Source organism: Columba livia, chromosome 1, assembly GCF_036013475.1.
Source record: "Columba livia isolate bColLiv1 breed racing homer chromosome 1, bColLiv1.pat.W.v2, whole genome shotgun sequence".
Classification (NCBI taxonomy): domain Eukaryota; kingdom Metazoa; phylum Chordata; class Aves; order Columbiformes; family Columbidae; genus Columba; species Columba livia.
In genome coordinates this window covers 91,473,337-91,616,650 of record NC_088602.1, presented here as the reverse complement: position 1 = coordinate 91,616,650, position 143,314 = coordinate 91,473,337, and the positions used below count along the sequence as shown (strand labels likewise).

Below are 143,314 nucleotides of genomic sequence, written 5' to 3'. Positions count from 1 at the left end.
GGTAGACCCTGGACCGCTCTCCTGCTTGTCAGGGGAACAGCATGGGTTGTCAGCTCTTTGAAAACATAAGAAGAGCAGCAGTGAGTGGGAGAGGAGGCAGTGCCAGCTGCCCTGTGGGCTGACCCCACTCCCAGCCACAGCCCAGCATCCCTGCCTCGGCAAGCGCAGCCATGCGGGAAGCCGGGTGGTGACGAACCCATCTGCTGGCACCCGGTGAAAGAGTAAGTCGCTCTCTCTGTTTCGGCTCAGAAAGGGGGTGTAAATAACAAAGGAACATTTAATAGCTTGTATTTTTATAAATGAGGCCGTTTCTCTTCCAGCATAGTTTTTTTTTTTGCCAGTAACTCTTTCTTCCCGGCAGGTATTTTGTTTCAGATTTGTTGTTTTGTAATCATGGTGAAATAACCGATTCTACAGAGTTTCTCTTTTGTATGTTGCAATTGTTTATACACTGTACCTGTATGTCTTTGGTAATAATTAATAGCTTTATGAATAATAACCACAAACAACACAGGAAAGATTTTGCTACTTCTTGCAGGCACTTCTTCAGGCAATTTTTTAAAGGTGACAGAAGTGTTGGTGGGAATTATTCCAGCTGACAGGAGTTGGGTCATTTTATTTTGTTAAAACTGCCTTGAGAAGAGCACTGGAAGAAGAGGCTTGGGAAAAGAACAGCTAAGACCTGTGTTTTATTCTGCCATTTAGTTTACCTGTGCTTTAGAACTGTGTTTCTTTCTGTCACTCAACGCATAAATCTGACCAGTAATACAGCAAGGATAAAACAAAGTACCTACACCATCATTATATGCCTCTGGAGTCTTAATGGCAATGTCAACATCCACTATCCGGGAGAGCGAACAGGACCCGAGACGCCCAGCACCAGGGGGTCCCACTCCAGAGTTTCTGTCTCCAGCTGCTCAGTGGCCATTAACATTTCATAACAGCTTTCCATCACGCAGCTTTCTCCTCTCACATCTTTTTTTTTCTTAATCTAGGATTTGAACAACAGAAAAGGAAGTGTTAAAGTACGCTTTTTATACCATTTTCATTTGTGAAGTAAGCATTATGTTTTGGGCTTGGCAAATCTTTAATTTCATGTAATGCTTAACTTGAACTTTTGTTCAGGTCAGGTTAGAAAGGGCGTTTGGAAATAATAACAACAAGTTGCAGGCAAGTTTTATTCCCTAAAGTTCAAACAGTGCAAGTACCCTTGCTCCAGGGAGTAGCTGGTTTGATGTAAAAAACAGATAATCTTTAAAAGTGGACTTGAAATTAATTTTAGTATCTCAGTGTTCAACCTGAGCCATCAAGGATAACTCTGTTTTTCAGACGGTGCTGATCACCCATCCTCAGCACACCTGATTTCCCAGAAGTTGTCCCTTTCTGGGGACAGATAAATAAACAGGGATTTGATTGTGCCTACCTTACAGTTACAAAAGTACTTATTTTAAGAAAATGTTGTGCATTTGTGAGCATACAAATGCATGCTCTATGCATGTATATACACTTTTTTTTGAATACTCAGACCTTAAATCACAGGAAGCACAACTCCCTAACATTGTAGCTTACTTGCATTTAGCACATTCAGGGTCAGTGCCAGTACTGAAGAAAATTGTATTTGCTAAGCCTACTTTTTCACAAAAATAAATAACAATAGCCTACTGGAAGGGAAAAGGCTAGATTGTTCAGGAAGCGAAAGAGGAAGTTATTGAAAAGTACTGATCTATGATTTGGAGTAGAAGATATTTTCACAGTGTAACATATAACTGTGTACTCTGGGGTATCTCCTTAATACAAAGCTAGGGTGCAATTTTTTATTCCTGACACCTTTTCGGTACAGGCCTCTCTCATAAGCATCAGGACCAGAGTTCAAGCCACTAATGCTTCCATTATTTGAAAGCTGCAGAAGGCACTGCAGAGAAATATCAGTCAACAGACTGGAATAGCTGCCTGGTTAGATAGCAACACAAAGAAACTTATTCTTCTATAATGCCTTCCCTCTGAGACTCTTAAAGCACTTCATAACCACTGAACAGAAAACTGGGATTTGTAGTCATAGGCTGTAAAAGCAAGCAGGGTGGAAACACGCTGCCATAATGGCACTACTAGAAATAAAATTCTGATTTTCGGTTTCATTAGATCAGATTTATAGCACTGATTTCAACCCGGTTAAACAGGTGTAATGACAAATCCTGCCTACGGTGCTCGAGCAGGTAAGGTATGTTTTATCTGCTGCTGCTTTGTAAAGCTGCACAGAGCAGTGCTCTCCTCCTGAGATGGTAAAGTTTTGTACCACTTTCTTCTCACTTTTCATTGAAGTAAATGCTTGTCCTGGTGCAACTCAAAGGTGAATACCCAGATCAATGTGTCAGATCATGGTGTATCAGCCTTCCTGGAATAGCTCCATGTCTGTCCTGGCAATGCAAATCCTGTCACTCATCTTAGTCCCCTGCTCTTTATTAGGAAAAGTGCAGACCGTGTGTGTGAAGCAAGGCATGAAAATGAAGACCTTACATATGCATCCTTTCTACTATCAGGGCTGGAATTAATCAGGCTGTGACCTGCTGATGGTGACATACATCCAAGGGAAAAAGGGAGGTATCATCACTCCTAGTTCTTCGGAAGGGCAAGACTTCCTCCTTTCCCTTGGGTCCTCTCCTATTATCTGTCTCCCTGCAGTCACATAGAATCATAGAATCATTTCAGTTGGAAGAGACCCTCAAGATCGTCAAGTCCAACCATAACCTAATTCTAGCACTGAACCATGTCCCTAAGAACCTCATCTATGCGTCTTTTAAACACCTCCAGGGATGGGGACTCCACCACTTCCCTGGGCAGCCTGTTCCAATGCCTGACAACCCTTTCTGTGAATAATTTTTTCCTAATATCCAATCTGAACCTTCCCTGGCACAACCTGAGGCCATTTCCTCTTGTCCTATCACTTGCTACTTGGGAGAAGAGACCAATGCCCAACCAAGAGACCAACGCTACAACCTCCTTTCAGGTAGTTGTAGAGAACGTGTCACAACCTTCCCCACTGTAACATTTGCTTCCAGTATGGACAGAAGCGCTGTATGGGACAGATGGGCCTGATGACACCTGCATTCCGAGTCCCAGTGAGGATCCATGAGAAACAACTTTCTTTGCTCTTTCAGAGGAGTGACATCTTGTACCCCTCCCAAGTGGCCTTTAACAGAAAAACTCTTTCTTTGCATTGCGAGAACCTGATTTTGCAGAGGTGATTTTAGATGAATTGTCTGTCTCGGAGCCCGTGTACACCTGAATACCAAAATACCCAGACATTAACATTTTCAATGGTCTGTGTGTTGTTCAAGTGGCCTGTTTTATCTTACATTTTTACCATTGCTGGGAAGGAATTTGTCTCGCTACACTTGATGGCACCACTGCTTCTGCACTGGCTGCTGAGCCAGTGCAACCCTGGCTTTCACTGCACAAGCGAATGCAAATACAATTTTCAACTTATTGACAATAAGTATGGATCATGCTGCAGCCTGGGAGTCTGCAGAATGTCAGCTTTTATCACTGAGCTATTTTCCTACATTTATCTGTGGAGCAGCTAAATAAATATGGTAATTGTTTAAACAAAGACATGGAAAACAAAATACCGGTGTCTCTGCCATCAGTCCACTTAGGGAACTCCTCAAACTCCCACAGAGTAAAAAAGTCAAATCCAGCCATCTGTTTCCTTCAAGACCTGAGACTCCTTAGGGCCTTCTGGTCAGATAATGCATCTATGCTGCAGTGAAGACTCAGACTAGACTTATGAAGATAATGACTCCTCAGATTTAACATAACTCTTTACATTTTCCTGTAAACTCGTATCTCAACACCTGCTTAGTTCAGTAGATGTTAAAAGCTAAACTTGCTGTTTCTCTGCAGACCACAAATCTTATTTTTTTCAGCTATGATTTAACAATAGAAGTTTTTTTTCTTTTTTCCAGAAGATCCGACAGGCTTTCAAACAAATTGTTAGCATTATCTTTGAACAAAAAACAAAACTAACAATAAAAAAACACAAACAAAAAAACAACCAACCAACCACAATGAGAAAAAATTCCACTTACTCTTTCAAAGGCCAAAGAAATTGCACTTCAAAAACCTCTAGTTAGTCATGATGAAAACATTCTTTAAAAATCCCTTTTTCAACTAGCATTTTACAGGTTAGACTGATATTAAGTATCACTGAAAGTGTACACGGATGAAGGCAAATCTGGGGCATGCTTTGCTCCTTAGAGTAATGGGAGTTTTGTCTGTGCTCCTCTCACTCTTGCCTCCCTTTTGTGGTTTCTGGGCAGCTGGCGAGCGACACATCAGCTGCAGTGATATGAGCCCATTGACCCCCACATCCTCATTGCCACCCTTGCTGTGAAATGCATCATATTTTTTTACACGTTCCTCCCATACCTGCATGCATACAGGAAAAGATAGAGGCAGTCTTGCAGTTCTACTGCTGAATGCTTTTGTTTTTGTCCAGCCTTTCATGTTATTTTGATCTAAAATGGGTGGGTTTGGTATTCACCCTGTGTACATTACTCAAGCTACACAAGATTATATGGATTTAAGCTCCTCTTTGCTTAACACAGCACTTTCACATAGGCACATGTTAACACAAGTGATCAATGAGGGGTTTTAATTAGTTTTTTTTCTGAATAGAGAATGGAAGAAAGCACCCTGTGAAGAAATTAATTGTATACGCCTGGGACTTCCATTGAATAGGATTAACTTTCCTTGAGACAGTAGCATTCTCACACAACAGCCAAAGGCTTTTTATTGCTTTTTTGCAGTCTTCTTAATACACAGATCTGCAATTAGCAAAAAAAAAAAAAAAAATGGTGGAATGATCAAAGCAAATTCAGAAACCCGAAATGACACTATTACTGAATAAGCATTGAAAATCTCCTTCAGCTACCAGAACCTATGAAGAGAAAGGATTGGGGATGGAAGCTTGAGCTAGAAAACTTCTGCGATAATGTGTTACAAAACAGCAGTTTCAATGCTGAAGAAAGGATACACATCTAAAACCATGCATGGCTAGAGCAAGCAAACTGGAATAATTTTCTGCTGATATCTATGTCTAATCCAATTTTCACTCCAAAGGCCCTCCACTCAGGACAAAAATGAATAAATTATTTGCTAGATTTAGATCATTTTTTTTTTCCTTTTTTTTTTTTTTTTTCAGAAGCAGGTTATTGCTACTGGAAGCAAGCAAAATTTCCCTAAAATCATTATGATTTTTGCTGGCTGCTAAGCAGAGAATGTAGCTTCTCTCCTCCCCTCCCTATCACAGAGATCACAAGTCCGAAGCACTGGTTTCCTGCCCCCTCTCCGGGCCAGCACAGTAGGCTGGACGGACTCCAAGGCAGCTGCTGGGATCTAGTTTTCCTCTGGTTTTTGCACTGAAAGAACAACACATTACTGGAGAACAAATATTGGACTGCCTATAAACTGCACAAATCAGTAGCCAAAGTGGAAGCAGAATGGGTGGCTCTTCTAGAAAAATGTTTCACAGATTCACAGAATGTTAGGGATTGGAAGGGACCTCGAAAGATCATCTAGTCCAATCCCCCTGCTGGAGCAGGAACACCTTTCTGTTAGGAGAGGTTTGTGAAGTTAGCAAAAAAATTTGCCCCAGGACCTCAGTTTTATACTCTTTCCCTATGTTCTGCTCTATTAAAGAGCTTCCTGATGTGTTCAGGAAGGCTCCCCACTTCTTCCTTCTCCTTCATTCCTTCATCCCATCCCTGGGTTGCACTTGTCTCTCCTCCACCAAGCCTCTTATCACCACCTTTCCCCCTTCATTCTACAGCTGCCTCCTTTGCCCACAGCTTCCTCCTTGTTCCACAACAGGAGCTGCTGTGGTTTCCTCCTCACCCACCTGCATCTGCTGAGTCTGTGCTCTGTGGTTGAGGTACTGTGTTCAGGTATTCCTAGACATGCTTTACTATGGACTTATTCAGTTGTTATAGAGCTGCTCTTGGTGCTTAGAGCTGCCTTTTCTTCCTTATTCTCCAAGTATTCAACTCAAAAGGCCTGGCTGTATCAAACAGTCCTCCAGTTGGGGATGATGCAAGAGTTTCCTGGCAATGTCAAGGAAGACTTTTCTGAAGCAGTCTATGATGAAAACTGGGTGGTAGCTTTGGACTTCAGGAAGCTTAAATGACAGATGAAAACCAAGATTACACCAATCACCAAAGCCACCTTGATAATTAACATTTTCAGGTCAATTAAGAATCTCTTGATCTTGAACACATCCCATTTCCACTTGCCCATTTTCCAGGAAGCCCTTGCAGCAGCGGAGTTTCTGTCAGCACTCTTTTTGTAAGCACTGAATCTTTGCTTTCTGATACTTGAATCAAGGTACCTCTTCAATTCACAGACACCAAAATCCATTATTTAAAATCTTTCTGACAGGCTGTAATTGGCAGGTGAATACTGAGGAAACACTGAGGAAACAGCTGTTTCGAGGAGAACTGGATCAACCATAAGTAATTCCTATAGGGCAGTCATACTCTACCAATGCTTAGTGAAGTTGGGTGACTGCTTAAGAGAAGAAGCAGGCAGAAGAAAAGACCTCTGGGGCAATGCAGTCTAATTATTATTCAAGGCGCTGGCTCATTCTTATACACTGATTTAATTTTTTACTTCATTCTGAAACATTAAATGCTTACTACATTGTGACTCTGGAGGGCAAGGCAGTGTGAGGGTGTGACTCAGCGGCTATTTTTCTACTAATTTTACTCACCTCTTGTTTTTTCCACTTCAAAATGTATTTCCAAAAACAGACTATGTAAAGAAAGAAAGAAAGCAGGCTTTATTTTATCCAATTTACTTCGATTTATTTTATCCAATTTATCTTGATTTGTTGAATGTTGTATCTGTAACAAAAACTGACCAGATGAAAGGAAACGTTGCAATTACAGTGCATAATTTCAGAACACTACATAATTGTTTGCTAACTGTGTGAGACAAACTTAGAAAAAGTATCAGTGCACTTGGGTGAAGGGCTTGCTATTATATCCCACCTATGCCTCATTTGAAACAGGATTGATTACGTTATTGTTAGAAGTAATACCACCATGAAGAAACCATGTTGTTAGAATAAATCACCATCTTTTTGAACAAATTACTTCTTTACTGCATTGCACAAACAAGTGAACCCATGGTGGTATTACTTCTGCTGGAGGTCATCTTGTTGCCCGGCAGAGCTCTAGATTCTTTTACTCAAAAGTTTAAATGAAACCTTCAGCAGTAGCACAGGACTCCTATAGCACACACCACGCTTAGGCTACAGAGCCATTGTGTGTTTCAATCAAAATGTATTTATCGATCAGCTCACTGCAACTGGTTAATGAACAAATCCAGTCACCCCTGGTATGAAAATGTGTCACCATTTCTATTACTCCAGTCACTTTCAAAGACTGATGACCACCACATGTAAGGTTGGACGAGAATGACTGTCTAGAACAGCTGAATTGAATTTTATGGAAATCAAATGCAGACCAGCTCCTTCTTAGCTCGACCTTCTGTAGACAAAGGGATTATTCTCTGCAACAGAACACATGCATAAAAGCAGGCAGGTTTTTGTTTACTGACCTGTAAGGGAAACACATTCAGATCATTTGCCAAGTTCAGATTTGAAGTACAATTCTCATTTCTGAAGTTCATCAGTCTTCTAGAATAAACTGAAAAGATGAAAAACGCTTATGTTTTTATTTTTACAAGACTGCTATACCCACTATGCTGTTAAGCAAGGAAATGTTGAATGGCTTATGGAAACAAGCTGTAAAATTAATTGTGTCAGGTGGAAAAGTCTTTAAATATCTATAGATTTTTTTTTAAATGTTAAGGAGAAACAACACTCATCATGATATGACAAACCTCCATTTGCCGAAGTTGGTAGCATAATAGAAGAGTAAGACATAGACTGAGTCTGTTGGGTTGTTTTATCACTAAAATGCTGCCTTGTAGCCATAATCAAGGCAGAAGGCTGCAGAACTTGTTGCTTAGTCTCTGTATATGTACTGATTATATCATAAATCTAGCTAAGCTTGATTTAAAAATTAGGGAAGAGAACATGGCATATCCATAATTTTCCCTAGAAAATTGTACATAAATTCTTGACTTTTACCAAAATCTGATGCATTCCTTGGGTTTCCATAGATTATACGTAAAAATATTTTAGTGAGATCAACGGGTAAATTACCTCTGTTAAGGGGAGTGGGTAATTCTCAGAGAGAGAGCATGATGGAAAGATGTATCCCATAGACCAAATTCTCCAGTTTTCTAAAGACATTCCTTTGTTATTTGTAAATGTGGAGATGATGGAGAACACAGCCCCAAAACAGGCAAAAGAATTGCCCCATATTTTCTTTCAGCTTACTGACGATATTACAACAAAGGTGTTTCCTGCATCTCCAAGAGCCTTGCTGAATGGATCTTTGCATTACAAGCAATCCAAAATACAAGGAATCTCTGCAAAGGAGGAAGATTTTTGAAAATAACTCAATTAGTTTTTGCAACTTCAAAACCACTTCCTGAGAGACTAAGGGTTTATTCTTTGTGTAGCTCATCATGACATCAACACAGCAAACTAAAAAAACATTAACAATTTTGTGTTTCAGTCCTTTCAATGATTAAACTCAGATCACCTCAGCCATTTAGCTTCATACTAACAAGACATCATCCTGCATAGATTCAGGCCCTGGCCCAGTTTTTCAGACTCCTGCTCTTCCTTGATCCTCTTTCCTTTTCCCCCACCCTCTGTCCTGGCAAAGTCCTGTCAACTGCCATGTCTGCAACTTTTGCTTCACATTATTCTTTATCTTCCTTACTGAAATTCAGACTCTTCTGAGCCACCCCTAGAGAAGACAAGATAAAGACCTCCCCTCCTAGGCTTTTAGTGAAAAGAAACTCTTGCTAACTAGTGACCCCCCTCCTTTCTAACAGTGTCTTGACAGCAGTAATAGTTCAAAATGATACAACTCAGAGTCAACAACCTAGTGCAGTTAACTTTAACTTGCTTCTTCCTTGCAAGGCAGCTCCTCTCTCCCCTTAAAATTTAAGCCAAGCTTTTTCCAAGCCTTAATCAGTGCAGACAGCAAAGTAATTTGATTAACATACACATTTTTCTATAGATAATTGGTAGCTTCAGTAAAGGTGCACTGCAGGTGCATTTGACACTTCACTGATGGAAAACCTGCAACATATATTTCACTGCTTGCATATCACTCACCAAAACCACACAGAAACTAAATACCAAGACCTGAATTGATAGGACTGTTTCTGCCTTGCAGGGAGCAGAAGAAGATATCAAGTATTTCTGGAGATAACATTTCCTGGAATGCCAAAATTAGGAATTTTGTTTGGATTTTGTTGGACAGAGCCCAAATGCTATCAACTAAGCTAACCTTGGAAGAAATTGGGGTTTGGTTGGCTGCAATACAGTAGACAACTAAAGATTCCCCGCTCTTCAGGTACTGAAAAAAAAATATGAAAAGGAATGAAGAGTTAAAACTAATGAGAATGCATCAAAGTATTTTATTATAATGTTTTATGACTAGTAAATTCTCACATGTTATGTGGGAAAAGCAATATCACTGTGTTGACAAAGATGGGAGTTTGAAATGCAGACGTGCCGAGTCTTCAATTAAAATCTCTTTTGCTTAGTTCAAACTCATATTGTTAGCATTGTCTAGGAATTCTTCTTTAAAATATTACCTCCAAAACACATAAATAAAAATAATTTTATCGAGTTGTGAAACAGCAGTGATATTACAGATTTCTGATTTGTTAGTAAGCACAGTGTGCAGGTTCAGTAATAGGATTTTCATTGTGATGCATGATTAGATGCTTAGATACTGGAGACCAAATGAATCTAGTAGTTATGACACCAGAAGAGCTACAGTTTAGATAAGTCTGACCTTTGAAGTTAAACATTAGCCAACAGTTGGACTGGTATTTCTGGTATGTCCCACAACACAGATTAGATATTTGATATAAGCACTAAAATGTCTGTATCCACCATTTAAGAAAACACACTGAATTCAGGGAGTACATACAGAATTAAATCACACTCAAGTCAGTTTGTATACATTTGCACTATATGGGTCTTGTACACGAATGGCCATATTCTGTCAGACCAAAGACCCCTCTAGTCCAGTAGCCATCTCCATGTGCAGCCATAAGGCAGTGCATAGCAGAGATGTCAAATGGGATAAGAACATGTGATACTTACTGCTGTAATTTCCTTTGCCTCCAACTATTTTCAGCACAGGGCCTTCTGTAGCCAGATGTGTGGTGCATGTGTGCATGATAACTGCAGCAGACTGGTCCTCATTGAACTTATCCAGTCGTGCCTTGGATTTGTGAAAACTTTTTGCACCATCTTTGCTAAGGATCAACAAGTCAGCTGTGACCCTACTGGTTTTATTTGAGATGTTTTGTTGTTGCATGGAAGAGGGAAAAATTGATCTTTACGCATCATCTCCATGTTATTTGTGCTGTTATAGGTCACCACCATATCCTGCCTCAACCATCTCTTTTCTCATCTACAGTTGCACCTTACTGAAAGAGAAGCCTTTCCACATCTCATCACTCTTGTTGCTCTTCTCTGAACTCCAGTCCCGTGGTCTCCTTTCTGAAATAGTGGGATCTGAATTGCACACAACAGGCAAGTATCAGCAAACAAGTGACTTATGCAGTAGCTCAAAACCACAGTCTCTTTTTCTCCATCATTTTCCTATTACATCTTAACAATTTAATTACTTTTCAATAGTTGTTAAGCAATGAACTGATGTTTTCATGCAACTGTCTATCACAAGCTAAAGATCTCATTCTTGGAAAGGATCTGGTGGTAATGTCTGGCCCAGAGTCCACCATTTCTTATGTGCAGATTCTTCCTCCATGTGCACATAACTTTCCCTTTTCTTTCTCTTCCTATGTATGGCAAAGTGCTAGTCATTTCCCAAGCATCACAGTTTCTACAGATTCACTGACAGGAGAATGAATTTCGAAGAAAAAAGGTAGACTAGAGGACTATATCCTCTATAAGTGAGAAATGTGGAAAGTTGGACACAAACTACTCTGTCAAGACACAGTTTTGTGGGTTTCCTAATATTTAATGTCAGGCAAAGAACACTCTCACTTGAACTTTCAGCAGGAATTGGACTTAAAACATTTAGATCTAAATCACGTACCTGTTAAACTACCATGTATACGGTAATGCTAATAACTAAGAGAACTTTAGTGTGATCCTAAAGACACATTTCTTAATCTGTTAAATGATTATGAATTTCATAGCAGAAGATTCCACTGTCTAATGATGGAAGACTGGGTAACAGACAAAACCAGTTTGTATATTTATTATAAATACTATTATTTTCCTGTTTATCTGGTATGTTTCTCCAAAACTGTAGGTGTATTGCCATGTTTTCTGAAGTGCTAGACACATGCATTCTTGACCTGGAAAAATCTTTTCACGCGCTAAGGGCCAAATTCTGTTCAGTGCATACCTTATTGATGCCTTCACTAAGACCTGCTGCTTTTGGTCAAAATTTGGCTCTGTCTCTTGGTGCTTCAAAATAATTACAGTAAAATCTGACAAACTTTCCAACATCTTATAATTTGTTTTGAGAAATGACATTCTGCTCGTACCATCATTTAATAATATGTCAGGAGAGCCCAGATGTTCATGGTTAGACCGAACCCCACTCTGAAAACCAAAGGGCTGGTAGCTGAGAATCCAAGAGTCCTCACCAAACCTGGTCCCAACCATCTGAAGTGGAGCATGGCTGGGATGGAAACTTGCTCCACTGTCATAAGCATGCGTGGAGGTTCTACTTTGTTTGCCAGGGTAAATAAAGAGGGCCAGAGCAACCAACAAAGCCAGGAACTATCCTACGCTAGTTACTATGTGGAGACACAGTGAGAGATGGTCCGTGCTCCCCAAAACTTACAGAGTGAGGCTGGAGCAGAGGTAGCTTCATATGGATCAAAAGCAGGTTTTAACAGCAACAAGCTGTTAACATCCCACATGTGCTGCATCTAGCAGAACTTCTGGCCTTAGCTTGCTTCTTTCTTCCTTCCTTCCTTCCTTCCTTTCTTTCTTTCCCTTTTTTGCCCTGTATATCCCACGCTCAGTTTAAAGGGAAGGTTATCACAACCCTTACTAAACAATTCAGGTATGAAACAAACCACTTCCAGCTTCTGTCTTTAGCCCTTCCCAGACTGTCTCACTCGTCAGAGTGGAGAACACAGTCATTTGGGAGACAGACAAAGGGAAAGCAGAAAGCAGAAAAGAGTAATAAGAGTTCTGCCCTTACATTCAGACTGGGCAGGCTGAGGAGCTGCCTGGGTAGAGAAGTGGGTCCAAGCCGTCCAATAAGCAGATGAAACCATTTAGAGCAAAAGAGGAGTGAAAGATGAATCCCAAACACGAGTTGCAATTCATTTTTCTCAGTCAGTGCAGTTTACTTCCCCTCTAAAGCAGGGCAACCTGCAAAACTGCAATATGGTTCTGAACAGATGAGACAGATAATGAGAGGGAAAAGCAAAGTAATATTACCCTTTCAGTGGTCTTCGGTATAATAAATAAATTGTTTTTCTCAGCAGGTGAAGAAAAGTGATATAATTCACCGAGGAAAAGAAGACATTTGGCAGCTTGGTGCCCTAGTACTAATGGAGCCAAGAGCCTTCTCTGCTTTCTCCTTTTGGCTGGCTCTCATTTTGGCTGGCCTCCTTGGCATACACATCACTGGCAGTTTTGTGAGAAGTCAGAAGAACCATACACTAATTTTCACCAAGGAAAATGCAATTCGCAACTGCAGCTGCTCGGTGGATATCCGTGATTGTGATTACTGCCTGGCAAACCTGATGTGCAATTGCAAAACAGTGTTGCCTTCTACCATCGAAAATACTACCTACAAGAGCCACCTGACCATTTGGTTCACAGACACCTCTGTGCTGGAGATGCTCCTCAACTTCACAAGGGTGTGGGATTTGAAGCTCTCCTTCTGTGGCACCACTCCTCTCCCAACAGAATACTTGGCCATTTGGGGACTTCGAAAGCTCCGGGTAAACAAGGTCAAGGGACGATTTCCAGAGCAGAGTGTAATCATCCACAGCAGCAACAACAATGAAAACGAAGACTTGCTTGCAGTGCACAACAAAGACAGGCAAATGCTTGCATACATTTCTTTTCTGGATACCTCACTTTTCAATGGATATTCTTTGCTGAAGTCATACAGCGTGGACAACGTCTCTAGTATCACAGAGCACTTTCCCAGCCTGCTCTACTCTGATGTTTTCTCAACCTCAGACAACAAGAGCTATGTTGTAACATTCATTTACTGAGCTACTTAACATATTCTCTAGTCAGAGGCATGGTAAACTTCTAGGAGAGAGATGGGACCTCTTTAAGTCTGTTTGGTTTGGCCAGGAGGAGCTGTTATGGGATGGAGTTTTGACTGTGATAGCACTCCACAAGGAGGTGTTTGCAGTGAGACAGACTCATCCAACCAATTCAGCAAAATGCTTTCTTAAAGAAGAAAACGTGAAACGACTGTTTTAGAAAGCATCAGTACATTTTTCTTTTTATATATATCATCAACTAAGAATTTAAATCTGCAGATAAATTTTGGCTTAAGGCTGTGCCTCAGACAGAAAGAGACGTAACTATGTACCTCCAGTTGTAGAAGAACCAGAGCCTTCAGAGAATCACTTAGGTTAGACGGCAGCTCAAGAGGTCTCCAGTCTAACCCCCTGCAGGGCCACCTCTATGATCAGACCAGGCAGCTCAGGGTTTTCTGAAGTTGGGTCCCAAAAACCCCCAAGGACAGAGCGTGCACAACCTCTCTGGGCAACCTGCTCTGCAGGTGGAAATGTTTGTCCATATATTAAGCCCAGCCTTCCCTTCTCCAGGCTGAGCAAGCCCAGTTGCCTCACACTTTTTTCAGTCACATGCATCAGCCCCTGACCATCTCGGTGGCTCACCACTGGGCCACACCAATCAATCCATATCCTTCTTGTACTGGTGGGGACCAAACCGCACACAGCACTCCGTATGCAGCCTAGGAAGTGCTGTGACAAGGGGAATAATCCCTTTCCTTCATCTACTGGCCATGACCCTGTCGATATGGCCCACTGCTGTCAGGTTCAAGGGGTGCCAGGTAGCTACAGGTTACTCAGACTGGAAGCACAGCATTGTCCTTGCTCTTGGCTACTCACCAGAGCTGGGAACCCTCTGCTCAGGCTGGGTGATGCAGCCTTTTACGAAAGCAAGGCTGGGCTACACAGGCAACCTCCAACGTCAGCGCACAACCGAAAGTGCATTTTTGAGGTGACCAGGATGCTCTGCTCCCTGCCAAGCCTCAGCACGCATCACAGAAAAGCACTGGGCAAGAGGCCACCTAACAGATGAGACACCACTATGCTCACAAAGGGACTTTTCACAGGTAAAGTCCTGCCTCTTTCATGTCAGGTGTGACAACACCTGCAATTTCCCCAAATTCAGAGAGCTTGACTTCATCTTTTGTGATAACAGCAAGTACTGCTCATGTTCTCCTCTATGAGGAGAGAGAAAAGCCCCATCCAAAGATTCTCATCTGATACGGGAGGCAAGGCTTCTGGCAGACATGTAGCAAACAATTTTCAGATGCATTGTAAGAGAAAGATCACCATCCCCTGAAAAACATATGTTGGGACTATTCATATAGCCCAAAGTCTGCTCTTCACCCATGCCTGCAGGATTTGCATTCTATGAGATATGACTAAGGCCGGCATTCATCCATATAGTACAATAAAAGCTTTAGAACAGCAAGTCCTAACAGTCTGGCATTGCCAAAAAAGGATTACAACAAATCGCGATAAAATATGTGTATTGAGGAGAATGGCTATTTAGATTTGGAAGAACCAATGAATTTGCTTCAACAACTTTAAAGAAATACTTTTTGTATAACTATAATAAATGATGGAGCAGTTTTGTTAGGAAGCAAAACTTAATTTTTCAGAATACTTAAATACATGTACACCTTCCATTACTGTGAGTTTTCCCACTGAAATCAACAATGCAGTAACTACTGAATTAATGGGGTCTTCTTGCAATTACAAATTAACAGATTTAAGCACACAGGTGTTGGAAGGCAGGGGACTGAACTCAATTTAACTCAATCAGATAACTATTAAATCAGCTGTTGTAAAGATGTTATTTCTTTTGTCAGCACCTTGGCAACAAACCATAAGCCTTCTACCCAGATCACAAATATTTCTTGTGACACCTCTCATGGTTGTGTTGCAGGTTACAAAATGGTTAGGGCTGACAAAGCTTGGCAGTAGGGGGGCTGGAGGGGTGGTGTTCTGGGCACACTGCATGCCTGGAATGTATTGCAGTCACAGGCAAATAATTCAGATTGTCTGCCCAAGAATCTCATGCTCCAACTGTCTGTGCAACTAACCTTGTCTTCACAAACTGGCTACTTACTAATCCTGCACAGGATAGCTTTGTGGGGGGAAAAAAAAAAGAAAAAAAAAAAAAGAGCTGGCACACACAAACAAATATCTTCATTTTTAAATGTTACCAACCCTCTATTTTAAAATCTGAGGAAAACACATATAAATGATCTTCAGTCAACTCACTGAGGTTCTGCTGCCCTCTAGTAAAAAGCGTGCTGCATAACACAGTACTTGCACATTGCGGTGACAGCAGTGGTTGGCCGTTGTTCCTGTTACAAAACTCACACACGCAGCAGTAACAGAATGTATGTATTCTGGCCTTGTCAGGAAGTAACCGTAACATGAATAAATCCATGGGCTTTCTAGCACTGCAAATTACAGTTTCAGTTACTTTTGCCACTATAGTGTTCTCAGTAATACTCATGCAAAAGACCTTTTATTCCAGTGCCCAAGTAACCACTGCAGATCTTCCAGAAATCAGCAAAAAACCCCTCCTCTCAGTTATACGTGCAGCAGAAATCCACAGCACCAATATTGCAGTGATCTTTTCAACACCCCCATTCTTCTCCCAGTTTCAATTTTATATGGCTTTGCCATATGAAATTATTGTATTAGAAGCTTGCAGACTTTCTTCAGAGCAACGCATAGAAAACATATACCACATACGTTTTATCAGTTGGTGGAAGTTTCTTTTGTCTGCATGTAAACTACACACGGTACATTAAGTATCACTCTGCAGAAATAATTGTGATTTTGCGGATCTGTTTTAAATCCCAGTGCAAGCCACTCACACTTAACCACACTCAACATCCTATGGCATTTGATCACATATTCACAGCAATTAATGTTTATATACCCAATGGCGTAATTCTTAATGTATCAGATTCAACCTGTATGTATTTGCCAGTCCTTAACCTTGATGCATGATTACTGGATATGCCAATCAATGGAAATTGAGGTGATTTTTTTTTAATCAGAAAAAAAATGGAGATAGAAGCTGTAAATTTACAGTTTTCCCTCCTACTAGTGGTTCTGGTGTGACTTCAGGAAGTCAACAGAGATTGAGAACACCTCAAGAGTAACGCAATGCTTTCTACAGGAGATCCTGCTGTGCAGCCACAGTGAGAGGCTGCAGGAGACCAGCCAGGCCCCTCTACTCTATCTCCTCCTGGGCAACCTCCCAAGGCAGCTGGCAGAGACACGCTGCAGGGGAGTCTTGCACTCCTGGTATGGCAGGACTGAAAAGATGTTCCTCCAGTTCCAAACACTTGTACTTAGAAAGACTGCCCTCAATAAGGCCATTGATCTTTTGGTATCTGCCAGCAAACTCAGTTTTTCCTTAACACTGAAACACTGGAGGTTCCATCCAAACATGAGGAGAAACTTCTCTGAGGGTGCCATAGCACTGTAACAGGCTGCCCAAAGAGGCTGTGGAGTCTCTCTTTCTGGAGATATTAAACACCACCTGGACACATTCCTATGTGATCTGCTCTGGGTGAACCTGCTTTTGCAGGTGGGTTGGACTAGATGGTCTACAGAGGCCCCTTCCAGCCCAAACCAACCTGTGATTCTATAAGGGAGGCTCGGCAGACTCCTGCAGACGCCCTCAGCCCCGACGAAACTGAACCACAAGGGGCCTCACACATAAAAGATGCTACTGTGTAACACTAATGAAGACAAGACCACATTATTTCTCCCTCCAAGGCAGAAGACAAGATCTCCTCAGGGAGGGCAGCGGCTTTCCGGCAGAGGCCGTGCGGAGCCAGGGAGCACCCTGCCCGCCGAGAATGACGTTGTGGGGGTGGACCTGGGTATCTGCACCCTCTCCGGGTGCCCGCTGCCGCCGTCCCCAAGCTGGTTGTCGAAAACAAGCCCACCGGGGCGGAGACGGAGAAGCCGAAGCTCGGCATCCCGCCTCACCCGAGGGAGACACCGGCCACGCTCGCCCCCCGCCCGCCCCGGGCAATGGCGCATTCCACAGGGGCCGCCCGGGAGCCCTCCGGCGCCCCCCTCGCGCGCCGCGCTTTCTGGACACAAGATGGCGGCCGCGGCGGCCGCTGGGAAAGGAAGAAGGGGGAGTGGCGGGCGGCGAGGCGAGCTGCTCTAGCGCTGGCTCTCTACGCTCCTTGAGGTGTACGCTCTATCCTCCGTCTCCGCGGCCTCTCTGTGGTCGGGCGGCCGCTCGCCGTTGGCGGGCAGGCGGCAGCGGGCGGAGGGCGGCAGGTGGCGCTGTGGCCGCCGGCGCGGCGGCGATCATGCTCGGGGAGCCGGGACTGGGCCGCGGCGCGGGGTGGCGGGAGCGGGCGGTGCCGAGCAGAGCGGCGCGGGGGGTCGGTGCTCGGCGGGATGTTCCGTAAGGCGCGGAGGGTGAATGTGAGGAAGCGGAACGACTCGGAGGAGGAAGACGAGGAGCGCGACGAGGAGCCGCCTCAGGAGCCGGCGCCGGCGGCCGGCACGGGGGGTGAAGGGCCCGGTGAGGCCTCCATGGCGCTGGCGGCGGGCTCCGGGCTCTTGCCGCTGCCCCCCGGCTGCGTGCCCCTCGCCCTGCCCGGCAGCCCCGCGGCCTTCGCCTGCGCCGCGGGCTACGGCGCGGCTCTCGGCTTGGGGCTGGGCTTGATGGGAGCCGATAGGGCTGGCCTGGGGGCCTTGCCGGCGCCCGCCCTCCTGTCCCCCCCGCCGCCGCCGCAGCAGCAGCAGGGCAATGGGCTGCCGGGGGCCGGGCGCCCCAAGGAGAAGAAGAGGCCTCGGGAGAACAAAGAGGTGCCGCGGGCGAGCCTGCTCAGCTTCCAGGACGAGGAGGAGGGTGAGGCGGGGGCTGCCCGCTCGCGGGCACCGGGGGCCGGGCGGCCTTTGGCTCGCTGCCTGCACGGCTGGAAGGGACCGCGGGCTGCTCAGCCTGCGGCGGGTCTCTGCCCGGCGTCTGCGCAAACCCCGTCCCCCAGAACAGCCGGGGTGGATTTATTTTTTTTTTAAAGGCAGTCGGGTTGCCCCGTGTGATATCGGGGTGATGAGGGTTCGCATAAGCGAGGGGGGCCCGGGAGGGGCAGCGCAGGGGGACAGGGAGCGCTCCGTGGGCAGCCGCCTTCGGCCCCGCTGCTTTCCCGGGCCAGAGCCCCCTCCCGCGGGGCCAGCGTACTCCCAGCACCGGGTTGGTGTTCCACGGGCTTAATTCCGGCCTAGCGGGGTAGATCGCCTCTACGTCTGTATAGCTGGTGCCTGATTGCTGCACCCCTGTTAGGCTCACTGCAGCTGGGCACAGGCTGTAGGCTGAGCTGGGTTTGTGCAGTAGCAGGTACTAGTCCTAGGGCCTGTGCAGCCCCCCACCCAGAACCAGCAGTGCTGTCTGAGGGGCAGCTTTGTTTTTATCTGATGTGGCTGGTGTTTGCAGGTGGGGCTACATGGTATCCTAGAAAACTCCATAGGAAGCCGCTGGTGTTTTGTTGCAGCTAGTTCATCTAGCTGCCCACAACGTTTATTAGATTAACCTACGCAAATAGTGGAAAAAGTGGTTGAACAGCTTCTGGACCTCAGCTTTTGGAAAAACAGCATAGCTGTATTTGTACCATGCTTCAGCAAGTAATTCTGCAGTATTCCAGCAGGTGCTGTACAAATGAATTGGTCCATTCACACTCAGATAATCTGATCATGGATAACAGTTATTACATATTAAGAATTAGCAAAAAACACTGCTCAAACTCCAGAGTTCATTACATCCCAGAAGTTTTGGGTGAATAAAATGAGAAGCTTGTTTTTGTGATACCGTTGTTATCAGGAGAGTTAGTATGCATCTTGAATTTTCTTAGAAGGAATTCTTTTGTAATCACTGGAACTTGGATTCTAAGACTCGTGATTTGAAATCTTGACAGAAGTAGTGGAAACATGGAGTTACACTACAGACTTAAACAAACAAAAGACCACCAGATTTGTGTATTTCCTACATCAAACTTTGATTATTTTTTTTTCTATGCTACTTAGTTCTTAAACTTACTTAGTTCCTTTTGGTAGGTTATAGTGCTGCAGACATTTGAACTGATAGTACAACCAAAACCAGCCATTCCCTTATTCATGAGTTGTGTATATGTGTGGCTGTGAAACGACTGTGGGTCCAAAATGTTGTGGCTTCATGTAATTCCAAATTTGTAGTTGCAGTGAAGGATCAGCTGTTTTTTGTTTGGTGGTTGTTGTTTTGTGGTGGTGTTTTGTTTTTTGTTTTGTTTTTATATTAAAAAAAAAAAAAACAAAAAACAAACAAACAAACTCCGATCAGATAAGAGCAGGCCATGTGTGTACACTTTTGTGTAACTTCTGCCTTGCTCTTCTGTGACCATGTGAGCAGGATGAATACACTTGAAAATAACTCCAAAGAGATGAGGCAGACACGAGTCCGCATGAAAGAGTGTGGGACTGGTTTTGTTGCAACAGTACCAATGTGAAGTCACATTAAATTATGTTGCTAGTGGCATTTATTAAGTTCTAGGTACAAAATTAAGAAACTTAATAGGTAAGTATACTTCTTGATAGGTCTAATGAAATGTTTTCCAACTTCTCTTTTAAAGAAACTGAAGAGGTTTTTAAAGTGAAGAAATCAAGTTACAGCAAAAAGATTGTAAAACAATTGAAGAAAGAATACAAAGAAGATCTTGAAAAATCAAAAGTTAGAACAGAGGTCAATTCTCCAACAGATGGTAACTGCAAAACTAACAGTAACTTTTGTAATGGGAAAAATTAAGTATAGTAAATACAAATTACTTATTTTCAAGATGAATTGTTAGTCTTTTTAGAGGATTTAGCACTTAGAACTGAAGTAAAGCATGCATTAAACGTTCAGTTGAACCTTCCAAATGCTGTTCTGAAGCTTGAAGATAGTTCTTTGATTCTCTCTCTTGTGGAAATGAGTGTAGAAGAATGAAACTTCTCAGCTATGTATACAGTTGTCAGTTGTTACATTAGTTTAGAACTGTGTCTGGTGCTTATCTGTCAGGATGTGTCTCTGTAATCCATCTTCTCGAAAAGGAAGATTTTTGAGGTGAGCAGAGCGGTGTTCTTTGTTATTAAAGTAAATTATTCAAGAGCTGTCTATTTCAGGACTTGGACCTTAGAGTAGACTTTATGATCAAATTGACAGGATGAAAGTGTTGGAGCAGAAGGATCTTTAACAATGTACAGTCCTCCAGAGCGTAGAGTAGAGACTGGAATTCTGATGTCGTTGTAGAGTAATAACTTACAACACTACGAGCACAAGCGGAGTGGCCTGTGATCTAAAGATTGCAATGATACAGCTGAAGCATATGAGAGTTGAACATGGTCCCATGCAGAAAATTGCCCTAGTTTAAGTTAATTAAATTAGTCTTTTGAAAAATCTTTGAGATTTTTAAAGGCTTTGTCTGCATTTTAAAAACACACAAATTCTTTCTTATTAGAATCTTTAAATTACCTATGCAGTGGTGTGAGGCATGAGCAAAACCAGAAATAATAATTTCTGTGGCCCATGTACAGGTGATCTGTGGAAGCCTTGATCTTAATTCTTGCCTCTGTCACAGAGATCCTTAAAAAATTGTGTTTTGCACATGGCTAGTGTGTGCTTCATTTTCTTTGTTTTGCAGTCTCTGTAGTTGGTTTGGTTATAGCGCAAAGACCATGGCTGCTACTGAGTCAGTAGTCTAGATTCTCTAAACAAATGCTAAAGTCTGAAAACTCAGACATGTGCAGCTTGCATTGGGTAGCTGGATTTAACATGCTTTTTCATAATATTTGTACCTTCTGCCTGTATATATATGTTAACCACCTAATGTAGGGTAATGTTGCACCTTGCCCAAGAGGAATATGAAAATATTCTTTTGAAATGCATGTTCTTGTGGGACAATTTGGTGTAACAGAGGCAATGCTCTCTAATTACTTGTTTAAGAGGCTGTGTGAAGGTTGCATACATGAGTTCCCTCACTTTTTTAGTACTTGGCAATATGTAGAAAGTTCAGTGGTTGCTGGGGTGTCTGCTTTGTAAATTTTGTTTTGAGAGGATGTCAGTGACTTAATCACAATTAAGAATGCGTATTTTACTAGATCTTAAGCAATACAATTGTCATTTAACGTTTTCATTTAATTTTTACCTTTGGTTGTTAAACCTTAAAAAATACTTCTGAGTGATCTTTATAAAAAGAGTAAAACATGGACTTTTTTGTCTTACCAGTTGAACCACCACTAGACAAGACAGGACAAATTAAGGATATAGGTCAAGAAGATGGGACTGCAAACAGTGAGCATGGTGAGGAAGAAATGGAAGTTGAAAGTGAGAAAGAAGAAGAAAAAACAAAAGCTGGTGGGGCTTTTTCAAGTGCTCTGTCGTCACTGAATGTTCTCCGCCCAGGTTGGTTACTGTAATATGTCTGATATGTTAACAAATGCTTTAGCCAGCATTTACAGCAGTCTAATGTATTTGAGAGATTAGGAAATATTTTCCAGCAACTTATCCAACATCTGGGAATTCTGGAAACTTGTTTTTTTCCAGAGCTGTTCAATTTTACAAGCCTTATGAAAAAATGTTTTACTACAGAATGCTTGATCTTGATGTCAAAAGCAGGAATTTGTCTAAGTGATGACAAGCTTTAAGAAAATCTAGATTTGGAATAGGTGACTTACATTAAATTTAACTGCGTTCAATTAAAATTCTGTCTTTAGTTTGAATGTCTCAGTTAGAGGTCTGCATGGTACCTCAATTGTTTTCCTATCTCATTTTCTCTAATGAGGTTCTGCTCAGGAGCTGAGGCCAAAGAAATTGGGCTGAGAAATTATTTTTGAAACTAGTTTACTAATTGCTGGCTAACTCATGGCAGCTGGCTCCCTAGACAAAAGATCTGTCTGCTTGCCCTGGACGTATTTCAAGGGAAAAAGAATTTGCTGGTTGACCCCAAAATAATTTTTCCATTTAGGGATAATTGCAGTGGTATGAGATGTACATTATTGCATCTGTAAAGATATTGCTGGCTTGAATGGAGTATCTCATGTCAAGTGTAAAGAAAATTTGAACTTTAACCTTATGTGCATGCCTAATCAAAGTAGTGCTAAAATTATTAATGTTTCAAAAACTTGATTTGGAGGGACTATTCTTTATATGACACGTGTAAGTTGCATTGATTTTGTGCTAGGGATTTTAGTGTTTTGTTTTTTAATTAGGTGTGCTTTTCTTTTTTCCCCTTGATTTTTCAATCTTCTCATATTACCGTTGTCTGGTTTGGTGTCCTCTTAGTCTCTGAATTATCATCGTCTGTTGGAACGGCCAATGCTTTTTGTTCCTCCAAATTAAGAAGAGTTGGGAGCAATTTAAGGACAGGAGGTGTCATATTGAAGTGTTTTCTTTCTCCGTTTGCAATAGGCAACTCCTGTAAAAGGCTTCCTCTTCTTCCAGAATATTTCCCATAGGGACATTAGGCTTCTGCTCTTACGGCATATGAGCTGCTGGAGGCAGAGCCACACTTTTTGGGGAAGATCCCAGCTTTGAGTGTTTCTGGTCAGAGAGTTTGCATGTTCAGCTTGTAAGTTGCTTGCAAATGTTTCTGTGAGTATGGAATTTTTTTCCTCTCACATTTTTTTCTGTTTGCACAGATGATTTGGTAGCGTGGCAGAGGTGAGTAATAAGAAGTCATAGTACCTGTTTCATTGCAGTCGTTGTTTAATGGTGCAAATATCTGTCTCTAGGAGAAATTCCAGATGCTGCATTTATTCATGCTGCTAGGAAAAAACGTCAAATGGCTCGTGAACTTGGAGACTTTACACCCGTTGACAGTGAACCAGGTAAAAGCCGCCTTGTTCGAGAAGATGAAAATGATGCCAGTGATGATGAAGATGATGACGAGAAGAGGAGGATAGTTTTTACAGTGAAGGAAAAATCCCAAAGGCAAAAGATTGCTGAGGAAATAGGTAAAACCTTTTTAGGACAGCTGATAAACATTCACACTGTTTTCACTGCAAGTGCTCCCATTCAGCATTTTTAAACAACAGGTTTTCCAAACAGGCATGAATCTGGAGTTGTATTCCATTTCTAAGGAAAAGTACTGTATATTGGAATCTGCATATAAATTTTTTAGCACAAACTATGTTTCTTTGGTTAGAAGCACACAACTCTATTGAATCTGGTAGAAACTTACACTAAGACGGAATTAGTATTGTTCCTGTACTCTCTTAGGAAGTACATAGCATGAAAGGAAAAACATGAGTTCTTCGATATAACATTCTTCTTGCTAACAAGCTGGTAAAATAACCTTTTGGAAGAGGAAAATTAGTAAGATAATATAGGATTTTAACATTAGAGGGTTTTACCAGTAATTAATTGCAAATTTACCCATTGGATTTTTCAAGTGGAACCTCTGTGATAATAATTCACTGGCTAACGTCCTTAGTTCCTCCTGAAGAGAGAATGAGGGTGCACTGAGATGTTCCCAGCAAAGCATGGTCTCTCAGGTTTTTGAACCCCTGATGCTTACCATGAATACATTATCTTCTTTTTGTTACCTGTCTGTTTTTCTCATATTAAGGCATTGAGGGAAGCGATGATGAAGCACTGGGGGCAGGGGAGCAAGATGAAGAACTCAGTAGATGGGAGCAAGAACAGATACGGAAAGGAATCAACATACCTCAGGCATGTATTTAGTTGTGAACTCTTGTTTGTTTCTGCATATATTGGCTAAATCCATTGTAAACTGGAGTATTTTACAGAAAGCTGTGTCATCAGACAAGTTCAGTGTGTAACTTCTGATGTTCTTTAAAGAGAAATGAGAAGTCAGATTTTAAGTATCCGGCGTTATTGGTTTCATTAGCCTCTGTGTTCTGGGTAGATGGTGATTGTTTGTGGTGCTGTTAACCAGCATCTATTTGCGGCCTAAACCAGAGCTAGAATAATGCCCCATTGAAAAGATCTCTGTTCTTGGTTATCATTGAGTTTGTAGAGTCTTATCTAAGCAGTGTCTGCTTCTTTGCTGTCTCTGTACCTTGTATTGCAGCATAGAGTTAAAATTTGTAGCGGGTTGTACCATATGTTGTCTGTGCATTCGTAGTGGTGTTGCCACTCAGCTGAAGAGGATAGGTTTTTTTAAAAAAAACGTTGCAGCAAAATCACAACCAAACACCCTGACTCAAAAGAACCGATACCATTCTATTTAATAATAGTCTTAGCAAAATGTGATATAGTGCTAAATACTTGTAGGAGTTATAGGCTGGTTCAGATTGTCATTTAATAACTGTTCTAAGTATAATAAATATTTAGAATTTTAATACTGCTAAGAGTTTGTCCATTTAAGAAGGTGCTTCTGAGGGAATAAGTTTCTTCCACCTTATGTGTTGGGAGTTCTACACTTAAATCCACTTGATAATCGTGCTTTGCAAATGTACCTGGCTACATTTTTGACTTTATAACATTTGAGATGTGAAATAAAATATGTTTATTCTTTCTTTAACGTGTAATATATTACAGTTGCATTTTCTCTTCCATTAGGTTCAACCAAGTCAGCCTGCTGAAGTGAATAATCTGTACTACCAGACCACTTACCAGACACTGTCTTACGGTTCATCATATGACGTTCCATACACTTACGCTGCATATGGATCATCGGAAACCAAGTCTCAAAAAACAGATAATACAGTTCCTTTCAAAACTCCCAGTAATGAGATGACTCCTGTTACTATTGATTTGGTAAAGAAACAGCTTAAAGACAGGTAGGACAGACCATCTTTTTAGACTTAAAGACCTGTCCCCTAGCTTTCTGTTCCTCAGGCGTCTTTTAGTCTGGTGAGCAAACACAGAGTTTCATCGCTGGAAAAGTACTGACTGGCGCATCCATTAAAAAAATATAAAAAGGCAAACAAAAAAAGCTCAAAGTGAAGATGACATTGACAGTTTGTTCGAAAATCTCCTTGGATTGCTTCTCTGGAAGTGAAGCTTTAAATGTGAGGCCATTGATCTTGTTGAAGACAGGTCTGAGTTGCATCTTCTGGACACTGCACAGTCTTATAGTCAAGAATTGAAAGGCCAGTGAGGTTTTAGCTTGTCAAGTTGCATTATTTAAACTGTGAATCAGATTTTTCTGCTTCAGTAGGTAAAGAATTTAAATTTTAGTGTATACAGGGTTTTTTTGGTTTTAAACACTGTAATCTGCTTGTCAGGTGTTCAAAAGGTCCTACTGAATGAACAGCGCAATTGCAGTGAGAAATCATTTGTAATGAACAGCTTGCACTTTACATGTCTTCAAAATTGGTTTGTATGCCCCTTGTAGTGTTACAGCCTTTGACAGTGAATCAAGTTAGTAGAGGAATAAAACTGCTATGTATAAGCTGTAGTTCTCCCCACCCCAAAACCTTTCCTCCCAGTTTTACTTTAGGGCCAGCCTTGCACTATTCTGTGCTGTCAACTCCTGTAAGAATTCGTTCGAGTTGGCAGTGCAATGTGCTCAGCATAGTGTAGCAAATAAATTTAAGCCATTAGTTTTGCTTTCTGTGTAGAGAGGGGAGAAAGTGACACATGAAAATTAGAGAATATGTCTTTGCAGTATTTCCCATACATAGATTTGGTGCTTGCACTGTGTTTAATATCTCAACGGTCTGAAATATATAGACTTTGGGATGTAAATTTGCTATTTATCCATTGCCCTTCAGGTTGGACTCTATGAAAGAATTGCACAAAGCTAATCGGCAGCAATATGAGAAACATCAGCAAAGCCGAGAGGACTCTACCAAGGCAATTGAAAGATTAGAAGGGTCTTCTGGGGGTATTGGTGAACAGTATAAGTTTTTGCAAGAAATGCGAGGGTATGTCCAAGACTTGCTTGAATGTTTCAGTGAAAAGGTAAGGATGCAAAAACATTCATATTTTTTTCTAAAAAAAAAAAAAAAAAAAAAAAGCTTCGTAGTACATGCCAAACACCACATCTCCCTCTTTTTGAAAAAACAGTGCCCTGAGAACATATTCTTCCAAAGGTTTGATTATTTGAGGGTTGAAAAGATAAATTTCATCACGTTAAGTTGATTATCAAAAATCTCTCTTGCAGAATTAAAGAGATCACTGACTTTAGATCGCCTAAAAATACACTGAGATTGTATGTCTTTAGAATTTTGGTAGATATTCTGGCATTTCAACTTTACTCAGATGCTGCTCTTGTGTTGGATATCAGGTTAACAAAAATAAGGGCTGAATTACAACATTGCTGTTTTCTGGAATGCTTTATGAATACAGCAACAAAGGCTTGCATTTTGTATGTTATTATGAATTTCTTCCTGCCAGGCAGTTTCACATACTCAGTATTGCTCTAGTAAAACTAGTATAGCTGTCTGAAGACACCCAAACTTAAAAATATACTTCTTTCATGTAGTGTTATACTTTTGTATATGTCTAATTTGAAAACTTTGTCTTACGTTATTCATTATGGTTTAGTCACTTACTTTGTTGTAAATGTAACAGGAGCTCCTGAATATATATATATATATGTGTGTGTGTGTGTGTGTGTGCGTGTGTATATATATATATATAGATATATATATAAATAAAAAAGCCAGGAGCTATAAAATGCAGTTAGCGGTACATAGCCTATTTCTTCCTTGTCTTCTGACTTGAATACAACAGTATATTATCTTCTTAGTATGTTAGCGGTGAGAACTGCTAGAGTAGTTGAAACTACTGCTTACCTGACTTGTTAGGTGTGGGAGAGCAATATAATGGAATATAAGGGGTTGCTAATCAGTTAGACGTTAATTGTCCAGCATTAGTTGGTGTTGGGAGAGTCCCATCTTCAACCCTGTGAACTGGAGAATAACTTTGTCGTGAACAAAGCCAGGAAGTGTGGACCAATTAATTGACATAGCTAATTGGTTAGTTACAGTAGATACTGCTCACTGAAGCAGCAGTATTCCGGAGTCTGTATTTGCATTAGCTGGTGAGGGGTAGGAAAGGTACTTTCCTTTGCATCTGTGTCAGTGCTGGTTGTCCAGATGTCTAGATTCTTACTTAAAGATCACTTTTTACTTTCTTTCTCTGAGATAAATTTGTATTTCAGAAGACAAATTAAATACCTGTATCTGTTCAGCATTTGCTTTCCAAAGGCCTGTTGTTACATTTCTTTTGTGGTAACTGTAAGCCATGCATGTCTGGAGGTTCTCCTTGATAGCCCATGCTGTCTTGTTCAAATGTTTTCTCTAAACAGATTGTTTTAGCATGCACCATTCTGAGCGTAAACCAAGCCTTTTAGTCTCCCAGATTGGGTATAAACCAGGAAACCTTACTGTTAATTAATAGCGTAATAATTTCCATTCACTTTGTAGGAAGATTATTGACCTATCTAGCTATAATAGGGAATAAATTAATTCCAGCCATTATACAACAAATTAGCTGCTGATAATTTAACAAGCTTCTAAAGTTGCTTTCTTACAATATGCCTTTGCTTTCCTGGTAGCTGGTCTTTTAAGGATTCTACACCTGAATACCTTCTTCCCCCTTCCCACCCTCCTCATGCTCCACCTGCTGTGCCAGTCCATTGAACTTTTAAGATGTGATTTGTATCATCTCATGCTTCTTAGGAGCATTCGCAGAGTTTTGCTGTTTTCAGTTGGAGGCTGCTGCAGTATCTGTATGTACAATGAGTTGCAAAATTGGGAGGTGACGTGATCAGTTTAACAGGAGCATTACATTTATTATTATGTCCTAAAATTGCTCATTTCCGTGATATAATCTGTTTGGGAATTCAGTGCTTTCAGCATTATAAAAGTGCTATCAAAATCAAGAACAGTAGCCCACAGAACACCACAAGGTTTTTTGAAAAGGTGGTGGGGGGAGGGGACAAAGTTATAAAATCAGTATCAGTTTTTATTTAAATCAACTAACAAAATGCAGCAGGATAGTAAATTCCTATCTTTTGAGTGTAGGGATAAATTACCTTTGGCTTTTTCTAGAACCTGTGTCCTGATTACTTCCTATTTAAAGAGTGTGTGTGTTTATAATGTAGGTAACTGTTACTGTAACATACATAAGCATATAAAATATGTATCAATATGTGTAATAACAATATTGTGTGTGTATATATATATGGGTATGTACATATATATACACACATGCATATATGAACACAAATTCTAAATAAGTATAAAGCTAGATCCCTCCCTGTCCTTTCAAATATGATGTTTTGATGCTTTCTTATTATTTTATTAGGACTAGTCACAATTATTAGTCAAATTCACATTGATACTGATCTGAATGAGGAAGTAGTTTGCTGAAGAAGTACTAATGGGTGCACAATATACTTGTCCATTCCCCTAGAGTTTTCTCATATGTCTATTGAATTCATTTCGGGGAAAAAAAAATGGTGTAAGTTAGACTTTCTTCCCCCTACCATCTTATTTCTGCTCAATCCTTTGTGACCACCAACCAATCAAAACCATTTTGTTTGTTTTCTGTTTTGAAGAGATTCTGGACGTTAGAAACACTTTGCTCGTTGGTAAGGTGCAATGGAGAGTATAATGAGACAGCAGTTATGCACATTTTAGAAACAAGCAACAGAAATGTCAAATCCTGCATGTTTCTTTTTTTTTCCATAAGTGATAAAACCAGTGGAGCTGGAGATGCTTGCATGACTTCATTTTCAAGTAATTACTGTCAAAATTATGTGTTCTGAGAAGGCTAGAAAGTTGTAATGGTGTCTTTACATTTTGAATGTAGGGATTAAATTGTTCTGAGCATATCTTTGACAGTACAGTTAGATGAACTGTTGTTTTACCTGCAAAAGCAAATTATCAAAACACACTGTGTGTGTCAGAGAGGAGGGCTGTAGCTTAAAATTATCCTTGGCACCTAAATATTCAGAGAGCTTTTCACTTTTCTTCCTAGACTGTTGACAGTGAAAGTGAAGGAAAAAAACCCCAAAACACAGTTTTTGAGGTACTGACTAAACAAAACACAATGAACGAGAGCTGTAACTTTATAGTAGTCAATGAAATTGTTAGTCATTCATCCAACCACAGTATCTATTATAGAAGAATAGTGGCTTCTAAGTCTCTTGTGTTTTACATAGGAAATATTTTGAGTGGATTGATATATCTGAATCCATAACTGTGGGTTTTTTTTAATCCTGAGGCAATTCTAGAAAGAACCTCTACAGATGCTTGGAAAAGTTTTCATTTAACTTTTCAACTTTAGAATTCCCTTTACACACTTAAGAGAAGAAGCTATATTTTCTATGGTAAACTACAGTAAAACTAGCTTGTTTGGTTTTAATTATTGTTTCTGTTTACAAAATTGTCTAAAATTCAGAATATACACTTCCAGCACTGGGATATTACCTTCTCCTAGTTCTCTCTGCTGCTTTCTCCAAAAGGAAGTTCTACATATTTTGAGTTGGTGTGGAGTTGCTTTTATTTTAATCCCTGTAGCCCAATTTATACCACAAAGAGCTAATATTTCTTTCTTTTTAATATCTCCTGATGTCTGTCTCAGACAGCTGAAATGGCCCTGTAGCTATAATCTCACAATTTTATGTTTTACTGGAGGAGGTTCTTTAATAGATGATGAGTCACATTCTAAATTACATCAGAAAACATTTATTTTAGCCTTTGTTTTGAATTAAAAAAAGCTTAGGTGGTAGGCAGCAATGAAATATTTGAGCTAAAAGCTGGAAGACTGTGGACTAAGCATATGTGTTGGAGGTAAGGAGGATATGGCTTTAAAGTTCATACCAAGACAAGTTACCTTTCCAAATTCAGAGATTTTGAAGAGTTCTGGTTTGTGTTGGAATATTTTTAATGATCTAATTTCAGCTTGTCCTGGGAAATGACTTTTTGCAAAAGTAAGCAGTGAATCTACTGTTTAATGTCAAGAAATTCCTAGTTGTTACAACATCATCTGTTTTTGCTATAGTTGCTACTGAAATTTAGTCCACTTAAAAGTTGACTTCAGGAGGTTAGATTCATGTTTTGTTTTTTCACTGTGTACAGTCCAGTTATTTTCACATTAATGTGTAGAATACTACTCCATTCTTGTTTAAAGATAGGGAAGAAACTAAGGTCTGAGAATTGTAAGCATTTTAACACAATACAGAGCACACTTGCTAGAGAAAACATACACTTGAAATAACATTTCACACACTCTCATTCAGCCAACAGAAGTTACTTTCAGAATGCTGTTGCTACAGTTGAAAGCTCTCGACGTTATTAAGTGCATGCGTTTTCTTCACATTGAAATATTTACTGGTACAAGTGATACAAATGGGTAGAAGGCAACAGTTTGTGCTGCTAGAAGTACAGTGACAGCATTATGCTTCGGAATAGTACGGTACCCCAGAAACTAAGCACCTGAAGAATTTGGTGTTACGTAGTGTGTTGTATTTTTACAGGTGCCTCTGATTAATGAGCTTGAATCTGCAATGCACCAGCTGTACAAACAGCGAGCTTCCCGCCTTGTCCAAAGACGACAAGATGATATTAAAGATGAATCTTCGGAGTTTTCAAGCCATTCAAGTCAGTCCATCTTGAAGGTTTTTATTATTCATTAAACAACCTTGTTTACTTAATATGGCTTAAATTAAATGTAAATGTTTATGACTAAAAGTTTATCCTTGAGATGGGTAGAAGCAAATTTAGATTAAAAGTTCTCTAATCTTTTTTGTTTTAAACTCAAAGCCACTTGTATCTCTAACTTCATCTTTCCTTTCTGTTGCTCTTAACTATGTTTTCTCTTTCCTAGCGTTGAAAATGTATGCATGGTGGCAGTGGTAGTAGTGGTAGCATGTGACAATCAATTTTCCTCTTATATCAGGACTTTTTTTTTAATCTCCTTGAATGTATAAATTTCCCATAACATCTACATTTAACTCTGTACAAAGCCATGATGCGCTGGGCTGGAGTTGACTTCTATCTAATGCACTCTTTTGTAGGCAGCATAGTATTTCATTTCAGGCACTTGACTGGTATAGCTAAGGAACTGGAAGAGACTGATGCCATTGTTAAAATTCAGACTAATACAAGGTGACTCTGTATGAAGTACAGCTTAAAATTAGCCAGTTAAAATGCCTGCTTACTGTGAGTGTGTGGATGGGGGATTCTCATTGAAGAGTCCTTGTTGTGATTAATCTTCAATTTGTAAAACTCGACAAAAGTATGAATGTTAACTTGTATGGAATTCTGTGTTCCTTGGAGGAAGTTTTATTCAGCATGTTAAACAACAGGTAAAATACCATATTAATAGTAATTGTCTTTCTGCTTCAGAGAGCTTCCCATTTTAAAAAACTGCTTTCTTCTCTGTCCTGTTGCTGACCTAAAATGCCATAAGAAATCCGTTTCCTGTTCTGTCAGGGTGTGTCCAGAGATGAATTTTTTTAATACCATTAGATAGAACTTACTGAGGGTGATAAAGCATTAGGGCATCAAAGTTGACCATCCCTTTACAAGAGTGGTTAGCATACCTATTCCCTTTACAGCTTTATTTGGAGCCCCAGGCATCGCATGTAGGCCTTGCTGTTTTACCATGAAAATGTTGTTATGAGAACTAGAAACCTGATGTGCTTGGAACATTTTTCCTAAAAGAAGCTTGGAATGAATTATTTTAGACTGGAATTTAATGGTGGGTGGGAATACATGTACTTGTCACAGCTAGGTTTTAAAGGGAGATCTTATTTAGTATCTGGGAGTCTTGAGAATGAATTTCACTGTGTCTAGACATAGTTCAGTTTTGTGCCTCAGATCATCAGAGAAACTAAGAAATGATGCCAGCCTTTGATTTGGGGTGTGTTGCAGACATAGGTGATCTGCTTTTCCTTCATACAGTGTAGCGACACTAGGGGGCTAGAAGTGAATTTAAGTTGGCCTGCCCGCTTGTGCTTCACTTCTGTGTAAAGACAAGTAGCTCAGCTTCAAATAACATTTTTTAAAGTGTAAAGACAATGGCATCATCCATATGTTAAAGCTCTTAGTAGTTCTGGTATAGAATTGGAATACTGACACAGATCATCATTAATATTTTTTAAATGGATTTGTGAATAGATTTAGTTAGGACATGTAAACTTACTCTTGAAATTTGGGTAGGCTTTTGTTTAAATTTTGATGTTTGTATTTTAGTGGGTGGACTTGGTCACTGGCTAACATTCAATCCACTTTTAAAGATTTACCTGAAAAGGATGAACTGGAAACACGCTTGGGTCTGCCTGCTGCTTCAGTGGTTAGCTGTGTTGTTTTCTATAATCAGAAACATCTATATTGAATTGCAGCTGAAAAAGAGGAAGGAAGATGGTTCATTATGCTGTAGATTTTGATGTGTTTTAAACTTTAGGCAATCTAAAGCATATAAACTTAGAGAACACTGTGACTAGAATTCAGAAATATCATATCTGCTCTGGTCACTCTTCTCTGCTTTTCTTTTTATTCTTTTCAAAAGATACATGGTGAACGTGTTTATATAAGGCGCACTTTTCATCTTGGAACATTCAGTTTGAGCAATCTCTGTAAAAACTATTGGCTTTTATGTAGTTGGGCACTGGTGTGAGAGGGATGAGGGTGAAGTTTAGTGAAAACTATTTGACATTGAAGTGGAGATTTTTTCACACTCCACTGCTTCCTCTTTTAACCTCTGCACTTGCAAATTCAGGCTTCTGGGTGCACCTTTTTGAAAACTTCAACTTTCTGCTTCAAATTGCACTTAGTTTAAAGTAGGTAAAAGGCTCTTATGAAACTGCCTACAACACATTTATGTAATTGTAGATAAGCATTTTAATTTTCATCAATGTAATTTCACAGATAAAGCCCTGATGGCACCAAATCTTGAATCTTTTGGACGAGACAGAGTGATCTATCAAGAACAAGTAAAGCGTCGGACTGCAGAGAGAGAGGCTAGAAGGTAGAGCTTTGAGATTTCTTGTCTATTACGAGTCTCTACCTGCTTGCAGAATACAGTTGTCCTGTGTGACACAGTAACATAAGTAGCAATGTTTGCTTCTTTCCTGGAAAAGGAAGAAAACCCTTAAGCTGATGTGCTGGGCAGGGATGTTCTTCTATATCCCATCTTAGCCCTTAAGTGTACAAAACCAGGCACCATTACATGGTAGTGATTTAAAATTGCTGAAAAAAGCATAGTAAACCCATTCCATATCTATATGGTCTCTGATTTCTTTCCCTTGTTTGAGGCAGCAACATAGTGGAACATTTGAGGTGGTGACATAGCGAAAGTTTTTTTCAACCTGAATTTCCTTGCATGAAAAGTTACGGCAAGCTTAGGCAGGTCTGTTCGTTGTATAAGGGGGGAGAAGAAAGGAATAGCTGTTTTATACCACTGGTCTTTTTCAGAACTCGCCGTAGACAAGCAAGAGAGCAAACTGGGAAGATGGCAGATCACCTTGAAGGCCTCTCCAGTGATGATGAGGAAACTTCAACGGATATTACAAACTTCAACATGGAGCGAGGTTAGAAAAGCTACTGAAGCTTCATGTAACAAAATACAGAAAATTTGGCAGAAGAACCAATTGATCCAAATGCAGCCTTGTCTGTATATTTCACTGTATTTTGGAGAAAGTTTAGAAACTGTTCCTTGCTGGATTGTCAGTGTGACCAAAACAGTCTCTTTCTCCAACCTGTTGCATAGCTTGCGGCTAACTAAATACACCATCCTTAGTGAGATTCTTTTTATTTAATTTGAACATTATTGTGCTGTCAAACAATAAGCTTTTTATACCTTCAGTGGATACTAGGTCTTCCTTCTAATTTGTGATGTGGTTTATTCTGAAAACCTCAGTGCTTTAGAAACCGTTTTTTGTCTAATAGGAAGTATTTTCTGGAGTTTTGCGTAAGCATCTAGAAATCCAATTACGAAAGTTTTGTAGACTCTTGTTACAGCCAGGCAAACTTTGCAGATGACAGAAAACCGTGTTGAATGCAAACTCTGCAGAAAGATTTTCTGGTACTGCCTTGATTTGAAATTCATCTGCAGTTTTATGATTGTTTTGCTCAAAGTAACCATTATTATTTAATTATGCATAACCCTAATTATGCAGTGAAGGGGGTTGTAGATTAAGCTAGTGCCTCTTAAGCACTGGGAGAACTTCAGGAAACCTGAGGTTTGAGGAGGTAGGGATAGTTCGATCAAACAGTCATCTGCTACAGCAGCAGTTAAAAGGCAAAAAAAATCCAATAGTTACTGTGAAAAGAGTAGTGAAGAAAGTAGAACATTGCTGTAGTTATCCTGTTATGTTCTCATTTTGAACCTGAGTGCAATTATCATTCTCTCTGTTTAAAGGGAATTTAATGAGATTAGATGAAATGTGGAGAAGAGGAGCAGCAAGCATCACGTGCATAGAATTGCTTGGGTTGTATGTGAGGAGGGATTAAATGGTTTTGGACTCTTCAGCTAGGAGAATGATGCTGACTTTTTGCAGTGAGAGATGGAGGGGGTGTGAAGTGACAAGATAGGTTTGAAGTAAACAAGTCACTTCCCACAGAGAGTGTAATAAAAATGCCATAGTCATTGCTGTAGGTGGTTGTGGAGACCCGAAGTATGAACAGATTAAAAAAGCAATTAGATCAACTGTCTAGCAGTTGGATCCTTCAGAAATGCGAACAGTTTCTACACCTTAGTTATTGGCTGATTTACCAAAGTTGCAGATGCAGGGAGAGAACTCTTTGATAAACACAGTAACTGTTTTAGGGTTGTTAGGTGCTATAATTAACTTTGTTAAATTATCTAGATTAAAAATTCAGTGTGGTTGAATTGCTCTTTGTAACTTGGCACTTCTACAAAAATCTTTTGTAGGAGTCTCATCAGTTTCTGAGTAAGCATAGTATTTCCAAAGCTGTTTCTTTTAATGATTTGTAGCTCTCAGGTCAGTCCAGAATCAGCGGTGAGCTATACGGAACCTGGTAACTTTATTTGTAGCATCTGTTCTTGGTCCCAGTGTGAAAAGTGTGTATATGTGACATAATCTCATATTCCTTTGGCCCTGTCTCTGCCTGCTGTGTGCACTAGTTATGTTAATTGTGTGCAGGTTACTACTGTAACTGAACATTTAAAACTGTGGCTGCAACAAAAATGACTGATTAAAATTAAATTAACCCTAAGAATTAGAAAAGATAAAGGGAAAATAAAACAGAAAAAGTTTTGGACTGCATATAATATTGGTACTGTAAATACAAAAAAAATTAAGGAAGATGCTGAGGGGTTGTAATGGTTGCCCAGTTCAGCTGTTTAGTATGGTGTCTGCCAGAACCCACTCTGTCTGAAGTGCCATTTCAGTAGGCTGATGTGAAATCCCCTCCTTTACTTGCACTTGGATGAGTGAAGTTGTAGAACAATTTGGGTTGGAATGAACCTGGAGATCAGCTGTTCCAAACTCCCATGCAGAGCAAGGCCACCTTCGAAGTTAGATCCACACTTACCTCTGCAAGTACAGCCAAGTTCATCACCAGCCTAGTGTCTACTAAATGAAAATTGTTGTATGAAATGTTCAAAGTAAGACCTTTGATTAAACAGTATATCAGAAAGTAGTTATGTGCTCATGTTTTTATTGCTTTGTGCCTTTGAGGCAGAAGTAAGGGAACTTCTAAAGGTAATGGTTGTTTTGGTTGTGTTCTTAGGAGTTAGCTTAGACCAGTGAGCATCAAAGTCCATCTTGAAAGAGGTATTACAGGCAATAGGTGATTAACTTATTACTCTTTTTCTTCCCCACCAGATCGTATATTGAAAGAATCCAGCAAAGTTTTTGAAGATGTTTTGGAAAGCTTTTACTCAATTGATTGTATCAAGTCACAGTTTGAAGCTTGGCGCTCAAAGTATTTTGCTTCTTACAAGGATGCTTATATTGGCCTTTGCTTACCAAAGCTGTTTAACCCTTTAATCAGACTTCAGCTGCTTATTTGGACTCCTTTGGAGGTAAGATCACGTGCAAGAAACTTCTGTGTAAGCTTCTAGATAGTTGTTCTTTCATGCTTCTGCAGAGCAAAGTAAATTGCACCCTTAATGTGTGCTTCTTCTAAATGTGGTGTTCTAGGCATGAAGTTTAAAATGGGAACCCCTCTTGGGGTGAAGCTTTTCTGGGGAGTTTCTGGAATGTTGTCCTGTGTCTTCCCAGCAGGCCAAAGTTCAGTTCACCACATGCCAGTACCACCTCCGTGGGTGGTATAGACCAAGAGCCAAACAACTCCTTAAATAATACATTTAGGTGTTAAAATACTTAACAGAACACTGTGATTCTAGAGATGTTGTTTCTTCAGAAGTTTTTTTAATATTCATTTATAATCTGTGTCTCTACACTGTCTTTCTCCTGCACCTTCTTTCCCTGTAGAACTGGTTGGCAATTTCCAAGTATTCCTCGTAGTACTCATTGCCCAGTGATTAAGTAGAGAGCATGGGAAGAGCAGGACAGCATTGTCACAGCCCAGTATCCCTGGCACATGTTCAGTGTCCAGTCTGCACGTGAGTGCTGACATGAGTAGCCATCAGGACACACAGTTCAGGTTACTTTTGACTCCCGCTCTATTCTTCCTACCAATGGAACTTCTTGTAAAGTATTTCTGCTGCAGTCAGCTGCTTATTTTCACTGTACTGGTAGGAACTTACTTTTTTTCTGCCATGTTGGCTTTTAGTGTGGGACAGGAGTGTGTCTAGGCAAAGTGAGTGCAATTGCATGAGCTTGGTTTTTCAGGAAACTGGGCTTATAAGGCAGACTGTCTTCTCCCCTTTCAAAACTTAGCTCATCTACAGCACTGTCTGCAGATGTGTCAGCCTATCTCACAAATGACCTAATCTCTCCTGTTTTCAGAAGCGTTTTTATTTTCTTAACTACTAAGAAAATATTTGTAGAAGGGGATCTTCTGTTGCCTCTGCTCTGATTGCAGAGGAAGGGAAGCAAGAGTCTTCTTCAGAGACCATTCAGAGTATTTAATTTGAACAAATTGGGGAAAATATGTGAAGGGTGTCCTCACTAAATCAAAACTGTTTTTATAAATTCTCTCTTCTCCCATGCTATTTCTATGTGAGTTCCCAGCTGGCAAAAAAAAGCTCAGATTCGTTGGAGACGTGGTACAGGATTCTCATACGTGATCGTTTTCACTACTCCATATTACTGGTCCTGTTAAGCTTTTTGTTAAGTTAGAAAAATTACAAATCATTCATAAAAAGAGGGTTTTAATCCAGAAAACATGGGTTTATAATGAAGCACAAATGAACTATAGTTCTCACTTTTACCCAATCTGTGGGCTTTTATTTGACTCAGGTCTAATTAGAAGCTAAAATCTGTAGGGCAACAGCTGCCAAAAAAACTCTTTATTTCAACCATTTTCACTTTTATTAGATCTAGCGATTTTGTGTTTGTAGAATGAATTGGTTCATTCGGCTGTTTTGTGGAAAATTGACCTTCCTCGCCATCATCTCTCAGGTTTCGGTTGGGTTGGGTTGCCCATATACACTGATCTGACCTGTGATGGCATGATTAGTAGTGTCCAGGCAAAGAGGCAGGACATTTTCTTCACTTTGCAGGAATCAGGCTTTGCCTGTGTTTCTGAAGGAAACAGTATCTCCGCTTCAGAAGCAGAGGAGCTAAAGCAGGAGGGGAAGTAATTTTCCCATCCTTGTGCCAGGTTAAGAGACTACAGAGAGGCACTTTTTTTTTTTATTATTATTGTTATTATTATTATTTTTTCCAGTGCAGATGAATACATGACATGTGGACAAAAAGGACTAGATTTTGAGTTGTTGTGCTTAATTGCTGCTTAGCCTGCCTGCTTAGCGCACTTCGTAGGCTACTTGGTAGACTGCATTAAAGTAGTTTTGTTCTGGTTTGTGAGTGTATCATACTTGCACAAATATTTTGTTGTTGTTGTTGATGGTGTGTTGGCTTAAAATCTGTGTTTAGGAATCTAACCTCCGTTCTTTTTTTATTAGGGCAAGTGTCGAGATTTTGAGACCATGTTGTGGTTTGAATCATTGCTATTTTATGGCTGTGAAGAACAGGAGCAAGTGAAAGATGATGCGGATATTTCACTGTTGCCTACCATTGTAGAAAGAGTTGTTCTCCCTAAATTAACAGGTATATTAACAGAAAGAAAACTGGGGAAAAGGGATGTCTGTGGGAGCTGGTACGTGTTTGTGCTTTGAGATTTTACTGTTTTGTAAATTAATGTCTGGCTGTCTTAGTACCTGTATTTGATTATTTGCAAAGTGGAGTAATTCTTTTATCTCTTACAGTGATTTCTGAAAATATATGGGATCCTTTTTCTACAACCCAAACATCTAGAATGGTAGAAGTGGTACAGAAACTAGTAGATGGATATCCTTCAGTGGTGAATGCAGAAAACAAAAATACACAAGTAAGTTGTTTTTTCTTAAATATCTTAGATAAGTTAAGGAATTTGAATATCTTTTTAATATACTATGTTGGAGAACACAGCATGCTTAGTGAGGAGCAAGAAGGATAAATTTGCAATTATTTGATGCTCTGCAGCCTCGTTACAGAGAACCAAGTACAGTGATAAATTAGAAGAAACTCAGTGAAGTCTCCCCAAAATAGATGATAGAGATGAAAAAAGATACCAAATGTACTAAGACTTTTTGGTCTGCAGTTTTGCTTTGAGGGTCAGCCACAAATGTTTAGGCTTTTCTTTTGTAGATATTTGTAACCTTTTCAAATGCATTGCCTTGAAATTTGGTTGTTTTACGTGTCTTCTATGAATACAGTAGCTGATGTCATGAGTTCAGGTGCTGTAGCCAACGCAACGTATGCATTGCTTTTAGAATAATGGGAGAAGGGTCTAAGTGCGTGTGTATGGGGAAGTTAGCAGATTATTAAAAATTACAAAAGCCATGACTTCACAGTAGCTAATTGTGTAGCCAGGGTTAACTATGAAGTAACTCCATTGCCTTCAGTTTTTATTGAAAGTGTCGAATTTCAGCTTTGTTAATTATCATAGGCTTCTCTAAAACTTCATTTATACATGTGCTTAAATATGTACGCCTCTTACTGTTGGGGTCACAAATGGTTTTTGTTGCTTTGAAAACTGATTTCTGAGTGGTTAACTAGTAAGCAGTGCTTTGGACACTTTTTTAAAAAAATTATCTGTTTCAGATGCTTTTAAAGGCACTGTTGCTAAGAATGAGGAGAACACTAGATGATGATGTATTCATGCCCTTATATCCAAAAAAGTAAGTTTGCATTTAACTGTGGTGTTAGACCTTTATTAGCAAGTCAGTGTCTTCTGTCTGTAGTTGACAGGGTTTTTTTTCCCAGTATGATTCACTGGCTGGATACAGGAGATCGTTATCGTGCTGTGAGGATTTAGCAAGGACAAGCAGGATGGAAGGGAATGTTTATAGGAATGATCTGTGTGTGGGAAGGAGGAAGCCAGCAAACTCCAGACAGAGATGCTCTTGGTTGCTCATTAAAGAAATCTCTTACTTTCCAGCGTCTTAGAAAACAAGAACTCTGGTCCATATTTGTTTTTCCAACGTCAGTTTTGGTCCTCTGTCAAGGTAAGTTAGTAAATACGTCCATTGAATCTTTGGTCTAGTGTAGCAATAAAATCCTCTTCAAATTTGTGGAAAATAGTAGGTGGAAATTGCTTTGACTTTACTTGAAAGAACTCTAAATTAGGATTCTTAGTCTTTGATAATGCACTGTGCACTCTTCAAAAGATTGCCAAGTGAAAGCACCATCATTCTAACTTGTGCGTTGTGGGTTTACTTAGCATACTCAACCCGCTTGACAGAATAAAATACGGTGCATTTATTTCCCTTATGCGCAAATGAGAGACCTTGGTTTGGTTTGTTGTTGGGGGAGTTTTTGGTTTTTGGGCTTTGTTTTGTTTTGGATATATAGTATGAGAATCTTCATGAAAGTAACTTGACCCTGTTTGGAAAACTCACTGCTATTTGAAAAAGTGTGAGAGCATTTGTAATCTTAGTTTCATTGAAATGATAAAGAGTGTGACAGAAAGTCTCTGTGTGTGGAATGTGCAATGTAGAGTTTGCAGAGGTATGTAAGAAGCTATGACTGATGTAGTGTATGTCCAATATAAGGCTGTGAAGGAAATAAACTCCCAACTGAACAGGAAAATAAAGTATGAGACCCCTGTCAATTAAACTGCTGATCTCCACGATCAAGCTAACAGAACTCTTATCTGGAATTTTCTATGTAAACTGCAGCAGCAGGGGAGATTGTATTCTGAATAGGTTTGCAATCACTTCATTTTCATAAAATATTTGGCACTAGATTATTTCACTTGGAAATAAAAGTTGACTCCTTAAATGCTGTCTAGAGCAAAAACTGTACAAATATCATTTATTAAAATGTTGTTAAAAGCATTAAAAGGTTCCTTGTTTAGGGCTTGTGTCTCTTTTAAGAGTGAAATTGCCTGCTTCTGGTAATGTCTATCAGAGCCTGGGCAGCTGAGAACTATGCGTGCTGTTACCGCCGTTTTATTTTAGGGAGGCATTAAAAATACATCTCTCTCGCACTAGCGAGTCAGTTATAGCATCGCAGACTGGCAGAAATAGAAGCTGGGAGGCAAGTGCTCGTCTGCTGTTTCCTGGTGATCTGCCTCATCAGTAAACTGCTGGCAACGTTCATTTGTAGGAGGCTGGAGCAATTCACAGGCCATACGCCAGTGGGGAATAGCAGCTGTACAGGTGGCTTAGCCAGCACCCCCTGTGACACCTTCTCTGACTCTTGTGTCACTGTGCCTTGGGAATCAGGGTATCCTGTCAGCATAGCTGGGGATTTGATTGACAAATGGGCTGTGAATTTGTCCCCCTATGGAAATGCTAGGCCTCACTTGACATTGACATCAAATTTTGAGAACTAGGTGACTTAAAACTTCCTTTTTTTCTGATTTCTCATGCGAAATATGAACAAAGTTGTGGTTGGGGGTGGTTGTGTGAGAATTCATAACACTCTTAGCTGGTCCTTTATTGATGCTGAATAGTTTTGAAATGAACAGAAGGCATATTTCCACTGCTTATCTTGGCTGTGCTGTTGCATTTGAAGAGGCTCTAGAGTGTTTGATCAACTTTCTCGTTTCAGTACATTTTAAAATACTTAGTTTCCCTGTGTTGTATTTTCAGTTATTAGGAAACTTTCTCCAGTGGTATGGAATCCTTTCAAACAAAACTCTTCAGGAATTGTCAATAGATGGTCTGCTAAATAGATATATTCTTATGGCTTTTCAAAACTCGGAGTATGGAGAGGACAGCATTAAGAAAGCTCAAAGTGTAAGTAAAATCAAACAAGGTTTAAAATCACTTGAAATTTGTGAGTTAAGGAAAAAAGTAGTTAAAACTTGAGGTTATCTATAAAATACTGGCTTTGATATATTGATATCATAATGCCAGTGAAAAATATAGACTTTTTTTTTTTCTCAGTATGTAAACTAAAGGAAGCTTCTCTGGCTTATACCTGTAGATGGTTTAGGTATGGTGTAAGTTTCAGTGTTTTACTTCTTGAATTCTGGATCTCTCCCTTCCCAGCCCCTCTCCAGCTTCACTCAGTTGGACCTTGGAACTGCAGTCTTACCTGGCAGACTTTGCAAATCATCTTAGATAGCTTTAAAATGTTGTTACATTTTTTTAACTTTGTTTTTCCTGTTATGTCTAGGTAATTGCTTGCTTTCCCAAACAGTGGTTCGCTAATCTAAAAGGAGACAAGACTATTTCTCAGTTGGAAAACTTCTGTAGATACCTTGTCCATCTGGCTGATACAATTTATAGAAACAGCATTGGTTGCTCTGATGTAGAGAAGAGAAATGCAAGGTAACTTATTTTGCGTTAATGCAATTCTTGCACTGCAGTTCTTGTGCTTTGTGTTATTTTGCTGATGCATGCAAACATGGGTAAATAGCTTCATACTGCTCCATGTCTTTTGAAACAATTGTGAACTCAAACTTTTAAAATATTATGGTATGGTAGATGGGGAGATTTTTAAGGTGCCTGAAAACAGCAACTGCTGGAAATCTTGAAGCATTTGTAATGCTTAGCATCCCTGGTTCTGGCAAGTTTCTGCCAAATTTTGTAGTTACTGTTTTTGGACTGTTCCACCTTATGAACTGTGGTGCAGATTCCTGCATCATGGCTTCTAAATTACAAGTTGTGCTTTTGTAGAGTACAAAAGTTATGGCTTTATTTACACAGCCAACTAGATGAACCTGTTTTCCCCTAGATCAAGGAGTCACTTTACTTGTATCTGATAACCAGCATAATTAAATTTTGGATTAGGTGTGTAAATGTTGCTGCTAAGTCACCTGAAATGCTATGGGTGTATTGTTTTAAGTAATAATAAACTTAAAACCAAAATTGTTACGCAGATACACAGAAATACAAGAAGGCTGGAAGACTGTTTATTTCTGTTCTGTTGCATGAAAAGGAGAGGTTTCAAGGTTAATGGTTCAGTTGAAACTTGAAAAGACAAACCCTTGCTACCTGCATGAGTCATTCTAGATACTTGAACTTGCTTGAGCTGTTGTTGAGTTACTCTTCAATTATTGAAGATCTCTGGGGGATTAGAGTCTTTTCCCTTTTTTATTTTATACATAGCACTGAAGCATAGAGACAGAAATTACCCTTAAACCATATCACAAAAATCTTGGTTAAGAAACTTTGGGGGTTTTGTGGTATCAGTTTTTCTTACAGTTACCATGTTGTTTATTAGACACTTCGCCGTCTTTAGAGTCACTTTTGGTTGTGGCATATGAGTTGTCTCATTTTCAGAAAACACTGAGCTTTGTGCCATGCTGAGTTGTGCTCAAACAACTTTTCATCCATGCCTCAGAACTCTGTATCCACAGTGTCACATACCAATTTAAATTTCCCTGTTATTCAAACTGAAAACAGACTTTTTGCTCCTTCCTTTGTAAAACCAAAATGCCTAGCCTAGTGTGATACAGGAATTGAAATGAAGGGAGCTGAGAGAGAAGCCAGTAGAGACTAATTTTGGTAGCCTGTTTGTAAATTTGAAAGAACTTTCTTCACCAGCTGCAATGAGAACTTGGTAAAAACTTTGTATTGGAAGAGAAACATCCAATTTTTTTTCCTTTTTTTCCATAGTGGGTTTTAATTTAATTTCTTTCTTCTGTCCTCCTTTTTCCCAGCATTCAACAAATCTGTTGCCATTGTCGCCATTAAGCAGATACAATAAGACTGCAGGAGAAATATTACTTTCTGTAACTGAAGAATGTAATGTCTTTTCATATAAAACCTGGTACAGTTATTTGAAACAAAAATGCATTAACTTCTGCCAAGAGGGAAGTGTATCTTTACCTATGTCTGGTGCTAGTTTTCCAAACGTTGGATGCTTTTTCACACGTCAGCTAGGTGCATTTTTAAGATAGATTTTGAAGTTCTAGTATTTTTTTGTGAGACTTGTCTAAATTTCATGTCCATCCCCGTACCAAGATACCAAAATTGTTCTTGACAGCCGAAGAACAACAGTCCTCCTAGCAGTTTGTTCAGTCTAAGCTCCCTGGACTGACCTGAATTGTAATGCAGTTTGTTGATGGGAAGTCCGTATGTTTTTAAGGCATGCATTGAAGCATATTAGCTGCCTTGACTTGTTTTTTTTTTTGCTTGCACCTTAGTTACCAGGAGAGCTGTGACTCATTGCACAGGACCATAAGTAATCCAAGTATTTTCCTTGAGATTGTACTGTATCTAGTATTAAACCACACTGTATGATTAATTCCTACTCCCAATATAAATTTTTCAATTTCAGTACAAAGCTGGTAACAACCTTATTTCATCAGACTAAGCAAGTGGAGGAGACGATAAGTTAGCTGAAGATTATTTGCTCTATGGATTCATAATGTAGTCTTCAGTCAGTGCTAATATTTGTACATGATTGTTCCATTCCTGTACTGATCTCTCCTTCCTCTTTTTCAGGGAGCACATAAAGCAGATCATAAAGCTTCTAGCAAGTATCCGAGCACTCGATCATGCTGTGACAGTTGCGAATGATCACAATGTAAAAGAGTTAAAGATTTTAATAGAAGGAAAATAGACTTTTCTGACAACTCATTTTGAGCTTTAAAACCATTCCTGATGTGTAATTTATGTACATATGTAAAGTTTCTTAAACTGTAAAGTATTGATCTTTGTTTTAATACAAAGTGCATTCTTATATACAGCATCCTTAAAGAAAAAAAAATTTGACTTACTTGAAAACAAAAATGGAATCCCAAGATTGTCATCTTTCCAGAAATCAGATTTTCCTTAAAGTTTCTCAAAATCTTGTTTACAAAAATGCTTTGTACCCATGATTAGTAGTCATCTACTCCTGTTAATTGTTCCATGGTTAACTGGAATGTGTATATTATATTATGTGTAATGCAATGTATGCATATATTTATACCACCATGTTGCTTTCACACTGGATATAGAGATCTTGTACTGTTCAATAAGCTTTTCAAGCTTTTTGTTTGCTAAAAAAATACTTATTTTGTCAATAAAATGATCATAGTATTGGTCAAAAGGGCTGGCAAAACATTCAAAAATGTGAAAATCCTTTGAGCTAGAGTAGAGACACTTTCAAATGGAACCTGACCTTTAAAAAGCAGTTGTGTTGCACTCATTGCAATAGCTAAAACATTATTTGCATTCAGAATATGGAACTCTTAAGACCGTTCTTAGAAATAAAAGAAAGGAAAACCCAAATCAATACTGCTTTTTTTTGGTACAGGCATACAATAAGAGCTTGTGATTATTGCACAAGTATACATGACAGCACTTCCTAGACCCCAAACACCTTTCATTTTGTAGGAGTAATAGTTTAGCCATGACCTCTGGGCCCTCATTCCTTTTGCTCACTGTTTGTGGTTTGGTTTTTTTTTGGTTTTGTTAGTTGTTGGGTATTTTTTTTCATATGTGGAACCTGTTTCTTCTGATTGGCATGGCTAAAGATGTCAAACAAAATGAAGGTGAAGAAAATCGTATATCCTGTGGTTTGAAGTATTTATATTGTACTAAATATCAAAATGTTACACTGTCCACTAAATACCACCTAAGAATAGTCTTGCAAAACAAAACATGTAATTTGGATGTAAATTAAAAAGAAAACAACTTAAAAATCTGGTGGTTTACAGCAAAACACTAGTGACTTGGTCTTGTGGTCCAAGGCATGGGATTAGCTGTAATGGCCTTGGATTAAGAGCTATTTCCAGGTGTGCCCTGCATTTGGGGGGATCTGTAGCAATAAATTGGCATACTGAATAACGTAAGAAATCATTGTATTCTATGCTCATGTTGTGGTATAAATGAGTATATTAAAAATGTACAATTTGTAACTTGCACACTTCATTTGGACACTGAACCATTGTTTTTTTGAACTGTTGGGATTGATGGACTACATTCAGAAATACCTGCTTTTAAAAATTGTTTCAATAAACTCGTCTGTCAAGGAGCAACTTGGTAAGCTGTATTCCTTCGAGAAGGTGGTAGAGGAGAAGATGTGTGTGCTGGCCTATTCTATTTCAATATGTCAGAAAAAAAGTCCTTAGAAGATGGATTTTTGGAGTGAATAAAAATGTCTTTACTTTGAAAAAGCAATGGGATAAATACTGGGCTTCATATAATGACGTGAAGGGTAGTTAAGATATTTCAAAATATTATCATGCTGGTAGTTACATGGTTTATTTTCAGTAGTGACAGATTTGGCATTTTCTGTGCTTAAGATTTTACTGATTTCAGTATTTTGTTGGACTGAAGAGGACACAAATAATTCATGCTGCTTATGTTCCTAAGAGAGTATTTGTTTATACTCAAGTAACATCAGAGAGATTCAAAGTTGTAGCATGTTTGGTTGAGGGAAGGAGAAGGGGCATAATCAACAAAAATATACAAACTTAGATTTTGGTGGTTTTGGGGGGTTTTGTTTGTTTGGTTGGTTTTTAGGAGGACCAATACTGCACAGAGACTTTTTTGCGTCTTAACACATGCCCTCCCTTCTACTCGCAGGGTCTCCAGGGGTGAGGATGCCCAGCTCAGACACCTTTTGCATGGTCTAGCTTGGCTACTCTTTCCAGTGTAGCCACTGCAGCACAAAGCTCAGTGAAAGTTAACTTCCTGGCTTTGGGTTAAAGCCTTTAACATAGGCTTTTATGGTGCAACAAAACTACTGCCAGTATTCAGAACAGCTGCTACCCTTACACCTGTGATTATACATGTGGGTGGAGGGGGTGGTATATTCTGTGGACAGAATAAAACATGTTGTAGTTCTGAGAGCGGTGCTGCTAAGTTAGGTCGGCTGTCCAACGGGATAGTTACTGTTACTGTTTGAAAGTGAATGTAAGCAACTAATGTTTCTGCAGGGATGAAAAATGGATGTTACTGCAGGGATGAATGGAATTCAACTGACATTACTCAAAGAGTTGCAAAAATTTAGGAGCTTGTCCTCTCTGAATATATTAAGATAAATCTGCGTTGTGCACTGTCAAATTTGTTCAGAATCACTGAGTAACAACCTAAAATTCAAAGTTTTTCACTGTTTTTTCTGCATCCAGAATTTTGACTGCCATCTGATGCTGAAGCCAGATTCCAAGATTTCAACACTGGGAAACAAGGAAAGCACTTGGCCAGGAGGTGTCAGAGTTTGGCTTTTCAATTACGAAATTTTTCAAACAGTGGGGGTAATAATGCTAAAGAGTGCAGGAAAGGGGTTGGAGTCAACTATTCTCTTTTGGGGCCAGGTGCCTCTTGAAAAAGGTGGCCCGTTCCCAAAAGGTGCTCAGCAGTGGCCCACCTACTCTGCAAGCCCTCTTCAGCCTTGCTCTGCCTGGGGTGGTGGTGTGTTGGGCTGGGCTATTAAAACAACAGGAACCGGATTTGGGTTGAAAATGGTGTTTATTCACAGACTCTACTGCCTCACTGGGAAGAATACTTGTGATGAGTCATTTCCCCACTCGCTCCCTGGCTGTAGTTCAGGGAGGAGAAAAGCTGTAAATTCAAGCCTTCAGCTATCACCTCCAACTTGGCTTTTCTTCTAGCAGTATGTATATATACATACATAAACTACAAAACTTAAATGCAGGTTTGCAACTGCAGTTTCAGCAGGTGTGCACACTACTAATGGAGCTCCAGACTAGTGGAGCAGCAAAGTTCAAGACATTCATCATTAAAAATCCAGGCTTTTTGCTCCAATTTGGATTGTGACTAGGACTGTGAGGGAGGGAATGAAGATAGTATCTTTCTTGTAACCTCATTATAAATTACAGCTACAGAGAATCTTTTTTCAAGAGAGCCTGTAGTCATTTTCCTAATTAACTGCTGTGGAAGACCAGCTATTCATATTGCACTTGGCCTGTCCTTCCTCTACAACAATGATACTCCATGGCTGTGGTGTCTAAGCCCTTACGCACTCAAGTAGTTTCTCCTGCCTATCCCCATACAATGTCACATTTGGAGTGACATTGTAGCTTGCAGAAACCTGCAATGAAGTAAATTTATGGGTGTAATCTAACTTCTCATTTGAAGCAATGTGTCACCTTTCGTATGTAATAAATGGTTAGAATTGTACAGGCATTTAAAGACTCTATGTAAATATTGTTACCCAATTTTATTTATAAACAGAATGACCACTTCCACTTCACCTGTATCTCATTTATTGATGCAAATTAATGCTAGTAGTAAAGCAGTCATACTTCATGCAATGACCTTTAAACCATGTTGCACAACAGTTGCTTGATTGAGGTATGATGGAGGACATTAACATTATTGTCCCACAGTTTACCATGTGTATCCCACTGTTCACTATCAAAATTAACGAATAATTACAACATGTTAGGAGGCTGATGTCTTAGATGATGATCAAATCCCATGTGAGAAGATACTAACACACTAAATGACACGGCAATCTTATTTCTGCCCAGACCTCTACAGGGACTCGTGAGAAAGTCTAATAACCTTCTTAGTAGTTCGTGTTGTTTAGGAAAAGGAAAGATGTAGAACACGTAAGAAAAAATTGCACAGAAAATTGTCAGTCTGACATTTTTATGAACAGGATAATATATTACAGAATTATTACAGTATAATTATTATAATTATTTTATTACACAGTTATGTATTACAGTTATTACAGAATTACCTTTACCCTAAGGGACATGAATAGCAAAGAGAAAACCTTGTCCTTTGCTATAAAGGAAAACAAAATGAAATCTGAAATGTGAAATGGAGGAGTTTGAAGAAAAAATGTGCAGATACGGGAAGCTCCAAGATTCCTCTTTCACCTCCTTCAGATACATCTAATTTTCTGCAGAAGTTTGCTAATTGGTGGTTCTGCTTTCAGTTCTCCATAAGTTACTCTACAAAAAGGGCATTTTTTTAGAAAGAATCCTAAATATATATACTGGGGGAGGGGATATGCAACTGCAGTTTTGATGTGGTGTACAGCTTTGGTAGAATGACTTTGTGATGTTTGTCTTAAGAGGCTGAACTGTCCTCTTACCCATGGTGAGGCTTTAAAGCAATATCCTTGTCATCTCAGGCTTATTAGTTGCCCAGTGAAAATTAACTGTCCTGTGATCAATGCTCTAAAAGGAAATAGCAATACCTGTGATCTGCCCATTAGCTTTACCTGTGAAGTCACAAACAAACCATTCCTGTCAGAGTCAATAGTAGTGTGTCCAGAAAAGAGAACTCCGAGGAGGCTTCAAAAATGGTTCTTGCAAGGAGGAGGACGGTTGGTTTTTTGGTGCATTTTTTTTTGAGAAACTTGTGCACAACCAACAGGATGGACCAGAGCTGAGCCATTTTGCCCTGCATGTGAGGCATAAACATAAAACTTTGGTAGTTTTACAATTGTTAGTTGACTTAGTCTATCTGCACCATGAAATAAGGGCTGCCTTGATTGCAGCAACCATGAAATGGTGGAGTTCAGGATCTCATGTGGCAGGAACAGGATAGCAAGCAGAATCGCAACCCTGGACTTCAGCACGGCAAACTTTGGCCTTTTCAGGCAACTGATAAGGGAAGTCCCATGGGCAAGGCTGCTTGAAGGTAAAGGGGCCCAAGACAGTTGGTTAGTGTCCAGGGACTGTTTCTACCGGGCACGAGATCAGAGCATCCCGACACGTAGGAAGTCAAGGAAGAGAGACAGGAGACCTGTGTGGTTAAACAGGGAGCTGCTGGGTATGCTCAAGTGGAAGAGGAGAGTTCATACGTCATGGAAGGAGGGGCTGGCCACTTGGGGAGAATATAAGGCTGTTGTCAGAGGGTGTAGGGAGGCAACTAGGAAAGCTAAGGCCTTCTTAGAATTAAACCTGGCGAGAGGGGTCAAGGACAACAGGAAGAGCTTTTTCCGATATGTGGCAGATAAAACTTACACCAGAGGCAATGTAGGCCCACTGATGAACTAGGTGGGTGCCCTGGTGACAGAAGACACAGAGAAGGCAGAGTTACTGAATGCCTTCTTTGTCTCCGTCTACTCTGCTGGAGGCTGTCCTGGGGAGCCCTGTACTGCTGAGACCCCAGAGGAAGTCAGGACAATGAAGGAGTTTGTCTTGGTTGATGAGGACTGGGTTAGGGAGCAGTTAGGCAATCTGGACATCCATAAATCCATGGGTCCGGATAGGATGCACCCGCGGGTGCTGAGGGAGCTGGCTGAAGTCATTGCTGGATCACTCTCCATCATCTTCGCCAAGTCTTGGGAAATGGGAGAGGTGCCTGAGGACTGGAGGAAAGCAAATGTCACTCCAGTCTTCAAAAAGGGCAAGGAGGACGACTTGGGTAACTATAGACCGGTCAGCCTCACCTCCATCCCTGGGAAACTGACGGAATGACTTATTCTTGGTGCCATCTCAAGGCATATCAGGGATAAGAGGGTCATTAGGGGCAATCAACATGGCTTCACCAAGGGGAAGTCGTGCTTGACCAACCTCATTGACTTTTATGAGGACATAACAAGACGAATGAATGATGGCAGAGTGGTGGACGTGGTCTACCTTGACTTGAGTAAGGCATTTGACACAGTGTCCCACAGCAGCCTTGCAGCTAAACTGAGGGAGTGTGGTCTGGATGATCGGGTAGTGAGGTGGACTGCAAACTGGCTGAAGGAAGAAGCCAGAGAGTCACGGTCAATGTGGCAGAGTCTAGTTGGAGACCAGTATCTAGTGGAGTGCCTCAAGGGTCAGTACTGAAGCCAATATTATTCAATATATTCATTAACGATTTAGACGAGGGACTAGAGTGTACTATCAGCAAGTTTGCTGATGACACTAAGCTGGGAGGGGTGGCTGACACGCCAGAAGGCTGTGCTGCCATCCAGCGGGACCTGGACAGGCTGGAGAGTTGGGCGGGGAATAACCTGATGAAATTTAACAAGGGCAAGTGTAGAGTCCTGCATCTGGGCAGGAACAACCCCAGGTTCCAGTATATGTTGGGAAATTACATATTAGAGAGCAGTGTAGGGGAAAGGGACCTGGGGGTCCTGGTGGACAGCAGGATGACCATGAGCCAGCACTGTGCCCTTGTGGCCAGGAAGGCCAATGGCATCCTGGGGTGTATTAGAAGCGGGGGTGGTCAGTAGGTCGAGAGAGGTTCTCCTTCCCCTCTACTCTGCCCTGGTGAGACCACGTCTGTAATATTGTGTCCAGTTCTAGGCCCCTCAGTTCCAGAAGGACAGGGAACTGCTGGAGAGGGTCCAGCGTAGGGCAACAAAGATGATTAAGGGAGTGGAGCATCTCCCTTATGAAGAAAGGCTGAGGGAGCTGGGTCTCTTTAGCTTGGAGGAGACTGAGGGGTGACCTCATTAATGTTTACAAATATATAAAGGGTGAGTGTCATGAGGATGGAGCCAGGATCTTCTCAGTGACAACCAAATATAAGACAAGGGGCAATGGGTACAAACTGGAACACAGGAAGTTCAATTTAAATTTGAGAAGAAACTTCTCAGTAAGGGTGAGAGAGCACTGGAACAGGCTGCCCAGGGAGGTTGCGGAGTCTCCTGCTCTGGAGACATTCAAAACCTGCCTGGACGCCTTCCTGTGTAACCTCACCTAGGTGTTCCTGCTCTGGTGGGGGGATTGGACTAGATGATCTGTTGAGGTCCCTTCCAATCCCTAACATTCTGTGATTCCGTGAAATAATGTAGTATTTTTAGTCCAAGAGTACTTAATATCTGTGTATAACTAAAACTCCTGCCCTAAATATGCAGAAATAAATGAATAGGGATAGGATAATAGCATAGAGACAAACTTAATACAATGGCCTGCAATTTCAGGTTCTGCTCCAAACAGTGACTGAAGCATATGGTTTTGTTCAAATAAATGAACTGTCGTACTGACTCCACTCACATTACTTTTGTGCTTTAAGTGCATAGTTAAATATTTTCATAGAGCAGAGACCTGGAGTAAAGCACAGATGTATCTCTGAGATCTGGTGTAGATTTTATCTTACATGCTTAAGCCCAAATTTTCATAGCCTGGATTCCATACATGTTCTTGAGTATTTGCTACTACTCTATCTTAAGACTTTTGTCAGACCTAGCTAACAGAAAACATGAAGTGGGATGTAGGTTGTGTGGCTATGGGCCTCACACACCCTGGGGACATGTGGCTCAAAACCATTGTATTGTACTTAAATTACCTTTTGTCATTTTACCCAAAAGCTTAAGTCTGGATACGACATTCATTGAACTAAAGATACTAAAATTATAATGCACACTCATGGTTACTACCTCAAAGAGCTAGCAGTTCAGAGAACCTGCATCTGCAAACAGGTGATGGATAGAGCAAACCAGTTTTAAAGTTCTAATGAGCAATAAGAGATTTCAGGAGTAAAACCTACAGTGAGTGTTAGGAAAGATATGCAAATTATATATAATTTCAAAACCTTTGTCTATTTGCTGTTGGTGTGCCAATTTAGCAAGGTAGAGTACCACAGATGGCCCTAAGGAAATGTTGGTTTGAAGACTTAGTGGAATGAGTAAAATAGCAGGTGGCCTCACTGCCAGTGGTGCATGTGCCAATGTCTGGCAGCCCTGGGCTGCTGCTGCCAGGATCTGCAAGCCCAGAAACCTTCCTCTTCGCTTTTCAGGCATCCCAATTCTGTCTGTCACAGGTAAGACAGACACAGCACCGCCCTAGGCTTCCTCATCTTTTTGACACCTAAGGTTGCCGAGATGCCAAGTCTGCTTTCAGGCAGCAAAGTAGCTTTAAATGGGCTCTGTGCTGAAGCTCAGTGAAGTTGTGGTGGGTTAACTTTGGGCTGCAGTCAGATGTCCACGCAGCTGCTCTCTCACTCCCATCCTCAACAGGACAGGGTGAGAAAACAGGAAGAAATAAAACTTGTGGGTCAAGAGAAAGATTAGAGTATCACTTAACAACTGCTGTCATGGGCAAAACAGACCCAACTTGGGGAAAAATAATTTAATTTATTGCCAATACAGACCCAACTTGGGGAAAAATAATTTAATTTATTGCCAATTAAAATAAATTTGGATAGTGATAAATCATGATAACACACCGCCTTCCCCCCCAGCCCCTATATCCCAGGCTCAACTTCACTTCTTCATTCCTAAGTCTTCTAGCTCCTCCCCACTCCGCAAGCTGGTTACAGAGGTATGGCTCAACATTTCCACATATTTAAGGCTGATGTTTCTGAAATTCAGTTGTCAAATGAGTAAAAATTACCAAAACCTTTTATTACACAACACCGAAGAACAAATTAAGCTTTGTTTGTAATATGCTTTGTCATATTATGCATTATACTACATTGGCAATTAGCTAGAATAAAGTATTCATTCTCATTGTCCATTAATGTATCAACAGTAGTGTTTTCTAAAGTTAATAATAGCTTTATCAAAGCTCCCGCTATTGGATAGCAATACACTTTTTACATTCTCAGCTGATGTAAACTGATACTGGTGGATGAAAATTTGGACATGAGCCAGCAACGTGTGCTTGCAGCCCAGAAAGCCGGTTGTATCCAGGGCTGCATCAAAGAAACATGGCCAGCAGTTTGAGGGAGACGATTCTGCCCCTCTGCTCCACTCTGGTGGAACTCCACCTGTATTCAGCTCTGGGGCCTCCACCATAAAAAGGACATGGCCCTGTTGGAGTCAGAACAGAAGAGAGACACAAAAATAGGGACCTCCCATTTTGGAGGGCTGGAGCACCTCTCCTATGAGGAAAGGCTGAGAGAGTTGGGATTCTTCAGCCCAGAGAAGAGGAGGCTCCAGGGAGACCTCAGATCAGCCTTCCAGTACCTAAAGGGGGGCTACTGGAAAGAAGGGGATGGACTTTTTACAAAGGCATGTAGTGACAGGACAAGGGTAATAGTTTTAAACTGAAACAAGGTGGATTTAGGTTAGATATAAGGAAGAAATCTTTTACTATGAGGGTGAGGAGACATTGGAACAGGTTGCCCAGACAAGCTGGGGATGCCCCATCCCTGGAGGGGTTCAAGGCCAGGCTGGATGGGACTTGGAGCAAACAGGTCTAGTGGAAGGTGCTCCTGTCCACGGCAGGGGGGTTGGAACTAGATGATCTTTAAGGTCCCTTCCAACCCAAACTATTCTGTGATTTGATTATTCTGTGATTATATATTCAACTGATGCCCTTCTCTGATGTTTTGAAAAGTCACTAAGCAAATAATGGAGTAGTCCATTTCCAACTGCATAATAATGATTAGCTATCAGAAAAAAATTATATCACCCTGAGGCAAAATGTATATCTTCGTAAGAAAACAAGCACACATGGCATCTGAATCTATTTTATCTGCTGAAAAGTTAATGAGCTTTATACATCAATTATTTTATGCCGCAAGTATATAGCATTTTAGCCTTGGATGTATCTTATAAAACAATCTTTAAATTGCTGTCCCTGTTAGTGATCTTAATGCATGGTTAAAACCAGGACACTCTTGCTTTGCTTCCACGGCAGCCATTGTCATTCTTTTATTTTTACATTCTCAACAGTAAAAAAGTTTCGTGTGTTTCTTTTTGATAATATGCTAGAGTTCAATTACATATGAACATCTATCACAAGCAAGTGGGAAACAGCATAAACTGTTGTAAGCTATTAGCAAGTATGCATTTTAATTGAAGAATACATGAAACTTACCTTTAAATAGACTTTTAAAACATTGTACTTTTATTTATCTATAGAACATTTTCACAGGGGTCATCATAAAGCTTGAAGGAAGCTGGCCAGCTAAAAATACACAAAGACTACTTATGCTGTATTTTAGATAACAAGTATTTGCTCTGTGTTCTCTCCCACCAGTGTACGCCACTCAACTGGTACATAGCCTATGGTAGGTATGTGGAATAAGCCCATATTTAAATATCAACATATTATGTATGCAATTTACTATTTCTTTAGAATAGACCAGAGCTCTTCAGGTAATACATACCAAACATAATATTTTGTGTTTCAGTATAAAGGTTATAAGAAACAAAAAGGTCTTTCCATTTTTATCTTTTACCTTTCACAATGGGAATTGACCTTTGACGAGAAGGTAGTGGGAAGAAATGCTACAATCTACAATCAAACATGGTCCAGCTGTTTTCTGAGGAGGTAGCTATACTTCTCTTGTTTGCCCTTATGCACATTCTTTAGTTCAAATTATAGTCTCAGTGAAGGGAGTTACAGAGTTTTTCACATTTTGTTTTTTTCTACTTCAGCTCTCCACTCAAACTGCCATCCTGGCCCCAGCATTATCTGAAGTGCAGCAAAGCCCACTTCTCTCTTCATTTTAGCACGTAGCTCTCAAACCTGCCTTCTGTACTCTCCTCCGCAGCTTGCAAAGTCTCACCAACACAATACAGTAAAGCTCCTGTGAAGAAATACTCCTCCTCCATGGACGAGCTGAATGGAAATTTCCAAACAAATGCTTATAGTCTGTCCCTAAAACTTCTGAAGCCTATCAGGAAGAGGCAGGCTTTAGCTGTGATTCAGCACTCCCATCCAACCCGAGGCACTTAGGTCAGCCTCTGTGCTGACAAGCTCCTATGCCCATCACAGACCGCACAGCGAGGTTTTTCAGCATGCACTGCTATTTGTAAGCTTAGCCCTGGGGTTCTTCTCCATGCTGCACCTTCAAGAAATACACAACTGGGACTGAGGCTGACAGTGTTTTAACAGAGCCTCGCAGTGCATCCACAGCACATCTTTCAACTTTGAAGCCTGCAATCTGGCACTGCCATAAGACAACACCGAAAGCGAAATTAGAATCATAGAATGTCCTGAGTTGCAAGGCACCCACAAGGATGATTGAGTCCAACTCCTGTCCCTGCGTATGACAGCCCCACAGTTCACACCGTGTGTCTGAGGGCGTTGTCCAGTCTCTTCTTGAACACTGTCAGGCTTGGGGCTGTGACACCTCCCTGGGGAGCCTGTTCCAGTGCTCCACCACCCTCTGGGGGAAGAACCTTTTCCTCATGTCCAACCCAAACCTCCCCTGGCACATCTTCCTGACATTCCCCTGGGTTCTGTCATTGGTTGCTGTAGAGAAACTATGAGCATGTCAGAGAGAACAGATCCTTCTTCTAAGGGCCCTCTTCTTTTCCCTCAGGGTCCGGGTTTTCTCAGGCTGAACTCCACCACAACAGCAGGCCTTGCCCAACGCTCACTGCCAGTGCTCCAGCTCAGCTGCCCCATACAGGGCCTATCCAAGGGACGCCACTCACAGGAACCCAGCTCTGGCAAAGTCTCCACCCAGCCAGGTGCCGATGCTCCCGTGGGCCAACACCTCCACACCTGCACCCTCGTCCCTTCTCCCACCAACAAACGACCCTTCCTCTCCCCTGCAGGGTGCCGACAACTGTAGGAAACTATTACCTTGCCAACATAATAGGCCCAGGCAGGATCTCTCAGCAAAGTGTATTTTACTAACTATTTTGCAAGACTGTGTGTTCTACCTAGTGACAGGCACACCCAATAGGGCAAAAAGCCCCCAGTTATATACCCCCAAATCCCGGCCACAAATTCCCTTCCTTGTTGCCCACTGGCTGGTACTGCAGGGTTTACAGATGACCTGCCACAGACTGTGTATCTCATTAATCTAATTCTAACCATGCCCTTCCCCTTACCGATTTAAAGTATGGATTCCCGGCTCTCTGGCTACCCTTCCCCCTAGCCTAACTTTTCAAACACAGGAATCAGTTTGCGTTCTGGGATTAGTTCGAAGAGGCTTCGTTTTACAGTAAGGATTCCTAGTCTGATGTCTCTCAGTCCTTCCCCCCCGCTGGGGTCAGGCGCCAGATCAGTTGTAAAAACAACATTCTTTCGTTAAAGGTTCACGGGAACCCAGCTCTGGCAAAGCCTCAACCCGGCCCAGTGCCGCTGCTCCCGCGGGCCAACACCTCCCCGCCCGCACCACCGCCCCTTCTCTCGCCGACCACCCGCCCTCCCTCCCTCTCCCCGCGGGGCGGCCTGCAGCCACCCTAACGGCCACCCTCGCGCCAGCTCCGCACCCACAGCCCTCGCCTCCCTCCGCCCCGCCGCGGTCGGTGCCGCCGTCCCCTCACGCCCTCTACCGACTTCCGGTGGCGGGAGGCGCAATGCGGAAGGGACGGCGGCGCCGGAGCGGAAGTGAGGTTCCGCCGGCTCCCGCGGCACGGAGCGGAGCGGGCGGCCGTTGGTGGCAGGTGGCGCAGCCGGTGAGGGAGGCGCTGGTACCGCTGCGGCCGGGAGGGGAAGGGGGAGGCGGAGGGCAGCGGCACCACCACCGCGGCGCGCCCGGCGCCTGTCAGTGCGCGGCGGAGCCGGCCCGGCTGTCGCCGTTGCGGGGCTCGGGCCGCGGGGGCGCCGCTGGCGCCAGACAAGATGGAGGCTCTGTCAGCGCCGTGGGCACCGGCCGCCGCGGGCTGTGGTGGGCGGCGGTGCGAGCCTGCCCCGGGCGGCAGGTGGTAGTGGGGTGGGGGTCTGCTGGCCCGGTGCGGGCTGCGGGGCGGACCCTCGGCCAGGCGCTGGGGAGGCTGTTTGGCGGCCCCTTTCCCTCCTGCCCGGGAGGGGAGAGGGGCTGCGGGCGAAGGGCCGGCCCGGCGCCGCTGCTTCCCGGGCGGTGCTGCTGCTGCGCCCGCCGGGGTTGAGCGGGAGGGTAGGGACCGGCGTGTTCCGTACCGGCGGCTTAAAGTCCGTGTCCGCCCTAGAGGTGCCGACACCGAGCCGAAGGGAGGGGACAGGGCAGAAAACCCTGCTCCTGGATTTCAAGAATCTTGCGTCCTGAGCTTAAGCCCTTAAAATTTGGCTGCCCTCGTGTTTGTTTATAGTTTCTTATTGTTTGGGGTTATTTATTGTTTTAAAGGAAGATCTTATCTCTGTGGCTTACAGGCAGTTTCACTAGTACAATACTGCAATGTTTCAGGCGTCAGCTACTGCAGGGGAGGGCTTACATCCAAACAAAAAGCTACTTTCATTTAAAAAAAAATAGGTTAATGTTTCAGTATGATCTTTTAAAACGTCTTAACAGCTTTGGCATTTAAAATATGCTGTCCTTTTGTACAAGGTCAGAATCAGTAAAGTAGATCTGAAAATTGAAGCCTGCCCAGGCGTCTATTGCTCCACATTTGGCATTTGTTTATGATAAAGATAGATGCCACTAGAAAACTTTATTTTCATTATTTTTTTCATCCTATTTATTAAGTATTGCAAAATAAATCCTTCTCTCTGAGAAACGTTTCAATAAATCCTTTATTTCGAAAGATGTTTCACTGGGTAATTGTGTTTTTGAAACGTTATGTTTTCATTAGATAGTCCCTATATTTGTTTTGGAACGTGAGATAAAATAAGTCTCATGAGGTAGTAAGAGCTAGCAGGTCTTTTTTTTTTTTTCTTATTGTTTAACATGTAAAATCCTTGGGAAAGGATGCAAGTCAGACCTGCTTTGCAGAAGGTATCTGGAAGCACAAGAAGGTTTCACTAACATCATCTTGTGTTGGACAGGACTGCCACAGATAAAGGCAAAATGGCTTTCAGTAAAGGATACCGTGTCTATCACAAGCTGGATCCACTTCCATTCAGTGTTATAGTGGAAACCAGAAACAGAGAAGAATGTCTCATGTTTGAATCCGGAGCTGTGGCTGTCCTCTGTAAGTCAATATGTTTTGATAACTACAATGTAAAAAGTTAGCAGACTTGGCATGGTATAGGCTGTTTATTTATGGAATATAAAGAAGCAACTATTCTGTTTTCTTATTTGCTAATGGAGAGGCTTCTGATTTAAATGAGAAAAAAAAAAAGACATTTTCATATGTTCATCTGTTGAGAGAGAATTTTACACATTTAATTACATTTCATCATGCATGTATATTTTCATGTATACTAAATTTTCTTCTAATAGCTTCCAACAACATCTGCTTGTTTCTCTTGTTCTGAACAACCTCCTTTGAATACATGATAACTCGTTGAAAAGCTAATTCTCTATGTTGTATTTCATAATAAAAAGTTCTATATTCTTAAATGGTATATCATCTTAATTTGTTTTTAATCTCATTTTGTATCATGATTTTTGGTGGCTTTTTGATTTTTAGCTTTATTTTGTTCCTGTATTTTTAACCTATCTTGGACTCTGTATTGGTTTTTCTTGTAATAAAATTAGTAATATTTCGAGCAAGGTGTCTTGCATTGCCAAGTTATTTTTACATTTTTTTCAGTGATAAATGCATTAAATGTTTCCTTTAAATTCTTTTTCTCCCCACACCCCCCTTTTTAAAGTTGTAGTTGAAGGAGGACACTAAAATGAGAAGTGCAGAAGAGATCCGTGAAGCCTATAGATAGGGTTTTAAAATGTAGTTTGGTTTGTATTCTTCAGGAAGTCTGAGCACCTGGTTGCATAGGGTTTCTAAGCTTGTTTTTGGCTCTTTTATAGAAAGCTTTCATACCAAGGAAGTATTCTTTTTTTAATCAATAACATTTTGATTAATTCATTCTGGTGCCTGTTTGTAGTTTTCTAGCCTAGCTATTCTAAGCACCTGATCAGAGAGATTTGGTTCCCTGCCTGAAGCCTGAGAGTGTTCAGAGACCTGCCCCTCAGGAGGATGCTCTGGCTTTGAGACTGGAGTAGGCTGAATGGAGAGTGCATTCTTTAACAGGACTCAGAGGTAGAAGTGTGAGTTCCAAAGAAGAGTGGAACTTGAGATGTATTTCGTTTCTCTGGTATTTGTAATTGGCTGCCCTGTATGTGAGAGTGCTCCTTGACAGTGATGTGGTCCCTTTCTGAGGCACCTGTCTGTCCATGTGTCCTGTGTAAGGTACTTAGAAGTCAAGCTATAGAGTCGTCTATACAGGACAGGCTGTAAGAACAAGTGCTCTCTAGCATACAGCTTCATCTGCAGCTTCAATATGTGACTTGAACAAGCTGGCATTAGCTGTTAGAGCCCTGGCAATGGGACATGCAGCGTGGTTGACATTATAGCTGTAATTGTATGACCATCCACGTGAAAAGAATTGCTTTTCTCCTGGTTTTGAGAACTGGTTTTGTTTGTTTGTTTGTTTGTTTGTGATACAATTTCTTCTTGCTACATATCTAAGTAATCTCGTTGACTTTGCCAGCAGTATTTGAAAGGCACTGTGTAGTGTGGACTGGGTTGGGAATAAGTGTGGAGTCATAAAGCTAGTGAACAGGTTTAGTGGAATCTGTAAAACAGGAAAAAATGTTTTGAAAATTTGTGAAAAACTTTATCATGTATTTAGTAATTACTAAACATGCTTAAGCTACTTAAGGAGCAATCTATTAAAAATAATTTATTCTTGAAAGTTATGTTCAAAAAGGACAGTAAGTTAGATGCTTTTTGTGCTATGATACGCTGTGGGCACCTGGATAAACTTTCTTCTCTAAAAGCTATATCAAAGTTCCTGCTCTCTTCTATGCCTCACGCTGTTACCAAACAGAGGGAGTAGAACTCGAAGGAAGTTTGAAAGGCTCTCTCCTCTTGGGCTCTGTACTTAGTAATAGCATGTTATTAACCTGTAAAGGTTTGTCCTTGGTATTCTAATTGGTAGGTTACAACGTAGTAAACATTTGTGCTTAGCTAGAAGTAGTTACTCTAAATATTGTTTTCAGTAACCTTAACCAGTAAACTGCTTGCTCTTTTTGTATCTGGTAAATGGGCATATTTTCCCAATACATATTTAGCTGTGGCATTTTGCTTTATTTCCCTTTTTGCACCTAAACCCTTTAGGTACTGAAACATGATTCTTTTGTTAATGGTTGAAAAATTACAATCATACCCTTAAACTGACAGCAAAAAAAAAGCACTACAGTTCCCTAGCTCAGGATTTTTTTCCTTCTTTTTCTCCTTGCTGTTTGCTTCTAGTATCTATTATTTTTAATACAGATTTAAAGGAGTACAATTGTTAGTGCTTGGGGAAGATTTGCAAAGTGCTGCTTCTTCAACTCTCTGGTCATGCCACAGAAATCAGTCAGAATATTCTAGTCTGTAGCCTTATGAACTTCTGGATATTGCTGCAAATCTAAAAGGCACAGTTAATGAAATACTGGCCCTTAGGAAGAATCTCCAGATGTTTGTAAAATCTGTCTGAATAGATAGAAAAATGGTCAGATCAAGTATATGTCAGTTTAAATCCAGAATAGCATCACTTCAAACTGTTGAAGAGTCGTATATTTTGCTGATGGTGTTAATGTTTTTTAGACTTCACAAAAATTGACAATACTGATCTCAAACTGTTGACATTTTTCAAAATATTTTAATAAATCTTGAAGATAAAATAATGTATCCAGCATTATACCCAATCATGGTTCTTACCTGTATGCAGAATGTATCATATAGGCACAACCTAGTGAAATACCATTAAAAGTGATTCATGTGGCTCAGTTCTGAGAGCCTTAGTGAACTGCATCTTCTGGGGTATCCATATATAGAAATTTGGATTTGAAATGGGCTAAGAGAAAAGCATGAAAGCTTGCTGATCCTTTAAATGTCATCTTAAAGGAAGTACATCTGTCATTTTGCTAAGGGAAGGATAACAGCATTAACCTTCATCCCCTTTACATTTGATGAAGCATTGCAAGATGATTCAGAGGGTTTAGTTAGGCCTATGTGTGAAATGCTATACAACTTCTATGGTGTGCGATTTTTTTTCAGTGTGTGTTGTACATGTGCTGAATCTGTTGTTCAAGTCAATAAAACAGGATGGAAGAAAGGAAGAGGGTGGAAGGGGTGTTCGCAGTGGTGGCTATTGCATAATCATTCACTCTTAACCTGGAAACAGCCCAAGTGTTGCTTCTGCTGGCAGTGTTCTATGTGATGCTTGTAATGCGGATTAGCTAATGTTACCGTGACTGAAACATCTAAGAAATATTTTGCTTGCCTTTGTATATTCAATATCTCTTTGATCAACTCACTCCTAGTATTGAGTTAACCCAAGATGCTGAAGTCTGAGGGGATCCTGCCAACTTGCTTCTCCAGGCCTTGTAAGAGCACTAAGTTTTAAATGTCAGCAGCTTCACTGCTGATTTGTTTAGAATTTAGTAGGAGGATGTCATTTTTTTCTCATTTGACGTATAAAATAGGCAGGATATTTATTCCTTTAAATAAGACTGTCTAGTGAGATATCTTACCTGTAAAGATTCATTGACTGAGCAGGAGGATGTTCTCTCTCACTGTTCCTCTGTGGTGAGTCATAACAAAATGAGTGGGAAGCTGTCTTTACTCCTGTCGCCTCTGAGTAAAGGAGAATGTTCTGTTGTCTGGGAAAATACTGAGCCCTGAGTGGAGAGAGCTGAAGCTTCATGCACATCCTTTGACTTCAATGTTATGGTGAAGCTGAGAAGAGCAGGTGCGAACAGGAAGAGGCACTTATGCCCACCCTAAGCTGAGCTTTCTGTGGAGCTACATAAAGCAGGAGATATAAAAACCTGTGTGCAGCAGGCATCCTGGTTTTCATTGGCATGCTTAGCAACACTCCTCTATCAGCTATTCACATTCCACCTCTTTTTAAAAAGAAAACTCTTCCACACTGCGTTCTTGATGGGAGGGGGGAAAAAAAAGGCAGATATGCTATTATCTGTCCACAGTAGCAGATGGGATATAATAATTTTGCAAGCCATTTTAAGCTGATATGGTGCCCGTGGAAACTTAGACACCCAGACAAGAAACATGCTGACAAATACAACTGATGTATGTACAACTGCTGTATGTACATAATTATTAAGGAGGGTAACATTCTTCTGTATGCTCACAACCAGAGTTGTTGGTTTGTTTTTTTTGGTGGTGTGGGATTTTTTTGTGTGTGGGTTTTTTTTTTTTGGTCTTGTTTTGTGTTTTTGTTTGTTGGTTTGGTTTGTTTTTGTTTGTTTGTTTACTTCTGTGTTTGCTGCCACCAGTAATAAACTACCAAAGTGTGATATTTTTCCACCCTCAGATAATGTTTATGCAGAGTTAAAACATTAATTAGGGAAGGAGAATATTTCAAAATAAATTACTTTTTTTTTTTTTTTGTGATGGGGTGCTACAAAATAAGTATAATGTAAGTGTTTTCCTGCCTTATGTACATATATAAATGTACAATAATAAGAAGAATTAAATTTCTTCAAGCAGTAATTTGTCCTCTGGAAAAGGTGTCTTTATGTTAGAGAGGAAAGATCAAATACAGGTTGTGGTAGAAACAATTTTGAAATGTATTTTGATGTAATGTTATATTCATCTGAAGCCAGTTTGAAGGGACTGGGAAGCAAAGGCAAACAGCAATTTCACCTTCCTGTCTTTATTACTCTTTTGACTAAGTGTCATCTTCCGGACTACGCCTTCCCATTAAACAGTATCTTAAAACACTTAAGAAGCTGCAGGGAAGCAGCAGCTCCAGTGAATGCCAAGAGCAGCTGTGCTGGTGGAAGAGGCTTTAACCTGTCCTTCTGCCTTTCCTAGAATTCTACCAGAATTCACTGTCCTTTCAAATCTACTAGGAAGATGTTCTGCTCATCGCTTTCCAGGCATTTGCGACAAAATCACATGGTTTAACAAAGATCACAGTGCTAGCCTAGCACTCTTTGAAAAGTACAAAAAGTATGGTGAGAGTGATTCTGTGAATCTTCCCAGGAGGGTGTTGGAGGCAGTAACTCTTGCCTGGGAAGACTATGACCTCTTTGAGTGGCATAAAGGATCTGCAAAGATTTGGTCCACACTTCTGGAAATTGCAAAAAGTTGTTACTTAGAATCTGAAGGCTTTCTGCTTCTTAAGGTAGACTAGCTTTACAGCAATAATCAAGACCGTTCTGCATGTGTACCACAGCCCTTTGCATAATTTTAACAAGGGATTGCACTGGCAACAAATTTCTTTATAAATGTTCTTTTCTCAATTCAGTACATTTTAATTTCTATGGTAGCACGTGTGATAGCAAGTGTCTTGGTTTTGCCCTGCTGGACATCCAGTGAGTGATAGCTCTTGCTAATAAAATACCTGTTAAGAAGTTTAGTTTGCATACTTCTGGAGTTACAGAGACATCATTTAGGAAAACTAATTAGCATTTCTTTGTTTCAGCTAATTTGGTAGATTTTTGCATCCTAGCACATATTTAAATGGAAAATTTTGTCATTTTGTGAATTGATTTGTACAGGCAAAAGTTGCAACAGTTGGCTTGATTCTGTGAAAATGACTATTTTAATCAAAGCATTCAGTATTAGATGAAAATATTTAGATTATTGGTGCTATATATTTTTGTTTTCAGTGTAGAACATGTAACTGGGTCAGAACGCCCAAATCTGATTGAAAGGAAGTGCTTGTAGGATGTTACATAGGTCAACTTTGTTTTCATACTTTTATTTCTCAGTTTGTTTCCCACCCTCCATTCAGTGGTGTTAGATGAAATGATACATTTTGTGAAATAAATTTGCATAATATTGAAAAATAATGTTAAAGCAACCATGCCTTTTATTTGATCATCTGTTATAGTTATTTTTTGTTGTTCCAAACAGTGAGTTTTTTTTTTTTCTGGTGTGTAGTATTTAAATATAATTGCTAACATCTAGAGATAGCTAGGGTTTTTTTCATTGCTGGGTAGAGATTACTTGTTATGTGGGGGTTCCTTCCCGTAATCTTAAGATACATGTTCATCATGGTAATGTGTAGATGTCTTTGTGGAGTAAATAATGGTACCTCGTAAATTGAACTATAGCAAATAGAGTGGAAAAAAATTAGTCCTGTAAATTCAAAGCAAATATCGTATGAATTATGACAGATTTAAATATCAGCTGTTGTCCAGTTTTCTGTGCATCCATTCATGTCAGCAAAGAATAAAAAGTAACAAAATGGTGCTTCTGTTGGTTGATTTGTAAATGAAAGTGGTGACTCCTCTGGTGTCACTTTAATGTCACTTATGTGGTAGTATTAAATTGTTAGCTTTAATTTAAACACTGAAAGTTTAACTGTGCTAATTTGACAAAAAGCTTGAAAAACTCAATTGTAAAAGCTCAGAAACAAACTGTGTAAGAATAGTTCATACATTTTTCAGATTTTTAACTTCTAACAGCGATAGTAGCATGAGCTTTTTCTTGTCCAACTTAAATGATAAGTCTTGTTTCTGAAGGAACTGCACATAATTTCAGGAGTGTGTCTTTGTTCCCAACTTGGGGTCACATGTTCTAACTGGGAGTTGTAGCCACTAACTTGCAATGTGTCATTGTGGCACCTTGTGAACCCACCAAGAAGAGAACATAACTGTAGAAAGCCTAAATGATAACTTCTGATGCAGCCTTAGTTTTATTGATATTAAAATTACAAAACTAATTTCTGATCTGGAATTAAACAGAATACATGTTGAACCAAGTTGTCCTGAAGGCAGAATTTTTAATGGGGTTCTGTTTGTGTAACAATAAGAGGGCTGGCACAATCCCGTTAAAATAATTTAATGAGCCACCTTTCTTAAACAAGGCAGTGATTGATAAGATGTGATTGTTACACATGCATGCTTGTGATTTAACTTGGAACAGATGAGAACGTAACATTTAAAAATACTATGACCTATTAATTTTTAATAAAGATTGACTTAAAATTATTTTATTATTTTTCTCTTGACATCACAAATGAGGCTTGCTGGCTTTCTACAAGAATGCATTACAACTGGACCTGAAAACCACATTAAAAGTGTTATGTTTTGTTTGTTTGTTTTTTTTTGTACTGCTAAATAGCGAGTCATTATTTCTGTTTTAGAAATTAATCAGCTTGAATCTAAGTCGTGCAGTAGGTTAATCAAGAAGCTGCCTTTAATTTCCTTTTTGCTTAGCATCTGAACTGACACAAAGTAATAGAAGAAATACTGCCTCATAATGTTTTGTGTCCATCTTTATACACAGACATATGAATGCTTGTATTGTCTACTGTTCAGTGCTCCTCTACAGTAGAATTTGAAATCTGTTAAGTCCGGTGTTATGGATGAAAGTTGTCATTCCTGTTGGAAATTTGTGTCCTTAGAAGTTGTACATCGTCATTCTTCTTACTGAGTAAAAGTGTTTTATGTTTGTTTTTTTTTCAGACAGCCTTAATTGTGTTTGTTACTTCCATCTATTGAAAGATGAATAAATAGAAAAGTCAATTTCTCAAGGAGAAGTAGGTTCATTAATTTGTAAGACTATATGTTTTTCTAAGTGCATATTTATATTAGCTGCGTTTTTTTCAAAATATGGAGCTCATAAATCAAAGTCAAAAGGGTTCTCATGGCTGCCGGCCAACCTACAGTTCTGGGAAGAGGTGTTCCCGTTCATTAAGAATGTTACAGAGGAAATGAGGAAATGCTCTTGGAAATGCTCGCTCCTGTCAGGATTACCTTAGCCTTCCTGTGGTTTAACTTCTAAACTGCAGTTCACCCAGTCGGTAATTTCAACCATTCACAGACGAAACTGCCAGATGGCTTCGCAAACACTAGGTAGTGATGTTATAGGAATGGGGTCTTAGCCACGTGTTTTTTTAACTTCAGCAGCTCTTGCACATCTGGCCAAATATGATGACTTTGCATGCTGAATGAAGTGAGGGAGCATAGATCTTCACGAAGCTTACTGCTTTGGTGAAGAAGGAAGAGTTAAATATGATACTTATGGCAAGAATCTTACTTTGTTATTCAAACTGTTTGGTAGGGAGTGATATGAAAACCTGTAAATTTAACTTTGGTATCTTCAGAAATGGGAATTCCCGTTAGCAGTGGCAGTCAGAATAGGTTACACTCTGGCCTAGGTGGTCTCGTCTCTTCCCTCTCCCTCCCTTCCCTCTCCCTCCCTTCCCTCTCCCTCCCTTCCCTCTCCCACCCTTCCCTCTCCCTCCAATGGAAAGGAGCATGGTGTGTCTTGTTCCTGATTTCATCTGGATTTTCAGAAAATTCAAGTGCCTTTTTTCAATATTGTAGCACTCCTGATTGTGGGAAGTCCCTTATTGCGCATTATCCCAAAAGCAGCCTGAGCATTACAGAATCACAGAATGGCTGGGGATGGAAGGGACCTCTGCTGATTATCTAGTCCAACCCACCTGCTAAAGCAGGTTTACCCAGAGCAGATCACACAGGAATGTGTCCAGGTGGATCTTGAATGTCTCCAGAGAAGGAGAATCCACAACCTCTCTGGGCAGCCTGTTCCAGTGCTCTGGCACCCTCAAAGTAGAAAAGTTTTTCCTCATATACATATGGAACCTCTAATGCTTCAGTCTGTGCATTGTTGCAGCCAAACATCCCTGCGTAGCGTGGGTTGGTGCTGTTGTGGCAGGGAAAAGGCAGCAGTGCAGTGCTATGGGGTTGTTCCCTTTTCTGCTACCGGTGCTACTTTTGTGACTGATTTGTTTTTAGCTCAGTTTCTTAAGAAAAATGAGTTTGCGTGATAACCATTTTTTATCCCTCTGTGTTGGCTGATATCAGTCATCACCAAATCTCATAATTCTTTCGGGTATCGTGAATATTGACAGCTAGAGGTTCAAATGGATGCTCTCAGTGAAGGGGAATCTGCCATATGAATTTATATTAGATGTGTTATGATGTGCCTTACGGAGGGTGGTAGGAGCATGGTGCATGTAAGCTCTTCTGCATCCTGGCTGCCTGCCGCAGGGCCTGTTAAATGTACCTTGCACCTAGACTCGGATTCTGCGGAGGTGATGGCTGAAGCCTTAGGATAGGTGAGGATGGGCCAGGGCAGGATGGATGAAGTGAACCTTCTGAGCTGTGTGATGTTTGCCATTTTCCCACGTGAATTTTGGCCTTCAGAAGAAAACAATGAGACAAGTGCAGGCAGCACAAGGTAGAAATGCTTACACGCTCACTGTGGAAAAGCTTTGGTCAGAGTTCACGCTGTATTAGATCTAATGAAACTGAAAAACGTGGCATGAACTGCTTTTGGTTGGTACTTGGATGCTTTGTTAAGAAAAATAATAGAGTAGCCACAGTAAGTTTTTCTATTTCCATTTTTTAAGTTTGTTTTTGTGACCCTTTGCTGTGTTATTAGCCATGGCCTTTTTTGTTGATCTGAATTTGCAAAGCTCATATTACTTAATTTACTTCAGGCATTTACTTATTAAGGCTTAGCAAGCATAACAGGTCTTCTATGCAATGGAAAAAGAGAATAAATCCATAGAAGACAGAAAAGCTGTTGTTCTGAAATGTCATCAAATGCTGGCAAAAAGTTTGAAGCTAAACCTCATCTTTCATTAATAATTTGAAATGCAAAAGAAGAACATAGCAATTCTTTGGTTACCAAAAGCTGGGTTTAGGAGTGTACGGTGATATCATTAAATGCTTGCTGGAAAAATGGTTTGGAAGAACCAGGTTTTGAAGTTTAGAAGTTGTTCTTTCCAGCCTGATGGTGATCTGGTTAAGAAAAACATGATTTGGTGATGCCGACAAAATCACTGTCTGTAAACCATGTGCTTAAATTGTCTGTGAGTCTTAACACTTATTATGGGTGAGGACTTTGCAAATAATCATGCTGCTATAACTCTTATCTTTAGCAACTGGATTACAGGAATACAGTGTATCAGTGTGAATAGTCAAAGAAGCTTTTTTTAAAATGCACTTAAAACATTGGATGAGCTTAGATTTCAGGCTGAGGTTAAATATTGTTTCATCTATATTGGAGTTTCTGATCCACTTTAATAACAGAGCTCGCGGACATTTGAACAGAAGGGATAGGCTTGTGCACAGGCAGGACTATGCTAAGCTTAGGGAATAGTCATTAGAAAGATTCACAACAGCAATACTGAAGAAAATATAGCAAATGTGAGAGAGAGCACAGCAGAATGCCAAGGCAATAGGCATTTTAATTTACACTTTTCTTTATGTCAAATTCTGATTTTTTTCAGTGTCAGAGTGAAAATTAATTAGCAGATAATTTCTGATGTGGGAGAAGGGGCTGATCCTTTGTGATGCAGAAATCTCGGTCCCTGTGAATCCAGTGGCACAGCTGGGATTGTCAGTCCTTGTGCTTCAGGTGCTGTTTTAGTAATGAGCAAAAGCTCAGTGCAGGTGGGATCTGGGTTCTGCTCTGCAGCATCTTCGTCCCCTGGCTCTGTAGTCAAGCTTGTAGGCCTGATTTTTCAAGTGCTGATTCAAGTTCTAAAGCATACACTAACATTAACTCTCGGGTGAATAATGGTAGATATACTTCAATTTCTTCTAAAAAATTACTTTTTTATGTCTATGAAAATTTTGTTTTCCTAATCTAAGATATGGCTTTTAAATAACATTATATTGTGGACCTCCAAGAGTTTTGATTTGCTTGGAATATATCTAAAACTAGGTAAAATGCACTTGTGATAGTCCTGTTTACTTATCTGAAAAGAATACTGCTACATCACGGTTTTATTCTTGGATAAAAAGGATTTTTTTTCTTCCCAGGAAAAAAAAAGCACTTAGCACTACTCTAATTTTAACTGTTTGCAGGAGAGCATTCTTGTGGAACTCATTTGCCTGTTTTAGATGCTTTTTATATTAGGAGATGATGATGTGAAAAATGCCAACGTTCTCCTTGGATTTTCAGTTTAGAGTGGACTCATTCTCCCTGCCACAGTGTGTGGTCTTTTATATCTTAAAATCTTTTGTTTTCTCTCCATAGCTGCTGCAGAAAAAGACACAATCAAAAATACCTACTCCAAAGTAATGGATGCATATGGGCTTTTGGGTGTATTAAGATTAAACCTTGGTGAGTAAAATATGTTAAATCTTAGTTTTTCAAGAAAATTGTACAGCTCCTGTAAAACTGCATAGAACAGGATCTTTGCAACAGGAGTTGGGTTCTCTTTTTTATTTCTTTTTTTCTTTGTAGACTATCTTGCAAGTTTGGAGGGAGTGGACAAAAATAATTTCCGCTTTCACAATCCTTCTTATTTGCAGTGTAATTTTTCCTGTTTGCATTTCCTTTTCTTCTGTAGAACCTGAGAATAAGTTCTTGATGTTGATTCTTTTTGTACTTTTTTTCAGGCAAATTGAGGTTAGATTGTGTGCATTTAAGCATATAATTACATCAACATCACATTCCAGTAAGATTCATTGTTACCCGGGCCTTGTCTTGTTTTACAGGAGACACATTGTTACATTATCTGGTTCTAGTAACAGGATGCATGTCTGTGGGGAAGATTCAAGACTCTGAAGTGTTTCGAGTTACTTCCACTGAATTCGTATCATTACGAATCGAACCGACAGATGAGGATCGTATTTCAGAAGTGCGCAAAGTTTTGAACTCAGGAAACTTTTATTTTGCGTGGTCTGCAACTGGTGTCAGTTTAGATCTTAGTCTCAACGCTCACCGCAGCATGCAGGAGCACACCACTGACAATAGGTTTTTCTGGTGAGTTCATAATGTGTTTTATCGGACATAGAATAATGTCTGCCTGTATAAACTAAGCCATGGCAAGTTTTTATCCTTGTCTTTATCAGCTCTTAAATGTATGCCTTTGTCCCACAAATGTTGATGAGAGGGAACAGCATTATTTTAACTCTAAGGGCAAAAATATGGTACTCCATGGTTTCCATGGCCACTTGGAGTTTCTTAATCGGAAGACACAGATTTTCACTGCTTATGATATTGTACTTTGACCTGAACAGTTGTTGTGATGTTGTGTTTTGGCTTTGGTGTCAATTCTTCATCAAGCATGTCAGTTTTTTAAAATGAGTGTGGTAATGGAACTTTAAAGAAAACTTTAATCTTTTGAATATTCTAGATTCTAAGATGGTGTGGTGTTTATATATAATTTCCAAGTGGATTTCCAACATACGAAAGGGCATTACAAGTTTTACTGCACAGATAATTGTCATGTTGCTGATTTTGCTGAAACAGAGCATGTATGTTATGCTAGAGTGCACACAGCTTGGCTGCTGAACTCACTATCTTTTTACAGAACATATTTGAATAAAGTATAGGTTTTCACACAGAGAATTCTTGGTAAAAGGAATACTGCTGTTTCTGCCCATAAGCAGCTTAAATAATGCCAGTGATGCATACTGTCACGTAAGAAATTCTCCTCCCATGTTTTCAGCCTTTGTTAAAAAAGATGTATGTGTCCATGAGCCTTGGAAGGGTCCTAAAATCTTGGCAGTATGCTCTTAGAACAAGTAAAGAGCTACATCTTCCTCCCTCTTCTATCCAATATACAGCAGACCAGCTCTGGCATACGTGCCAGTGCTATTCTACTCTTTGCCACTATTTTGGTCAGATAGAGGAATATGATCAGATTGCTATATAAGACAAAAATATCTGTGTTAAGGTGGAAAATAAGCTGTGGTCTTCAGAAATACATCTGTCTTGATGTAGGTTAACAGGAGTTATAGGAACATAGCTGTTTGTCTCTCTCTGCATCTGGAAGAAGACCAGGCTCTCTGTTGATAAGTCAACATTTTGGGGTTTGAGGAATGATGATGCTTGTTGACCTGATCAAAATCAGCCTGGCTGCTGTTGACCCCGGTCATAAAACTTATGTTATCTGACCTTTTTTTCTCAGTAAAAATCAGTCCTTGCGGGAGGTAGATTGAATGTCCCAGATTCCAAGATCTAAAAATGTAAACACTAAAAGTCAGTAACAGAAAGTATTCTGCTTATGCACTTCAGTAAGCTTTCTTGGGCTTTTTCTGTTCAAAAGTTCCAGTCTCGTATTGCCCAGGGAAAGGATATTGTTTGCTTTTTCAATCACCTCTTGTAATGCATCTGTAAAATTTTCTGTAAAGTGAATGCATATTGATTCACAGAATTTGAATCTTCACTAATGATTGAACTGAGATGTTTGATAAGTTGCAGATTTTTTTAAATTGGATTTTTAAATGAATAGACGAACATTAAAATGAATAGCTTTGACCTTTATACCAAATATGTTATTTACAATTAATGTCGAGTTTTCTGGGCAGTGACAAAACCAACCATCTTACTAGAGTTTACTTGTCTTTGCTATGCAGAAAACGTTACTTCCTTTTTATACAAGTGAATGTTTCCAAAGAAAATCAAAAGCCAGGCCCCACTAGAGTGACTTAAAACAAAAAAACCTCACAAAACCCGAACTCTAGTCTTATTTAGTTACCGCCCTGTTGATTGGTACTGCGTAATGCACAAGTATATCCAAACTGTGGATCTTTCTTTCATTTGAGCAGTAGTTGGTATTAGAGAATGGTATATGCAGTATATAGTGTTCCAACACTCAACCTTGAAATTGATATTTACAGAAATTTGAAAATCAGCTTGCTACGAATGTATTCCTAGAAGCTTGTCTGGGCAAGTGATGCATTATGGTGATGTATAATAGAAATAATCAGTGTATTTTGACAAGAATTTTTTTCTAGCTTTATTTTATGGTGGTGTGAAATTGAATGGTGCTTTCCTCATCACAACAAATAACCCTGAAACTGGAATTCTGGTTTGCTTTTCCCAGAGTCTGTAATGTGTGGCCTCTCAAAGCAAGGCTGAGTAGAGAAACATAAACAAACTTGGAGTGTTGTTTTTTTGCTTGGATGAAGAGCAGAGGCTATAAGGAGTTTTTTTTAAGGTGTTAAAATACATGGCTTCACCCCATATTCTCATTGTGCAAATGTTTAAGCTGTTCTCTTTTAAACTTTGTTGTTTTGAGTATGTTTAAATAAGAGTTATACCATAAAACTGTAACATGCCTGTTTTCCTTTGCTTATTTGTAGTAGTGGGCATAAAATGTAAGAAGTCAGTAGCTGACTTAACAATTTGAGCTGTATTTTATTTCCTTCCAGTTAATTTATTATTTTCTTTTCCTAATAGGAACCAGTCACTGCATTTACATCTGAAGCACTATGGCGTGAACTGTGATGACTGGCTGTTACGTCTCATGTGTGGAGGAGTGGAGATAAGGACAATTTATGCGGCTCACAAGCAGGCAAAGGCTTGTCTCATTTCACGACTAAGCTGTGAGCGGGCTGGCACCAGATTTAATGTTCGGGGAACAAACGATGACGGTCATGTTGCTAATTTTGTTGAAACAGAGCAGGTATGTTACGCTACACTGCACATTGCTTGGCTGATGAACTCAAGATAAGCGTGTGTGCGGTTAGATTTTTGCCCTAAATCAGCAGACCATGAGGCAAGTCTGTAACCAACAGATATTGAAATAATTCCTTTGCTGCTAAATAAGGAATCTAAGTAGGTTACATAATTTGATGATCTTGGTTTTTTGTGTAGCTTAGGGTAAGGGCATGCGTGAGTTTCAATAGCTTAAGAACCTGTTATCCGTCAGCTGAACTGGTGTAGGTGACTGTACTTCTTTTTAGCCTCCTGAGCTGTAGATGAGCATGTAGTACTTTTGCCCTGAACTGATTGTAAAGGAAAAGGCCTTAGAAACAAGCAAAAGAGATTTTTGGCAAATACCTGTTACCTTGTGGTTCAGGAAAGATAAAAGCATTCCTATGGTTACTTAACATGGCTCTACTGAAAGGTAATTTTTAAAGCCACTGTAATTTCACTGCATTTGATTGTGTATCCTTGCCCTTTTTATACAGAAATGTAAGAAGCTAGTAAATCTTTCTTTGTTGGCTTTTCTTTGCTCGCTTCTTACAATAACCTAGTTACCAAGATGTTGTTCCTGCAACTGTATTCATGTGAGCTGGTGTCTTTAGTTGACTCACTGACTCTTTGCAAAGCCTAGCCGACTTCAATAGGATTTTATCCAGGAAGGGCTCTGCTTGTACACATCTGACTTCAGGAGTTTAGTCAGAACACTGTTGTTACAGTTTTTCTGTCCAAGTTTCCTGGCAGGTTAATGTCACTCAGTGACTGTGGCATATCATTCCACTTAAAGTTTCCTTTCCTTTATACTTACTAGACCATTGTATTCTGGATTCTGATGCACAAAATCTATGCAGGTGTTCTGAGTAGGCTGCATTGTTGTTATCTGTGCATTGGTTTACATTGCAACCTACAGGAAGGACTTATCAAGTTTTTTAAAACAAGTTACTCTTAGCACAGATGTTGTTCAGGCCTAAATAATAAATGCTTACTGTGTTTTCTTAGATATTCTGAATCATGATTCTACAAGGAAGCATGAGAGTGCCAGAACTTCTCATATGAATTGTTCAGAGGTGATAGAGAAAAAAGTCTGGGGAACACAATATTTTAGCTTGTAGTGTGGAATATGTAATATGTAAATATATTTTATTTACGTTTAACTAAGGTTAAGAAACTTAAAACCTTACACCCTGCTTTTATTCTTAACAGGTGATATATTTAGATGACTCTGTGTCATCTTTTATACAGATTCGAGGATCTGTTCCTTTATTTTGGGAACAGCCAGGCCTGCAGGTAAGCAGGAGATAGATTTAATTATACAGATAATTTAGGCTCTTCTGCACCATTACCTGTCAGGATGAGGTTATCCTTTGGGAGCAAGTTGGTGCTATTGTTAATTCATCAAGCCTGCCACTTTTGAGTATCTGAATGCTGTTTTGCACAAGATTTAATGTTCATTGCTTTTAGATGTTTTCTCTTTGAAGTTCTGAATTTTTATCCTTTACTTTAAATAGCTATTTTTAAATAGTAATCTAAGGGAACTCAAAAAGACTGTTTTATTCTGAATTGTTCTTGAGGATAAGTCTTTTCAAGAAGTCAATATGGATCAAGAATTGCTATAATATAATTGCATCCTAGTTTATTTGAAACAGGAATTGTATCAGCGACTACTACTGTGATACAATTTTTACAGGCAAGACTAACAAATGTTAATGCCTCACAGTGACTCTAGGTTCCTTAAACTAGACATATAAGCATTTTGCAATAGAACTGTTGAAACATTTACATGCCTTTTTACTGAAGAAGTATTAGATGATATGACTAAGTAGATTTAGTGATAAAGTTTTCTTTTAGGAAAAAGAAAAGGACATTAAGAAAAGCCTGTAAAAAGAATGCACACCGTAGCATGCAGAATACATTTTGGAGATTTGATTTAGAAAGTGAAATGAATTTTTAGGCCATATTTAGGATCAAAAGAGGTCTTTGAAAAGTGATTAATCGAATGTGTAAAGACCAATGACTTACTCTAATCTTCATGTCATAGGTGGGATCTCATCGTGTCAGAATGTCAAGGGGTTTTGAGGCGAATGCACCAGCATTTGACAGGTGAAAGACTGTCTTAAAATTTTGTTTATGCACTACAAACCTCTGATAAATGATGCATCAGAGGGATGGGATATGTTATTCCAAAGGGGAGGTTTTCACATGTTATACAAATGTGTGATTCAGAAAGCAGCTAACTGCCTGGGCAGCTTTTTCAAACTTCTACAGTATTGCTCGGACCTTTGAAAGCTTTGTTGAAAAGTTAGAAGAAATTTTAAAATAGTTAAATACTTGGTTAAATTTAAAACAAAAATTATGGCATGTTTAAATTAAATAGCCTATATTTGTCAGCTGCTGTATATAAGTAAAATTTATGTTTTGGTTTTATTCCTGCCATGGCACTTCAGCTTCACAGCCTTATGGTTTTAGCTACACCTATGTTGTTAAATTGGTGCTATTATCCTAATTAAATAGCAGACAAGGGTTGTATGCTGTTATTGAGTTACATTGATTTGTTTGGACACAACGTAATAAAAGACTTGCAGCAGTTCTTAGAGTACCTGCTACATTTCTGCAGAGTCTCAGTCAGTGCTGCAGGTGTTTGTGTTAATTTTTTGCACGCCAGAAGATGAGTGTGGAGTTTTTCTTTTGTTGACAGGCATTTTCAAACTCTTAAAAATCTATATGGCAAGCAAATTATTGTAAATTTACTTGGAGCAAAAGAAGGGGAGCACATGCTCAGCAAAGCTTTTCAGGTGAGCATGACAATTCTCTTACGGTACGTGTCCTTGCAATTTGCCTGTTTGTGATGAATCTTGTATATAGGCTTCAACAACTGAAGCAGGTCTGCTATGCTCTGGAGCAACTACCATTTGCAGTTAAAATTGTATTTTATCATAAAAGCACTGCTTAAGATACATAAGGTGAAGTGAATTTTTAAAAGCTCTATATGCAATTAGTGTTTCATTATGCTCAGATTGGTTTGCTTTACTGAAAAATTACAACAGCAACATAGACAATGTTGAGGGATTTTCAGTTCTTTTCGTATTTCTTCCTTATTAGTGGCTTAATTATAAAATAAAACTTTTTTGCACTATAAAATTAGTGAATAAATGATACATTGTCATATTTAATACTGTAATGTTTCTTTTTAATAATATTTTCCTTGGATTTCCTGATATATTCCTCAATATTTAAAAAAAATCATAAACTAATTGATCAATTTAAACATAAAAGCTGCTTAATGGTTAAATAGAAATGCTTGTTCAGAAGGTGTTAACTATGGGTGGCTATTTTCATGAATTCCCACTGGTTAGGTTAAAAATAACTGTCGCATTGTAGTCCAGAAATACTGACAAATTGAGAAGTTCTGTCTGAAGCCAGAGAACATGTCAAGAGCCATCTGTTGTTTCCCTTTTTCCTTTGTATGATAATGGTTGAATATCTTGGGCCATTCCCCAGCATCTTTTTGTATCCAGCTGTCCTGGGAGGAGACATTAGTGCTCCCAGGTCCGTATCAATGCCCAATGCAGATCACAGCTTTGCTAACAAAGACTGGGTGAGCTCTTCAAGATTTTTCAAGGACTAGTAGGGAAAGTTTTGCTCAAGCCGTGCTCCACAGCAACCTAAACCATTTGTCTGGTGTTTTCAGTAGTAGTTTATGGAGTATTGCTGGCAGATATGTCTAAAATGGTGACTGTTAGTGAAAAGAGTTTCCACTGAAACAGCTTTTTGCAAATTGAAGCATTTGTAACAGTAGGAGAGGCTTTAGACTGTCTTAGTGACCCCTAGTATAATAAGAGAAAAACTGACTTTGATTGTGACAAGAAAAAGAAAAAAACAGGTGAAATGTTAGTCAGCTCTGAGTGATTTGTTGAACAACAATGGTAAAAATGATTTCATGTTACCTAAGAGAATGCATGTAATAAACAAGATGGCTAATTAAACAGCTTTAAAAATGTTTGTAGCCTGTTATTTAGCTTGTACTACTATGTGTTCAGATATCGGTATATTTATACTTTTTTTTTCCTCTTTTTACAATGTCAGAGCCATTTGAAAGCATCTGAACATTCAGCTGATATCAAAATGGTGAACTTTGACTATCATCAGATGGTTAAAGGTGGAAAGGCAGAAAAACTACACAGTGTGCTTAAACCTCAAGTCCAGAAATTCTTAGAATGTGGATTTTTTTATTTTGATGGAAAGGAAGTTAAAAGGTTTGTGTGTATAATTTCTGTAAATTTCTTCAAATTAAACAATGGTTCTGGGTTGCTTTTCACCCACTAGCAAGAAGATAAAAGCAAAAATGTTACTTGTGTTATTGTTTTTTTATTGTGTCCAAGATGATACTCAACAACTGAAATAGAAGTCACTTATTTTACTCTATTAAAACTTTGTTTCATTCTGAATATGCTCTAAAAATCTTAATGCAAAATATCTCTGAGACATTGATGGGGCAGGAATTATTTTCAGGTCTGTGAGCTCACAATTTATGTGAAAATGGGCAAGTGACGTTTTTCTTGGGAATACCCACATGGGATTAAAGAATGAATATTTTTTCCATCTTCGTGTATAATGTTGTTTGTATTTTCCTCAGCGATGGAGCATACCATTTTCTGTTTGTTCTAAATGCTGATATTCAGTTCTGCCTTTTTCTAAATTTGTTTGCACCTGGATCCCCCATTCGAGAGATTCAGTTCTCCACAAACTATGAATGGGACGCATGTTTTCTGCCCTGCTCTGCACTTCCCAATTCTGCTGTACTTGTGCTTCTGCCCATTTCCCCACGCCTCTTCCCAGAGCAAAGGCTGTGGTGATTAATCTCAGCAGGCCAAGGGAAGCAGGGCTAGAAGGAGGCAACATTCCTGCTCTTCTCCCTTCCACACCCTTCCTCCTTTTAATTAATACCAGAGCAAACTGCTGAGTGCGATTCCCCACGAGAACGAGAATTGTTGAGTGAGGAGTCCATGCCACGTGCAGTGGGGTTTCATCTTCTGCTGCGGTGGGAGAGGAGAGGGTGGTTTCAGTGCTGCTCTGTGCTCTAGCCTGGCTGTGGGATTAAATCGTCCAAGGGCAAGTTTTAGTAGGTTTGAATAACATTAGATTTAGTGTGAGTGAGCTTAGGTCCCATCTTCACCTCAAAACGTCACCGACCATTCTCCAAAGAGCTTTAAAAGTGGTGTGACACTTTGTGTTGGGAGAACGCCATTTGGTCTCGATGGTCATTCAAATATCATCACCTATCAAAAATACTGTAAATAGAATGAAAGCAAAATAGGCTGTGGCTTGTGATAGCTTGAAGAATTGTGTTAACAAAAGACACAGTGCTGATTTTTACAAGTTCATGGACAATGTAAGTTTTGGGGTTTTTTTTCTAACACAGATAACAAGTTGCTTTACATTTCAAATCAAACACAGAGATAGTAACGAAAAACAATCTTGGAGAAAGTTCTTCAGAACTTTCTGCAGCTTATGGTTACATCTCCGATTAAATGTTATGAAGCCTTACTAATGACTAAGTGTGTATCACTGGGAGAGCCATCAGAGCTTTGTAATCATAGCCAGGCAAGAAGAACATGGATGTTGCCTGATAGGATCCTTTTGAGAGCTTTATAGCACGAGTTAATGGGCATCTCCAAAGAAGGGGGAGCAGTTCAGAGTGCCTGATGCCCTCAAGCATCTGTCATGCTAAGGGAGATAAGCTTATTTTTCATTTTTATTTGGAGAAGAAAGAGAAAGTAGTGAGGGGTTGGAATTTGCCTTAGTTTTATCACAAAAATTTGTTGCTTTTACTTTAGTTAAACAAAATAAGTGTCTTTTTTTTTTTTTCATTTTTGTTTCAATTAAGAGTTATTATTTCTGTCTGATGTTCTTGGGAAGTGTGTTAGTTGGATTGTTTGAAAAGAAAACTTAATCTTGTGTAACACTTGAACTGAGCAAGCAAGGAGAATGGAGAAAAACTGAATAAGAAAGATTCATGTTATTTGCAGAAAAGAAATTATTTTTGTATAGTGAATACTGCTGTTATTGGAGATAACCCTCTGTTGCTGACGCATTTATAAACATACTTACAATGACAGTAGAATTGCACTGACAATACCCTGATTTACTGTTCTGGTTCAGATCTTCATGTCCCTGTCTTTGTTGGTGATATGTGTGTTAAATGAGTTATTTCAGTTGTTTTTTTCTCTCTGTCTCTCGTTGTCCTTGGCACAGATCTCAAAGCGGCACTGTCAGAACAAACTGCTTGGACTGTCTGGATAGAACAAACAGCGTGCAGGCTTTCTTTGGCTTAGAGGTAGGAAAAACAGTGTCCAGATACACAACTGCTCTTGATGCTTCTGTAGCAATTAGGCTGTAAAAGTACCATTACCTTCCCCATGAAAGATGAATTGCAATGTTTTGTAGATGGCAGTTTGATTTATAGTGTGATACTTTTCTCGTTCTGGGGCAACCAGATCTTAGTTGTTACAGAATCAGTAGTTGTGTAGTAGTTGTAATTAAACAGTAGTTATGCAGCATTATGAAAAATGTTAATTCTTTTTTAGATATCAGTTTCTTATGTCTCTTAAGGCTCAGGCTTGCATTTCCAGAAGAGGAAGTGTTTTTTTAGTCCTTCACAAAAACACTTGTATTCACAGTAACTCTATTAAATGAAGTTCTTCAGCATATACAATTACCGTTCTTAGCATCTACCAGGGCTGTGTCTTCGTATTTTCACAGTGCTGTGCTGTGAATTCTTCATGGGATGATATCATGCTTGAAGCTTCGGCCACGCTCAAATTGAGCAGCTGGAAATTAACTGTGGGATTTAGTTCTCCTGCAGGGTTGTGCTTCAGCATATTGGCTTGCTGTTGAAACAAAGGTTCTGGCCTGTGGGCTTATAAAATAGAGCTTGAACACATGAACCTGACAGGAATTGATGGAGTAAAATAGTACTGATCGGGCTAGAAGAGTAGCTCTGAAAAGCTTTTGATGGCTCCATTCATCTTAATAAACTAAGTTTGACTCCTGCTAATTTCTGTCCAGCCTTCAGAATTTTGCTTTTATGCCATTTTATGTTCATCATTTTAGACTCCTTCTTGCTGTTGGACACCTCAAGGTTTTAAAGATTTTTTGAAAGCTATTGAAAATAGCTTTTTAATTTAGTTTTAATTTTTGTTATTTATTTTCAGTATCACGTTGGTAGCCACAAACACTAGAAACTTGCTTGACTTTTAAAAAATAATCATGATTCCATAAACCAGGATTTCAAAAATGGTACAGTGACCCATTCTACATCCAGGAGCATAATGCTACATTTAAGTAATGTATTTAAATGTAAAACCATACACTTATATGTGTTATATGTATACAATCGAAATGCATTTAATGTAGACCCTGCACTGTGGAAAATTAATTCAGGTATATTGATTGGAAGGGTAAAGATTGCTGCGTGTTATGCATGAAAAGAGTGAATGACAGAAGCCATTGCTGTTTCACTGATCACAGAGCTCGGTTGCTGCTGCATTTTTATAATAGACTTCAGTGTGTTTGGTATTACACTTTTATTGGGAAGAACATGAATTGCTCTAATTCACAATTATGTAAGTAGAAAGATGAAAAATAGCTTACCTTGTGACTAGTGATTTTTTTAAATGAAAATACTTACAAATCAACTGCATAATTATTTTCCTAGTTTACTACCTATTTTTAGAAGAAAATGAAACGCTGTTGCTAAAGTTACATGTATGATGCAGCTTTTCAAACATGACATGGTGTCAGTTTGTTCAGAATGATACATATAAACCGAAGATTTTTTTTGGGGGGTGCATATATACTGAATAAATATGTTATACCTTTAATAAATAGATTTAGAGACTTTTCTTTTGCAAATGTTGTCCTCAACTGTTGCAGATGCTAACAAAACAACTGGAGGTACTGGGATTAGCTGAGAAGCCTCAGTTGGTTACTCGCTTTCAGGAAGTTTTCCGATCCATGTGGTCTGTGAACGGTGATTCTGTCAGTAAAATTTATGCTGGAACTGGAGCCCTTGAAGGAAAAGCTAAGGTAAAGTACCTTTTATTAAAAACATTAACAGTGTTCAGTGTGGGGTTTAAAACATTTTCTTATTAATATAACAACTATGTGCTTTTGTTGTAATCCTAAAAAAACACAAACAAAAAAATTAACATTAAAAGGTTGCTTATGTTGATAACCAGATCTTGTTTCAGTACATCCTTTCTCAGCCATACCTGTGCTTTCCAGACAATACCATTCTGTAGGAAATAATGAGGCTCAAAACTTTTATTTCTTTAGATCATAGCCAAGAAAAATGTATATTCAAATCAACTTTAGTTTCTTTGAATATTCTCATTTTCCTGTCTGCCACTCTGCCTCCTATGGTTTCAGTTTCATTCAGTATATCTCCTTTCCTTTAAACTGTGTTTCACTGAATGTTGTTGTTTATGCTTCTAGTGTTTATTAACAGTGTTAAAAATTAACAGCTTGCAGCTGATTGTTTTTCATTTGCATGTTCCTCCAGCTATCTCTTTTTAGTCTTGCAACTACTGAAAAAAACCCAAATTATGTTTCTGTCTTGCTTTCTAATGCACTACATGGTGGTGTAATGCTCTGTTTCTCTTCAACTTGTTTTGTCTTTATTGATGCCTGAGTTGTTCATGTTTCCTAATGCTATCTTTTATTTTTCTTCTAACAATGTTGCTTTTTTTTGTTTGTTTCCATTATCCTCTCTCTTATCAGGTGATACCTGTCAAGACAAATAAATGTTGAACCATAGCAATTTTTGCCCTTTGTTCCTTCAGGAATTTCTTTTCATACCATTCTTTTATCGAAGAATGCGCTGCTCCATATTGCATGTTATATACTATATATTCATAGTCAGCCGTTTTGTTTTTCCATCAGTCATTCATTCATACCATATCAGGGTCCTTCTATGCACATGGCATCACAGTAAGCTACATAAAAAGAAAATAAATAAAATAGACTTGTTGTTTATTCTGCCCTTAATTGGTGCATACAAGACTTTTTCGTTTGGGAATTGCTTGCATTTTAGTATAAAGTGGAATTTGTTTAAAGACATTTAGTTTTATTTTCTTACAAAAATGTCACCCTGACCATCAGGAAAACTGCAGTAAGTATTTTAAGGGATGTCTCCCTTTCTCCTGACTTTCTCATTCAACTTTACTTGATTCTTTTCCTGAATTAATAGTTTTTGCCATTCATGTGGCTACTTAAATTTTTTACTTTAAAAAATGGGTTTATTGTATCTACACTTTGATGTTTAATATTTAAAACACAGAGTACATTTACTCTACTGTCTGTGTAAGAACACAGGATACCTGCCCTGGTACAACCATTAATGAGTACTGCATCTCATAAATCAAACACAGCATCCCTCAGAAGTCCATCTACTTGAAGAGGATCTTTAATACTTGCAAAGCCATGCAATACTTGCCATTGTTTCAATGAAACCTGACCAGGTCACTACTCAATATTTTCTTGAGTGCTCTAATAATATATTTTAAAATGTAGTTTTAAAGTTGTTAGTTGTATTCTCATTTCTAAAATGAAAAGTTCAGTGGTTGAAATTCTTCCATTTCTTGCCTGTCAGTTTGCTTCTTCAAAGTCCAAGAGTACTTAGAAGTAAAAATATGGAAATTTAGGATAGGATAAAAAATATTTTAACCTTAAAGGTGTTAATATACATTTCTATACTGAAAACGAGTCCTTTTTAAAGTATTACGATACTCATTATATCTAACTCCTTACCTACTCTTTTTTTTTGCTTTCTCTGGTCTCCTTTCAATTATTTGCCTGATATGTGAATGGTGAGTGTATTTTTTGGATCATGTCATAAGTCATACGTTGTCTGATGGAAAGGGAGTAGCATCCTATTAAAAACCTGTTGCAATAGTATGCTTATCAACACCTCATCCACGTTGTCTTCTGAAAATCATGGTGCCAGTTTACTACTACTTATCCTTGACAAAACACTAGTTTCTTTCTTGTTGTCTAGTACAATTCGTAGAACTAAATTATGGGTTAGTTTTGTAGTTTTCTTAAGCTTTTGTCTTTATTTCTCATGCATTTGGGAGACCTTCAAGAACAATGCAAGCAGTGAACTTGGGATATTTTTAATAATAATTTAATACCATGCAGCATCCCTGATGGATTACGATCTGTATTTCATATACATGCAATGGCATGTGTTTACATAGAATCACAGAATCATTTCAGTTGGAAGAGACCCTCAGGATCATCAAGTCCAACCATAACCTAATCTAACTCAGCACTAAACCATGTCCCTAAGAACCTCCTCTAAATGCCTTTTAAACACCTCCTGGCATGGTGACTCCACCACTTCCCTGGGCAGCCTGTTCCAGTGCCTGACAACCCTTTCCGTGAAGGATTTTTTCTTAATAGCCAATCTGAACCTCCCCTGGTGTAACTTGAGGCCGTTTACAGACACCCCACAGGCAAAATACACTTACTTGCATAAGACACAATAAACCATGTAATCAAGAAAATGTCTTTGTGCCTGTCATTGTCAGTGCTGTGTACACAAATTAACACTGCTGGTTTTTGAATCAAGTTTGAGACCGTATGGCGTGTTGATTACATTATCCCCTAGGTGTCTGACCCCCAGGGAATATCTGTAGTAGCAGAACATCTCTTGGAGATTCTCGTTTAGTTCAGGTGGTTGGACACTGTTCTTTTGGAGCACGGTTCAGTCATGCCACTTGTGTGCAGTGTGTGCAACAACAGTGTCTTCGTATGTATGTAGCTATAGATTAGTGTATGTGTTCCTTCTGGGATACTGCATGAGACTTGCATGTTATTTTAAAAAGTTAGAGGGTTAAGTTGAAGCTATCTCTTTTTTTAACATGGATATTTCAGAATGTGAATTCTGAACTAATGTGCTTATATGTGCATATACATACATATTCGTGTATCATGACATTTGGACTCAAGTGCTTGCTCATCTCTCACTATTTGGGGAAAAGCCCAAAATCCTATATCGTGGTCTAAGCATGGCATCATATCAATTCAATTTTTGAAGACCAAAGGTTTAGGGAAGAAGAAAATATACCCCTCCCTGTAGTGTTCTGTTTAATTTAAATAATTTAAACTGGAATAATCTGGTTGTTAGATATGCCTTGAAGGTACTACTGTGTTGTTTAGCATTTGCGGGGGCAGAAGCACACATACTACAGTAGTCTCAGAAGACTTTATTTAACACTTAAAGAAGGACATTTACTTGATTTTAAAATCATAGTTTACAAATATGTTACTGAATATTGACAATGTTATTGTGAGCCGTGTCCAACATAAAATATTTTATACGTGTTCCTCCCTAACAGGCTGGAAAGCTGAAGGATGGTGCTCGTTCTGTGACCAGAACGATTCAAAATAACTTTTTTGATAGCTCCAAGCAGGAGGCCATTGATGTTTTGTTATTGGGAAATACCCTAAATAGTGATTTAGCAGATAAAGCACGGGCTCTCTTAACCACCAGCAGTTTACGCGGTATGTGTCTTTCAGGATTTTAATCTGTCTGATAACTATTTGGTTTAAGAAAGCTGTATGGAGTCTGTTTTCAAAGCAATATTGGAAAGTATAAATGCTGTTTTATGTTCTGTTGGCTTATTAAAAGATGAAAGTTACTTCTGCTTTACTAATATTACTAAACTAACATGCTGCAGTAGTTTCTTTACTGTTTTTATTTTGTTGGTGTCTGGTGGTATAATAGTAAATATTTGTGGAGCATATTTATCAGAACTTTACTGAAGATCAATGTTAGATATGTTCCATTCAGTTCTTCAAATCCATTTGTAACAAATGTTAATCATGACAATTACATGCTCAATTTGGGAAAAAAAAAATCCTGATTTATTAAGCTAGTAGGGGTTTTTATTGTTTGCTAACTGTCTCCTTAATTTGATCGGTCATATGATTGAAGAAATTCTCGCCATGGTGTTAAACTAGATAGGAAGCATTTTTGCTCTTATCAAGCTTAAAAATGCTGGTATTTATCTTCATTTTGGATTCTAAGGTTCTGAGGAACAAAAGGGGTTTTGCTAATAGAAGAAAATGTAAGATAACAGGAGCTATCATAAAATTCCTGATGAATGATTTTCCATCACAAAAATGTTTTTTGTGAGAAGTCGTCTTTCCCACAAAAGCTTGTCAGGCTGTGGCTGAAATTCTACATCACAATCAGAGAGATTTCACCAAGAAACTCTGCTTAAGCAGGGTAGCCACATGGGACTTGGCTGATTTGGTTGCAGGAAGGTGGGTCACCTAAGCAGAGGAGGGAACTCAACCGCAGCATCCTGCATCCCCAAACAGAGCTGTGGCCTACATGGTCCCCAGGACTACAGCCATGTCCCATCCTTCCACAGGTCTGATGGGCAGGGAATATTGAGTGGGCCAGATGTAGGACTTTGTTTAGAGTACTTTCCTGGGATATAAAAACTAGAGAAGCTAATTTTGGGGCAAAGAAAGAACTTAAATTTGAGTCTTCTTTCCAAGATCCGACGTAAGGATGTCCTAAATGGTGGGTTATAGCTGTTTTTAGGGATTAAGAAAATTCTTAGTTTTTCCTGTTCTTTTCTTCCCCACCTTTCTCATGGACACTTCTCAACCTAGAATGAGGAAAGTATGTCAAAGCTTCAGTGCAAATCTTGTGTCACACAAGAAAAAAAATTATTGCCCAGTTGTAGTCATCTTATGGGTGTTTATAGATTTCCTGTGTGGAACCTGAAAGACTGTTTTCCTCTCATGTCTTTACCAAGAGGTTTCATGTTATTGTAACTTTTCCTGCATCTGAAACCTGCTAAATCAGCCTCAACTCAAAATTAGTTGCAAGTCATTTTTGTTTCTTCTCACTTTCTCTATGAATGCCAGCTATCCTTTCAATATTTGTAGCTCCTGTCAGCTGAGGAACATTAATCCCTATTCACTGAACATACTATCTTGGCATTGTCTGCTAGGCAGTGAATTAACTAGAGAGATACTTCATCATATATAAATCCATTATTAATAAAGCAAGAAGAGTGAATTTTTTAATACTGTGGCGGAACTTGTTAGATTTTGCAGCATAAAAGTTGTACTTTAACTGATGCAAATACTCATGTAATAAACTGTAAATTACAGCATGTTCTCTCACATGTTACTGGAAAAAATTTAAAAGCAATTACTTATTTGACTAATTTTTTTCTTGTTTCCTTCTTACTGCATCCGTAGTTTCAGAGCAATCATTACAATCAGGTATAGTATAGTAAATTAAGCTGTAAATATCTGAGCAGCTATTGTTCTTCTCTGGCTTTTTTCTTGTGCCTGTTTGCATAATAGTTGGTTGTGGGCTCACATTTTCCTAGTAGTGTTTGGATCTGGCATTCCTGTGCCCCAAAATCCCTGAATCCTAGAAAAGCTCTTTAATACAAGAAATGTGAAAATATAAAGGGTGAAAAATGTTGCAGTTGTGCTTGGGTGTGAGTTATGAAAAGAGGCAATCAATTCTGTGGGGTTCATTTTTGCAAAAACTTTATTCTAGCTGTAGGGGAATGTGCTTTTTTATCTGGTTTGGGAGCTTCTGTAGTTTTGTTTTATCTAAATGTTTTGTTTTAGAATAAGAGGTAAAATTCTTCAGTACAATTTGTAACTTCATCTTTTTTGCTGTTAGAAGGCTCTACCTGCTTGTGTTCTTGCATGAAACAGACTGATTTTGTAGTATCTCCCAGCAAAGATTAATATTGTACGGGAATGAATTGAAATAATGTGCTCACACTTGCGTTTTGTGGAGCAAAAGTACCGTCAAAACACTGAGATACGGTTACCTCTGCATGTGATACAAAATGAAAGTATTAGAGCATCTCTTTAGGTGAAACTCTTGGTGAAGAGGAGGCCTGAAGAGGGAACTTTATAGTTAACCCCATAACTTCTGCTTTGAGACATTGCAGTACTATCTTGACCCCTTTTTTTCCCCTTGGAAAATCACTTCTTTGCTATTAGTGTTTTACCGTATCTACTTAACTTACTGAGTACTTAAACAATGAAAGCTGAGTCACAGGTAATAGACACCTGAAATTAACTGATTCACTGGCATTTTGTCCTTGCTAAAAACCCTTTATTGGAATAAACAGTCACATTGTCACTTATGGTGTTACCATCTATACTGTATCAGCTGAACTTATAACTTACAAAGAGTCATACATGTCAACTATTTTTTAACTTTTGGATGTAACATTTCACTGTGGGTTTTAACTGGATCCAAATTGCATATGTTGAAACATATCTACAGTAATCTAGATGTTGTAGTAAAATAGTTCAATCAAGTTGCACACTATATCCCACCAAGAATTTAAAATTAGTATTCCCTTCATAGAACTGATTTCCAAATGTCTGCCTACATAGTATGAACAAAAGTTACAGTATTTTTGCTGCAAATTAACCGAAAATGTAATTGTGGAGTGAGTTTTAACATTGTGGAGTGAGACACAGTTTTGTTGAAAAGCTAAATAGCCTGAAATATGTAAGAAAATTACGTATGTGGGAGGCTCAGGAGCTCTGAAAAACAATTGGCTCACTCACTATCTTGGAAAACTGATGAAAAATTAGTCTTTTTAAAAAATGTATTTATTCTAATTTAGAAAAGAGTAATTCTATAATTTAGAAAGTTTACTAGTTTAAGGGTATGAATTTCATGTTTGTAATAAGTGTGCTGGCCGTTCACTTCTAACATTAGATTCTGTCCTGTTAAGATTTTTCATATTAGGGGTTCATGACAATGTCAGGAGTTAAATAATTCAATTTTACAGCTTTTCTTGAAAGCTGCTTGTTAGAAAATATGAATTATTTTGAGTAACTCTTTAAAATTAAGATCAAAATTGCTAAATTTCCAAAAGAAAAAGAGGGAACAAAGCGGAGATAATAGAAGTCCAAACTCTGCTTTTAAACTTACTCAGAGTACTAGGAAGGCTCATTTGAGTGCATCTTCAAAGCTGGCTGTGCTGCTATTTTGGGTTCCCTGGGTTCAGCTCACCCTTTGGATGATTTCAGTACCTGGATGTATCATGGCTACAATATTTCTTGGGTTGGTTTCTCTTCAGTGGTCAGGTGCTTGGGTAGCTTCTGTCCTTGACCCTCAGGGGCTTTGCTGGCATTTGTTGGACTTCTTGGCCTGTGTGTGGAGACATTCAAAAGTAGACTCAGTAGTGGGCTCTCACCTGAAGGTGAAGTATTCTGGTAGCTCTTTACTGCTTTCTTGACTTCATTTACCTGGATAATGATAAAGAAAGCATGATGCCAAGCACGATCTGCTTGTAGTACCCCAAGGAGACACCAGTCAGTTTGTTGTCTTTTAGTTGCGATTAGCCCATATATGGATGTACAATTTCTTCAGCTGTGAAAAGAATTCACAGACAACAAATACAATATATTTTTTTTCTTCTGTTGTTTCCAGTTTGTTTCAAAACCACGAGGACTAGGCAATCCCTGATTTTTGTTTTAATTGGGCAGCCAAGATCCTGTAGCAAATTCAAAGGTGGTGAACTTAAAAAGAATAGCTAAAAAGACAATAACAGCTCACTAGTCATCCTATTTTGGGGAATGAAAACATTGTGTGCATTAGCTGACCATTTTGCAAGACAGCACACACTGAAGGGAAGAATTCCATCTACTGTTGTTTATCAGCTTCTCTCAGAGTCTCATAACCATAAGAGTATTGAAAATAGGTAAATTAGTACCACTTAGGTACAGTGCTAACTGTACTGTTTACACCTGATGCAAAATTATATTCCACTGAGATTAAAGGGAAAAAGGAGCATAATTTAAAAAATATTTGTTTGCATCAGGAAATGTATATGTATATTACACAACTATTTTATGGAGGGATTTCTAAAATCTCTGTAACTCTAGTGTCTGACCTTTGAATAATCTTGTTACTTTCTCACAATGCCTTTACAGATGGGCCATTACTCTCCCATCTGGCAGATTAGAAACAAGGCACAGAGAAGGGCTGGTGTGACAGAGAAATGAATTTAATTGTTTTGAATCCTAGCCTACTTTCCTCACTAAAGCAGAATTTTAGGAATTCAGCTGACCTAAAAAGTGATTCAGATTTGTGGCTTAAATAGGCATACTCTTATGATGAAATAATGTACCTATCTATTTGGGTAGATGTCATTTTTACACTGCTAGAAATTAACATATCTATAAGTTGGTTTTGTAATGTCCAATGAGATTAAATTTCATAAATTTAGTCTGTGAAAATGAGGTAGATAATGTGTTGCTATATATGAAAAATAATGGTGTCCATGGAGAATTGCAGATAGGCTGAAAGAATGACAGATATTTAGAAAACATAGATATTACATTTCTTTTATTTATTTATTTCTATATATATATATTACTTTGAACAAATTACTACTGTCTTTTATTAAGTCAGTATCCTATCAAGACAAGTAATACATCTGCAAATATACTTTCCCTCGTGAAAAGCTGCATTCATCTTGCTTTCACAGTTTAACTTTCTATATGTCTGTGCATGGATTTGTTGCCACTTTTTAAAGGGAAAGATCTCATTGCCAAGTTTTCTGAAGGAAAATTCTATATAGAAATGATGTCTTTTAAAATGTTTTTGCAGCATCTGTAAAAGTGCTAAAGAGTATGTGTGAAAACTTTTATAAGTATGCAAAACCGAAAAAAATTAGAGTCTGCGTTGGGACATGGAACGTCAACGGGGGGAAGCAGTTTCGAAGTATTGCTTTTAGAAATCAGACCCTCACTGACTGGCTTCTAGATGCACCCAAGTTAGCTGGTGTCCATGAATTCCAAGGTAGGGTTTGTATTCTGTCAATTTTTTCTTGAAAACTCTCATTTTCATAATTAGGTCGTAAACATTAAAATAGATATATGAGGTCTTAGTTCTTAAGTTGATTATAAATGACAAACAGCTTTTTTAATATTTAAATACAGATCGCAAAAGCAAGCCTGTAGACATATTTGCTATTGGATTTGAAGAAATGGTGGAGTTAAATGCAGGAAACATTGTGAATGCCAGGTAGGTGATACAATCTATACAGTACTAGTTCAGTTGATAATCACATATTTTGAGTAAAACGTTATTTACATTTTTTTCTCCTGTTTTGTAATGGTTGGGATTGGTCTGGATTAATTTTTGACTGTATTCAGTTCTCTCAGATGAATTCTGTGCCAGGACTGCAGACTTCATCTCAGCTTTCCTAGCAATGCTGCAATCACTTAAGATCATGTATAATGTAATGTAAAGGATCCCAACAGGCATCACTTGACCATATTTTGGATTACACCTTCAGCAGACCCTCCACTTTTTCCTTCATTTAACACTTTGAAGGAATTTACCTTCAATGCTTATAGCGTTCGGTAGTCTCTCTGCCTTCCTACTGCTGGGAACACCAAGTCCTGTGAAATTCCTTCCAAAAGCGTGTATTGTTGCTACGCCTTTATATAGTGTCTTGCATCAGATTTTGGTCTGTATAAAGCAAGGCTTCCTTCCATACTGTCAGTTTGCACTGTCATTCCATATTCAAGTGCTGGGTGATACCAGTGATGAAGGCTTTATGTGTAGTCTTAGCATCGTGTACACATTGTCCATTGTTTAGTCTGCCTGTTTTGCATGTTTTCTGGTGTTCAGAAAGCTTTATCTCGTTGAGAAAAAGCATCTAAAGCCTGTAGCACTGTTAGCCTTTGCACAGGCTTTTGTCTTGAGGACAAAGTGGCAGTTTGTCATCCCCTGATTTCATACTATATCGAGTTAACACCATTTCCATGTTTGATATTTTTCATTTATATGTGCTAGCTCTGAAAACCATAATCTGTTAGGTCTCCAAGGAAGTTTCTTCTTGATCAGAGACCATGGTCATCTCTGTTTTCCAGTATTGACTGAGCTCCAGGCTTGGAACTAAGTCCCTAGAAAAATTCTTGGGTTTTGCTCCTGTAGTCCAGCCTCAGAAATGCAGGAAAGAGAGCTTTGACTCCTAAGATTGTCTGTGGTGTTGACAAAAGTGAGGCAGCATTTTATGAGGCTGAATTTGAAGTGATGATGTCATGACAGTCTATAGCCTGTGTCTCTGCTAAGAGGCATTTGAGCACCATTCACAACTTGGCTTTGGCTTACTACCTCAAGGCTTGGTTAAGGTTCTTGTATGAAGTTTATTTAACTGGATGTACAGTTTAGATACCTGCTTGGTTTGATTTATGTTAAAACTGGCATTTTTAATCTTGCTGCTAGCACAACCAATCAGAAACTCTGGGCTGCTGAACTGCAGAAGACCATATCAAGAGATTACAAGTATGTGCTGCTGGCTTCTGAGCAGTTGGTGGGCGTCTGCCTTTTTGTGTTCATCAGGCCCCAGCACGCTCCTTTTATCAGGTCAGTGAACACACAGCTGTGCCCAAGTTGGGTCACCTTCAATTTGCTTTGTGTTGCAAGCGAACATACAAGTGTACTAAGAAGCATATGGGGCTCTAAAAGAGCTGTTCCATCTTCTGGGGAGCTAGTTGCTTAAATTCTTTTATCTTAGTTTTTAAATGCCGCATCAGTTGCCATGAAAGCTTGAAAAGCTGAAGTGTTATATTGTTACCTGCTCAATAGCTGCTGGCACATTTTAAAAATAGCCCAGTGGCCTTACTGCTAAAAGGACAATGTGAAAATGTTCTCTTACCAACATAATGTCATACTCAGACATACTTACATCTATTAACTTCTGTGCCATTGTAGAGGTTTAATAGTTGTTAACTCTTTTAGGGATGTTGCTGTTGACACCGTAAAGACCGGCATGGGAGGAGCCACTGGTAATAAAGGTGCAGTAGCAATTCGGATGTTGTTTCATACATCGAGTCTTTGCTTTGTCTGCAGCCATTTTGCTGCAGGGCAATCACAAGTTAAAGAGAGAAATGAAGACTTCGTAGAAATAGCTCGCAAGCTCAGTTTTCCAATGGTAAGCAACAATGTTAAAATTTCATAAAGAATGAGAAGTTACACCGCTTGAACTGCAGCAGTGTCATCCAAAAGCTCTGTTTATTATTTTCCTCTCCCCAGATTCCTGTAGAAATCAAATTTCCTTGGGCTGGAGATCTCAGAGATAATTAAGTTCCCACAATTTTTATTAAGATAGAAGACTGCAGAAAGAATAGACCTTTCCATTACAATGACTGATAGAGAAGGGTGAAACATGAACTCACCTGCATCAAGGATTTAGCATGGAAAACAAACCTTATAGATTTCTGACTTTCCATGGGAAATAGCACTGTTTTCAGTACACAAGAAAGATTTTTTTCTAACTAATTTTAACTTACTGCTTACTCATTTTTGTCATGTTGGATCGTACAGTTCTGTACCATATCCTCATAAAGGATTACCAAACACCAAGTAAATACTTGATAGTTTTATCACTGCCACAAGATGCTTCCTTGAGACTTAAACCTGTCTTAAATTTTGTAGTCAAACTGTCCTTTGTTCTTTTCTATGGCACTCTGCAGGAGTCTGACATCTTATTTTACAGAGTTTTTTGATTTCCGAATTTGACCCCATGGTCAAGTTTCACTTTTTCTTGAAAGTACTGTATTCTTATGGTCCCTAGAAACAGTTTCCCGAATGCTGCTGTTTTAATCTACCAGTGTATCTGCTTTGATTTACTTAAGAGCAATGGAAAAATCAAAACAAAGAAGGAAGTGAAAGTTCTCACTTGAAACCCTAGGCTTTGTTTAAACTAAGAGAGCCCTTCTGTCTCTCCCTAGCCATGAAAATTGTATGTAACTGAAGAGTTTTCAATTAAATCTGAATAACAAAGCAATTTTCAGTTTGTCGGGATATTGTGCCACAAGGTCCTAGGGTAGTGTTTTGTTCTTCTTTCTAACCTCTTTATGACACAGGTAGCAGTCGTCATCTTAGAGCAGGCTTCTAAAACAGGATTAGAAAGATGAAGAATTTTAGAATCTAATTCAGATGATTCATGTTTGTTTAGAAACGCAAACTACAAAATAAATGTTACTTCTTTCATATTCTATATGTGTGAATACCATACAGTTGGCCGTGTTGTTCTAACCATATAACCACTAAATACTAACAGCTCATCTGCTAGTAATGATGCATATTTTACAGCCAAAAACTGAACTTCTGCACCTGGAACTAGTAAATTGGTCACTCGGTTGTTTTTAACTTCATTGTGTGCTTTTGTTTTACAGGGAAGGATGCTCTTTTCCCATGACTATATCTTTTGGTGTGGTGACTTTAATTATCGGATAGATATTCCAAATGAGGAGGTTAAGGACCTAATACGACAACAGAACTGGGATCCCCTTATAGCAGGAGACCAGCTTATCAATCAGAAGAATTCTGGACAGGTATCTTACAAATGTTACTGCACTTAAGAATACTTTATTTTTCTTTTTTGCTTTAGCCATTTTTGTGGTGCTTCTGTAAATCTATATCCACAGCATATTTTACTTATTGCTTTTGTCCAGGCACTGTTATGAAAGGGTGGGACACAGCAACATTTAGTAACTTATTCGTAGCCACTGGCCTAAAGAGGCTGTAATACAAATACAGCCGCTAGTTATAGGAGTGAGGTTTTTCTTTTCTCTCCTGAAAAAAAAGGAAACTCTATAATCTTTTTAGAACTTTGTGTTGCAATTTACTAATTATAATGGTTTTCTTTTTATCAGGTGCAACTATTTAAAAAAATATTTATCCAAGTGCTTTTGGTGATGTTACTGTTTACTTTAAATTGCTGCAGTAAAAGGTCTAATACTGTCATTCTGTTGGAAAAAGAAGTAGTCCAAAATGTAGCCTTTTTACTTAACAAAGAAAAAGAGCGTGGAATAACAAAGTATGGAGAAGGCTCCAGGTTTTAGATTTTTAGGGTTTCTTGGGAGGCAGCACATAGCAATTAAATTTGTAACGAAACAAATTCTGTGTGAAAGTAATATGTCTTTCCAGCTTTATGTGGGAATGCTGTAAAATGAGAGACAATCCTCTGTTGTTAGTTTTGGTTGCTTGCCAGCACTTTGATCATAAGCAGTGCTTTTTTCTGAGTTAGGGTTCTCTTCCATTTGTGCTGCTGTCTTGTGTGCCAGAATAGGAGGAAAAACACTTGATAATTTTACTTTTTTTTATTGTATAGCCCTGTTCCTAGAGAAAAAGCAGCATATGTTCAAATGGGCAGACAGCATGATTGCCTGTCAATTCAACCGAAACAAGAGAGGTGTAGGGGTCTTGGGGACACTTCCAGTAGTTATGAAACTGGAAAGGTCTATGGAAACTACTGGAATATGAAGAAGACTTAAAATAGTCTCCTGGCTGGGACAACAATAGCATTGCACTGTTGGACTAACATTCCAGTATTTGGAAGTGGCTGGCAGGGCAGCAGAGGGAGGCAAAGAAATTAATAAATTGACTCAGAAGTTATGGATCTTCCCATACTGATCTTCTGATATTGATTTTTAAGTTGACTGGATTCCAATTTTTATTTCCAACAAGAAAAGCAGGCTAACCTGATGCAGACCATAAGATCTAAGTTAGATTTATATTTTACAGATCTCTGATGTGAAGTAAAACTGACCATGCAAGATTAAACTCAAGACCGGAGCTGGTTAACTAAAGGGTTTTAGCTTATGTCTAGTTTAAACACTTCAGGAGTGAGTAAATCTCCTGGCCTTCCAGAGTGTTGTGTCAGCTGGCTGTAACTGTTTATGTTGCAAAGTACCTAATGGACTCTTCGATTCCTTTCAGTTGACTGTATCTCTAAATACAATACCTTGACAAATAATTTCACATATCTCTTTTTATTCTTTTTTCCTATTCACTTGAGAAGAAATGGTGATATTAGCTCTCTAATCTTTCAGTTCATATTGAAATATTGAATGTATTAAAGACTTTTTGTTTTCCTCCTTATCTCTGGTTTATTGGTGGGGCATCTTATGTCAACTTGGGGGAATGTTTTGCATGTTCAGAAAGGTACATAAAATATAAACCTTAAATTCCAATGTTTGCTGACACGTGAGCAGCTAATCAACTAATTAAAATGCTGTGGACAGCATCTGTGTTCTGGGTGACCTCAAGTTCTGAACAGCATTGGGGGAACAGTAGGTTGCTCATGAGCCTGGGTTTAAAGATAGAAATGTTGACATACTTCTGTTTAATGATGATAGGTCTGGGTCACTATTTAGTCTTAGTGACAAATGCAGCATGTTTTCAGCAGATATAATTTGGGAGAAGGATTCATATTTTCAAATTAACTTCTTTTTTTTGAGATGTGTATACAGGTTTTCACTGTTAGAAAAGAGAATTCTGATTAATTTCAAGCTGTTACCCATCTGTTTCTGTCTTCTGGCATGACACATAAGTGCTTTGTTTCTTACAGATTTTTAGAGGATTTTTGGAAGGCAAAATAAATTTTGCTCCTACTTACAAATATGATCTATTTTCTGATGACTATGACACCAGTGAAAAATGTCGCACACCAGCATGGACAGACCGTATTCTTTGGAGAAGGAGAAAATGGCCTTTTGATCGATCAGGTTTGACTGGTTCCTTAATTGTTTAAAATATTATTTTAACTGGCTTATAGAATCCATGTAGTTACATTCAGAGTGCCAGTGATTCTGAGCTTCTGTCCCTGACTGTGCCTCAGACAGAAAGCTTGTAATAGCATTTGCAGTAAATACAGTGAGGCTGAACAGGAGGATAAAGAATTAGATACCAGTTACTGATATTTCTGTAATTCAAGAGGAACTTCTGGGTTTTTTTCTGTAAAACATTTGGTTTCGATGTACTTTCTTTTTGATCTTTTTACAAATAGCTTATTTTGTAAAGCATATTCTTGCAATCCCTGTTTTTCCCCTTTTGTTTTCATTAATACTGAATGTAGCTGAAGACCTGGATCTTCTAAATGCTAGTTTTCACGATGACACTAATGTCCCTTATACATGGAATCCTGGTACTTTGTTGCACTATGGAAGAGCAGAGCTGAAGACATCTGATCACAGGTTTCAGTTTTATTTTATACATTACTTCCTAAGCATGGAAGATTTAGTATTCATGCTGTATATTTTGTTGCTCAGATACTCTGCTTACAAGTTTTTCTCATGTATTTTTTTTTCCAAGGCCTGTGGTTGCATTGATTGACATCGACATATTTGAAATCGAAGCAGAAGAGAGACAAAAAGTTTATAAGGAGGTGATTGCAATGCAAGGACCACCTGACGGTACTATAATGGTCTCCATCAGAAGTTCTTCAGCAGAAGAAAACTATTTTGATGATTACTTGATTGATGAACTTCTTCAAAAATTTGCAAGCTATGGCGAAGTTATACTGATAAGGTTAAAAGCACTTTTTTTGTTTAAATCTCTATTCTTTTTCATTGTTCCCACCTGTTTCCTGGATAAAGTTACTTTCTTAGCGGGCATTTCAGTTATGATCTGCTTCATTTTTAACATTTAGACTTCAACTTGAATGAAAATTAGTCTTACATACCCGTATGTGCCTCTGTTTTCAGACTTAATTTTCCCAGATACTATTTGTTTTGGAGATAGAGTATCATACTGACTTTCCCAGAAACCAGGCACACTTAAAATTTGTCACTTATGTAATTTTATACAAAATTTGTATTTTAAAATTAGATTAGTAATTTTAAATGAACTGAAGATGAGAGGATCCCTGTGAATGTTGCGTTTTCACTGAGCTGTGAATTGTACTGTAAGTGTTGTGGTATTTTGTTTGGGGTCTGGGGGGCTTGTTTTAGTTTGGTTGGTGTTGGTTTTGTGTTTGTATTTTGGTTTTGTTTTTATTTTCAGAAGACTAGCAGCATAGCCCCAAGTCCATAGCATGATGTATCGTGGAACACCCAATACAAATACCTAACCTGTAGCCACACAATTAATGTTGAATATGTAACTGTAGTCACATAATTTTTAAGAGGACAGTGCTTTTGGTGTATGATATTTACCTGGTTCACTTCTGCTTTTTTGTTGTTGTTGTTGCAAGGATACATTAAGTTAAAGCTTGTTATCCAATTATATATATTTTAGCAATCTTAAAGTTATTCTTCTCCGTCAAGTGAAACATTGAAAAACCTTTAAGTAAGAGGCTTCAAAAGTTAGTAGGTAGATTAAATTATTTTAATTTTTCCAATGGGCTTTGCAGATTCGTGGAAGACAAGATGTGGGTAACATTTCTGGAAGGAAGCTCTGCTTTGAACGTTATGAATTTGAATGGTACTGAGGTAATGTAAAAATTACTGAACTCATGTATAGCAAGGGAAAATCCAACTTTTTAAAGAATACTTGGGTGGATTCTTGTTTGTTTGTTTGTTTCTTTCTAACTCTTAAAAGTTCTTCAAGTTCCATACTAGGCAATTGCATTTTATTTTATTTTATTTTATTTTGTTTTGTTTTGTTTTATTTTGTTTATTTTATTTTATACTTCTGATAGCCACGTAGCATTATGTTGATTATCAAAAGCCATTTGAGAGAAGTACCAAACTTAATTTATTTTTAGAAGGAATGGGCTGTTAGAGAAATGAAGATCCTATATTGAGGGGCATCTTCATCAAATGAGGGGTTTTTAATATATACTTTTGTAGTGATTTAAAAAGCTGAGTTTTAACCTTGAGTTTGTAGTTTGAACCAGTTTATCATATTTATAGCCTGCAATTATTTTAAATTCGGCACTCCTGTACTGCAATCACTTAAATTGTCAACATTTCAGCTCTAATTGACTTCTGTAGGGCCACTATTTAATTTTTATAAAAATTTTAATTTTCATGTTCAACTTCTTACTGATCTGTGTTGTTGCTAAGACTTGGATTCTGTAATGTGATGTTTGCAGTTGGGTCCTCGCATCTGCTGAGAGTTTTGCTGACAGTCCGTGCAGGAGGGGGCTCAGTGTCATGTGTCAGTTTGCAGAATGAAGGCCTGCTGTTTTATCAGTCTCTAAAAATAATTCATTAATATGGTTATGAAACAAGTTGTTAGCTTTTTTTAGAAAACTGTTGTTGTAATTAACAGTTTAAACTACCTAAACATACTTACTTACCCCAACAAAATGAAAAGGATAATTAGTTTTTGACTTCTCACAATCATTGTTTAGTCCCAGAAATTCTGATAACCTTATTTGTGATATTTTCACTATTTTTTTCCCCTTTTTAAATCTAGAATGCTGAATTTTAATGTTCCTACTGTTAACAATTTCTGGTTTTTGCTTACCTTTTTGGCAATTCAGCTACTAGGAAGGATTATAAACATAAGCTTGAAAAATCCAGATTGGATCAGAACTTTGGAAGAAGAAATGAATCTAGAGAAGATTAATATTGGGCTGCCTTCATCAACAAGCTCCACTTTGCTTTGTGAAGATGCTGAGGTTACTGCAGACTATGATATGGAAGGTTTGTTGAAATAAAGTATTCCTTGTTTTGAAATGCTTACAGTCCTAAATAATTTAATGCATGTACCATACTTCTATTTGACAAGTTTATGCCCATCTAAAACAGATAAATTAGAAATCACATTATTTCCAAGAGTACCTTGACAACCTGCTGAGCAGTGTCAGTTTGTGCTGTATCTCTAGGTTTTACTAATTTGCTGACGTTTTATTTATTCTTCACACTTCATCCTGTGACCACCCCTCTCAGGGTCACTTCATTCAGGCAACTTTTACTGTTCCTGGAGACTGCCTGTAAGCAGGATATACACAGCTTCAGAATGCAAAGCAATTATTGTTTTGCCAATACACATAATAGATTAATAGGTCTAATGAGATCCCATGCTAAGCGTCGATATGCTTACCAGTCCCCAGAAGACACCTGTTGAGTCTTTGACTGGCAGGCAAATATGAGTTGGGCAAGGAAACCTTCAGCCTCCATTGAAACAGGCTGATCTTTGGCACTGATGAGTTGCTGTTTTCAAGTTCTCTGTTTTTTGTTGGCTTTGGTTTTTCCCTGAAAGGTTTCTATATATTTCTGTGTCATGCCTTTCTAAGTGAAATCCTCAAGTTCCTGAGTATCACTGTTGCAGCAATTGTGCCTCTGCATTTCTGCTTTTCTTTACTTGCATGTTTCTAATCTATGTACTTTGTCACAGCTTGTATTTTAAACTATTAATTAATTTAATGAAAGGTCTGCTTCACTCCCTCTCTACTTGAAAAGACATTCTCTTACATCCTTGGCAAGTAAAACATGTTTTTCAAACAGCAGCAAAACAGATGTCCCACACCTTACCTGCTGACACTTCCTCTATATTGCATTCCTGTATGTATTTTACAGGGCCTTTTTTTGTAATTTCTTGAAGAGGTGTACTTTCTAGATGTAGTCATGGTGTCTGTAATTATTTATTTTAAGTTTGAGTAGCTCATTTGCTTTGAATTTCTATCAAAGCTCCTTAGTGGCAAACGTAACATTGCAAAAGTTTCAAGAAAAGAGATGGCAGTTATATATTCTGGAAAGAGTAGACTAAGGGGCTTTTGTACGGGCATTTCATAAAGGAAGATATGTTTTGGTGAGGGTACAGATAGGGAAAACCTGTATGAAAAGTTGGAATTTGTGTTGGTCTCGGTGTCACAAAATACTTTATCTGTTTTCCAGTGCAGGTAGGAAATGGGACTTTACCAGTTTAGGCGCTTGCATGATTGGTCAATTTTGTTAATAGTTGTGTGTGAAATTGTGTGTTTCTCTTGAAATGTGACATCTCAAATCCTACAAGACTCTTAGCTCAAGAGCTAATGTCAAATTAGTAGCCTGGTTACTCTGTTACTGCTGAGCTGGAACTTCAGTAGAGCATTGTGTGTCATTCACATACCTGAAGAGAGTGAAGCCTACAAGTTATGGAAGAAAGGTTATTGTGGACTTACTGGAGTGTGATTGGCTAATTGTCTGGTTTAGGCATTTTGAACATCAACATCAAAATATTCTAAATTGACAGTTTACTTTTCAAAAACATGTCCATGTTGAACCTTTTTTTTAGACGTCATCACCTTTTGAAACAGAAGGTATTACAAATAGCAGATATCTTGAAATCCCCTGCTTAGCCTTCTGAACAATAAATTAAGCTTGCCATCTTTTGCAAACCAAGGAAATAATTTTTGCAAAGGTCTTCTTTGTAAAGGTAATTGTTTCTTAGATTAAGCAACATTACACTTGCCACACTATTATAATTACCTATAATATAGATCTATAATATATATTATGCATTTGGAGTGTGTTCAACTGGTTTCAATACACATGCATTCTTCACGTGTAATTTTATGGTGCAAGAATCATACTTGCGTTGTTGAGTTAATTCCTTGGAACTTGAGGGCTTTTTGCAGGAAATCCCATGCCCAGAATCAGTTCATAATTTCCCCACTTTTAAAAATAACTGTAAAATAACTGTTCTTCTCTTTATTTGACATGCTTTTTCTTTTGTGGGGGTGGGGTTTGTTATTTAGGAGACATCGATGACTATAGTGCTGAAGTAGAAGAAATCCTGCCTCAGCATCTACAGCCAACTTCAGGCTCTGGTCTTGGAACCTCCCCAAGCTCTTCACCACGTTCCAGTCCCTGTCAATCCCCTACGCTGTCAGATGGACCTACACTACCAGTGAGACCGAGCCGAGCACCAACAAAAACCCCGGGACCACCTGTTTCCACACACAGTGTGTATTACATTGCTCAACTGCCTCTATTACTACTATACAATCTGGCAGCTGCATGGCCCACTGGTAGAATGCTACCTTATATATGATTTTTAATAGAGCTTTTAAAATAATATAGAAGGCTATTCTTGTCATTATCTAGCATTTTATGCGTAAGTGGCCTTGGGTAAATCACCTCATTCTTTGTGTCTTGGTTTTCCTAATGGGCAGTGGAAGAGCTTTGTTTCCTGAGTCATATTTAATACACTGTCCACTGATCTATGGTGCTGCAAACTGCATAACTTGCTCTAGTTCTTTAGTGTTTCATCATGAAAGAGACATCTCAAAAAGCTATGCGATTAATATGCTTTCTGTGTTGATTAGCTTGAAACCTCTGTTCGAGGATTCTGTTGCAATGTGTCAGTATAATCCCAGTTCACTTTAGTCATACTTTTCAAATACGGCCCATTTCAATTAATGCTTCTCTCAGCTCTATTCTGTAAATGGTAATCAGTAGATTTGTAAATTGGGTGTATAATATGAAAGCTTCTGTTTAAACGCAACTTTAATGAAAAAGTGGACATTTAGAATTACAGTGTTTGGAATGGCTTCTAGAACAGTTAATGTCAATGTAATTTGGAGTAACTTTATAAAGACTGATAAAATGTCTTCAGAATTCCCCTTGTAATGCTTTTTTACAGAGCACTTAATTAATAGATTAGCATCAAAATAAAAATTTGGAACCTGCAGGTTTTAAGAATATTTAGGATTCCATGAAACGCGTATACTGATTAGAGCATATGAGACAAAAATCTTGGTTTAGGAAATCTGTTTGTTTTCACCAGGAATTTATTAATCTTGTTTTCCCTCTTGCAAAAATTTCTGTATCATTTTTTTCCAGGGCTGGGGACTGACTGTCATCTCTGTAAAAATAACTTGCTATTAGAAAAACTTTCGTGTGATTAGAATATACAAGTGATTGATTTTTTCATTGTTTTCTGTCATTATTCTCCAGCTGAACCTCAGCACAGTACACAGCAGAAAGAGTCTTCTCAGAGCCTGGAGCCTAAACGTCCTCCACCACCTCGTCCCGTTGCTCCTCCTGCACGCCCTGCTCCACCACAGAGGCCACCTCCACCATCAGGTAATGTGGTGATGTACATCAGGAGGTCAGGAATATTTTGTTTCAGGTCTGTGAGCTAAACTTTGAAGTGCCACGCCCAAAGTACACCCTATATGTTGGTTTGGGGCTCAATGGAACATACCAGTTTTTCAGTAAAATGTTTAGTTGATGCATTTAATAGCAATAACAGCATGGGAAATAACAACATTTTTCCGTACCATTTAAATATTATGGTCTTTGCTTAGTGAATAAGTTTTAAAATCTTTATAAACTTATTTTCAGAGTTTAAGTATGTGGGCTTCCCACAGCAGTGTTTACTCAACATTTTCATTTTTATAGCATCTTCAAGTTTTAAATAAAAGGTAAATAATCTTGTACAATCATTGATTTATATTCCTTTAATTTTTGCATCAGTATGTGTGCATTTTATCATGTCCGAGCTTTTAATGTAGAGTTCATCTGGATCATCTGAGAATGTAAGCAATTGAGCACTAAGAAACTGGATGTTCAGAAGCATATGGGCAACATAGTTACTAACGTACTGACCCTTGTCATTTTTAACTTTCTCATTCTTTTTCTTCCCTCTTACTGTACTGATATTTTTCATTATTGCTGCATTCATTTCTTAAATACTGTAAGGCGGTAGGAGTCCTGCACCTGCTAGAAAAGAATTTGGAGGTAATTATTTTAATTGTTTTCAATATGAATAACTGCATAGCAAAACTACTATGGTGGTCTGTTGTGACAATAATTAATACAATGACGGTCAAAGGTATAAAAACCAGTAATTCTTAAAGATCAATGTCATTCCTTTCTCAGGGTTTGTTTTCTCTTCTGAATTACATTTGACTTTTTAGTGAAAAAATATTTCTCCAGATGTTGGTACATTATAATCAGATAGGTCCAGGGTTTTATTACTTTGTCCTGGTCAAAATATACCCAGCTAACATTTCTGTGAAAGCAGAAACTTGTCTTTAGTTTAGGTGAGTTTTTTCCTCACAGTCCATGACAAGGAGCATTGTACAATGGACTGTGATTGTAGCTACTTGCAGTCATTATCCATTAATTAATTGTTCAAATTGTCATTACTGCTGGTCTGGCCCTGTTTCCCCTGGATGATGACCAGTTAAGAGAGCTCCACATGACTGAGCTGTATTTGTCTCTAAGCTGAACACTAACCTATAGGTAGTTTATTTTTTGTTTCCAAGTCTGAAATGTGTTTCTAAGGCCTTCCTAGAGACATGAAACATCCTTCATAGTTCCTGGAAGGAGCATGTAATTCAGAAACACAAACTTAGCAAAATAATTTATTCAGTTACTTTCATGGCACTCGAGAGCTGCAGGTCTTTGCAAAATAACAAAATTCCAAACTAGTTCTCCCCTAACTCCGTCCCTTTTGATAATGCTGATGGCCTTATCAACCCTTCAGGCTAGTTTTGGTTTTTACCAGCTTGATCTGGGTTTGCATGTAATAATGACTCACACATTCTCAGAAGTGCTTCTTCATGAAACTAATCCTTGTCCTTCTTTGTCACCCACTTCATCATTGAGCTGTCCTGCTTGGACTTAAATCAGCTCATTAATACATGGGATGGAGTAGAGAATAGTTAGTGGCTCTGAAATAACTTTCTTAATGGCTTTTCAGATGTTGCTACTGTGTTGGTAGGAAAGAAGGGTTTTTTGAGAAAATAATTCAGAAGTTTTGAGCAATCTCAGAAAATAAGTAAACTATTTTACACGGTATATAATTATCAGCTAACTTATAACATTCTTTTGTTGGCTGGAGATGTGCAAGGCTCTTAGATACAGTTGAGGGTAGGAGGTTATTATGCCAAAGGCATAATATTTTGAATATTAGTTAAAATGCTGAAGTTTTAGAAAATAGCCAGTTTATACATAACACACAACATATGTAAGATTTAATTAATTGTACTACTTCAGTCCTAGGTAGTTTTATGTGCACTGATACAATCCTGTTTGCCTAGTCTCTCTCAATTGCGCCAAGAGCAGTCACCTTTTTTTACCCTTTCCCAACATAGCTTTCCATGAAGAATTGTAGCTTGCATAAAACTTGCTTTTTATGCAATCTTTTAAAAGAGACGGTAGTATATTTTCTACCCTCTTCATTTTCCACTCATGGCATACATTTATAAGTTAAAATGTTTTGCTTTTCAGCGTTACCTGAGCTCAGCTCTGAGTAAGCTAGCACAGGACTGGAAGTAGTATAAGTGTCATAGTGTGTCACTACACTTGGGGAAATGGCATCTGGTTCACTTACCTAGAGTGAAAGCTCCGAAAGCCCCATGAAAATATCCCTGTGTACTGTTAAAGTGTATTCAACTTTGGGTTTAGACTTCTGTAGCAAAGTGACATTGATCATGTCTTTAAAATGTTGTACATTTTAAATGTTACGCTTTTTTTTTCCCATGTGTTTTAACCTATTTTCTGAGTGCTTCGCTTCCTTCAGTGCCCATAGCATCTCTTCTAATGGCTCAGTATGCTTTGAAGATGGGAACAGGATTTGGGCATCCAAAGCTTTTTTTTAGAATTTGGTCATATTTTACATCAGAAGTAACTCAGAATTCAAGGAAACAAGGCTATGTACTCATTGCAGGGGTTTGCAAAGTGTAGATTTGGATATGGATATGGAGGTATGGAAGATTTCCACTGAGGATTTTACATGCTCTCGATTTTTTATAGTTAAAAATTAAAATGTTGCACTCTGTTTACCCAGGAATTTTTTTTAATACATTACAGAGTAGATTCTTGCAGAACATTAAAAATTATAGAGGCTGATAATTGTTGATTACTTGAAGTTAAAAGATAACTTTTGTTTTGTATTTCTTTTTTTCCTTTAATAACATTAAACTTTTCCTGATTAATGCAGGAAAGGTATACAGTTGTATCTTATCATTGGTTTAAACTGTTAAAATGACATTAAGATTGAGAGAATGCACAGTAATTTCAGTATATGCAATAAATTGGGTAAAATTTATTTTATTTTCACTGTGATTATCCTCCAAATAAATAAATAAACCTAGAAAATAAAGAAATGAAGTTGACATTTAAAGAAATGCAAGTACGTTAAGCTATGACAATAGATGCACCAAGCAGCACGTACTTATTAGTAGTATACACTGATATTCATGGTCACGCATTAAACTTACCCTTGCAAGAACCACCAAACATCTTTATTTTTGCCCTGCAGCTTTTATTTTTATTCATTTTTTACAAAACAGAGTTCAGGTTTGGGTGCATTAGGATATGGCAGTCATTTTGAAAAGGCTTTTTTTGATGGTGTTTGGGGTGTTTTTTGGTTGGGGTTTTGTTTGTTTGTTTTTAAAAAATATGGGGAAGAGCCCTTTTCTTACTGAAGAAGGAATGTTCAATAATGGAGGGAACAAGAAGCCTTAATGCTAAAGCAGTAAATGCATTGCTCGAATGTAGGCAAATGTAGGCAAAAGGTATCTATGTATACGCACACACACGCACATGTGCACACAAATGCACAATTTACTTTATGAGAAGGTGGGGTTGCTTTATTTTCCATTAAGCTAGTGTGTAAATGTAGTCTTTGCAAAACATGCAGTTCTGTCTAAAATGTGTCAGGGCATAAGTTACAGGTCGTTTCTGTATAAATCCAACCCCTATCTTTAAAATACTATTTAAAACAAGTATGTGAAATCTTTACTTGCAAAGCACTGTTTCAAACTGCAATAGAGATTTCAATCTATATGCAGACTACACTGACAGTTTAAAATGATACCCCAAAAAATTTGTTTCAAGTTAAGATGTACATTTTTCAGTGTCCTGAAGATGAAAATCTTCCTATAATGTCCACTGTGATAGTATTATCACAGCACCATAATTTTGCTTTATCTCTGAAGAATATTATTAGTAAGTGAAATTTGTGGTCTTTGACCTTTATGCTGTTTCTCTTCTACATAATGAAAATTTTTAAATTTGCAAAACCTCATGCACCAGAAGTCCGTGCCCCCCGACATGGTACCCCAACATAGGAACACGTCTATATGCTATGGGCAAAGAGGTTCTCTGCCTTCCTTCTCCTGAAAGGAGTTGATTTCGTTAATCAGTCTTGCATAAACCAGGACTTGCTTAACAGGAGCAGCCTGAAAATACCTGTCCAAAGTAGAGGCTGAGTTGAGCTTTGGGAGGGGAAAGTGCAGAAGATCTGTGAAATGAAGAGGCTGTTTCCCTGCCCTTGGAGAGGTTTTATTCTGTCCATTTCCATTAATAACTCTGAGATGCACAGTTAGCTTTATGACTCTGTGACCGCAGAGGGTTCAGAGGAGTATCCTGTACTCTTTTGAGCTACTCTCCACCTCCCTTTATTTTTCCCCAGTTAGCAGGTAGGCTTCTCGTAGTCTGTGGGTTTCCACTTTCAGCCCTAGGGTCCCTCTGGGTTGCAGGGCTAGTGCTTGAAGGCAATGAAACGTTCCCAGGCAGCACTCTCCTCCTGTGCCCCTTTTTACAAGCAATCTCTGTTCATCCCTCCTCAGCGCTGTTTCTCTCTCAGAGAAGTTCACTGTCAGAAGCCTTTGTGATGGAAATCTAAGGTTAATTGGCAGAGCCTGGAACTCACCCAGAATATATAACATATGCAACATATATAACAGATGTATAACATCTTTGAACCAGATGTTCAGCAAAACCAGAGATTTGACATCTCTGGAGATAGTCGCATGCCAGCCTCATCTGCAGCCTTCACTCTTCCTACTCTGAGTGACACCTCCACCCGTATCTGACAAAATTCACAGCACTCTTTCCAGATCATAGAGAGCTCCTGAGCAGATACCACACATTGGCACATGATGAGAAAGCATGAGGCTGTGTCATCGCTAAGGCAAAAGTTGCTTTTAAGGTAGGATTCTTGAACACTGGCTCCCTTTCTTTCCTCTGTACTTGAGCCACTCCAGAGTTGCCAGATATTACTGTTAGTTATTCCTATGCGCATGCCTTACAGATTTCTCCTTTGCATACCCTCTAGTGTTATCTATTTCCTGCCGTGTTTCTACCGTACAATTTTACGGATGCCGTATATACTTGATCCTATTGCAGCAATAGAGTAATTCAGCATGGTTATGCATAACTGAAAATCTTCTTTCTCTCAATCTGAACTGTAACATCTACCGTGCACCAGTTGAATTCAGCTTTGCCACATACAGAGTGCTGCTTGGAGAGAACTTAATGATACAGTTCTGTAGAAAACATTACATTGTATAAAATGGGAAACTTATTGGATCCACAAACTTGTTTATTCATGCGTAGTCTTGGCAGAAACACACTATGCTCCTGAATTACAGGAAACAGACTTAATGTTGCAGGCTATAACTGATGTACAGGTTTATTTTCAAGTGTTTGAGCATAGGTGTGTGCTCTGCTTTAGAAGAATTTCAAGACTGACATTTAATATCATTCTGAATTTATAAAAGTTTGTGGAGAGTGAATACTGAAGAAGTGAAATTTTCCTTCAACTGTAATGTAAAATAGAAATAATAGCATGTTTCTAAACATGATCGTACTTGCTGATCCTTAATTCATATCAGTCTGGTTTCCCCATGCTGCTGCGAACAGTTATCTCCTACAAGTAACGACAACCTAGCTAGGCCATTTTTAAGTTATGTCAAACTGTCTTGTGGCAGTGTTCTTTCTGGTTTTTACTTTCTCAATCTACTGCTTTTCTTATGCAATGTACAGCTTCTCTTCTTTCTCTGAAAAGGTCTTGGAGCTCCTCCCAGTCCTGGGGTAGCTAGGAGAGAAGTAGAAGGTAACATAACAATTTTTGTATTCTAGAAACAGATTTCTAATTTAATACCCAAGTAATATTGTTGCACTTGTGATACTAAAGGTGGTTTCATGAAGGTGTTTATTGTGTAGGGTTTATTTTCTTTTATTTAACAGTTTTCAGACAGGCAAGTTGCTTGCTGCTTTTCAGCCATGGTGTGAATTGTTATAGAAGGCAGTCTTCCTTTATGAAAAATGAAGTGAAAATTGGACTGCACTAATCAAGAACAACACTTTGAAGCCTGACTCAGAAGAAGAAGCTGTAGCTGACTAATTGCTAGAGTAAATACTATGCCTGCAACTAAATCAAGAAACTTGGAAGCCTAATTTTTCCATAAAGAACTACATATGTTCATATGTTTTGGGGAGAAAAAATTCCATTTAAATAATTTAGCCTATAATTTAATGTTTGTATTGCTTCCTTGAGAGATGTATGTACAAAATACAGTGTATGTATTTTCATTCTGGTGCCTAAGTGTATGTGACGTACATTTATGAGGAGCATCTCTCTTGCATTATTCTAGTTGGAATATGCACATGTAGTGCTGAATGGGTCCTGTTTTAGCCATGCCAGTGGAGTTATGTTTTGGGGTTTCTTCATGTTCCCTCAGGAATGGCACCCTTTGCAGCAAATATAGGTATAGCAGTGAAAGTTCTAATATAGCTAAAATTAAAGTGTCCTCCTGTATATTACAATTAATTTTTGCTGTATTGCTGGTTCATTTTTCTAAATTGGCAAAATCACGATATGCATAGAATAGGTCAGGTTGGAAGGGTTCTCTGGTGGTTATCTAGTCCAACGCCCTGCTCAAAGTAGGATATACTAGTGCCAGGTTGCTCAGGGTACAAGTTGCAATACTGAGAACTGTACCCAGAAGCCCATTCTAACAGGTTCTAAGAAAGCAGGGTTGTCTGAAAACTGGAAGTCAATTTGATAAACTAAGTGTCTTATGTACCACAGAATATTCCTTCCAGTTACTGTAACTGACATGGTGATTTTACCTTCCTGGGAAATAGGCAACAGAAACACAAGCCAGAATTGTAAACTTCTTTGCCTGTTAGAAATTGTGCACTTTTCTGAGGTAAAGGTTATTTTTTCATATCTTGCACTTCACAACTTGAATGTTGCATACAAGGTTGTTGTTAGCATCAGCATGTAAATGTTGAGGTTGGTGCTGTAATATATTTATCCCATAAACAAAGACAGTAGGTTCAAGAACTTTGGTGTAGACCCTGTAGGTTGCTGAACCATGTATGATTAGATGTACTCTTCTGATCGCATGACTTTTGAATCAGCATGTTACATAAGCGCTCTTTGTTTTAAAGACTGCTGTTAGAATATCTGCAGAATATACTACAAAAGAAAACAACTGCTTCTAGCACGATTGAGAACACAGGGTGCCTGTACAAGTGGGCATCTTTAGCTTACAACAAATAGGAGGTGATTTAACTTTATTTGTAATTCGAAGGGTCAGATTGCTTCACGTGTGCCATGGGATAAGAGTGTGCTAGAGTAACAGCATAGCTGATGGTTAGACTTTAATATGTAAAAACTTAAATCACTAATGTCTTTTTGCTCCCATTTCCATTACTGATAATGTGCCAGTGCCGTATAATACCCATTTCTAGCTTATCTAACAAAGATAATCTAATTTTTTTTCCATGCTTCAAAGCACCAAAAAGTCCTGGAACACAAAGAAAAGATAACTTAGGTAATACAGATATAGATGCTTTGTACTAATTATAATATAGAAAGAAGTTCATTTTGCAATAAGTTCTAAGTCAGCAATCTCTGATATCTGTTCCAGTTCGTAATCAGCCTCCACCTTCAACTGGAATTTCAAGCGCAGGAACTGCTGGATATGGTACAACCAGACCGGTAGGTGTTTTGTCTTAAAATCATTCTTCTCCTAAGTTTCAGCAGTTTATTACACTAGCAGTGGGGTTTTGTAAGTCATAACAGAGGTAAGAAAACTGCAAAATTAACTAGTCATTTTATGGCTTATATGAGTTAATTCCCCCAGCAATTCTTGTCTGTTGACTAAAAATCCTTCAGAGTATATATACTGGACATGACTTTATTGTTTTGCACTCTACGCAATCACTTCATAGGCTCCCAAATTATATAGTATTTTCTGTATTTTCTGTCCACTTTCAAATAACTGTGAAGGGTGAAGTTATTCTTTGCATTGTATGTTCCTGTTGACTACGTTGCTGATTTGGTATGATAAAATGTATTATCTTCTGTGCTGAAATGTATATCCTGGTGGCAGTTAATTGGTTACAGGCAGTTAATGTATTATATAGGCAACTGATATATTGCTGATTACTTGATGTGTAATGGAATTCTGTACCTTGTTTTAAAAATTAATTTTGATAAGGTTCTTAATGTAAAAGTGAAACATTCAACTATTTCAACAAAACATTCAATAAACATTAGTTCTGCATTTCATTCTTTATTTGTGGAATTGAAATGAAGGAATTGAATGAAGGATTCGTGGGCACTTGGATGCTTCACTACAAGCAAGAAATCAAGAGATGGAAGACATCTGCGTTATTTCTCTTAACAGCACCAAGTAGGAGCCTTGTGTTAGGGAAGGAGAAAGTGTTTTAATATCTATAGGTCATCTTAAAGAATTACTAAGAAATGGTATTGTTTGTTGATAATTCTTTAGACTTTGCAGCGTATTTCAGAGGGAATTTTTGCAGCAGCCTGAAGGACTTTTCTTTCTACGTTTACATCAACCACAGTATTCGTGCTTACTTTGTTCCCTTTGTGTGAGTTCCAGTCTCTTTAACTTAGATCATACCTCTTTATACCTAGACGTTTTTCAGACTAAAAATCAGCAAAAGTTGTCTCTTTCTTATTAGTTTCTTGGTCATTAGAGAACTTTGTTTTCCATCTCTAAGGCATTTCACTCATCTCATTGGGATAATGTTCACAAAGACACTGACAGGATGGAGAGCACAGATAGGAGTTTTTGGTAAGGGTGAAAAGCATTCTGCTTGCATAAATGTCAGTGGGATAGATACCAGTGAGTTTTTTGACCTATGAACAAATACCACACCTCTTCTTTAATGCTGTATCTTTCTTCCAGGTAAAGAGTTAGACCAGTTGTTGTGAATGAGAGAAAGAGAGAGTGTGTGAAGACACCGTTAAAGTAAAGATCATAGAATCATAGAATGTCCTGAGTTGGAAGGGACCCACAAGGATCATCGAGTCCAACTCCTGTTCCTGCATGTGACAACCCCACAGTTCATACCGTGTGTCTGAGGACGTTGTCCAATTGCTTCTTGAATGTTGTCAGACTTGGAGCTGTGCAGCTAACCACAAGAGTTTAAGTTAAATCTGTATAAATTTATAAATGGTTGTAGAGTTCCTTTTCTACCTTTTAAATGAGCAAGAAACAAAAGAATGCTGCCAGCAGTGCAGAGATACCAGAGTTCTTGTAGAGTTTAAAGAAGTTTTACCTTCCTGCTATTGCCATTTCTATAGAACTCTTGTACAGTGTTGAAACCACTGAAAGCCACCACTGAATCACTTTCTGCTGATTCTTTTTTTTTAAAGAGACTGAATCTCACAGTGAACAGTTCTTGATCTTCGCACTTTTATGTTATTTTCCCAGAAATGTAAAATGTCCTCTTCTAAAAATCTGGGTAAAGAAAATGTAGTATACAGAGGAAATAATGTATTAATATATCACTACATGGCCCACTTTTTGTTGTTGTTGTTGTTGTTGTTGTTGTTGTTAATCTGGAGCCAGCACAGGATTTGCCATTTCTAAATCAAAATAATTTAATAAAAAAAACCCTGGCATACAGAAGAGACTCCACCAGTATCTTTGAACTGGCAAAAGTGCAAGAATTTGTGTTCATTTGAACAAGACACAAAAAAAGTAGTGCTGTTCTCTTGTGCTGCACTTCTCAACACCCAGGCTGGACTGCAGTTGGAGCTGCTTACCCATTTCCAGAAAGGACATCAGTACTGCACCGCCAGCGTAATTTGACAAGACAAAGCTGACTGCATGTCTTCTTTTGCAGATTATAAGATTTTCCTTCAAAAAAACCAAAACAACAACAACAAAACGCCAACAACACAATAAACCAACCAAGCAAATATAATAGAAGGCCTTGAAAAGAAGTCACCTAAGATCTGCTTGGCTTTTCAAGCCTTAGCTCTACCCTTGTTGGGATTTCTTCCCTGCCATTGCTGCTTTCCTTTTCCTCAGGTCGTTTTTTGGGCAGCGTTTCATGTCACTGATTTCAGGACCAGGGACAGTCACCAAAGTGTCACCGCTCCCTTCCCCTTCCTCCTTCCCTTCCCCTTCCCGTTGTTAAATGGACAAGTATAATGAATCAAGTTTTATGCAAAGCATTTGAATTAAAGTACATACATCTAGTAAAAGTGGGATCAAGGAGGATACGTGTTTTGTAGTGGTAAAGTTTCTTTGCTTGTTCTTCAGTCATGTTTGTGTAGAGAGCTGTGTCATGGGGTTTGCTCTGAAAACCATTTCAAGAACGTACATTTTGTCAGAATATACCAAGTACACAAAATTCTAGAAGAAACAAATCTTACAATCTATCTTGCCTCATTATTACATTTTTTCTTTTTTTCTTTTTCTTTTTTTTTTTTCCTGAAATCTAGCAACTTTTTTCCAAATACTTTGCATTCATCTTTCCAATGTGGTGGTGTAATTCATTCAGCTTCAGTTGTAATCTGGAATAATTTCCTATTTCTCTTTAAATACGGATGTAGAGTTTTTTATTTTGTTGTTCTGAGAGCAATTCTATTCCCAGCATATTAACTTCTATTCCAACAAGTCTGGGAAGACTCAAGCCTACAGATGAGGCAGAATATATGTTTCATTAATACTGTTTGCTGAGGAACAAGAGTAACTGCTTTATAGTTAGCAAAAAGAAATTTCAGAGGAAAGAACTAACCATGGTCTTATATACATATCTTGGACTTTCACTGCGTAAAATTGACTGTAGCTGCCATTTGCAAATGGCAGGCTCTAACTATAGCCTAACAGGTAGATGGTGTCTACAGTCTGCATTGACAGTAGGTTGTCCTTGTGTCCTTATGAGATCTCCAAATAAAGTAGTTGTTGTTTTTGTTGCTTACAACAATTTGCAGATTTAGGTAAAATAACCATACTAGGAGTAATAAAATAATAAGTATTTCAAACATTGTCACACAGGTAAATATTTACATAAAGTTGAAAACTGCTGTAAAAATTCTTTACTTTGAATTGAACCCTCATAATGTTACGAGAATATATTCTTTGCTTTTTTATGTGCATTAAAAAATTAGCTCAGCAACTGTTATCAAATAACGTATTTTTCACAGAATCCTAATCATCTTAAATCATTTAATAGTAGATGACTACAGATCCAAAGTAGAGCTAAAATAATTTCTTTTTACCAATTATTCTGTCAGACTGTTCCACCTCGAGCTGGAGTTATTAGTGCACCACAAAGCCATGTCCGTCCATCTGGGGGAAGACCAGCCCCTGAAACTCAAACCAAACCAGCTGAACCACCAAGGGGTAAGTTTACTTTAGAAGTTAAATATGTAAGTTACTATTCAGTCAAGAGGTGCTGTCTCTGGTTTGAGTGCTTTGTTTTCAACAGATGTCTCTTTTTTCATTAGAAATTAGGATTCTCTAATGTAGTAACATTTGGCAGTTTATGTTAGTGTTGATTATTCACAAGTATTGTAAACCCTCATCAGATAAAAGGCAGCAGTCAGAGGAGCTCTAGACCCACAGATGTCATGCCATCAGAAACTTTGATTGGATTGCTGTGTTCTGGTCTGGGCACGTTGCTGTGTCCTGTCATAGGTGTTGGTCATTCTGTGAAGTGGTTTCTCTGTAATCATAATATTTGGAATAGTGTTTATGTTTGACTTTCAAAGCCACTTCCTAGACTTAAAGGGTTTTTAAAATTGCATTAATATCAAAATATGCATTTTGTAATAGTGACTTCCAAAATGCTTTTAAATACAACTGAAGTATAGTTAAGAATTACATGGTTTCTGGTTCTCTATTTTGTGTCTATAGTAACAATTTTTACTGGTGATGACTTCTAATCTAGTGCCCTTGAACAGCCGTCATTTTAATAGCACCTTCTGCAGCTCCGTCTGGTACTTCCACAGCCACGTGTTCTCATTCTTGCCATTCCTAAGATTTCTATTACAATTCTTTACAGTGAAAACCACTGCAAAATGTACTTACAGGCTCACCAGTGCTTCCTGAACCACTAAAGCCTCAGGCTGCTGGACCCACTCAGCCCACCACTCAGCCACCGCCTGTGCTGAAGATGCAGGAACCTCTGATACCTGTGACATCACATCCATCTCAGTCAAGTGCCCCACAAAGTCTGGAACCCCCACAACCGCCTCCTCGTAGCCGATCGTCTCACAGTTTGCCTTCTGAATCTGCTCCTTCGCAGCAGCAAGTAAGTAATAAAACCTTATGTATATGTTTTTTAATTAAGTAAATTAACACAGCTTGTACTGAATGCCGTGGATGTGTGAAAAACTCCTAAAGCAAGCAAACAAACAAAAATAAAGGTCAAAAGATTGCATTCAAAGATCATCAGGCTCTAGTAGGATAACGCTTAATTGCTTATGTAGTGTCCATGAATAACTAACATCTTAAATACTAAACATATAACTTAAGATTTTGTATGATGACTTATACCTTAATGGACACCTTGTTCTTGAAATTACGTTGTCATTTGGCAGCTTTGTACGGAAAGTCAGTCTAAGAAATTTCATTTTATTATGACACATGCATGACTTCAGCTCTATAGTAACTAGCTAACTGAGGCTTTGATTATAAAGTAAGCTTTATAGATTGCATGATGTGGTGGTTTATGTTTATAATAATTCATTGCAGGAAGATGATACTGATAGATACTTAATAGAAATATATTTCTCCCCATTCACCAGTGTCAGTTAAAATATAGAAAGATATCAAAACAATCTGAACATTTAATACACTAACATAAATATTCTGTTCGTGGGACCATTTAGAGTGCTATTTTGAAAAAAAAACACTTTTTTCTTTTCTTACTACTGCTTAAAAAATGCAGAAGTAGGTTTACAGTGTTATCTGTATATACATAAGGCTAAACTTCTTCTCTAAAGGCCAGTGTTGTTAGTTTTTACAATATCAGGTGATAGGCCAGATAATACACTACTTGAATAAAAGCACAAATTTATTGAACCTGATGGATTTGTGCCCACTTCTTACCAAGAGTAAATTTGTGGGGTTTTTTTCTGGTGTTCGGATGTTTTTAAACAAACTCAGCTGTAGATACTTGTAACTACTTAAGTTTTCATCAGTATTTTAGATTTTACCTTATCTCTACATCTGAAGCCCACTGTCACTAAAGCAGTTAGTTCATACCTATTTTGTACCACAACGAAGAAGCCAAATTCAGTCCTCATTGACTTGAATTCTAGTTGAAAAATCTAAATGCTTTTCCTTTCTTTCTGCTGAACCTCTCTCTGCCTGTTAACTTTTTTTTTTTCATTTTGGAAACTTAGGCCAAAAAAGGTAGATATTTTTGAATATACAGATAGAATATCAGGACTTCTTGCAGTTTCATAGAAAGTATGAAGTGTTGCCAGCAGAGAATATACATGGAGGCATAAGGTGCTTGAGAACGAACTGATTTTGTGAATAGAAACAGATTTGTGGAAGAGGTGCAAGCAGTTCTTTCAAAATTATTATGAAAATTACATTTATCTGTGTGTATACACAGCAATCAAAAATATGCTCAAGAACACTGTAAAGAGGTTTTTGAGCTACGTATTGTTGTGACTAGATTGTTAACAATATCCAAACCTGCTAGTTTAAGACTAGTTCATGGAACTATCATGTTCTCTGCAATCAGATTTCTTTGATTAACACAGGCTCTGCAATCACAAGGAAGGCCCACTTTCAGCTTCATTGATTGTCTGCAGGTTAGGGTTTTTTATTTCTGTTTCTTTTTCTTCTTTTTTTTAGTTAAGCGTTTCTTTCATTTCTTGATTTTTGATTGTAAATACAAAGTTTTCTGGGAAAAGGTCTTTACGTAAGTACAAAATCTTTTGAGAGGTAGTGGATTCCAAGCCCATCCTTCGATTCAAAGATCAATTGTGATATTTAATAACCTAAATCTCTCCTTATAAAAATAATTGCTTGCATACCGTGTGAATATTCAGGACTCTATAGATTACTGAGCAATACTTTCAAAAAGAAAAGTAGTTATTTTAAATAGTTTTATTTATTGTAAATTAAGGAGATTTGGGGTTTTGATTGAATGAGAAGTCTTATGTTTTTTTTCAGCTTGGAAAACTATTACTATAGAAGAGTGATTATACACACACAGTTCCCAGAATGAGGGCTATAGTGCTTTTCATGTTAACAGACTATTAGAATTAGACCATCAGTAGTCCAACTCTTATAATCAGTCTTCAAAAAAAGCCACAATCAGCTGCACAATGAATGTCTGTATGGAAATAACATCAGAATTAGCTTGAGCTGGGTTTTTTGACTCTTGATGGTAGAGCTTGTAAGTCTTACAATAGAATACAACAGAAATTTAAAATTTAGTGTAGTGTGTAATAGATATTTTTGGTTTGTATTCATATGTCCAAAAATGGCTTTGTGAAAACTTGAAGTATTTTTAACTTGAGGTTGCTTTGTTACTTGGATTTTCTTCCTAATTTTCTTTCCTTTGATGTCTGTTTCTCTTTCACAAGCAGGAGCAACCATCAGGGTAACAGGTATCTGACTATTTACCAATCTTGTATGTGGTCTCCATCTATTCAAGCAGAAAAGATGTATGAATCTTGTTTTCATACATCTGCAGTCTCATCCACGTTAAAAATCACCTGTCCCCATTAATGAATTGACTGTCATACCATAGTTTGCTTTTTCCTTTCATAATGCAATTAAAATTGATACTGTTAACTGTGTTTAGTAGCACCATAGCAAATATTGTGCTTCATCATCTTTTATGAAACAATTAGAACCTCACATATGTTGCTTAGTCACTGCTGAATCTCCTGATCTCAGTCCATCTGGAAAAAAACGAGTAGGTGTTGGAGTTAACATTATTTTTTAAGGCAAATAAATCCTGATGCTATTGCACTATCAAAGTTTTTTCAAAATAAACCACATATTTCACATTTCTCAAAGAACCGATAACTTACCGTTACCCAAAGTAAAATATATTGTTTGTTACAATTTTAAAAGCATTTGGTTCCAGAATTGTTCAGAGCAAATTCTACTTACAATAAAGACCAACTGGGATTCGTAGTTTCTTTGGGATCTTGTACTTTTTGATTACTTGGTTGATGAACACAAGACTTAACCAGCTGGTGCCAAGCTGCATTTGATTTATATTCTTTCTACAGTTCAGTTTTTCACATTTCCCCCCTCAGTTACTTGATGCTTTGGTTTTGATATTATTTTGCAAAACACTATATACATATAAAAATACCAATATTGAATTACTCTGTTTATGGTTTGCTAACATGAGCCTTCATCTATTTTAGAAACTTTCTGACATAGTAGTGTCAGGGATGCATGTAACTGACATCATTGTTTCCTAAAAAACATCAGAGCAAATGCATTGTTGCCAGCATGCTTCACTTCTCCTGCTGACAGATTCACATTAGAAATATAGTTTTTTGAAGGAAATTGCTATGTTGGTTACATTGGGAGAAACAATATTATTATTCCTGAGAGTCTCTAAAGCCTCAGACTAATTTTGCTTAGCTGCTTCGGCAGTCGTTATGTGGAGACATGCCTCAAACTATTAACGATAAACGCAGTAAAACCAAGATGCTTAAAGACTAAGGTCAGGCTATAATAATATTGTATTTTTGTTGACAGTTTTAATTAGCATCCTAGTTCAACAAAACGTTCATTAACAGAATTGTCATGCTAAATATCCAAAGTTTGGATATATTAAGGTGATGTGTTAAAATGGCAAATTTGTGAAATTTGAATTCTCAGAAGCTGTTTTAACTTAAGCTTAATTCTTTGCGTTCGTTTAATAAGGGAAAGCTCCAAACTCTGTTCTGTCAGTGTGATGACTTGAACGAAGGTAGATATTTTGCCTTCTGGACAGTTGTTACAAGGTATAAATGTTGCATCGTTGTTTGCAGAAATGTATTAAAATAGGAATAATTTGTTTTTAAAAGATGACAAGTTCTGTGGAAAAAAACTCTGTTGGCTCCGTTTGGTATTATTCTCAACAATGATAACTTGCCATTTTAAAGTATTAGAAACTGACGATTGTACATTCGCATGTCAAGAGGCACTGGAGGTGCCTACAGATGCATACATGTACATAGAAATGTCTGAAGGGCATATACTAATAACACTAATTTTTCCTTTCATTGTGATGCTTAAATACTGCTTGTAACATCAGTGTTATAAACTCTCAAACAATGAAACCTAGAATTTTTTATTTCACATTTGTGCTGGGTTATCACTTGTTTAGAATTCAGCAACATTTCCCAAATTTCTTAAAGATTTTCTTATACAATGGTCACAAGTGCTTTTGGCTAGGATTGTGACCTGCATGAAGTAGAGTCAAGCTGCATCAACGAGCAAGGGGGAAAATTGTGTTTAACAACTTGTAAGCTTTTCTTCAGAAAAGGGGTTAAGGGATATTGTTTTCCAGAAAAGAAGCAATCATTCTACTACAAGTGCATTGTGCACGTTGCAACCAAATTGTATTAAAGTTTCAGGTTAAGAGCTTCTTTTCTTCTCATAAGTAGACTGAGAACTGGGGAGTTACTGATCATCTCAGAACAGCCAGCTGCGTGATTACTAAGCACCTTGTTTTCTTTCCAGACTAAAACAAATGGAACATACTGCACTAAACTTGAAACACAGTTGAACAGTGACCCTTTTGAAGATTTGTCATTTCAGCTGCTTGTGTCGAAGATGCAGACATCTGTTCGAACATCACACCTTCCGACTTTAAACCAAAAGGAGTTGATACAGCTGCCTTCAGCAACACAAAGAAATGCTGATGCTTTGAATACCGTAAATTGCATGCCAGCAATGCCTCCTATTCCGGCCTTTAACACGTCCCAGGAACATAAGCGCAGCTCTCCAAATCCATTTACTGCTGGACTGAACTGCACAAATCCATTCACTGAAAGAACTCCTAGTGCTGGAAACCCATTTAGAACAGAAACACAAGAATCCGAAATAACTTCATGTTTACTAGAAGGACGTGCCGCTTGCAATCCTTTCCCTTCTCTAACTACTCCCAGCTGTAATACAAGCAAGCCTGTATTTTCTGTTGATGCACCTGAAAACACTTTTTGCTTGCGAAGTAAATCTCTCATGGTAAAAAATGTACAGCGGAAAGCGTGGGTAACGTTTGATGATGATGAGGAGAATTTCAATGCAAAGCTAAAGCCATCTAAAAGTGTTACCGATTTTAAGCAAATCAGTTCCAGGAAGTCAGCTGGATCTCCAGATTTGCTGTGCACTGAACAAAATACTTTTCTTGGTTCAGACTTTAACTTTGATAATGACTGGAATAAAAGTTCTACTGATTGCTTCTACACAATGCCAGCAAGAAGACCACCTGCACCTCCTGTACCATCAAGAACAACCAGCAACAGATCCCCTGCAGATCCTTTCACTTCTTTGGCACCTAAGGTGTCACCAACACAAGATTTTACAGAAAGATAGATGTTCAAAAAGATGAGAGGTTTCATTTGTTGCTACATTTATCCAGTAGAATAATTGGGCATTTGAGATTATTCTGTGTGCAATAATTAACTGTCAAATGCACTGAAACTTAACTTTACTCGTAAACAGCCACTATTGTTGGTGTATAAATTTTGCATATGTATATATGGTAGAGCACAAAAAATGGTCTGAAATTTATTAAAATCCCAATGTGATAGTATTTGAATAGACAGAGATAAGCAGGATGAGCTACTAATCTCATTAAAATATACCAGTCTTGGAAATAGTTTTTGCTTAGGGAGCTCTCTCATTTCCATTCCCCTTTGTGGAATTTCAAAAGTAGAGGCTCCCTGCTGGTAGCCTCCCCACTCCCTTTTTACTGTTTTGTTAATTGATATTTATAAGTATTTACCAAAGAACTGCCAAAGTTTATTGAGATTTGAATGTTGACAAGTATTGTTTAGAAGTTGTTTGATTTATAACAGAGGCTATGGTTATTTGTAAGGCTTATATTTGAATTTAAGGCACAACAAAAATAGATTAAATTCAAAATACAAGCAAAACTGTGCACATTAATATATTCAATATTTGACTAATTTTCTGTGTCAGTACATTTCAGCTATTAAATACTATTGTGACATATATTCACTAGCATTACTTCAGCATAATTGTTTCATATCATCCATTTATTCATTATTATTTTAAAGATACTTTTTTTTCCCACAGATTGGAAACAAATGATACAGTAAGCTTTCCCTCAACCTCCGGAAAAAAATTCCCCTTGGGTTTTGTGATACAGAGCAGGCTTTACCAGTTGCAGACATGATACGGGAGCTGGCTTGTCCCACTCTTTTGCACATTAGAAGGGCTTTCCTGTCCTGTAGAAAGACCCGAGTGAGGCAATCGGCCACCGTGTTGCAACATCCGTGAAGGAGAAAGTCATCTCCTGTGACTGGGCTTGCCTGCTCAGCATCCTCCCCCTCTGCTGGACTTACTCCTGTGTTTTTAAAGTCTTATTTTCGAAGGAAACCAGAGAAGAGTAATTTTCAGAGCTGAACAATATCATTCTGTCACTTCTGCAGCTAAAACTGAACGAGTGTCTCCTCCTCGCCCGGAGACAGGGACCGTCCTCTGTGTGGTCCTGCTTTGAGGCTGATGAAGGCTGAGTCACAGTTCTACATATTATGCTATAAACAAGCAATTCTTTCTGCTTTTATGATTTTATAAAGCTCACAGAAGATTACATAAAACAGGATCTTTTGTTACTTTGAGGCAATTTAGCTGATTTCCGTAGCTCCACCTGGGTATGCTATAAAACCCTGCAGTTCTCCTTACAATTGGCAGCGTCTTAGGGCAGGACCAGTATATGCAGCTGCGAACCTTCATCCAAAGCTGAATGTGTCGCGATGTTGTCACCTCTCGGGGGACTACAAACACATACCTACACACATTGGCTTCCTTCTGAACAAACTGTTCTGGTTCTGCGAAACCAGGGACTGAAACACAACAGATTAGCATTATATTTATAGTAGCAAAATACACGATGACAGTACTTTTTAAAAATTCTCAAATGCTATTGAAACATTATTTATGAAATAATCCACTCTTCCTTTAAACAGTATATGTTTAACCATGAGCTGCAGTTGGATAGAGAAGTGATGATAGTGAGTTTAATATTGTGCTTTTTTTTCTGTTTGGGTCATTAAACAGTACTCGTACATTTTAAACAGCAGTGGTACTATATTCTTTGTGCTTCAGTATGTGAATTACCTTGTTTTAAACTGTTGCTATAAACATCTGTGTGATTGGTGTTTTGGTATATTCTTACATTAGCAAAACAATTTTTGGGGTAACTTTTTGCTAGTGGGAGTTCCGTGATAAATATGTTCTTTGCTGAATATTTAATTACAGTGATTAAAAACTACTGTCTAAAATGTACCTGGTATATAGCACCTCTACACTTCACAGGATTACAGAAATTGATGGCAAAGTATGGCAAAGATCACAAGAAATGCTCAAAAAATATAGTGTGTGTATATATATATATCTATATATAGCTAACCACTGTGACCGTGTATTAACGAAAATAATCGCTAGCAGGAGTTCTGAAAATACTAAGAATTAAAATTCGAGACGCTCAACACGTTTTGATGAATTGTGTGTTCCCTGTGGCAAATTGCTGTGTTCAGTGTGGCGATGTTCTGGCTTGTGGCACACGAACTCTTCCCGGCTGCGCGACCTCTCCGGGGCTGCCCTACTGAAACCCTGTCTGCCCTGTGGAAGGCGGCGGTGTATTCATGAAATAAACATACCTGCCCTGAAGAAATTTTAGCTTTTTTTTTTTCCTCTTTCTTTGTGCCTCGGGGACCCGCTTTACCACAGGGCTGGCAGTTATGGCTAGGAGGGGTGGAGCGGGCCCTTTAAGAGGCAGCGGGAGGGCCGGAAGCGGAAGGGCGGAGGGCCGGCGCCGGGTGGAGTGGAGCTTGCTCGCCGCTCCGGTGGGCGCTCGGGCGGTGCGAGGGGCGGGCGGTGGCAGTGGCAGTGGCAGTGGCAGCGGGGCGGGCTCCTCCCTCCACTGCCTTCCCACCGCTGGTATCCAGGGACGCGGAGCGGTTGCTGTGGAGGAAGGGGAGACGGGCGGCGGCTGTAACGGCACTAACGGCCTCCCGCTCTCCCCCTCTCCCCCTCTCCCCTCACAGGCCCCGACATGGTGCGGCTGCACGTGAAGCGCGCAGACGAGAGCCAGTTCCTGCTGGAGGCGGCCGGCAGCACCCGCCTGGCCGAGCTGGCGCCCCTCGTCGCCCGCATCTACAATGGGAGGCTGAAGGTGCAGCGCCTCTGCTCAGGTACCGGCCCGCCGGGCCCGTGCCCCCGGCAGCCGGCGGGCGCTGGCTTCTACCCCCGTGCTGGAGTGGGCTCGCTGCCTGGCCGGGCCGGGCCGCACTTCGGGCGGGCGCGGAGCGCTGAGGCGGGGGGGACAGGCCGCATTCATTGCTCGATCTCCTGAGTAGTTTGTGCCCCGCTGCTCACAGGCTGGGAGCTGAGGGGCGGCACTCGGAGGTTACTTGGCTGCGGCCTCACAGGACTTCTGCGCTGGCAGAGTTTAAGAAACACCTCTCAAATCCCAGCCTTGCTTCAGGGAAGCCATCGCCCCCTAAATTTAACAGAACTGCACATCCCTCCCTCCGAAACTGTCAAATCATGTGTGAATTCCCATTTTCTGGTCTTTTAGTAATACTTATTTTTTCGTAGTACTTCTTTTTTTTGGAGTTTTGACCTTCCTACTGTACATGGCTGAAAATTTGGCCATTGCACCCCTGCATGGATCTGGAGTGCAAGCCTGATGGGGAGCAGCCGAGGGAATTGCAGTGGTTTAGCCTGGAGAAAAGGAGGCTGAGGGGAGACCTTACCATTCTCTACAACTACCTGAAAAAAGGTTGTAGCATGGAGGGTGTTGGTCTTTTTTCCCAAGCAGTAAGTGATAGGATGAGAGGAAATGGCCACAAGTCATGCCAGAGGAGGTTTATTTTGGATATTAGGAAAATTTTCTTCATGGTTGGAATAGACTGCCCAGGGAAGTGGTGGAGCCACCATCCCTGCAGGGGTTTCAAAAATGGAGAGATGAGGATCTTAGGTACATGGTATAGAGGTGGATTTGGCAGTGTTGGGTTGACAGTTGGACTCAGTGATCTTAAAGGTCTTTTCCAACCAAAACGATTCTGTGATCCTGTTCTGTGAAGTGCAGCATGTTCTGTCCCACAGCGGTTGCATAAATCCTTTGTGACCAGAGGTATACTGAATATGCAAACGGAATTATTGTGTTTCGTAGTGCATGCATGGTGCAAGGCGTCCCCTTGCCATGTGGTGGAGAATCACTGGATGTGTCTAAATTGATTCTTTAGTTCAATTCAGGAGTTGGCTTTGAAAAACATTTATTGTTTTTCTCTGCTGACCGCACTTTGCATTGTGGCTAAGCCTGGGAACACATGAGCTGGGATTCCCTTCAGATGAGTCTGACCTGAAGGGTGCAGCCCATCCTACACTTGGTGAGCCCCAGCTGCAAATACATGTGTAGTGTATGAGGCCATTTTGGGAGTAATTTGAAATAAAAAACATTCCAACCCCCAGATACTGTGGTTACCATATTTTCAGCACTCTTATTTTGTAAAGATCTGTTGCCGTTTCTCCACAGTAATTGCTAATTTAGTCTTAGCCTTTATGTTTTCATATGTGTGCCTATATTCCTGGCCAGGGAAACAGAATTACCATGTCTTGGGACTTGGGGTACTTCTGGTGTGTCTGTTGTGAGATGGATCTGCTTTAATTAATACGGTGATGGGAAAGAGGCTGGAGGGCCTTCAAGAAAAGGATGCTGTGAAGTGGGCTGACAGCTGGATAAGATGTTCTGGGGGAAAATAGTGAGTGTAGCTTGCAGGCCACGCATCAGCTAGAGAAAAGGATTAGGAAAATGCATCCATGTACTTTCTGTTTTCCCTGCATCAGACTGTGCATTGTTAACTAGCATTTACACCTCTCTGTTGTCTCAGCTAGGATTCCCCTGTACTGTTGTTTCTTGGTTAGAAATAAATTATTATAGAGACTTTTGTTCATTTTTAATTTTGTACTGGGTGTGAATCTGACCCCTTGGATTGGATGTCATATTGACAAAGTTATAGCAAGTCCAGTTACATATTTTCTGAACAGCAAAGAAATCCATTACTGTATAACAGTAAAATGTTTACATTTTGAAAGAAGTTGCTTTCCCAAAAGTACTTTGAAAAAGGAATATGCAGTCAGCTAAAGCTAAGGAAATATAAAAAAGAAATAGTTAATGGCCGGCAAGTATTATCTAGGCTTTCATACCTGTACTGTATAATTTGTTACATTGTTTCATATGTGTGCGAAATGTATGAATCGTAATATAATTACAGTGCATATATCTGTATACTTGCATTTATACACATTGTTATTTATTCCATATACATAACTCTAAAAACTGAAGACTAGGAGTAGGATTTTGCCTGCATGTATGCAATGTGAAAGGCTTTTGTAAACAGTATGTTTTCAATAACACATTTTTAATCTTGTTCTCTAACTGCTGTAAAGAGATGGAGGATCTGGCAGAGCATGGTGTTTACTTGCCTTATAATATGCAAGGACTGACAGATGAACAAATTGAAGAACTGAAATTAAAGGATGAATGGGCAGACAAGTGTGTACCAAGCGGTGGAAGCGTCTTCAAGAAGGATGAAATTGGGCGAAGAAATGGACACGGTAATCAAACATAAATGTTTGTTTCTTTCCCTGCAGACCCAGATAATCTACAATATAATGAGGAACATGAAACCATAATTCTGGACCTTTCATTTTTACCTCACTGCCCTGGAAGAAATAAAAAATGGGTAGATGCTAAGGATAATTTGATTTTAAGCCAGCATGCCAGCTGGCTCATGTTTATTTGCTAATTATAAAAATCATCCTATAAATAAACTATTTTAAAGGCAGTTATAAATTTGTTTAGTAGCTGTTTCAAGAGCCTGTTTTCACAATAGCTAAGCTGTCAGTTACATACATAAGTCTTCCATCTTGGATTAGGACCTGGTGTAATTTAAATTAAAAGCCTAAATAGTCATATATCACTTCAGCACATACACTGTTTAGCTTTACAACTGTAGTACTTGGAAGTAAACTCCAAAGATAGGTAAACAATTATCAGAAGCAAGTTTGACTGTTTCACTTTAATTTGTTCTCCCTGTTTGTAAATGTATACTTGAATACTGTTTTTCTCCAGAGGCTCCAAGATGCATAATGGGTTGTTTTTCTAATAGTCCTCCATTTTTCTCATTCACTGGGACTCAGACTCACTAAACTCATTCCTGTCACTTTTTCTTTTTGCAACTGCTGCCAAGTGGTTTTGCCTCAGCATTTGATATGTGTATCGAGCACCACTTTAGAGTCAAGAGCCTGGGGACTGATTGCACAGAAGGGACCACTATTATCTACTTGGTGTCTGTCCCTCTGCTCTGGACACGGCACACACACCACAACAGCTCTCATTTGGTCTGCAGCCCTTCAGACGTTGATTGAGGGACAGCTCAGTTAAGCAGGAATCTTTGAATTAGTCTTAACCTGTAATACACAAACCGCTTACTCGAAGTGTCTTATTTTAGGGAAAATAATTCTTCCAACACAACATGTTGCCCTATCAAATTTAAGCCTTTGATGAACTTGATCAAGAGCTTATGTTATTGGCAAATGTTTTCCCTCCTGTGTTCTCAGAAACAGCTGAGTGTCCCGTGTGTAGGCATGCAGACAAAGCCTGTCTTGTTTCGCATGGTTGTTAGCAATGTCAGGCCTTACAGCAGAAGTTTCCAAGCAACGGTAACATAAGGACAGTACCACTAGTATTGTACTTGGGCATTTATTTGTCAGTGGGAGGACAGCGTTGTAATATTAACAAAGTTGTAATATTGAACAGTGTATAAATGTGGGCTAAACTAAATACTATCAAATGATGCACTTAAGTGTTCAGCTGTGAATGAGTATGATTTAATTGAATTTTTGTGTTGAGGAGAGGCTTTTTGTAACAATTAAAATAGATAACTTTAATATGAAATGCACATTGTATTTAAAAAACTGCATATGATGTTAGTTTGAGATTTTAATTAGGAAAAAAGTCAGAAAACTCCAAGCTGTTGTCTCTGGTTACAGCACATTTGCCAGTAAAGACCACAATAGTCCTAAGTATGCCATGGGAAAGTCCTGGTTTTGGTTGTGGGGACTATGAGGTTGTGGTGGTTGTTTTCTATTCAGTACCATTGTCCCAAGTGAAGTTCCAAATACCAGTCAGATGTCTTTGTGGAAAAGTCAGTTTGACTCTCCCAGAAGAGATATTGTTGGGGTTTTTGTTCATAAGTTAGTCAGAAATGTGGCAATGAACTATCAAACTGGTAAAAAGGCTGCAACTTAATAATGTCTCTCTTGCTTTGTGATTTAATAGTGTTTCATTTGCTTACTGTAGAGAATAAGCTGGTCATATTGTTTGCTTGGTTTCTTTATAGTAAGTGTAGCGTCTTAACTAAGTGTCTGTTATGTTTAGCTCCAAATGAAAAAATGCAGCAAGTTATTAAGAAGACAATAGAGGAAGCCAAGGCATTAATCTCTAAGGTGAGTTTCCTGAAGTAACATGCGGTATGTGGGACTTTCTAATAGGTTCTGTGTAGCTGGGCAACTTAAGAAAAAAATAGACTTTTTCAGGGCGAGGGCTGACCGTTTTTGACTAGTATCACAAAGTGATGTGAATAGTCTAATAAAAACTGACACTTCTGTTAATGATTTTCTTAATGGCTTTTGGCAAGCTGGTTCAACAAGTTAAGGAATCAGATATTAAACTCCAAGTGAATGCTGGCAGCCAAGACCACACTGAATGATTAAATCACATTTAATTTTATCCACACGCTCTTAATTTGCTATTGATACATTCTTTAGGCAAATGCTTGTCGTGTTTCTGGTGAAAAATTAACTGCATTCTGCGATGTTCCTGAAATAAAATACCTTTTGCTCGTTAAGATAGTCTTTTGAGTTTTATGTATAATTAATTGAAGAATGTGTTCTAATCTCTTAGATTTTACAAGCAGTTGGGCTCACACTCAGTCCCAGTGAGTTTGTATGTTTAAAGATAAGCATGAGGATATGCCCTGATGGGGCTATGGTCTCAGTTATTCAACTTCACCAAACCTGTAGGTGCTCTGTGTTGTGTCTCAGCTTTCATACGACTCTGAAACACAAATTAAATCATATTTATTATCAGATTTCTTCTTTGTAAACATGCGCAAGTGATTTTCTTCTCCCTTCCCTCACAGTTCTGGTAATTGGTATGTGTAGAACCTTAAAAAGCTTTAAACCAGTTATGCAAGTAGATAATGTTACTGAATTTTTAGTGTGGCCTGTGCACTTAAATTGGCCTTCTTGACTGTTCTGTTGCTCATAACAGTGTCCTATCAGTTATTTAGAGTGAGCAGCTCAGTGTTTCCAAGGGCCTCCTGCAGGCAAATGAAGAGCTGCCCTGTTGCCTGTCAGTGCTTCCAGTGCACTGAGTTGCAGCAAACCTTTCCTGAATTGAGGTAGGATTTCAGCCAGAGTGTCAAAAGGCCTAGCAAAATCTACACAAAATGAGAGATGTTTCAGATTAAAGCTTCTGGACTATAAAGATTTTCTCCAGATGGACTTTTTATTTTTTTTTTCTGTTGGATTGCATCCCATCAGCTCTGTTTCTAAACAGGGAGGAAATTAATATGTGTAGTTTTACTTCCTGAGTCAAAAATATCTGCAGATCTGGTCTCCACTTCGCAGATCTTCCTGGGTGAAACTTCCAGTTATATACCAAAAACAATCAAAAGTTGCAAAAATGCCACACTGCATGCTCACTCCTCAAATTACTGCCATTCACTGGTGAATGAAGTTAAGGGCAGTTAGGGAAGTTGTTTGTTAGGTTCATCACTTTACAATCACGAGAATGAAGACATAAGCCTGTGTATTTACTGAAAAAAAAATTTAAAAGTTGATAATCTGAGATTGAGAAACCAATAGTACTTGTCAGTTAACTAGTTTAAGAATGTCCACAAGGAGGCAACATTCTCTTGCTCTCTTTTTTTATAAACCTAGTTACTTAAAATATTGGAACTGTTAAATCCGTAAGCAAAAACTTTTATTTCTTCTCTTCCAGATGCATCTTGTTTGTCCTCTATCCATTGCAGTAGGGTTTGGAATGATCTCAAGTATCTGATCTTACAGATCTCTGCATAAGCCATGCAATATGCCAAGCTTTACTCTTCTGCTCAGATGTGCTCTGTTCTTTCCATCAAGTTTTAGGCCCCTTCTTTAGCCTTCACTTGGATTCTGCTGGTTTGAATCTTGTTCATGAATCACAAGTACTTGGAAGAAAAAACTTCCCGTCTAGTTTCTGTGGTCAGATGCATACTTGTTTGAATGCCTGTATCCCACAGACATTTGTTACTAAATGTGTCCTACACAATTTAGTTGAAGATCTCTTTTTTTTTTTTTTTCTCCTTTTTCTTCCGCCTGCCCCAACCAGTGAAAGCAAACTAGAAGGGGCAAAAGTTTAGGGATGTATTCAGAAGTCAATATTCAAATAAGAAAATTTGCACTCCTAATAAGTTTGTGCAGCCAGTTAGCTTTGCTCAAATATCTCACTGTTGAACATTTGAACTGACTACAAAGCAAAGTCTTTTTACATATTTTTTTTTTAATTACCCATGATCCCTGCCTGTATTTCAGAAACAAGTTCAGGCCAATGTGTGTGTTACGATGGAGATGGTGAAAGATGCATTGGACCAGCTCCGAGGGGCTGTGATGATTGTATATCCCATGGGATTGCCTCCACATGATCCAGTTAGGATGGAGCTTGAAGATAAAGAAGACTTGTCAGGAACTCATGTATGCAGTAATGTATTTGGATTATATGTAGTACCTGGGATAAACTTGTGCTGTTCTTTGTTTTATCAATGATGGCTGTTTTCATTTGCATGGCAGATTTTGTTTAGTATTTTTATCTGATAATTTATGTAAAAGCGCACCAACAGCTTATCTAGAAATAAGATGAATGAAGTTTGTTTGAAATGTCACATACAAAGTTCAGGTAAGTCTGGGACTCATTTTAAATAGCTTGTCATTTCTTTCTAATGCCAGTATTGAGAATTTGTTGCCTAAAGTGTTTATGTTAGATCAAGATTGAATGGAATATGAACAAAAATGCCATCAATTAGTATGAGGAGAAAGATGTGGCAGAGGTATAGTGTAAAATTACACTGGCTTTTCTGTTAGGAATTCCAGAAAAAAAAATCCTGGAAAACTTTGCTGGTTTTGAAAAAAAGCAAAAACTAACATCCTCCAACACTTCAGCTTGTTTGTTTATTTGTCACAGGCTGGACTTGAAGTTATAAAAGAATCAGAAGCACAATTATGGTGGGCAGGAAAGGAGTTGAAAGAAACAAAGTTGCTGTCTGACTATGTAGGCAAAAATGAGAAAACAACCATAATTGTCAAGATACAGAAAGTAAGTATCACTTGAAAATTTCTTCACGCTATTAATCTTTGGCTAATTCTGTGTGGAAGAGAATTGTCAGTAGATGTATAAAATCGAATAGATGAGTTCCAGCTTGAGTGTATTAGAACAGTACATCTATTTTAAGGTTTTAGTTATTTTATTCTAAGTTTTTCTTCTCTTTTTCATTTGCCTATCAGTTAAATACTGTAGTTGCTATTACTTGCTTCATAGCACTTTCTAAAGTACAGCAAAGAGGTATTTAAAAGTAGGTGAAATAAAAACTGAAAAGTCTAAAAAAACCTCAGCTGGTTCTCAGTGCAGAACACTGAACAGAGCCAATCGTTCAGTCTGCTCAGTTTTAATAATTGTACTTGTGAATGTTTTTGTGTCCCTATTCTGGCCTTTAAAAAGCAGTTTTAGTGTTTAGCGCATATGTGATGTGGATACCTCTCATCCCCTTTTCATTCTGTTCATTGTCTGAAAGAAAGTGTCCGTAACTCAGGAATTTCCTGCCTGTGATGTCCTGAGTTTCTTGACAGCAGGTCCTCAAACTCTCTCAGTTGCCTTGGAAATGTGGATGTCTCCTCTTTGAGAGGCCATGGGTTGTGGAAGGGCCTGAGCTTATGCAGTCCTGAAGTGTTCGGTGAGAATTTGCTAAGTGCTAGAAGGAAGAGCAAGCTGCTGGGCCTGCACCACCCAGTTGTGCTGTTGGCTCCAGCTCACCTAAAGCTCTCAGCTGAATTTTTTTTAAAGAAATTAGACTTCCCAGTCATCAGATGTACTGAAGCAGATGAGCCCATCTATATTAATTGTGAACACAGGTCTGAGTCATTCACTGAAGTAATGCGCTGAAGTGAGGCAAAGATCTGCTGCTCCTCAGTTTGTAGACCTGATGCTTCAGCAAAACCCAGTCATTCAGTGTGTACCATTGTCTGACACAATGGTCATGTTCTTGCAATATCAGAATTAGCACCAAGTTCCTGGGGCTGTTCATTAGTTTTTGGACAAGATGATTTTGTGCTAACTGTGCAGTTGTGTTCATCTCTGAGAATGCCATGCTCAAGGGAAGAATATTTGATGTTTCAAGTGACTTTCAGAGCTTTGTCAGAAGATGCTCACCTGTGTTTTGTGTGTGTGTGTGTATATATATATATATATATATTTATAAAATACCACATTCAAAGGGTACTTTTGTGATTATCAAATGTCTCAGAGTACTTAACCATTGCTCAGAATTATTCTGGAGCTGCGTTTTGCTTCTGTGTCAGTCAGAGCTTCTGTGCCACAGAAAGCATTAATGTTTATGGCAGCTGTTGTTATCTGCAGGTGTCAGCAATAGAATTAATCAAAGATAAGTCAAGTGATGTATGTGTTTCTCATTTAGAAGACTAGAATTGTTTTCTCTTTCCTATTATGGTGACTGAAAAATTGCATGACAATTTAACAGCCATTGAAGCATAGGCTCCCAGGAAAGTTGTCTTGCTGTTTAGTTAGTTGATGGACCTCTTCAGAGAATGCAAAGTAGTATGGTCATTTTCTATTACTACAAGGAATGCCTGCATTCTTGACTTGGGGAGTTAATTCAAACCACCTCAGACCCTTTTTGTTCCAGAGAGGGTTCACCATTTCTATTCAAACTGTTGTATTTGCTGTTGTTGACAATAGCTGTCATCAGGTACTTTCTGCTGTGTGCATCATTTCTTCCATGAGACAGTTGCCTAGAAAAATATACATTTGAAGTAACAAATAAAATAAAAGTGTTTTGTAACTGCCTTCTTTCCATGCTTTACTAAGTCATATGGCATTTTGAGTCTGCATTAGCAGGGAAGCCAGAGATGGATGGGCCCGTCCTGAGACATCTAGATTGGATGTAAAGCAGAGAGATTTATTATGTCTTTTACAGCAGAAGTATAAGTAAAATAGACTCAGTCCTGTTTGTAGCTTCCATTGATGTCCACAAATTTGACAGCTTGATTCAGATGTTGAGATGAAAAAATAATTCTTACTTTAATGCAGCAGAAGTTTCTCAACATTTATTTTCCTGTCCTGTGGGACCTTATTTAATTTGAGAAACCCTATTGTCTGAAAGAAAGATTTTTCTATCTCTGCATAGCAGCTTCTCTTTCATATCGCAAACGCCATCATAAATAAAATTTATTATTTCCCTTTCAGAAAGGACAAGGAGCTCCAGGGCGTGAACCTCTGATTAGTCATGAAGAGCAAAAACAGATGATGATGTATTACTACAAAAAGCAGGAGGAACTTAAGGTAACCGTGTCTTTTTACTGTATGTGAGCTGTGCAGTTGTAGCCACTAACCACAGGTTACGTTTATTGCTGTCACCTTAATGTCTCACTTCTGTTGACAGAAACTAGAAGAGGATGATGACGACTCATTTCTAAATGCTGAGTGGGCAGACAACCACGCTTTGAAAAGGCAATTTCACGGTGTAAAAGACATCAAATGGGGGCCGAGATGAAGCTCTGCAAACACCTTTTTGCCTCTTTAAGCTGTTTGGTTGATAGACTTGTTTGCAACCAGGAGTTGTGTTATGTGCGGTAGATTCTGCTGACAAAAGCTGAAATTGTCACTTCTGTAGCAGATGCCTGTTTCAGCCTTAGGTTTTCAGTAAATGTTGACATCACTATGTAACTGTAGCAGGACTTGCCTCTGCAACAAGTAGGATCAATCCTGTTTAAGTTCATTTTCTTACTAGAAATTTGTAGTTTGAATATTGAAATATTAAGCTATTTACTAGAAAATATATTTACTAGAAAATATATTTACTAGATAATAGATCTAGTAAATATGCACTAGAATGTTTGGTATTGTTTTGAGTGGTCTTTATACTTTCTTCCTGATTCTTGCATTTCTTTTAGATGATATGGTCTGTAAAAGGTAATTTATTTGATAAAAAATTTGTTTTCCCAGCCTAATCCAGTGAAAGTTGGTGATTTTTATGTGTTTGTTTGCATTTCAACATAGCTAGTTCCAAACTATCATTTCAAAATGAGTTGACCTCTTAGCAATTGTTTAAAGGAGATATTTTTACATAAACACAAATAACATTAAAATCCTTGTGGAATGCTTCATTTTCATTCTTTTGGTTTAGTTTTCACTGACATTGGAAGCCAACCTAATGATCTGATTCAGTTTAACAAGCTGTTAGCCATGATGCTTTTATAGAAAGATTGGCAGAAATCTGTTCACAAAACTCAGCAGCATTTGCAAGTAGATTGGATACAATAAAACCAAGTTTAATAGGGCGAGATCTCTAACATGGAAGTACTTCTAAGATTATTACTTGAATTGAAGTGTGTATTTTCTAACAAATCAGCATTTTTAAATGATAAATCATTAAATTTATTGAAGAGTGTTTCCACTAGATGCTTGATGTTTAGGATCCCGTTACCATTTCTAAAACATATCATCAGTCAGTTCTGGGTTCAAGACTAACAAAGGAAATGCCAGCAGGCCTGAGGCAAACATTGTGTCTGTTTTTCAAGGGAGGATTCTGATTTGGGATGCTGCATAACTGATGGATAATTAAATTTCTAGAATTATCTAGGTAGATCATTAATGTTTAGAAACAAGTTGCTCAAGTTCTACATGTTTAGACTTCTGTATCCTTAAAGGAGACGCTTTTCTATGGAGGCAGGTGTGCATCCTCATCAGGTCACTGAGCAGCAGTAAGCCCGGGTGCCCTGAAAGTGAGCTGGGTCTGTTCAGCCTGGAGAAGAGAAGGCTGAGAGGGGATCTCATCAATGTTTATAAATATCTCAAGGGTGGGTGTCAAGAGGATGGGATCAGACTCCTTTCAGTGGTGCTTAATGATAGGATGTTGGCAATGGGCACAGACTGAAGCACAGGAGGTTCCATCTAAACATGAGGAGAAACAACTTTACTTTGGGCAGCCTGTTCCAGTGCTCTGTCACTCTCAGAGAGGTTGTGGAGTCTCCTTCTCTGGAGACATTAAAGACCCACCTGGACATGTTCCTGTGCAATCTGCTCTGGGTGAACCTGCTTCAGCAGGTGGGTTGGACTAGATGATCTCCAGAGGTCCCTTCCAACCAAAACCATCCTCTGATTCCGTGAGAATCAACTGAGTCTTTTAAAAAGAAGTGAACCGATGTGGGCACTCACAGCCAACAACTAAAATGCTGTCTTCATTCACACCCCAGAGCAGTTGTTCCTAGGGCAGCAGGGAACCGAGAACATCTACCTTTACAGTTCTGCAGCGCAGAAAAGACAAACCAGCTGAGGGTCTTGTTCTGTAGTTTGCAGTAGACTTCAGGACGCCAAGTGACCCCTACAGACGTGTGTGCCTCTTTTCCACCTGAGCCAAACTGGATTGTGTTCACTAACTACATCAGTCTCGAGAACAGGCAGTTGCTCATCATGATGTAGTTTAAGTAAAATTTTAATGTGAAGTATTTTTTGCAGATGGCTATGTTATGGCACTGTGGTGCTAGGGCTGCTCAGCAGCTCTGGCAATCAGGTGGGTTGTGTTTGCTGCCTGAACTTACACCCGCATTTGATGTTTGTCATTGATAGTATTTTTGTTTTATTCACACCCTAATCCTCACGTCAGGAAGACTTAGTGGCAGAGACACTTGAAATCACAGATTTCTGAGATATCATCAGCCAGAAGCTTCCTGCCTTGCCCAACCTGCCAGTGCAAATGATGGAAGCAAATTCTGTGGTCATTGACTGTCTCCTAAAAATATCTGGCTGTGGCTCTCCAGATTCACAAATCTCAGCAATTATGGCTTAAATCTCTCTGCTTGTTTGCGTCATTGTAAAATAACAAAGTGTTTTACTAGTCCTTTTTTGATGATGAAAAAAATCAGCATTTTCATTAAGTATTAGTGTGGTTGAAGAGAGACAGATCAAGTGAAACTGAAGTGTTTGCTGAACTTGCAGCTGGAAGATGAAATGCAGAAAAGAGAATTAATGCCATCCAGTGAACTATTAATGGTGTTTTTACTTTATCACTGATTCTTTTACTATGAGGAAAGTTTGATATCTGGTAGTTTTTCTTGAATGTCAGTGTCACAGTAACGTTTTTTACCAAAAAAAAAAAAAAAAAAAGTCAGTATGTGGGATTTGCCTAAGTTGCAAAACTTGCAATATTTTATGCTTTAAAACTACTTGGAATTATTTCTATGTGGCAAGAAAATGGAGCGTACTTTAACAGAACACTTTGTTCTACAACTTCATCAGATGAAAATCAGCGTACTGTACAACTCTTTGGAGATTTTTAACCATTCTCATAGCTGAAGGCTTTTTTCCTAGTGTGCTGTTTTGCTATCATCAAAGGATGGAGTGAAGAAAATCTGGAAAGACTTAATTTTGTAGTATCACTGGCATTGCAACCCACAGTGGCATGGTGAGTGTTCTCGATCGATAACTGGGTTTGGGAGAACTCGGGAAAATCATTATAAAATCCTAAGAGTCATTGATTTGTTATAAGGTTGTTAGTCACTTAGCTCCAGCTCTTACTCCGTCCTGCCAGTTGTAAGAGGCTCAGGTTGCCAGAGGTGTTGCTGTGACTTTTCAGGGGGCTTCTACGGATACAAAGCCTCCCCTTCCTCCTCACTCTGTCTTGCGATGTTCTCCTTGATGGGTTTCACAGGGGTGTGTGCAAATGCTGGCCAAGGGCCCAAATTTCAAAACGGGTCCTGCTTGGAAATAATTATTTTGTTTGGGCTCTTTTGTGTGTATATATATATATATATGTATATGTGTGTGTATATATATATATATTTTTTTTTTTTTAGTGTATATATATATATGTGTATATGTATATATATACACACTATATATATACATGTGTATATGTATATATGTGTATATGTATATATACATATATATATATATATACACACTAAAAAAAAATAACATTACTTTTTATAGATTAATGTCTTAGGGTTTTTGCACATTTGTTTTCCTCTTTTCCAATACAGTTCTAAAATATTTACGGCCTTTTGACAGCCAGAAAAAATGTAGCCCTGTTTATAAGCTTTTAAAGCAAGTTTTATGGCAGCCTGGTACATTTTGTATCCGGGGGGAGCTGTAACCTGGTGGTTCCCAAACTGAATTCTTTCAGGTGTCGCTTTGTTCCTTGTGTTGCTTGTAACAACACTTCCCCCTCCCCAAAATCTCATCTTTTCTGTTTGACAAACCAGCTGAGGATGGCCAGCTGTTCCACATGGTTTTTGTCCTGCCATCTTGGGAGGGAGTCTCCCAACAGATGGGCTGCCTGAGAGCTACCCAAGGTGGGGATCTGCTCTGGGATCAGGGGTTGCAACGTGACCTTACCTAGTGGTATTTATTTATTGGCATTTATGCACCCCAGTACTTGTTTGCCTGCTCCCCATGATCTGAAAGTGGTTCTTTTAAATTACTTTCTCATCACAGCATTGAGATCAGTGGCCTTGGCAGGAAGCTTTCCAGATGTTTTTAATCAGTTGTAACAAATGCTTGAAAATATCCAACTGGATCCCTCTTACAAATAGAGCTTTCATCTTAGATTAGTACTATTCCGAGGGGTTTGTTCTGTGGGCTCCCAGTCCTCTAAATAACTGAAGTCATCATTGGCTTTTGGCCATTTGATTTAATGTCCTTGATGCCAGGAAAGTATTCAATAGCAGAGGAGGCAAAATACAAATAACATGAGCAGTAACATATCTATAATCCCTGGATCTTGCTCGTTAAACCCCACTGCCCATCCATGACCACAAGTAAATGGTTTTCTGTGGCAAAACTCACACATTGCTCACACCTTCCTCCCAGCAGAGTTCTCTCTGCAGCTGGTGTACCTGTGTCAAGGCAGCCCAAGAAGCTTCATTGTGTTTCCGAGACTTGTTGACAGTTATTGTTTCAGTGGGAAAGAGACTTCAAAATTACCATTATATGGAGGATTCTGAGGGGGGCGTTTGAACAGGACCTTTGATTATGGTGTTTATAATATTGTCATTTCAACTCTAAAAGCGAGGGAAAAACAGGCATAGGAAGTGCTTAACACATAAGAAACTCCATGTTATCCTATGTACCTTTGGTTGCTATTCTCTGCTGTAATTGGCCATTTTCTTCTTTAGCTGGGAAATGGTCTGTAGAATCAATGCTCTTCTGAGTTCTCACAGCAGCATGTGTGGATCTGCTGGATTCGTTTGTTGTGGCTGAAACTGAATGAACTTGCTGGAGAAAGATGAAAGAGTACAAAGGAACAAAGCAAAGCCTACATATAATTATATATCTGCTTTAAAGAATTGGAGAATTATGAGATAGGAACACCATACATAGGTTTGCAAATGTGTGAAAGCGTTTTATCTTTCTTCTAAACTGTTTATTTCTAGAAGTTTGATAGCAGACATGCCCTTCTAGAGGGAAAATCCGTTCACTATCAAAGGACACACACAGTAAAACGTTGCTGAAATGTTTATTTTGTGGCCATATCACCATCCTGATTAATGGAAATTTATATTATGTGTTGTGAGAGTTGCTAATGCCATTGTAGTCCTTAACGTGCTGTTGAGGTTTCCTAGAACAGGAGGAAGGAAGCAAGGCGCAGGCACTGGGTGCTTCATGGCCATGGTTCCATGGTGGCCGCACTCCATGGGGTGTGGGATGGGCGCTGCTCTGCCCCGGGACACTGCCGACATTCCAAGCATCTGCCCATCCCATGCCCACCAGTGGCTTCTGCTGACTCCGCAAGCGTATTGTCCTGTTTCATTTTACCACATGAGTGGCAAAAGCCACTGGGGAGCTGGGATTTGGCTGTTGTACTGGAAGCTCTTCGAGCAGGGTGAGCCAAATGTATGCAACACAGTTTAAAATACCCTGGTGGCGGTTCCTGATTATTTTGCCTCTCCATTCCCCCATTCTCTGCCCGCAAACTCTTGTGCTCAGTCGGAGGTTTTCCCAATGTGAGGAGGGGACTGCTGTCTGCATGGCTGCGTGATGGGGTATCTGTGGTGGGTTGCCCTTGCTGCAGAGGTGACCCTGGGGGGAAGTGAGCCCCTGGCCCCCAACTTGCTACTGGAGGTGGGGGCCCAGTGGGTGCAGGGAGTGGGAGCCGCTGCTTTCAGCAGCCCTGATGTCCTGCTGGGGCACAGCTCTTGTTCATGCTCAGTGATCACAGCCATGGGAGCCTGCAAAGGTCTGCCCTGGTGGGGCCAGAAAGCAGAGGAGACCTGCCACCACGGGTAGCAAGGTCTTGTCAGCAGATGGGAGGATTTCCCAGCTGCTGGTGACCTCTGACGCTCTGGCACACCGGTCTTGGAGGAGGGTGCAACAAATGACATCCACCTGCCTGGTTGTCATCAGTATGTGAGTCAGGAGCCACCAAGAGCACAAGCTCGTGCCTTTTCTCCAGCTGTTCCCATCCTCAGCCACCGTCTCAGGGTGCTGGGTGACCAGGCAGTGGTGAGCTGTTCCCTCCTTGCCACCCAGCTCCGCTGTGTGTACCTGCTGGGGTGCAAATGTGCCTCCCCCAAACCCACCTGCCTGCCGTGTGTGTCCCCATGCTCCAGCGAGTACAGGCTGCACAGCAGCTACCATGGAGTTGTGTTGTGAATGAGGAAGTTTATAGCAAAAATAGGAAATCTGGCACTTCCTTAAGAAAAAAAAAAAAAGGTAATGATTGTTTTATTCCAAAAGTTATGTTTGTGAGAGCAGCTCTCAGCAAAGGCTGAGTAATACAGCCAAGTACTTACAATGGCGTAGCTAAAAATTCTTGTGTGGGGATTTTTTTGCCCTGATAATCAGCATGCAGCTGCTGCTCCTTACCATGTGAGGTTCTGCGGGCACCACTGTATAGGTGGGGTGGTACTTCACACCACCCCTGCTCCATCTCTCACTCAAGAGACAGCTCCTGTAGTTTAAGGCTTCAGCCTCTAATTGTCCCCTGCGCAGTGGTCAGTCCTGAGTTCGCAAGCTCTGTTTCCTCCTGCCTCCCCCTCCCTCAGCAACACCCTGTGGCCTCATTCACAAAAGGACACGTCATCTCTTTGCTCATCGGTGATTTTTTTGGACACCCTGTATTAAATTTTTGCTGCGGTTGTATTGGCAGGGCAGTGGAGTTGCAACATGACCGAAAGGCTGGAGAGGGGGCTTGTTGCAACACCAAAGGCTGGTGTCCAGATGGGGTTAGTGCTGGTCACAGGCTCATAAAACAGCTTAGAGAGCCACTTGAGGGCAGCTGGTCCTACCCATGCCCTTGGAGCGGGGCCTGATTCTGAACTTGATCCAGCTTCAAAACTAGATCTTGTTGCTCGAGGTCCTGATTTTTCAAAAGAAAAACACACAACAACTCTGTTGCAACCGGACCTGTTATACCAAGGTTTCCCACAGACTTTTATCTCCCAGCTGGTTGACTCTACTGCATGATCAAGGTGTGAGCTCTGCCTGATGCTTTCAAGCTCTTGTTTCCCCAGGAGAAGAGCGACTGGGCATTGCCATCATGTCTTTGGGTCCTAAAAATACATGGTCTTAAAAATCCAACAGTCTTTAATAAGAGCCTGGGGAGTTGTCCCATTGTCTGGGGAGCTGTCCCAGCTGGGTCAGTGCTCACCCCCTGGCTGGCACACCAGCAATCCTCTATAGGCGTAATTAGTCTGCAACAGGGATTGTTACTGGACAGTCACTAATGCACACCCCTCCCTGGATGCATGTTGCTCAGGTGCGCTCTGTGTTTGAAGGCATGTTCCCAGCATCTGATACCTGTCCAGGCTGTAACCAGGGTATCACCAGAGCTGTTTGTAACATCAAGATGGGATTTGTCTCTTTCTCCACAAGAAGCCATGAGTCCCGCCATTTTCCATAGTCCTGGAAAATTAGTTTTTTACTACAGTACTGGGCCAACTACCTGTTGGGCTGGGTTCTTTTTTCTTCCAGAAACAGTCCTGTAATGCTGAAGGAGATCCATTGACGACTTGGTTTGCCAGCAGCATCTCAGAGCACCTGTGCCAAGGGTGACCACTGTGGGACAGCCACCTGGGGGATCTGTTGGGGTGGTAGTGCTCGGGGGCTGGCAGGATCCCCACTTTCTCTTCATGTCTAAAAGTGACACTTGGCAGCAGTGTGGGGAGCACTCTTGGTACCACTGAAGCCGTGGGGTGAGGTGCATCAGCAGACAGGGTGTTTTGGGCACAGGCCTGGGCAATGTGGGGTCCTGGTGTGTGACTCTGCATGCTGCAAACATTGCAGAGCTGCATCATGCTCCTTGGCAGGGTATCTGTTGCTTTCATGTTCCCGAGCTGGAATTTGGCTCTGGCACCGGAACCCATGTCTCCTCTGAGGACAACAATGCTGCTGCCTCAATGGTGCTTTGCTTTGAGCTCCAAAGCTCCCTGGAGGGTGACACCTGTTTCCTTCACAGGGTCTGGGAGGGCTTTGTGAGCCCAAGAAAACCCACCACAGGTGACACCACAGGTGACATGAAATCCCCTCTCTTGGCCCGTGCTTCAATCCTGCATCGCCCAGCCACACATCTTACAAAAAAAGCTGTTAGTGGTCATTTAACCCTCAGGCTTCCCAGCGTGCAGATGAAGCCAACTGGATGCTTTCCACACCTGGTTTCGCTCCTTGCTCACGTACAGTTTTGCTTTCCCAGGCTTTGCCCTCACCCCCACTTGCCCCCAGCCCTGCCCGCACCTTCTATCACTTCTCTCTGGCCCCCAGGGCACCAGCACGCTGGCCCAATGATCACAGGTACCTCCTGCGAAATCGCTGGGGTGACACTGGGGATTTTTGGCCACAGCATCACACCGGCATTAGATGCCACACCTCAGTGGCTGCTGATAAAAGGTGCGAGTTTTGGAAGGATTTATTATATTTACTGCTTCCTGCAGCCTCAGCCGGGGATTCCCAGTGGTGAACTCTGGATCATTTTAAAGGCAGGACCAGGGAGCTAGAACAGCCGCACCAGCAGTGCACATTGCCCTCCAGGGAGTTTAGGTGTTAATGCTGGGTTATGTCATTTTCAAAAACATGTAATTCCCCAGCCATGCATGTAGCCTGAACCTAATAGTTACGGCCAAACAACTTGTAAGCTCTCCTTTGTGATGTTTTTCCTCTTAGGCTGCTCTTCTGGGCAGTTGCACAGATTTTACTGCTGAAACTTCATCCTGCTGCCAGCCCTGAATGCCCCCAACCCCCCATAGTGCCATAGTGCTGCTGCCCTATGGCACCCTCCTCAATAATATTTCTGTCCTTAGCCTCAAAATGAAGTAGATATCAGCTGCAGCATTTCTGCTTCTTTTTTTTTAATTATTATTTTTCGGTTTACACATCCCACTAATAACCAGGCAAATCCAATTTCTTCTTACCATTGCTCCTGTTCCAGTAAAGCAGACCTGCCACTGAAATGAGCCTGACTCAATGCGCATGCTGTTTAATGGGCATATGCTGTGTTTTTCCATAAAAATGTGATTTGCATGGGCTTGTGTCAGGTAAATAAGCTCCCCATTAATTTTCTGGTTTCTGTGCTGGATCTTTTCTCCACAGAGGGTGCCATTGCAGAAAGATCGAAATAATTCAGTGCCTATTTCTCAGGTTTTTCATTGTTTTCATTCTAATTTTCAGGCTGGTGGGAACAGTGAACATTTGAGAATGAAGTGAACCACTAATTGGTAGCTTTCCCCAGTTAGACTTGGAAAGTTTATGCAAAAAGAATAAAATAGCAACCCAAAGTCAGACTATAAACAAATCAGTCAAAAGAACAGCTCCTGAGTGAAACCTGACCTCCCAGTTTGGAGCAAAAGCTGCTTTCCCTGCCCTGCTGAGTTACTCCCGGTGTTGGGACTCATGATATGGCTTTGCCACCATGTTTGAGGATACATTAAATTGGCATTCACTATTAAGCACTTCTTTTTTTTTCTCAAAACACATTCCCTGAAGCTGTGAAATGCTCCAGACTGGGAATCGGGCTCTTCTCTGTCACCCATGGAAATCTTCCACTGCCCGCCTGCAGCCTGTGGCAGCAGGTAGGGAGAGAATTCAGGAGATAATCTGGTCTGTTAAGTCGTTTACAGGCAAATAGGCAAAGGTAACAGAAAATTAAATTGCTTTTTTTCACTTTAGTACAGAGGAATTTTTTTCCTTCAGGGTTGTAAAAGTAGTTGAGAAAACTGGGAGTTGGGAAAAGTGAAGTATTTCGCAGTTTTTCTCCAAAGAAGGGACCAACGTCTAAGTTAGACTGGTTTCTGCTGATCCGCTGCCACTTTGGTTGCTTCATCACCAGGAATAAGCACCCCTGTTTTCAGCTGGGAACCACAAAGCAGGACTATCAAATGGAAAATGCGCGTGGATGAAGTGAGCAAAACAACAGGGAAAGGACCTGTGGTGCCCAGTGACAGGGCCAGAGGCAATGGGCACCAAATGGAACACAGGAACATCAGGAAACACCTCTGAACATCAGGAAACACCTTTTCACTACGAGGATGACCAAGCGTTGGCACAGGTTGCCCACGGAGGTTGTGGAAGCTCAATCCCTGGAGATACTCAAAAGCTGTCTGGACATGGTCCTGGACAACTGGCTCCAGGTGGCCCTGCTTGAGCAAGGGGGGTGGACCAGATGCCCTCCGTAGGTGTCTTCCAACCTCAACCACACTTCCACTCATCTCCTCAACCACCCTAGGATGTGCTAATTTTACCTAGGCTTGAGCAAAGTGAAAGTCTGGTTGGAAGACTAACTGCTGTGTTCTGTTCTGATGCCAGATTCATAACTAAAACCTCACAGGAGCTTACAGATAAAGAATGAAGAAAGAAAATACACAAATTTTAGGCAGTATTAACTGCCAGACAAATAACTTACAAAAATAGGTCTGCTGGAGGTAAGCTGGCTTGTGGGCCCCAGGCTCTTCAGGAGGGAGTTTGACCAGGGCTCAGCATTTTGGTGACAGCCAGAACAGGGCCCTGTGCTGGGGAAGGGGCAGCCCTTGGGAGCCCCTGCCCTCGGCCCTGCTCACCCTGTGGTGGAGCCCAGCTCACCCTCTGCAATCAAATGGTGGCCTCTGCTTTACTAGGATGGCTTGTCAGCAGGAGGAATTGTTTGGAGGTAGGTCAGTTCCCCTTTCTTTCTGACCTTATTAACAGGGACATTAACAAAGTTGAGATGTTTGATGCTTTCTTCGCCTCAGTGTTCAACGCTGATGATGGACTTGAGGGCCTCCATAACCCTGGGCTGGAAAACCGTGGCTGCGAGAATGATAAACTCCCAATCAATCCTGAACTTGTACGGATCTGCTACTCCAGCCAGATTGCTACAAGTCAATGTGGCCTGATGGGATCCATGTAAGGGTGCTTAAAGAGCTGGCTGACATCGTAGCTAGATGTCTCCCTGTGATTTTTCAACGGTCTTGGGAATCTGGGGAGGTCCTGGAAGATTGGAACCTGGCAAACGTTGTCCCAATCTACAAGAAGGGCAACAGGGATGACCTTGGCAACTACAGGCCTGTCAGCCTCACTTCTCTGCCTGGCAAAATCATGGAGAAGAGTGTTCTGGGAGTTATTGAAAAACAGCTGAACAACAACAACGCAGTCGTTGGTCCCAGCCAGCACGGGTTCACGAGGGGAAAGTCTTGTCTGACCAACTTAATTTCATTCTACAACAAGGTTACCCACCTAGTTGACCAAGGGAAGCCTGCTGATGTGATCTTTTCGGATTTCAGTAAAGCCTTTAATACTGTCTCTCACAGTATCCTCCTGGACAAGATGTCCAGCATACAGCTGAATGAACACACAGTGCAGTGGGGGAGCAATTGGTTGATGGGCTGGGCTCAAAGGGTTCTAGTAAATGGGGTTACGTCAGGCTGGTCACCAGTCACTAGTGGGGTTCCACAGGGATCCATATTAGGGCCAGCACTCTTCAATGTCTTTGTAACTGACTTAGACTCAGGACTTGAGGGATTGCTTTGTAAGTTTGCTCATGACACAAAACTGAGAGGAGCTGTTGACACTCTCAAGGGCAGAGGGGCCCTGCAGAGGGATCTGGACAAACTGGAGAACTGAGCAATCACCAACCACATGAAGTTCAACAAGGGCAAGTGCTGGATTTTGCACCTGGGACACGGCAACCCTGTCTCTACACA

At 39.3% G+C, this 143,314-nt stretch overlaps 4 protein-coding genes and 1 long non-coding RNA gene across 26 annotated transcripts in view; 4 read left to right on the top strand and 1 right to left on the bottom strand.

Annotated features, from left to right (window-relative positions):
* The window catches only part of EPCIP (exosomal polycystin 1 interacting protein), a 15,169-nt gene extending 125 nt beyond the window's left edge, over positions 1 to 15,044 (top strand). Inside the window, exons 1-4 of one of the 3 annotated variants that reach the window (XR_010473326.1) lie at positions 8 to 221; positions 9,315 to 9,494; positions 10,575 to 10,690; positions 12,631 to 15,044. Coding sequence is in view for 2 of the 3 variants with exons in the window: in XM_065066577.1 (XP_064922649.1) it covers positions 12,697 to 13,371 (675 nt within the window). In the remaining variant the exon portion in view is untranslated. Of the gene's footprint in view, positions 222 to 9,314; positions 9,495 to 10,574; positions 10,691 to 12,630 lie in introns of those variants that run through there. The other 2 variants (XM_065066577.1, XM_021299791.2) reach the window with 2 other exon arrangements.
* Positions 6,774 to 17,170, bottom strand: LOC110365416 (uncharacterized). Its single transcript, XR_010473329.1, has 3 exons — positions 17,031 to 17,170; positions 7,615 to 7,703; positions 6,774 to 6,908 (listed from the first exon to the last, which is right to left on the bottom strand). It is a non-coding gene; the product is annotated as an uncharacterized LOC110365416 (long non-coding RNA).
* A 544-nt stretch (positions 17,171 to 17,714) lies between these two features.
* PAXBP1 (PAX3 and PAX7 binding protein 1) lies at positions 17,715 to 45,848 on the top strand. 3 transcript variants are annotated; one of them, XR_010473320.1, is made up of 18 exons: positions 17,715 to 18,271; positions 20,025 to 20,153; positions 21,656 to 21,832; positions 23,161 to 23,382; positions 23,997 to 24,100; positions 24,953 to 25,173; positions 26,110 to 26,299; positions 30,828 to 30,951; positions 33,223 to 33,322; positions 33,769 to 33,884; positions 36,144 to 36,343; positions 38,354 to 38,498; positions 38,657 to 38,778; positions 39,534 to 39,610; positions 39,696 to 39,937; positions 41,528 to 41,674; positions 42,057 to 42,211; positions 44,333 to 45,848. XR_010473320.1 is itself a non-coding variant. In XM_065066550.1 (18 exons), exons 1-18 carry the CDS (start codon positions 17,815 to 17,817, stop codon positions 44,448 to 44,450), a joined length of 2,745 nt encoding a protein of 914 aa, XP_064922622.1. In that variant the 5' UTR covers positions 17,717 to 17,814; the 3' UTR covers positions 44,451 to 45,848. The 3 variants fall into 3 exon arrangements, 2 of the variants coding, with proteins under 2 accessions (XP_064922622.1, XP_064922619.1); XM_065066550.1 differs by having other exon boundaries at positions 17,717 to 18,271; positions 23,161 to 23,256; positions 39,871 to 39,937; XM_065066547.1 differs by having other exon boundaries at positions 17,718 to 18,271; positions 39,871 to 39,937.
* Positions 45,849 to 56,847: 10,999 nt separating this feature from the next.
* SYNJ1 (synaptojanin 1) lies at positions 56,848 to 121,481 on the top strand. 16 transcript variants are annotated; one of them, XM_065066521.1, is made up of 33 exons: positions 56,871 to 57,041; positions 58,327 to 58,472; positions 69,423 to 69,509; positions 69,887 to 70,154; positions 72,579 to 72,804; positions 74,028 to 74,111; positions 74,863 to 74,924; positions 75,520 to 75,616; positions 76,908 to 77,077; positions 79,077 to 79,158; positions 80,757 to 80,909; positions 84,233 to 84,389; positions 86,109 to 86,132; positions 89,509 to 89,700; positions 89,841 to 89,925; positions 91,135 to 91,275; positions 91,651 to 91,843; positions 93,090 to 93,248; positions 95,267 to 95,423; positions 95,774 to 95,891; positions 96,010 to 96,225; positions 97,049 to 97,127; positions 98,126 to 98,288; positions 100,325 to 100,531; positions 101,526 to 101,654; positions 102,273 to 102,311; positions 107,374 to 107,421; positions 109,112 to 109,150; positions 109,247 to 109,317; positions 112,879 to 112,987; positions 113,677 to 113,897; positions 116,194 to 116,217; positions 118,301 to 118,522. In XM_065066521.1, exons 2-32 carry the CDS (start codon positions 58,349 to 58,351, stop codon positions 116,212 to 116,214), a joined length of 3,921 nt encoding a protein of 1,306 aa, XP_064922593.1. In that variant the 5' UTR covers positions 56,871 to 57,041; positions 58,327 to 58,348; the 3' UTR covers positions 116,215 to 116,217; positions 118,301 to 118,522. The 16 variants fall into 16 exon arrangements, with proteins under 16 accessions (XP_064922592.1, XP_064922593.1, XP_064922579.1 ...); XM_065066507.1 differs by having other exon boundaries at positions 84,224 to 84,389; positions 116,197 to 116,217; XM_065066504.1 differs by having other exon boundaries at positions 84,224 to 84,389.
* Positions 121,482 to 121,593: 112 nt separating this feature from the next.
* On the top strand, positions 121,594 to 132,313 carry CFAP298 (cilia and flagella associated protein 298). Of its 3 annotated transcripts, none has more exons than XM_065066531.1 (8): positions 121,594 to 121,653; positions 121,855 to 122,001; positions 124,262 to 124,429; positions 126,255 to 126,322; positions 128,453 to 128,611; positions 129,099 to 129,230; positions 131,394 to 131,489; positions 131,590 to 132,313. In XM_065066531.1, the coding sequence occupies exons 2-8, from the start codon at positions 121,863 to 121,865 to the stop codon at positions 131,698 to 131,700; spliced, it is 873 nt and encodes a 290-aa protein (XP_064922603.1). In that variant the 5' UTR covers positions 121,594 to 121,653; positions 121,855 to 121,862; the 3' UTR covers positions 131,701 to 132,313. The 3 variants fall into 3 exon arrangements, with proteins under 3 accessions (XP_064922603.1, XP_064922602.1, XP_064922604.1); XM_065066530.1 differs by having other exon boundaries at positions 121,625 to 121,747; XM_065066532.1 differs by having other exon boundaries at positions 121,650 to 121,668.
* The last annotated feature ends 11,001 nt before the right edge of the window (positions 132,314 to 143,314 follow it).

Excerpts from the sequence above, each read along its gene's own strand:
- SYNJ1 (XM_065066439.1), top strand. The coding sequence starts at position 58,349 with ATGGCTTTCAGTAAAGGATACCGTGTCTATCACAAGCTGGATCCACTT. Across the intron at positions 86,133-89,508 it reads AGAGCAATCATTACAATCAG|CATCTGTAAAAGTGCTAAAG; the intron begins GTATAGTATAGT and ends ATGTTTTTGCAG. Across the intron at positions 102,312-107,373 it reads TGCTAGAAAAGAATTTGGAG|GTCTTGGAGCTCCTCCCAGT; the intron begins GTAATTATTTTA and ends TTCTCTGAAAAG.
- CFAP298 (XM_065066531.1), top strand. The coding sequence starts at position 121,863 with ATGGTGCGGCTGCACGTGAAGCGCGCAGACGAGAGCCAGTTCCTGCTG. Across the intron at positions 122,002-124,261 it reads GGTGCAGCGCCTCTGCTCAG|AGATGGAGGATCTGGCAGAG; the intron begins GTACCGGCCCGC and ends ACTGCTGTAAAG. Across the intron at positions 129,231-131,393 it reads TAATTGTCAAGATACAGAAA|AAAGGACAAGGAGCTCCAGG; the intron begins GTAAGTATCACT and ends TTTCCCTTTCAG.
- PAXBP1 (XM_065066547.1), top strand. The coding sequence starts at position 17,815 with ATGTTCCGTAAGGCGCGGAGGGTGAATGTGAGGAAGCGGAACGACTCG. Across the intron at positions 18,272-20,024 it reads CTTCCAGGACGAGGAGGAGG|AAACTGAAGAGGTTTTTAAA; the intron begins GTGAGGCGGGGG and ends TCTCTTTTAAAG. Across the intron at positions 26,300-30,827 it reads TTGAATGTTTCAGTGAAAAG|GTGCCTCTGATTAATGAGCT; the intron begins GTAAGGATGCAA and ends GTATTTTTACAG.